The sequence below is a fragment of the Eucyclogobius newberryi genome, unplaced genomic scaffold (assembly GCF_026437365.1).
Source record: "Eucyclogobius newberryi isolate DKJ021-1_F unplaced genomic scaffold, fEucNew1.0.hap1 SCAF_8, whole genome shotgun sequence".
NCBI classification, from domain to species: Eukaryota; Metazoa; Chordata; class Actinopteri; order Gobiiformes; family Gobiidae; genus Eucyclogobius; species Eucyclogobius newberryi.
Window position 1 is genome coordinate 29,757,593 of NW_027316500.1, and position 144,179 is coordinate 29,901,771.

The 144,179-nt window shown below is 43.0% G+C and overlaps 3 protein-coding genes across 3 annotated transcripts; all 3 read left to right on the top strand.

Annotated features, from left to right (window-relative positions):
* Positions 1 to 24,187: 24,187 nt before the first annotated feature.
* On the top strand, positions 24,188 to 89,984 carry kndc1 (kinase non-catalytic C-lobe domain containing 1). Its single transcript, XM_072436674.1, has 31 exons — positions 24,188 to 24,347; positions 34,277 to 34,475; positions 41,007 to 41,065; positions 45,398 to 45,544; positions 50,043 to 50,151; positions 50,232 to 50,371; positions 51,710 to 52,291; positions 52,783 to 52,897; positions 57,658 to 57,729; positions 57,809 to 57,870; positions 58,753 to 58,911; positions 60,504 to 60,581; positions 61,836 to 61,911; positions 62,078 to 62,267; positions 63,332 to 63,972; positions 66,742 to 66,880; positions 70,381 to 70,649; positions 71,939 to 72,276; positions 73,624 to 73,717; positions 74,375 to 74,472; positions 74,642 to 74,826; positions 75,303 to 75,413; positions 75,497 to 75,644; positions 76,329 to 76,484; positions 77,138 to 77,359; positions 78,331 to 78,413; positions 80,031 to 80,151; positions 81,524 to 81,646; positions 82,949 to 83,008; positions 86,772 to 86,929; positions 89,669 to 89,984. The coding sequence occupies exons 1-31, from the start codon at positions 24,225 to 24,227 to the stop codon at positions 89,895 to 89,897; spliced, it is 5,286 nt and encodes a 1,761-aa protein (XP_072292775.1). The 5' UTR covers positions 24,188 to 24,224; the 3' UTR covers positions 89,898 to 89,984.
* Positions 89,985 to 97,138: 7,154 nt separating this feature from the next.
* Positions 97,139 to 98,411, top strand: vox (ventral homeobox). Its single transcript, XM_072437062.1, has 3 exons — positions 97,139 to 97,637; positions 97,730 to 97,965; positions 98,086 to 98,411. Exons 1-3 carry the CDS (start codon positions 97,397 to 97,399, stop codon positions 98,383 to 98,385), a joined length of 777 nt encoding a protein of 258 aa, XP_072293163.1. The 5' UTR covers positions 97,139 to 97,396; the 3' UTR covers positions 98,386 to 98,411.
* A 4,719-nt stretch (positions 98,412 to 103,130) lies between these two features.
* vent (ventral expressed homeobox) lies at positions 103,131 to 104,358 on the top strand. The gene is made up of 2 exons (XM_072437149.1): positions 103,131 to 103,265; positions 103,807 to 104,358. The coding sequence occupies exons 1-2, from the start codon at positions 103,136 to 103,138 to the stop codon at positions 104,271 to 104,273; spliced, it is 597 nt and encodes a 198-aa protein (XP_072293250.1). The 5' UTR covers positions 103,131 to 103,135; the 3' UTR covers positions 104,274 to 104,358.
* Positions 104,359 to 144,179: the final 39,821 nt, after the last annotated feature.

Here is a 144,179-nt window from a genome sequence, read left to right on the forward strand (position 1 = left end):
CTTCACTCTCACACTATTTAAACTGCCTTTGGGGTCAAGTTAAGGTCATTATTCTCCAGAGCTTGAGCCTGGATCTTCAGCGGGACGGTATGCCTCATGGACCATCCTACTGTGTTTGTTCTACTACTTTGTTCTACTATCCTACTGTAAACCAGAGCACCAAGACCTACCCAGACAAGTACATACAGTGTATTTTATTGTATTAACCTTTATTTAACCAGGTTGAAAAACAACTGGGATCAAACTGTATTTTTCAAGTCTGATCTGGGCCAAGCGGATTGCAGCACATGAGAGAAAAAACTAAATTATAGACAAAAGTTCATAGAATGTACAGTTTACACTTTATCTGGGGTTTTCACGTGCTATTTTAGTGTATTAAATGTATTGCATGCGTACATACTTTATACATACATGTTAAATTAAAACCATTTAATCAACATACAAAATGTGAACAACCATAAACACAAAGATTTCAAATTAGATGAATCAATTTGATATTTTTGTTACTTTTTCATTGAGTTTGTAATTTTGGATGACAAACTGTAATGCTTATTTCCACCACCAGAGGGCCCCCAGCGCTCTTTACTGTAAATGTAAACTGTAAACATGAGCACACGTCCTGCCTTTGCCTGTTCCTCAGCCTTTTATATATGTCATGAATGTAGTTTCAAATGCAGATACTAAAGGTCAAAGGTGACACATTAAAGATTATTTGTCAAATGAGCTTTTAAGTGAAGAAAGTGTGGTTAAATATGCAGGTGTCCTGAAGCTGCCATGTGTGGCCGTGACGCAGGGTCACGCTCCAGAGGTCACGGTGATTTGTGTTCAGTCATTACTCATCATCAGTCATCGCTGTAAACAAGATGTCAACACACTCTGAAGAGCAAGAAAGGGAAAAATAAAAAGAACTACATAGACCTGCGCACACAGCTTTTACTGAGTTAGAGTTCATTGTGCAGATCATAAGACTCTATCACTATAAGATTCTCCTCCTGTCGTCTGCACACCAGCAGGAGGCCGGTCCATGTTTAGTCCTGACTCTGGCACCAGCAGGAGGCCGGTCCATGTTTAGCCCTGACTCTGGCACCAGCAGGAGGCCGGTCCATGTTTAGCCCTGACTCTGGCACCAGCAGGAGGCCGGTCCATGTTTAGTCCTGACTCTGGCACCAGCAGGAGGCCGGTCCATGTTTAGTCCTGACTCTGGCACCAGCAGGAGGCCGGTCCATGTTTAGTCCTGACTCTGGCACCAGCAGGAGGCCGGTCCATGTTTAGCCCTGACTCTGGCACCAGCAGGAGGCCGGTCCATGTTTAGTCCTGACTCTGGCACCAGCAGGAGGCCGGTCCATGTTTAGTCCTGACTCTGGCACCAGCAGGAGGCCGGTCCATGTTTAGTCCTGACTCTGGCACCAGCAGGAGGCCAGTCCATGTTTAGTCCTGACTCTGGCACCAGCAGGAGGCCGGTCCATGTTTAGTCCTGACTCTGGCACCAGCAGGAGGCCGGTCCATGTTTAGTCCTGACTCTGGCACCAGCAGGAGGCCGGTCCATGTTTAGTCCTGACTCTGGCACCAGCAGGAGGCCGGTCCATGTTTAGTCCTGACTCTGGCACCAGCAGGAGGCCGGTCCATGTTTAGTCCTGACTCTGGCACCAGCAGGAGGCCAGTCCATGTTTAGTCCTGACTCTGGCACCAGCAGGAGGCCGGTCCATGTTTAGTCCTGACTCTGGCACCAGCAGGAGGCCGGTCCATGTTTAGTCCTGACTCTGGCACCAGCAGGAGGCCGGTCCATGTTTAGTCCTGACTCTGGCACCAGCAGGAGGCCGGTCCATGTTTAGTCCTGACTCTGGCACCAGCAGGAGGCCGGTCCATGTTTAGTCCTGACTCTGGCACCAGCAGGAGGCCGGTCCATGTTTAGTCCTGACTCTGGCACCAGCAGGAGGCCGGTCCATGTTTAGCCCTGACTCTGGCACCAGCAGGAGGCCGGTCCATGTTTAGTCCTGACTCTGGCACCAGCAGGAGGCCGGTCCATGTTTAGTCCTGACTCTGGCACCAGCAGGAGGCCGGTCCATGTTTAGTCCTGACTCTGGCACCAGCAGGAGGCCAGTCCATGTTTAGTCCTGACTCTGGCACCAGCAGGAGGCCGGTCCATGTTTAGTCCTGACTCTGGCACCAGCAGGAGGCCGGTCCATGTTTAGTCCTGACTCTGGCACCAGCAGGAGGCCGGTCCATGTTTAGTCCTGACTCTGGCACCAGCAGGAGGCCGGTCCATGTTTAGTCCTGACTCTGGCACCAGCAGGAGGCCGGTCCATGTTTAGTCCTGACTCTGGCACCAGCAGGAGGCCGGTCCATGTTTAGCCCTGACTCTGGCACCAGCAGGAGGCCGGTCCATGTTTAGTCCTGACTCTGGCACCAGCAGGAGGCCGGTCCATGTTTAGCCCTGACTCTGGCACCAGCAGGAGGCCGGTCCATGTTTAGCCCTGACTCTGGCACCAGCAGGAGGCCGGTCCATGTTTAGTCCTGACTCTGGCACCAGCAGGAGGCCGGTCCATGTTTAGCCCTGACTCTGGCACCAGCAGGAGGCCGGTCCATGTTTAGTCCTGACTCTGGCACCAGCAGGAGGCCGGTCCATGTTTAGTCCTGACTCTGGCACCAGCAGGAGGCCGGTCCATGTTTAGCCCTGACTCTGGCACCAGCAGGAGGCCGGTCCATGTTTAGTCCTGACTCTGGCACCAGCAGGAGGCCGGTCCATGTTTAGCCCTGACTCTGGCACCAGCAGGAGGCCGGTCCATGTTTAGTCCTGACTCTGGCACCAGCAGGAGGCCGGTCCATGTTTAGTCCTGACTCTGGCACCAGCAGGAGGCCGGTCCATGTTTAGTCCTGACTCTGGCACCAGCAGGAGGCCGGTCCATGTTTAGTCCTGACTCTGGCACCAGCAGGAGGCCGGTCCATGTTTAGCCCTGACTCTGGCACCAGCAGGAGGCCGGTCCATGTTTAGCCCTGACTCTGGCACCAGCAGGAGGCCGGTCCATGTTTAGCCCTGACTCTGGCACCAGCAGGAGGCCGGTCCATGTTTAGCCCTGACTCTGGCACCAGCAGGAGGCCGGTCCATGTTTAGTCCTGACTCTGGCACCAGCAGGAGGCCGGTCCATGTTTAGTCCTGACTCTGGCACCAGCAGGAGGCCGGTCCATGTTTAGCCCTGACTCTGGCACCAGCAGGAGGCCGGTCCATGTTTAGTCCTGACTCTGGCACCAGCAGGAGGCCGGTCCATGTTTAGTCCTGACTCTGGCACCAGCAGGAGGCCGGTCCATGTTTAGTCCTGACTCTGGCACCAGCAGGAGGCCGGTCCATGTTTAGTCCTGACTCTGGCACCAGCAGGAGGCCGGTCCATGTTTAGTCCTGACTCTGGCACCAGCAGGAGGCCGGTCCATGTTTAGTCCTGACTCTGGCACCAGCAGGAGGCCGGTCCATGTTTAGTCCTGACTCTAGCACCAGCAGGAGGCCGGTCCATGTTTAGTCCTGACTCTGGCACCAGCAGGAGGCCGGTCCATGTTTAGTCCTGACTCTGGCACCAGCAGGAGGCCGGTCCATGTTTAGTCCTGACTCTGGCACCAGCAGGAGGCCGGTCCATGTTTAGTCCTGACTCTGGCACCAGCAGGAGGCCGGTCCATGTTTAGTCCTGACTCTAGCACCAGCAGGAGGCCGGTCCATGTTTAGTCCTGACTCTGGCACCAGCAGGAGGCCGGTCCATGTTTAGTCCTGACTCTGGCACCAGCAGGAGGCCGGTCCATGTTTAGTCCTGACTCTGGCACCAGCAGGAGGCCGGTCCATGTTTAGTCCTGACTCTGGCACCAGCAGGAGGCCGGTCCATGTTTAGTCCTGACTCTAGCACCAGCAGGAGGCCGGTCCATGTTTAGCCCTGACTCTGGCACCAGCAGGAGGCCGGTCCATGTTAAGTCCTGACTCTGGGCACCAGCAGGAGGCCGGTCCATGTTTAGTCCTGACTCTGGCACCAGCAGGAGGCCGGTCCATGTTTAGCCCTGACTCTGGCACCAGCAGGAGGCCGGTCCATGTTTAGTCCTGACTCTGGCACCAGCAGGAGGCCGGTCCATGTTTAGTCCTGACTCTGGCACCAGCAGGAGGCCTGTCCATGTTTAGCCCTGACTCTGGCACCAGCAGGAGGCCGGTCCATGTTTAGTCCTGACTCTGGCACCAGCAGGAGGCCGGTCCATGTTTAGCCCTGACTCTGGCACCAGCAGGAGGCCGGTCCATGTTTAGTCCTGACTCTGGCACCAGCAGGAGGCCGGTCCATGTTTAGTCCTGACTCTGGCACCAGCAGGAGGCCGGTCCATGTTTAGTCCTGACTCTGGCACCAGCAGGAGGCCGGTCCATGTTTAGTCCTGACTCTGGCACCAGCAGGAGGCCGGTCCATGTTTAGCCCTGACTCTGGCACCAGCAGGAGGCCGGTCCATGTTTAGTCCTGACTCTGGCACCAGCAGGAGGCCGGTCCATGTTTAGCCCTGACTCTGGCACCAGCAGGAGGCCGGTCCATGTTTAGTCCTGACTCTGGCACCAGCAGGAGGCCGGTCCATGTTTAGTCCTGACTCTGGCACCAGCAGGAGGCCGGTCCATGTTTAGCCCTGACTCTGGCACCAGCAGGAGGCCGGTCCATGTTTAGTCCTGACTCTGGCACCAGCAGGAGGCCGGTCCATGTTTAGTCCTGACTCTAGCACCAGCAGGAGGCCGGTCCATGTTTAGTCCTGACTCTGGCACCAGCAGGAGGCCGGTCCATGTTTAGTCCTGACTCTGGCACCAGCAGGAGGCCGGTCCATGTTTAGTCCTGACTCTGGCACCAGCAGGAGGCCGGTCCATGTTTAGTCCTGACTCTGGCACCAGCAGGAGGCCGGTCCATGTTTAGTCCTGACTCTAGCACCAGCAGGAGGCCGGTCCATGTTTAGTCCTGACTCTGGCACCAGCAGGAGGCCGGTCCATGTTTAGTCCTGACTCTGGCACCAGCAGGAGGCCGGTCCCTGGGGTCAAGAGTTTATAAGGAGGAGTTGTCTCTTGTTTCTTCACACTGGAGTCGCTCAAGAGAAACATGACTCCCACGTCCTGTGAACTCCACATTTAGGCTCAACTCGGCCCAAAAGGGAGTGAAAAAGGAGCGAGTCTGAGGAGGAAACACCAAATCAAACGCAGGGCTGAGCAGAGCCAAGTACAAAAGGGCTCAGTCAGGTCATTGTATTTTGTATTATTGTATACGTGTATTGTACATGGTCCTTTCTGATGTAGTACTTCTGTAACCTGCCCGTGGACTGAGAAACTAACTTGGCTAAATGAGATGAAAGCGTTTGCACATGGAGCCTGTTAAAAAAATCTGAATAAACTCAATTGTATTCATATGTTTTGGAGGTGAAACCAAAGCACACAGCGGACACAGAGAGAACATGCAAATTCCACAGAGAAAGAACCCATCCGGGAATCCAACACAGGGTTTGTCAGCACTTGTTCCCGTTATTCATTTATTCAGTGTTTTTAATGGGCTTCCTTAACAACAACAATAAAATATCCACTGTAAGAGACAAATACCGTGTTTTCTGGACTATAAGTTGCACCAGCCAAAAAAATGCATTATAGAGAAGAAAAAAAAACATATATAAGTCGCATTTTTGGGTGAAATTTATTTGACAAAATCCAAGACCAAGAACAGACATTTAATCTTGAAATGCAATTCAAAATAATAACAGATTAGAGAACATAGTGAATAGGTGTACGTATGCTAACCTTCAGCTACATGACGTATGCTAACGCTAACACCTTCAGCTACATGACGTATGCTAACGCTAACACCTTCAGCTACATGACGTATGCTAACGCTAACACCTTCAGCTACATGACGTATGCTAACGCTAACACCTTCAGCTACATGAGGCACAGACAGAACTGTGGTAAGTGTCTGGTATGTTAACGTAACATATGAACAGTTATTCAGATAACTATAGCATAAAGAACATGCTAACAAGTTTACCAAAGCATCAGTTTTACCCCAAATCACTAAATCCATTGAATTCTTCTTCCTCTGTGTCACTTCTAAACAACTCCACAAACTCCAGAGGAAGAGGAAGTGCAGATTCTTCTTCTGCGTCGCTTAGAGCCTAGAGCGCCCTCTTGTGGTTGCCAGTGTGAAAATAACAAATAAAATCACATATAAGTCGCTCCGGCCAAAACTATGACTAAAGGTGCAACTTATAGTCTGGAAAATACGGTCGTCATGGATGAAAAATGAATCACCATTTGTTGTGGAGACGGCCGTGCACTTTCCATTACGTTCCACAATCAGACAAAGCTCTTCCTGGAGGTTTTCAGAGCTTCCAACGTCTGATCAGAAGATTAGAGACTTCAGAGGTCAAGAGCGGTTCAGAGGTCAAAAGGTCAGGAAGTCAAATATAAACATTTTGGACATCGACCACTTGAGTGTGCGATGCATTTTTATTCATTTTTTAAGGGGCTAAAAGAGAGAGAAGTGAAAAGAACTAAACCAGATCTAATACAGTCCATTTTATGAATGTTCACATGGAAACTTGTTGTACTGTATGTGTACTTTATGTGTACTTTATTGCACGTTTACTGTTTCGCGTTTTCGCACATTAGTCCACCACCTTTTTTCCCTTAAGACCAAATAATAATAGCAGACCGGTGGAAAGGGCCAGTAATGATGAATGTTCTTTTTTAACAGTCTGGACTGTTTAGCAGGTTAATTTATTATATTTTCACAGGGGAATAGACTTTAAAACTGTAATAAAATACATGTTTACAATGTGTAGAATATGTTCCACTTGTTTTGCCTGTAGTAATTGTGTAGTAATATTAAAAGTGTTTTACACAGGTGGCTGCTTTGCTGTGATAAAATGTGAATATATGAGTATATTTCTGTGATGTATTTTATCTGCATAATAGTGATATTTTATCTGCATCATTAGTCTAAGAGAAGAACAGGTGTGTGACAGCATTTGTTTGTGAAGGGGTCGTAAAGATGGGCCAAAGGATGTTTACCCTAGGGGGGGTGATAACCCAGAGGAGTCTGGGTAATGTTTACCCAAGGCTTGATCTCTACGGAAAAATACCAAGTGCCTTGATGTGAGGCTGACCAATGAGAAATGTGACCCGCCTTTTCCAGAATATCTAATAAAACCAACCAGCATGGGAAAAAACGGTGTGAGACGCGGGGGTGAGACGCAGGAGGGTCAGCCAGGCTCCTTACAACGGCCTGGCTGACACAGTCCCCGCGTTTTCTCCCATGCATGCCACACAAATGTCTGATGTTTCTGTGTCGTTTCATATTCTAGGTTGAATTGTGTTCTCTATGTGTTACGGAATAGCATCGGTGTATGTCTCATTCCCAGGACATTTTCTGGTCCTATCGAGCCGGACGACAAGCTGCCCCTTCGCGGAGATTGACGGGTGAATCGGTGAAGTCTGTGCACAGCTGAAAGAAGTCCACTTTTCCCGTGGCCGCCCATCGCACCTCAGTCTCCGCGAGGAGAGCGCGTCGTTTCGAAGCAGCAGGAGAACACAGGCGACAAAGAAGGTCAGACAAAACTTTGTGTGTGAAAGACTTAGCCATGAAACGTTTTATGCATAGGCTTTGTGCAGGAGTTTAGTTACTCGCATAAAGAGGAGTTTAATATTTCTCAGTCAAAAATACAGGAGTTTAATATTTCTCAGTCAAAAAATACAGGAGTTTAATATTTCTCATTGACAAAAAATACAGGAGTTTAATATTTCTCAGTCAAAAATACAGGAGTTTAATATTTCTCATTGACAAAAAATACAGGAGTTTGATATTTCTCATTGACAAAAAATACAGGAGTTTAATATTTCTCATTTGACAAAAAATACAGGAGTTTAATATTCCTCAGTCAAAAAATACAGGAGTTTAATATTTCTCAGTCAAAAATACAGGAGTTTAATATTTCTCAGTCAAAAAATACAGGAGTTTAATATTTCTCAGTCAAAAATACAGGAGTTTAATATTTCTCATTGACAAAAAATACAGGAGTTTAATATTTCTCATTGACAAAAAATACAGGAGTTTAATATTTACTCATTAAATAAAATACAGGAGTTTAATATTTACTTATTAAAAAGAAAAATATTGGTTAGCTTTGTGAAGATAAGTTTCACACATAAAGGAGTTAAATTGCTCACCACGAGTTAAGTTTCTCACCGAAAGAAAGTTATGAAGCCTTATGCCGAGTTGTTACTGACATAAAGATGAGTGAATGTAAGCGCTGTGCACGAGCGAAGTAAGTAAGAGAGAAGTGTGAATGTGTGAATGAGGATTAATAAGTGATTAACTAACAAGTATGAATCACAATTAATCTTACAAGGGTCACAAGGCGTTATTCTGAGAGATCTAAAATTTGCAGTCACGGGTGAATCTTAAACACCACGTTTATGTCCGGAGGAATCTAATAAGGAATTTTCTCTAGAAGCTTGACATTGACCGTGACTGTAAAGCAAGTAGCATTTCTCTCAGACGACCGAGACCAAATAATGCCAGAATTATCACCCCAAACTGTAAAAAGACAAAGGAAAAGTCATAAGAGGATTTTGGAGGGAGACTTCCAGGGTGCTCAGATGACGTGGCAGAGAGGGGGAGATAAGGGGGGTCAACAAGACAGGAGAATGGAAAGCAGTTCAGAGGACGCTCTGAACTGATGAAATAAGTAAAACTAAACTCAGCTGGTTTTAAATTTTAGTATTTGAGAGCTCTGTAGAACAAATTTTAAGGGTTTTGTTTGATTGACAACAATCAATTATAAAGATTGTATTAAACTTGATAGGAGATGAAGATGAATTCAGATTTTTATAGATGGCCAATATTTTTGGGGAATGTGATCACAGACAGGACACTTCCTGTCCCCGACGTAGAAGACAAAAGTCGTGTTTTTTGAGTGCACAGAACAAACCTACGTTTTGTTTTGTTTTATTATTGGACTTGACAAAATTATCTTTTGGACTTATTATGTAACCATAATGCATGACTAGATGAAAGTACAGGACAAAAAGACAGAAGTGTTTTTAAATTTAGGATCAAATACAGGCACAGGCCTGGAAGTGATAATATGGTTAAATGAGTGACTACTGATGTTTTTGGACATAGGAGTAGAATGAGTAGTAAGTAAAGTGATGGTAAAAGTTATATCAGTAACTGATTTATTTGTATTATCATGAGGAAACCTCGTATTGCATGTAGACGTAAGTGAGGGAATAAGTTAAATAGTGACGTCCGATGTCCTCCTTGGAAAGACATGAATGGGTCATTAACTAAAGACAACAGGACACCAAGTCATAAAGATAGCCAGAGATAACAGGGGCTATTGACTGGCAAAGAATCTGGAGAGGACTCAGGATGGAGCAGATGTTGTTATCTTTACGGATCACAGGGACACCAAGAGGTTACACCTCAGGGGGAGGGTTGATTGATGAGTAATAGGGAAAAGTTAAAATTAACAGTGAAAGAATTTGACATTCTAAAGGAATTACCTGAAGGATTGTGGAGATTCAATCAAGAATTGAATAGATTTAAATAAGACAATATCATCTAAATTTAGACGCTATAGAAGTTATGAAAACCAGTGATAACAGGAACTTAACATTACAGGACTCAGGACGGAGTCAGGACGGACCCGGGGGGAGGAGTGTAATGCAGAAGAATACATTTTATGAGACCCGCAGATTACCTGAAGATAGTGAAAACTAAACAGGGGGATGGGTAATCAATACATGAGTTTAGAAGCAGAATGACAGGGATATTTTAAAGATAACTAACTGGAATCCCAGGGGATGCAGCGTCTGATACTTATATCAGCAGCAAAGAGAAAGTAAAAGCAGGTTACAAGTGAGGGTAAGAGTAAGTGAAAAGAGAGAAAGAAAAAGCAGGTTTAGAAATTTGGAAATGGGTCTTCCTCCGTTACAAGAGGAAGACAGAGGGAAACAGAGGGGAAGACAGAGAGAAAGATGAGAGACAAAGGAAAGACAAAGAAAGTAGGCAATTACAAGGGGAAAAAACAGGTTGATAAAATGATGTGCCTTATGGACAAGGGGAAGGTTTAGAATCATTTTGATTTGTTAATACACATATAGACTTGCTAGAAAAAAACTAATACACAATGTTTGTAAAGCACCACATGAGCAGGTGTGAGAGATTGAGTTTGAATCTCACCTGAAGCACATATAGAAGATTAGAACATATTACATTAGATGGGTGATTTTATTCAGGCCACACCCACAGAGGAGATGTGAAATTGTTAATTATGATGAAGAATTCTAAGTTGTGAACTGACCCTTATGGCCAGCTCAACGGGGGAATTATTGAGACAATTATTATTGTTTGATGTATTTGTATTGCGCACACACACACACATACATACACACACACACACACACATACGCGCGCACACGTGGAGACCAAACATTTAGAGTTTGAGACATTTAGAGTTTGAGGATACAAAACATTTAGAGTTTGAAACATTTGGAGTTTGAAACAAATGGTGGTAAAACAGATAGGTTAGGGCAGTGTCGGATTACAGACACACAGGGTGGGGGCCCAGCGCCGTGGAAGGGGGGCTCAGCCAGGGATGTGACCACTAAACTGTGAAAGGTCAAGAGGTGACATTGAGGAGTGGAGTGACAGACGCAATTCCATCTCTTCCTTGATTACATCTTGGATTAGTGAACGTTGTAAACTATCTGGATTATTTAATTTTGTTTAAATATAGTAGTTTGAGAAATGGGCAAAGCCATATCTCAAAAAGGAGGGATATGTACGTGTAAACAAACATTCCGAATCAATAATTACAAAAAAAAAAATTGTAAACAAGAAAACTGTTTGAAATACACTGAACTGTCGAAAAGACTTTGTTTATTACCGCAGCAGAACGTGTTGGAGATGTGGTGTTTACAGAGACGATCCAAGTGGACAGCCAGTGGACGGAGCCACACCGTGTCGTCCTCACACCGACCATTGGAGGGACGAGAACATGGGTGCTCTCATGGGAAAGTGAGAGAAATGTCTGGACAACACAGCGGCAGATCCATAACATCGCAGACGCAGGACTTTGTTTGTATGAGTTTTGTCCAGAGTCTACAGTAGAGTACGATACTCTGCTACAATGGACGGGAGACAGATTCTACAGTACGCAAAGTACTATACTCTGCTACGATGAACGAGAGCCAGAGGCTACGGTGCGCAGAGTACCATACTCTGCGAAAAAGAATCAACAGTTATCATCATCACAAGCGATGACGATAATATGGGTGCTGAACACCTGTATTATGCACGGGACAATCGGGACAATCGGGACAAGAGGGACAATCGATCAACATACACAACTGTGTATACCGGGAAATGAAACATACACAGACCTGGAATAGAGGGAAGCAAATAAGTGATCAACTTGAAAGGTTATGAAATGCATGATGTGTAATAATGTACAATTTACAATTGACATGACAGAAGCTGAAGAAACACAATGGCATATTATACAGCCACAGTTGTTTACACTAACTAAGAGAGTTTTTTTATCTGCTACAACATAACTACATGTAATGTTAATGAGATTATGAATTGAGATGGGAAATGTACCAGTTCATATGTGTCATAGGTGTGACCGAAGCGAGCAGCGGGAGGAGGTCTCTTAAGGAACCAAGAGAGGACGTATGGTGATGTGGGGACACTTGTGGGACGTTGTGCCTATGTATCCCTTTTGTGGCCAGCCATGGTCATAACAAAGACCAGCATCACCCAGAACCATACCGCAGGGTCAAGGTCGAGAGGTTAGAGGACAGTCTGGTCCCAGTAGCACCTGATACTACGTATTTGATTCTATTGGGGTGTCCAGAGAGGTCCCTGACGAGTCAAACTGACTGACCAGGGAGCAGCGGGTTTAAGGGCTTTCCGCTTGTACTTATATATTTCCCATCACACCGCACAAATTATAGACAAGATAAATTGTCTGTTTGTCAAATTACAGAGATTAACCAATCTGACTCAAAATTTAGGACAGTAATGCTGTAGAAATGTTGTGGGCCGAGAGAAAAGAAGTGTGTTCAATGTTTGAGAAATGTGCATTATTTTTTAAGTGTAAAAGTGTCATTTTAACAACAATATGAAAGACATGTTGAAAACTGAAATGAGTAATGTGTTTGGCATATGATACAGAAGACTAATGCTTTGATAAACAGGAGGGAAATGTGATAAAATGTGAATATATGAGTATATTTCTGTGATGTATTTTATCTGCATAATAGTGATATTTTATCTGCATCATTAGTCTAAGAGAAGAACGGGTGTGTGACAGCATTTGTTTGTGAAGGGGTCGTAAAGATGGGCCAAAGGATGTTTACCCTAGGGGGGGTGATAACCCAGAGGAGTCTGGGTAATGTTTACCCAAGGCTTGATCTCTACGGAAAAATACCAAGTGCCTTGATGTGAGGCTGACCAATGAGAAATGTGACCCGCCTTTTCCAGAATATCTAATAAAACCAACCAGCATGGGAAAAAACGGTGTGAGACGCGGGGGTGAGACGCAGGAGGGTCAGCCAGGCTCCTTACAACGGCCTGGCTGACACAGTCCCCGCGTTTTCTCCCATGCATGCCACACAAATGTCTGATGTTTCTGTGTCGTTTCATATTCTAGGTTGAATTGTGTTCTCTATGTGTTAAGGAATAGCATCGGTGTATGTCTAATTCCATGACATTTGCTCAACACCATAATGCGTATAATTAAAATCAGATAAACAAATAAGATGGATGGTGCCCAGTAGCATAATATATAAATAGATTGTATGGCGTTCCTATTGTAAGAAAGAAGAACATTTAGCAACAATCTCTTATTCTAATCGTCATAATAATGCGCTGTAGTATAACTGATGGAGTTTAATTACGTTCATATTCGATTTGTTTCCACATAAACCTCCATCTCCTCTAATCTCCTGCCAGTGTCAGATTATGTAACGTCAGCCCACATAAAGCGAGTCACGTTCAGTAAATGTTCAGTTTGTATCATGCTTCACAAACACAGAGCTTTTTCCCTCTGCTCAGGCCAACGAGGGGGAAATACTCTGCGGTTTGTGCTCTGAACAAGGTGAAAACAGATGTGAAGACAAACACATGGCTCAAGTGCACATGGGCAGAGGCCGCGGCGGGACGGGCTCGGTCACTTGGGCCGCGGCGGGACGGGCTCGGTCACTTGGGCCGCGGCGGGACGGGCTCGGTCACATGGGCAGCGGCGGGACGGGCTCGGTCACATGGGCCGCGGCGGGACGGGCTCATGGGCCGCGGCGGGATTGGCTCGGTCACATGGGCCGCGGCTGGACGGGCTCGGTCACATGGGCCGCGGCGGGACGGGCTCATGGGCCGCGGCGGGATTGGCTCGGTCACATGGGCCGCGGCTGGACGGGCTCGGTCACATGGGCCGCGGCGGGACGGGCTCATGGGCCGCGGCGGGATTGGCTCGGTCACATGGGCTGCGGCGGGACGGGCTCGGTCACATGGGCCGCGGCGGGACGGGCTCATGGGCCGCGGCGGGATTGGCTCGGTCACATGGGCTGCGGCTGGACGGGCTCGGTCACATTGGCCGCGGCGGGACGGGCTCGGTCACATTGGCCGCGGCGGGACGGGCTCGGTCACATTGGCCGCGGCGGGACAGGCTCGGTCACATTGGCCGCGGCGGGACGGGCTCAGTCACTTATGGCAGAGGTCCAACTACAGCGTGTGCTAAAAGCAGATTTACACTTCACTTCACTTGAGAAAACATACCACAATGACAGAAATAATGTAGATACAATGTTGGACACATAAAGGCACATGATGCAAACAGTACTGGGTTTTTGTACTGTTTCAGACAAGTTTCACATATTTTAATTAGCAAATATTATTTAAACAAAACACATATATTTATCTGGGTTATTGCAGTCAGTTCCATTTGGGTCCTCAAAGGAGGGCTTGTTTATCACTTCTATAAAATATATTTTGTCATCACTGTTCAATAAAATGTTTATTTACCAAAAATAACAAGGTTGCTGGTAGAAAAAGTAGGGAAAATAACTTTTAACCATTATTGTTTTTCCTTCTTATTTATTGTCTTGAAGTTACAGCGCCTCTACAGGTCGGACGACTTGTTGAACTAAAATGCATAAAAAGATTAATTATGTTTAGAATTTTGCTAAAAAGTATAAAAAATATTTTACTTCCTGTTTGTAATTGATGACATGACATGACACATGAGGAAATTACCCAGCAAACACTGGGAAAAACTCATCTAATGTCACTCATGAGAGCGACTTTACTTTGTTGAATTAATGTTTAGAGAGTCAAAACAAATAATTTCTTTGTGTAAACTCTGCATAAGTGTCCCTGGTTAGATTTTTCGTTTACGTTTTCTCCACAAATACCTGCTCGATTGGTGTAAAACTATAATTTATATGTACAACAGGTATAAATACACCAAATAAAGTCAGAATTAGAAAATCGTGAAAACCTGTCATAGGCACTTTAATTGCATTACAGTGATTCATGCATATTTGAGTCATCTCTGTGTAAACTCATTTTAACCGACCTCTGCTTCTTTTATTGGGTTTATTTTAGATTAATATTCCACTCTCAAATGTCCCAATTCATCTTAGTCACCGGTAGTTACTTTATTCTCCCCACAGTAGATACAAAACAATGATGCAATCGTGTCATTAGGACTCTGGAGCAGACAAAAACATCGACACACACATTCCTACGGTGGAGACAGAGCGTCATCCAAAAGACACGCCACAAAAAAGAAAATATTCAGTTTCCATTGCGGTGGTCCGTTTCGACTTCCAGGCTGATCACTAAATAAACATCCATTCGCCAGCATTTTCCAACAAATCTTTTCTTCTCCTTCACAAAGATAAAAATACTGCTTACTTACAGTTCATAACCTCAAACAACAAATCCAGCATCTGCAGCCGGCATCTGTTTCCGCTTTAGAGACGGAATGAAGACGGAGACCCGTGTTTGCTCTGTGTGTTGGAGAAAGGCCCAAATTAGTATTGGAAACTGTGGACGCGCAAATGTAGCTGGAAACCGTAATGAGACAGAGGTAAGATACGTGAAATGTGCATTATTAGAGGTCAACGGAAATGAACTGTATTTTCTATTGTTGCACTTAATGTCTGTAAGTCGCACCCATTTTCATAGTTTTGGCCGGGGTGCGACTTATACTCCAGAGCGACTTATATGTGATATTATTTGTTATTTTCACACTGACAACCACAAGAGGGCGCTCTAGGCTCTAAGCGACGCAGAAGAAGAATCTGCACTTCCTCTACCTCTGGAGTTTGTGGAGTTGTTTAGAAGTGACACAGAGGAAGAAGAATTCAATGGATTTAGTGATTTGGGGTAAAACTGATGCTTTGGTAAACTTGTTAGCATGTTCTTTATGCTATAGTTATCTGAATAACTGTTCATATGTTACGTTAACATACCAAACACTCGAGCTTTGACGATAATTCACGATTTTTAATGAGACTGTGACAAAACGACATTTTCTTTTATCCTCGTGGTCTGTCCCTCAGGTTTGTGACCGACTTCACAAAATGTAACGATCTGAAAGACAAAATAAAGTAACACATTTGTCAAAAGCAGACAGACAAAATAAAGATCTTAAATACAGTATTTTGTCGTGAGGGCTTTTGCTCTCTGAAGAAGACAAATGTGACTGGGAAATGATTCTGCAGCTGAACTTGAATTTCCTTCGGGGTCTAAAGTGCACATCTATGAACTATCTATCCGTACTGTTTGGGTGTGGCTTGTCTCGACCACCTCAACTGGAGGATTTGTCCACGCTCATATCCAGACTATTGGTGAGACACAATTACACACAAAAAGACGCTTTGGAGTCAAAAAATACTTGTTAATTCAACAAACTTGAGAGTAAAGTTACGTAAATCTGGTTTAGTAAAAGTTAATTACGATCCATTTCACACCCTCTTCTACTTATTTGTAATGGCACAAAGTTCCACGATGTATCTGACCCCGATTGTATTACTATCGACACCATTTATCTGCATGTTGTGGTTAACGTGACTTAACTCAGCGTCTTGAAAACACAACCTGCAAACGTTCCTCTTCTCGCGGCTTATTACGAGAAGCTAATATGTGACAGCGGCTAAACGCTCTGAGCAGATGTTCTCAGATTAGTCGACCGCCGAGGCTTTCACGGGGGGCCATAAAACTGTCAGATCAGCGTTTTGTAAAGGTTTGGATTCGGGAGCTCAGCAGCAGGTAGATGGCTTTTGAAGACGTGCATGGAATTGGCTTTTCCTCCAACATGCAGCCTACTCTAAAAACATGATAAGCCTGTTGTGTTGCGTAATATTATGTAACATAGAACTCAATGTGTGCATGAAACAGATCGGAAAGCAATTGGCTTTATAGAGCCCATGATAGGTGGTCTAAACCCGATCTAAAACTAAACTGAACTACAATTAAACCAGCTTTAAAATAGGACTGAGGCGTAATTTAACCAGGTAAATCCTAGAACTGAACTAGCTCTAAACCAGGCAAGGGCTTTTCAGAACGGGCCCCCGATTGTTACACCCCACTGCTACACATGTTTTCTTTAAATTAACAGGAATGTGAAAGTATGGAAACAGAAACACAACATTATAACTAAGAAAAACAGATAATGGCGGAGAAAAGAACTAAAGTGATTGTCACAAAAGGCAAGAGTCACACAAAACAGAGCCGACGTGACAAATTAAAAGAGACATAAACATAAACACTAATGCAAATGAAGAGGTATTTGTCTTAAAGGCGCAATGGACGATTTTTCGGCGATTTGAGAACGCAGGCGGAAATGCACATGCCACTCCCCCATGCGGACAGATACAACACACACGTGCGTTTGTTTATTAGCGCGACGGATCGCATCGCATCTCTCGTCTCCCATAGATTTCCGTCTTCTTCTGAGTCAGCTCGAACAGTCTTTCTCTGTCTTCATTTTGTCCCATACACTGAGGGAACTATATTATGATAGATCAATGTGCTTAGACACGCGGAAACGTGGGGACGAGCCACACGCGGCTGCAGGTGAGCGATAGGTGCGTTTTATGATTGATACGTGACAGGACTAATCGGCAGTCCACGCCACGAGGAAATAAGACCGGTCAAAAAAAAACGTCCATTCAACCTTTAAGTTTGGGACCAGGACCACACCTCATCATCGGCCCCGTTAAGTTGGCGTCGCTATTTAAACCTCCAGGCTACACTCGTGCATCGTCTTTGTCTTCAAGCCCCTCCCTCTCTCTTTCGACGTCATTCTCTGCCTTATCGTTCAGGCACGAATTCGGCATTTCTTTGTAGTACTTGAGGAAAGTCTTTGTGTTCATTCGTGTGGTTGTGGTGCTCGCGAGGGACACGACGGACGAAACAGGCACAAGTATCAAACACTGTAAACTGGCCACAAAGACCGGCAGCCTCAAACAGGTGGGCGGAGTCTCTTTAGATAGTGGGAGGTGCTGCAGGCGGAGCCACGGGATTAACCGGGCGCGGAGATGCCCCACCAATCGAGAGAGAAGAGCCGCGGGAGACGGAGCTGGAACCGGTCCTCCAATCACAGGCGAGAACATCATCAAAAGGGGGAAAAAACGCAATATTAGAGACAAGAACGAGAAGATCAGAACGTCTCGGGTCAAACAGGGAGTAACAAGAAGCTCAAGTTCCAATAGAAATGTTGGAGCACAGGTTGAGAAACACTATGATGCTGTAATGACTCTGCTGCACACGCCCTCTACTCCCCCTGCTGGTGAACATTGCACCCATTCGCTCAAGCGCTGTCGATGTGAACATTTCAAGAATTAGGACCTTTTCCATAGCAGGAGGAGAGGTTTGAGAGGTTAAACGTCCTTTAAATTTTCACCCAAAACAGGAAGCAAAGCTAAAGTATGAGACCACGTGGTGAGATTGGTGAAACTTGTCATATTTAGTGTGTAAATTTCCCTTCAATTGTCTAAAAAAGTGGAGTTTTGTCATCGTCAATGTACAAAAACTGTGAGTGAAAGTCTCGTTCTGGTCGGTTCAGCCCAGTTAAACCCTGATTGGTCCTGTTCTAGTCCCAGTACAGTCCAAATGTGATGGAGTGGTACCTTATTATCTGCTGTGCACATCCAGACTGCTCCCTCAGTCCCAGGAGTCGCTCTAACTGAGTCGACTCTGGAACTTTTGACAGCTCTCCAGTTTGGCAGTGTGGGCGGCGCACGTCTCGCCGCTGGCCCGTCTCCTCGGCGCTGACGGTGGTCCGGTCCGCCCCGACGCTACAGTTCAAACCAGGCCGCCACTCGGAGCAGTATACACATTAAGTTCAACGGAAAAGTGCTATAATCTTCATGAATTAAACAAAAAGTCTGAATATGATATGTATTTTGGTACATTTGGGTAAAAACACTTTTATAACGAGTACATTTGCACACATACGGTACAGTCTGAAATCATCTCCAGCAAAATGTACTTGTGCTGTTTTATGTTAGAGGCCACGCAATCATCATAAATAGAGTTGTAAAGTTATTTCTAAGTGATCTTATCTTTGCAGCGAGGTGAAATACAGGGTGAAAACCATGTCAAAAATAGAACAAAAGCCAATGCGATCATCATCTGCGTGTCAAAAACATAAACCGCAGTCGTAGCGTGTTTGAAATCAGAACGTTTTGACTGCAATCCGGGAGTTTTTTTTCAATCTGAAGATTAGTCCCACAATAAGGGAGGAGTCATAACCTGAATCTTCTCCATCTCAATGCCTCTCACTGCTGAGGACGGTGATGCTCAGATCCTGGTGAAGGAGAAGAGGTGGTGTGATGTAAAACAATTAACATACATAAAACAAGACAACACATTTGAAACAAGACAACTCACCACAACTTTCTCTTTGCCCGGAACCTACCGCCGACGCTGCCTTCCCAGGCCAGTGAGACGGTCCTCTCTTCTCCCAAATGATGAGGAATGAGGCTGAAAACTTGTTATCGTTTCAGGTGCCACGGCCCGCGAAGACGAGTCATCGGTCGAAGGATCCCACTTCTGACACCAAAACTGTTGTGGAAAACGATACTGTAACAAATGACAGAGAAAATGAGGCGAAATATAACCAAGTTGTCTTGTTCAAAAGCGGTTCTTTATTTTAGTTGTGCACAGCCAAAAAGCTCTCCCTGACATCTGCCTTTCATAAACATGGAGGTTTGACAGAGGAATAATAATAATAACTTTTATTTACATAGTGCATTTCAGTGACCCAAAGACGCTGAACATATATAAAAAAAAAGGGGGGGGGGTATTTACAGACAGGGGGGGGCAGCACGTACAATACACATTAATATACAGATAAAATGAACAAGACAGAAGAAATAGAGAGAAAAAGATGGGGATGTAACAGGGGGTAGAAGAGTAGGCAATGGGGTAGAGGAGTCAAAGAGCCAACATTTGTCAGGAAAGAACAATAATTAGAGCTCTAGAAGTACAACCTGTCACCCATTCACACCACCAAGAAAAACAATGGGGTTGATTAAAAGCCAGTTGGTGTCAGTTCACACCTCAGATCAATAGACATAACAACAACACACATTCCCTGCTGTTAATGCCTTTGTTACGTTGTCTGACCCGACCTGCCCTCTCTTTTCTCTCTGTCTTTCACTGTTTCTTTTCTGTTCCTTAATAATTCATGCATTTCCTGCCGAGTGGAACCCAGCGGTATAATCACATTAAGAGCTGATCCGTTTGCAGACGCAGGACCCTCGTCACCGCTGACAACAAGCATCTGCAGGACGGCTCGTTGTCCTACATGAGAAAAGGTCAGTGCACTTGTGAGGACAGTGTGGTTATGTAGTTGGATTAGTTATGTGAATGTGGCTCAGCAGTTGAACATTTTCATTTGCTGTAACATTATTTTGTTTATTTATTTTCTCAATATTTGTTCACTAAAAGTTGTATTTTGATTTATATGTGCAAGTTTATCACTGGATATCGCTGTACTTTTCTATTACAAATGCATAACTCTCGGTCATGTCACAAATGTTAAAAAAAAAAGTTGCATTGTCATCAAAGAAAAAGAAAGACATGAAAATTCGCATTATTGGTGCAATGCTGCAGTTTTAAACAGGAACAAGAAACAATTGAATGGACCTTCAACTATGCAAATTGTTTTAGATCAATATTTCTATTCACAGTGACATCATAAATCATAAAATGTGATTGTTTTCCAGATGACCAGAAATAAAGCCTAGCATGTCTTCTTTAAGGATGTTTGGTCAAAAATCTGGAAAAAGAAGCTATACATTTCCTGACTGTATTGGATTGAATCAGAAAATAAGAAGTAATGACTCTGGAAAACTGGCTCCTCTCCCATTTTAGAAAGGAACATTACCACATTAATGAAAATGTAAACCAGCAAATTGCCTTGAGGAAACAGTGTAATAATCTTCACACAAACGGAACAGAGTCTATGTTTGTGTGAAGAGGTTTACAGCGGCGCAGGGCAGCGGGCCCAGCTGGAGCCTGCAGCAGGTTTCATCTTCACAAGGACCACCAGAAGAGCCAATTAAACCCAATCAAACAAGACTCAAATCATCATGTTTAACTGCGACGGGCGAAGAGTCCACACACACGCACCCTCATGTTTGGAGGAAGAAGTGATGATTAGAAAGGGCAGATCACACGCTCCATGTGCAGCCGCCTGAGTTTGAATCCCAATCTGCTGCATGTCCTCCCTTCTCTAATCCCCCGTTCATGCAACCGTCCTGTCTAATGAAGCTCGTCTCAATTATGACATGGCTTTGTCTGGAATGTTCCTCAGTATTGCATAACATTTACTATATTATCTATATATATATTTTTTTTCTCAAAATACCTTAAAATACCAACATTCTTACAGTGAGCGTGTTAGCCAGGTGACCTCACCTTGTGACCTGACCTGGTGACCTCACCTGGAGACCTCACGTGGTGTCCTCACCTGGTGACCTCACCTTGTGACCTCACCTGGTGACCTCACCTGGAGACCTCACCTGGTGACCTCACCTGGTGACCTCACCTTGTGACCTCACCTGGAGACCTCACCTGGTGACCTCACCTGGAGACCTCACCTGGTGTCCTCACCTGGTGACCTCACCTGGTGACCTCACCTGGTGACCTCACCTTGTGACCTCACCTGGTGACCTCACCTTGTGACTTCACCTGGTGACCTCACCTGGAGACCTCACCTGGTGACCTCACCTGGTGTCCTCACCTGGTGACCTCATCTGGTGACCTCATCTGGAGACCTCATATGTTGTTGTTGTTGTTGTTGTTTTATGGCGGTTGGCATCCAAGTGTTGCATCACCGCCAGACTTTATTCTTCCCTTACATTAGTTGATCCCTCCCCTCACCTTGTGACCTCACCTGGTGACCTCACCTGGTGACCTCACCTGGTGTCCTCACCTTGTGACCTCACCTGGTGACCTCACCTGGTGACCTCACCTGGTGTCCTCACCTTGTGACCTCACCTTGTGACCTCACCTGGTGACCTCACCTGGAGACCTCACCTGGTGACCTCACCTGGTGACCTCACCTTGTGACCTCACCTGGTGACCTCACCTGGAGACCTCACCTGGTGACCTCACCTGGTGACCTCACCTGGAGACCTCACCTGGTGACCTCACCTGGTGTCCTCACCTGGTGACCTCACCTGGTGACCTCATCTGGAGACCTCATATGTTGTTGTTGTTGTTTTATGGCGGTTGGCATCCAAGTGTTGCATTACCGCCAGACTTTATTCTTCCCTTACATTAGTTGATCCCTCCCCTCACCTTGTGACCTCACCTGGTGACCTCACCTGGTGTCCTCACCTTGTGACCTCACCTGGTGACCTCACCTGGTGACCTCACCTGGTGTCCTCACCTGGTGACCTCATCTGGTGACCTCACCTGGTGACCTCACCTGGTGACCTCATCTGGTGACCTCACCTGGTGTCCTCACCTGGTGACCTCATCTGGTGACCTCACCTGGTGTCCTCACCTGGTGACCTCATCTGGTGACCTCACCTGGTGACCTCACCTGGTGTCCTCACCTGGTGACCTCATCTGGTGACCTCACCTGGTGACCTCATCTGGAGACCTCATATGTTGTTGTTGTTGTTTTATGGCGGTTGGCATCCAAGTGTTGCATCACCGCCAGACTTTATTCTTCCCTTACATTAGTTGATCCCTCCCCTCACCTGGTGACCTCACCTGGTGTCCTCACCTGGTGTCCTCACCTGGTGACCTCACCTGGTGTCCTCACCTGGTGTCCTCACCTGGTTGTCTCCATAGATCTCTGAGTTTAAAGCCATTCTGGACGTTCAAGAGGAAGCTAAAAAACATGTAGTCAAGCAAGTAGAACACGCTCCCCCAGAAACGTTTCATAATGCAGCTTGAAGGTTAAAGGGTATTAACTGCACCTTTACAGATTTTTTAATCTTACCTCTATTCAAAGTATTTCTATTTTCCTAGTTCCATATGTCAGATTTAAGTAAACATTGTATTCTCTATATTCTCCTGCTGTTCCTGGACTATATGTTGTAACGCAGTGGGACAAATAAAGGTGATCTGTTCTTATCTTATGATCCCAGAGTAAGAACATTGGTTTTCCACATTTGACCTTCACATCACAAACCACATGTAGATTGTAGCAGAGAGTGCTCAGAGTCATAGGACTTTATAAAAGACGAGTTTTGCAAACACTGATTCTTCTCTGTGGCTCCAATATCTTAAAATTAATGGAAAAATGTGGTTTCATCTTCCTTTGAAAACTGTGGTCATTGCACCCATTCAGGAACACTGTTATTACAGAATATTTTAATCCAACCACAACAGGCAAGAATTAATAAGCAAGCATTCTATTTTCTTCAGTTCTAATGTTTCCAGGGATTTATATTTCTATTCCAACTGGACTATCTGATCTCTGGGTTGCCAAACGTATCAAAAATAATTTCGAAAACTAGATCTAAACTATAGACACTCAGAGATATAAAAAAAACCTCTTACATAGGACCAAATTTAACCTTTCCTGAACACTTTTAGAATAATCTAGCTGGAGGATTTTTGCCTACTGTACATGACGGTAGACGGGGGGAACCGGCGTGCTCAGTAACGGGGAGTTAGTCCGACCTGAGAGACAATAGGAACACACTGGCAGTCATATCTTTAAAGTGCACAATTAACTTACTTACTTTAAAACATAATTACTCAAGTAGAAGTAAGAAAAGTAACGACCCAAATCATCATATTTTCATTCAAAGTCTATTCAGTCACTTTGTTTATGCATGCCTTTATCTGGTTAAAGTTTATATAATGCATTTAACATTTTACTCTCATCACTCAGTGCGTCATTATGTTGCATCGCAGCCCCAAAAACAAATTCCTAGATTGTGAATTTTGTTAATTTACAATGACAATAAACCATAAAAGATGTGATCTGAATGAATAACGTACAATAATGGCGCAACGGGACAAATGGACTATCCAAATGTGCCAGTACAGCCTATTTTATGTTAATGAACTCCATCTTGTTCTCAAAGCCGTTACTTTAGTCCGTGAGCTGCAGTCTGCCCGTCTCCATTACGGATCAAACAGTTCTCTTGACAACTGAATCTGCTCCGGATCTCAGGAATAACTCCGGTGTTTAGTAACGAATGAGTCACTCTGCGCTGCCCGAGGAGGACGCGGAGGACGCGGAGGACGCGGAGGCGGGCGGACAACTGTGGCTCTCCCCCCCGCGCGCGCGCTCTCTCCCTCTCTCTCTGTGTCCCCCCGGCGCGCGCGCGAGAGAAGGACGGACGGGGCTGGAAACGAAACGCGCTCCAAACTGAACCCGAAGCAGCCCCTCCGCGTCCTCACCCCGCGTGTGGAGGAGGCGGCGCGCGCGATCCAACACCCGCGCCGTCACCACCACCGTTATTCGGCCCGGTCGTGCGTGAGCGTGAGCGTGAGCGCGAACCGGAGCGCGTCGAGCCGCACCCACCGCACGGCTCCAACGCAAACACCTCGATCTTGAAGCTGCGGGATCAGGGGACAAACTCCTCCGGCATGACGTCCGCCTCCACCGGACGGAGCGCGTGTGCGTGTGCGTGGACAGACGATCGCGTCGCTTCTTCTTCTTAAACTCGAGTGGGAGAAAAAGTCGGCGCGGCGATGGAGAGCGCGCGTCGCAGCGGAGGAGCCGGGGGAGTCACGTACTTGGGCAAAGCGGACGAGATCGACGGCGTGTACGACCTGGAGCATCTGGAGCATCTGCCGCCGCTGCTGGAGGACGAGGTGGGTGCGGGATCTGTGTGTACGTGGCCCGCCGCGCGCCGGAGGGAGGCCCGCGGGGCGCAATGGGCGACGGGGGGGGGGGGGGGGAGCCGCTTTCTACAACCTGGGGAAGTTGTTGCTCACTCTGGAAAGTATAGGCTGTACAGTTATGTCCCGCTTTTGGTCCCGCGCTGCCATTGAGGCCCCTGTCCCACTTATTTAGAGAATGACTGGTGTTACATTAATGGATGGGAACAGGACAGGAAAGACAAATATAGTGCTTATGTGTCTGTGATGATGTGATCTGTTGCTGTTCCAAACACTCTCACTGTGTTCCAAGGGATAAACATTGGATATCATGCAGTTTTATAAGTGCAGTCTTTATCTAAATGTCTCAACGTGTTTGTAGAGGTCTTAATTATCTTAATTACAGATGCAACAATATATTTCTATAAAAAAAGAGATTACGGTCTTCGCAGAGAACAGTCCGTCTGCATAAGCGCAGTCTTCTACTCTGATAACCGTACCAACTTTGCGATACGTTGTCCGTCCCACCATCCATGTCCCACCCCCACACTGTCCCACTATTTGTCCCACTATTTGACCTAAGCCCATGTAACGCGTTTTCTATCGACATTTCACCTTCTCTATAACGATGATGAGTGTTGTCCGTAAGTTATTGTGATGCAGGGTTGCGTTCATCACTGCGCCACTGTAATGCTCCAGATGCAGTAAAACCAGGGCAGCCGGGGGGAAAAGTGTGAGAAAACGTGTCACCGCAGTCTCGTCCAAGCCCTGTCTGTCATTTAATCCAAACATTAAACGAGCTGTGACGGCCATTACAAAGAAAAGTCTAGTATTGTGGGTTATTGTAACGTCTCCTGCGGTGATGTCAGCTCATACCAAACCAGTAACAGCAAACAAAACTGTAACTATGTCAAACTAATGCATTCAATTGGATCAGAACTCAACGTAACATGGATTTCAGTGTTGGAGAGAAATATCAAGTGAAATATTGAGGGAAATATCGAGTGCGGGGTTTTCAGTGCTTTGTTTGGCGCTTTAGTCTTGACCTAGACTCATGATTATTGAGTTGTCGAATCCAAAACCGACCACGACCGACTTCCCACACAGTTTCATTCGGTTTAAGGTTGGATAGATCGGGACCAAACCATTTCAGTGTGAATGATGCGGTTTGGTTGGAAGTCCACGAACGCGCTGGGATGTCCCCGATGAGCCTGTGTATTTTTTTGGTTCGCAGACTTATTTAGCGTCCACTAATTAACACCGCGCTGGATTTGAAGCGGTCATCGAGCGTGCGGCGAGAGAAAGTTGTGAGAAAAACCACTGCATCACATTGTTTTTACCCAAACACTGGCATCAGTCTTCTATTGATCTGTGAACATCAACTACAACCTGTTTCCCCCACAGTCCGTTTAGCTTTTGGTTGTAGCATCCTTCTCCCCTGGATAAGAGCAAACATCCATTTACCAAGTACTGTTTTCCTCCTAATGTTTCTATTTGATGTTAGCCCAGTTCTTCTTATGTCTTCTATCTAAGTCTTGCCTCTAAACTGGAGTTATTACGAAAAATAAGTCAGAAAATACAGTTCTCAACCAGCCTCAAGTTCTCCCAACGCTTTGTCTAACGCTGAATATCCCTCCATTTATGTAACTTTTAACTATTATCAAGTTTTACGACAATAAATTGTAGTTTTTATAATATTGGAGAACAATTCATCCCACAAAAACATTCAGAAGGGTGCAAAATGTCAAGTACAGTTGAATTTGACCTTCTTTTTGAACGTAAAAGTACTTCCTAGTGAGTTGGGTACAGACCCCGCACCCCTGGTTGAGAAACACTGACGTACAGGAACAAAGCAGAACTAAAAACAGGGCTAAGACAAGATCGAATCAAAGAAAAACCAAGAGCTAAAACAATGTCTGAAATGTACACGTGATATTTTTCTTAAACATGTCGGCGACTGAAATTGTACACACAACGATATTTATTATTCACGACGATTCTCAAGTTGTTTATCCAATCCAAAACGCAGAATGAGCTCCTACAGGGCTCGTTATGACACGTGACCGCTCATGTTTAACGTGTCGAAGATGTCATTACCGTTTACCCTCGAGGCCCCAACCACGAAACCTGTGGAATCAAAACTACCACCGTAAAAAGACACTGTAGTACTTTTCCACGCAAAATGAACTGAAGCACGACGTGTCGCAGTGTCGGCTTCTACTTTCCCAGCTCCGGGAGTTTGGACCTGGCAGACAAACTTATGTAGGGCAGCGCGTTGAAGGAGCAGGAGGTTCAGAGACTTGTAGCTTTCCTCCGCACACGCTCTCCTGGGAAGACGTCTATTTCTGGGGCCGCTTTGTTCCCGACTGTAACTGCATTTTTGGCCCCACGTCGCGCCCGACTCAACCGCTTTCGGACACTTTGTTTCTGCCGCAGCGACGCACGGGAGCCAAGAAATGCGGGTAAAAAAACAACGAGCAGGTGCATATTTCATAAGCATTTTAGAAGAGATTTCACTGCACGACTTAGGTGTGAAAAAGGTGAATTCAGAATGTTACCAGTCCATTCTCTCGTTTTGAATTGGACGTTTCAATGATTGTGAAGTAGAACCGTGAACTTGTCTTTCCAAATATTAGACTATTTAATTCGGGGCAGAAATGGGAGTTGGTGGAATGTCTCTCATCTTTGGTGCCAGTTTCTTTCAAGGCCAAACAACTACAACACAATCAATCTTTGTGAAGCCAAAAACATAAAAAAATCTGATAAAACCTGATACTAAAACTAGTATTGAAGTACTTGATACTTGAAAAAGCATTGATACAAAAAACAACAACACAGTAAGTTAGAAAGTACAATATACTATATATGTATTTCTGTACTATAGGTCACACCAGCCAAAAAAATGCATAATAGAGAAGAAAAAACATACATAAGTCTCACTGGAGTATAAGTCACATTTTTGGGGGAAATGTATTTGATAAAATCCAAGACCAAGAACAGACATTTAATCTTGAAATGCAGTTTAAAATAATAACAGATGAGAGAACATGGTGAATAGTTGTACGTATGCTAACGCTAACACCTTCAGCTACATGACGTATGCTAACGCTAACACCTTCAGCTACATGAGGCACAGACAGAACTGTGGTAAGTGTCTGGTATGTTAACGTAACATATGAACAGTTATTCAGATAACTATAGCATAAAGAACATGCTAACAAGTTTAGCAAAGCATCAGTTTTACCCCAAATCACTAAATCCACTGAATTCTTCTTCCTCTGTGTCACTTCTAAACAACTCCACAAACTCCAGAGGTAGAGGAAGTGCAGATTCTTCTTCTGCGTCGCTTAGAGCCTAGAGCGCCCTCTTGTGGTGGTCAGTGTGAAAATAACAAATAATATCACATATAAGTTGCTCTGGAGTATAAGTCGCACCCCGGCCAAAACGATGAAAAAAGGTCCGGAAAATACGGTATATTAGTAGATATTGAAGATCTCTATTACTCTTAGAGATATTTAAATTAGTATCAATAATTTAATATATTCCTTAGCATCGAAATTGAGTGGAGACATTTCTACACCATGACGGCTGCACTGGTGTGTGCGGCATGAAGCGAAATGTATTGCTTGCTGTGTGATGATGATTTTTTCTAAAGATGAACTTAAATTGATTCGATAATTGATAAAGATGTCTGCACTAGTGGGTGTCAAAATGTTCGATTGTTAGTGTTGTCGACGACGACGTGCTGCGTAGAACCAAAGGGATGTCGTAGTGTCATCAAAAACATCCAAACTCAGGTTATTGATACTGAAAAGAGGAGAGAATATCGACCTTTCCAGTTTGAAGGCCTCGGATCTATAGCAGAAGTAAGACCACGTGGTAATATTAAAGAAACTACCATTATTCTATTACAACTTAAATTCTAACTGACTGTCTAGTGTTCCGTGCAGTTGAAATTGGTCCGGAACATCGATATTGGTCCTCGTTTGAGTACATTGGTCCTCTGTATTCAAACGGGACTTTGACTTTTGAGCGAGTGACAACAATAGTACAGCGTTGTCATTGTTGAGCTGACCTTTGAGCCAAAACTCTCCGATTCCTCTGAGTCTCTTGTTTGTGCATTTTCTCTCGCGAGTCTCTCACTTTTTAATTAGCTCAGTGAATCTACAAATGTGTTTAACAGCGTAAATCTATTCCTCTGTGGGCCTTCCTCGACCTGTCTAACGGAATAGTAGGTGGCGCTGTAATTGAACTCATCCTCTTAAAACCGAGCCAAATTGGACTCCGCTTGACCCTACAAATCCTGTTGAGTGTTTTAAAAGGGCGATAAAGGTGATGACGGACGTGGGGAAGTTTGCCAAGAGAACCACGCAGCCCAAAGGGTCAATCCAGTCGAGTTCTGTCCTGCCAAACAACTCGTAATCTGTTTGTAAAAGCGCTGGGTCGGGCGCAGTTGGAAGCGACCGGTGGTTTCTGGGAACACACGACCTACTGCATGTATAAAACTCTTCATATTTCACTCCTTTTTCAAATGTTACTGCTCTTGGACGTGTTTTAAATGCGCACTTCAAACATAATCCAACTATTAAAACAGCAATTATAAACCTTATATGCAATTTGAACGTCAACATCAAGAAGATATTTGGCAAAATTATCATATATGCTTAAAATCATGTTTAATATTCATCAACCAACAATCTACAAGCCACTGACAAGTCTATAAACCTGCTAGAACGTCTTTGTGCCAAAGGAACTCTCCAAAAAACTGTCCATAATTGATTTATTGTTAATCATTTCTCAAATTTCACCAGGTACTGTAATGTTTTGTCCTGTTTGCATTAGTATATTCAGAAAGAAAGTATCGATGCCAAATAAATGTTCTGTGCTGTGGAAAACACGACCTTCTGCATGTATAAAACCTGCTAACTCTTCATATTTCACTCCTGTTTCAAATGTTACTGCTCCTGGACGTGTTTAAAATTCCCCCTTGAACATAATCCAACAATAAAAACAGCAATTGCAAACCATATATGTAATTTTAACATCAACGTCAAGTAGCTATTTGGTCAAAATCATCCGTATCTGCATAAAATCATGTTTAAAATTCATCAACCAACAATCTACAAGCTACTGACAAGTCTATAAACCTGCTAGAACGTCTTTGTGCCAATAGAACTGTCCAAAAAACTGTTAATCATTTCTCAAACTTTCACCGGGAACAAACGTTTTCTTGTTCCTTGCTAGAGTGATGGCACATACTATGGATTTAATGTGGTTGGTTCGTGTTTATTACTTGTTCTAGAGCATCCTCCGCGTTCAGTGTGATACAAATCAAACTATAAATAAACGTAAATGATTGGAGTCTAATGGAAGCTGTGCATAATCCGTGACAGTCCTCGCTTTGTCCCGGTCCGCACGCACATGCTGACCTCCGAGTCTGGGCTGAGACCGGCTTTTGTCTCCGCTCCCAAACGGAACACGACGGGTTTCTTCACGGAGCGGCTGAGATCACCGCCGCTGGACAAACGGAGCCACAGTTTCACGCTCGCCGCTGCTGAGGGTGTTGACGACGTGCCATTTGAACACACGGCTTGTAATTGTGTGGAAAACATCCAAACACGAGCGCAAATATCAGCTCATATCTCTAGTTATGGTCCAATTTGAGTTGCTGTTCATGATTCATCTCGCTTCTGCGACTACAGAGGCATAAATAGGATAAAAGTAATAAAATAAGATATAAAAACAAAATCAAATGGAAAATTCAATCAAACAAACACACTAAAATCAATGGAATAAAAATAAACAGAATAAAATAAATAAAGGTGCTGCCCTCCCAACACATATAAAACATACAATCAGCACACTACATGGTGTTAAAAGCCAGAGAAAACAGATGGTTTTAAGAAGCGATTTAAAAAGAGGCAGTGAGGAGGCTTTTCTAATGAGGAGTGGCAGTTTGTTCCACAGTTTTGGAGCTGCCACTGCAAAGGCTCGTTCACCTCTGACCTTTAGCCCGTGGCACTGCCAGGAGTAGCTGGTCAGCTGACCTGAGGGAACGGCTGGGAGTGTAGGGGTGTAGCAGCTCGGAGAGGTAAGGAGGGGCAAGACCATTTAAGGCTTTAAAAGTAAATAAAAGAGTTTTAAAATGAATCCTAAAATGAACGGGCAGCCAGTGGAGTGAAGCTAAAATAGGCAAAATGTGCTCATATTTTCTTGTTCCAGTTAAAAGACGGGCAGCAGCATTTTGGACCAGTTGGAGACGAGCAATTGAGGACAATAATGTAGTGGAAAAAAGGTGACTTCAGCCTCTACAGCACGGGCGTTTGTGTCGGGACGATGAGGGTTTACAGAGGGCGGGGCAGGAGCAGCTGGAGGTGGGCAATGGACCCAAATATAGAGAATATTGTGAATGTTGCTTTCCAAGATATGCCAAATGTATTGTTTATATTGTAAAAATCTTTTTAAAAATGCTACAAAAAGTGTTGTGAATGTTCAGATTAGGGTATAAGATGATATTTCTGCACTTTTGTGATTCATTTTACAGACATTAACCTCCACTAAAATGGACACGTAATTTGGACATTTTTATATAGCGCTTTTCTACCGTCAAGGTACTCAAAGCGCTTTACATCAAGGAACCAGTCACCCATTCACACACACATTCACACCCCAGATGTACACAGACACTGGGGGCGAGTTGGTTTAAGTGTCTTGCTCAAGGACACAATGGCAGTATTCACATGAGGCAGCAGGGAATCGAACCGCCGACCTTTGGAAGACAAGCACTCAAATATATAGTAATATCTTCTGACCATTGTTATCGAGACACTGTTTTGTCATTATATGGAATTCAAGACAGATGTCAGTCGTTCACAAAAATATGTTTGCGAATTCAGACTTTATGATGCAGATTTATGGGCATTTTTGTCTTTGATACTTTGTTTTCCTGAGCACATTTACTCAACATTAACATTTCCATCTCTTGAACATGACGTTTCCAAATATCAGGAGATGCTCATGAAAAACCCTGTGAGTTTCTTGCTGTTAAAGTCAGAATAAGTGACTTTAAAATGCATAAAACTCCAGTCAGTTCTCATTTGATGATTTGACCTAAAATGATTTTCACTGTTTACACTCTCATATTTGGATTTGCAGCTGCAGATGTGGTGTCTTGGCGCAGCGCCGTCACGTCTTGGCGCCGACACGAGCAGCTTTTCTTTGATGGTTTTAATACATTTATACACGATCGCCTTCATCACACTCCAGAGAGCCGCGCTGGGACGCTGTGGAAACGTTCCCCGGCTGCGTCCATCCCTCCAATTGCAACATGCGTTTAAAGGAACACGAGAACGTTCCTGCGGTTGGACTTAATAATCATTGTCATGTGTCAGTGTACATCTCAAATCCAGCATTTTTTCACGTGGTGTTTTTACAGCTCAGTGTGTGTGACAGGCAGAAACCCAAAATAAATGAGGTGTTTTCTGTCGCCCGGGGCATTTGTCTCCCCGATGCAGCCAAGGCATCTCAACCTGGACTGGAAACTGTGACACACAAAAGATCTGCTGCTGCCGTAAGAACTTATGAGATATCGAATCAGCAATTTGGGATTCATGTTTTATCAGAGGGGATTGAATTAAAGTAGTTGACTTGTCAAACAATCATTTATATTGTACAGTGAGGATTTTTGAATAGATTATCACCCTAATGCAGGCTGGAATATGGTGACCGACGGCTTCTACATGTATCATATGTATGAATTTAGTATTTTATTGATGAAAACAGTGACATTTTGATGAACTAATGCCACTGTCTTCGTACGTTTCAGAGGCTGAACGCACAGATGAGGGTTGCAATTATCAAACTATGACAATGATGCCTTTTTTTTATTCATAGTCGACTTTGATGCTTTATTGCGTTTGAAATAAAACTAATTTATGGACTAATAAAAGATTCCAGCGCATTTCAGAACGTGTGTTTATAGGTTTTATACAGAATAATGGTTCTCAAAAACAAAAGTGACTTAAATCAATGCAGTCTTTGCTATTTCAGTTCGGTTGTGACACATCTCACGTCTTCATCCGAGCAGCTTTATGCGACTGTTGCTGTTGAGTGTCCAATCACAAGTGAAGTGGGTTTTGTTCCTCTAACACTGAAGCCTCCTTGGCCTTTAGTCTTCCTGAACAGTCTGAGCTGGTTAAATGAAGAGGATCTCGCTTCATGCAATGTTTTTCCCCCTCTCGCTGGTACTACCTTCATTCTCATTGTATTGACTTTCTATTCTCACGCCATCTTGACTCTAGTTTGCCATGTTGTTGTGAAGCAGTTCTTTACCGTTGCGATATTGCAGCAGAGCTATATTTCTGGACGTGTGCGTACGCTCAGGAGGTAGTAAAATGGCACATTACTGTCATCTGGATCCTGCTGGAGATGTGCACGATTAGTCCTGATGTCGTGACAGGACGGCGGTCGTTTTCTTGTTTCCATGGCATCTGTCGGCGATGGGTTACGTCAGGTCCAAAAGTGAGTGTTTTGGTCTGAAAATTGTCGTGTCTTCATAACAAGAAGGAACATTGACAGATTTATCTGCAATTGGTCGACAAAAACCCCTATCGACATTTGAAGAAACTGAAAATGTGTTTATTGGACTTTGAATTGCACGCACGATGAGGAGCTGTTCTACCTACAGCTCTTCTGCCGCCCTCCCACACACTTACACGCTCAGCGCCAGCGAAACGTGGCAGCGATGTGGGTAAACTGCCTTTGACGGAAAAGAAATGAGCGCTGCAGACGTGTCGCGTTGTCTTTCTATTGTATTAAGACCGATTTGTTTACTTGTTTGTTTGTTTGTTTGTTTGTTTGCAGGTGCTCAGTCATTCATCCCCATTGTTTCATTTACCAGAGCAAACCTGTTCTATCACGGGAGTGTGTCTTTGTGAGAAATAAATGAGCAGAGAAAATGAGTCCCTGTTGCAAAGCAGTACAATAGGCAATTACCGTACGTGTAATCGGAAGTCGCTGCTCACTTTTTTTAAACTACCGTATTTTCCGCATTATAAGGCGCACTTGGATTATAAGGTACACTGTCAATTAATGGTCTATTTTTGATAATTTTTCATATATAAAGGAACACCGGACAATAAGGCGTATTAAGCGAAACAAAACGTGTACACAACCTGAATTCATCCATATATGAAACGCACTGGATTATAATGCATTTTTTTGAGAAAATTAAAGACTTTTATGTGCGGAAAATACAGTATTGTACTTTTTGGAATGGTTTTCAGACACTATTTGAGCAGCATTTTTGAATAATTGACATAAGCTTTATATTTGATAATATTACATTACTTGATCATTTGTTTACCATATTGTGTGCATTATTTCTTGTTTTATCCTTTCAGTTATATTCAAACTGCTCTTACATTTAGTTTCTCCAAATACAGAAATCAGCGGAACTGAAACACGCAATCCAAAATGAAGATAAAAAAAACAAAAACTAAAGAAAACACCTCCTATTTGGCAGTGCACACGTTTCCTTGACTTTATTGGCTCCATAAAATGCCAATGTCAAACAATTAACGGCGCTAACGAGCTTACAAGCACATCCAGCTCCAGGTGAATGACTTTAGCGACACTCAAATTATTCCTATTAACTTTTCACCTTTTCTAAATGGCTCTATTGAACCAAGGAGCGTGGTGATTAACACTTTCTCCGGGATTTCACGAGTGTAGGTGAACTGTGGAGCGTTTAAGCCTTGAAACGATACGGACCATGGCCAATCATCGAGGCAATAAAATAATAATCAAACTTCTCGATTAATAATTTCAGCCGTAAACACAATATTTATCGATACTTTTGTCAGTATTTCCCAAAAGTTTAGACTGACGGTGCTTCTGACGTCCCTTTTCCTTGGCTTGTGCAGGAGAACGTGTCGCTGGCTGATATCCTGTCTCTGCGGGACACGTGTCTGTCAGAAGACGAGGTGTGGGCGGTGTGCGGGGAGTGCGCCGTGGCCCTCCAGAGCATCGGCCAATCCCAGCTCTTCCACTCTCTCTGCATCACCCCCGACACGCTGGCCTTCAACGCCCACGGCAACGTGTGCTTCATGGAGCAGCTCAGCGGTGAGGCAACCCTGCGTCGATCAACGCTAAGCAACACTGATCAACACTGAGCGACACTGCACGATCGACACTAGACCGATCGACACTGCACGATCGACACTGCACAGACGACGCTGCACGATTGACATTGCACGATCGACACTGCACTGATCGACATTGCACAGACGACATTACACAGACGACACCAGACCGATCAACACTGCGCCGATCGACACTACGTCGATCAACACTAGACCGATCGACACCAGACCGATCGACACCAGACCGATCAACACTGCGCCGATCGACACTACGTCGATCAACACTAGACCGATCGACACCAGACCGATCGACACCAGACCGATCAACACTGCACGATCGACACTGCACAATCGACACTGCACGATCAACACTAGACCGATCGACACCAGACCGATCAACACCAGACCGATCAACACTGCACGATCGACACTGCACGATCAACACTAGACCGATCGACACCAGACCGATTGACACCAGACCGATCAACACTGCACGATCGACACTGCACAGACGACGCTGCACGATTGACATTGCACAGACGACGCTGCACGATTGACATTGCACGATCGACACTGCACTGATCGACACCAGACCGATCAACACTGCACAATCGACACTGCACGATCGACACTGCACGATCAACACTAGACCGATCGACACCAGACCGATCGACACCAGACCGATCAACACTGCATGATCGACACTGCACGATCGACACTGCACAATCAACACTAGACCGATCGATACCAGACCGATCAACACTGCATGATCGACACTGCACGATCGACACTGCACGATCAACACTGCACGATCAACACTAGACCGATCGACACCAGACCGATCAACACCAGACCGATCGACACTGCACGATCAACACTGCACGATCGACACTGCACGATCAACACTGCACGATCAACACTGCACGATCAACACTAGACCGATCGACACCAGACCGATCGACACTGCACGATCGACACTGCACGATCAACACTGCACGATCAACACTGCACGATCAACACCAGACCGATCGACACTGCACGATCAACACTGCACGATCGACACTGCACGATCAACACTGCACGATCAACACTGCACGATCAACACTAGACCGATCGACACCAGACCGATCGACACTGCACGATCGACACTGCACGATCAACACTGCACGATCAACACTGCACGATCAACACTGCACGATCAACACTAGACCGATCGACACCAGACCGATCGACACTGCACGATCAACACTGCACGATCGACACTGCACGATCAACACTGCACGATCAACACTAGACCGATCGACACCAGACCGATCGACACTGCACGATCGACACTGCACGATCGACACTGCACGATCGACACTGCACGATCGACACTGCACGATCAACACTAGACCGATCGACACCAGACCGATCGACACCAGACCGATCAACACTGCGCCGATCGACACTACGTCGATCAACACTAGACCGATCGACACCAGACCGATCGACACCAGACCGATCAACACTGCACGATCGACACTGCACGATCGACACTGCACGATCAACACTAGACCGATCGACACCAGACCGATCGACACCAGACCGATCAACACCAGACCGATCAACACTGCACGATCGACACTGCACGATCAACACTAGACCGATCGACACCAGACCGATTGACACCAGACCGATCAACACTGCACGATCGACACTGCACAGACGACGCTGCACGATTGACATTGCACGATCGACACTGCACTGATCGACACCAGACCGATCAACACTGCACGATCGACACTGCACGATCGACACTGCACGATCAACACTAGACCGATCGACACCAGACCGATCGACACCAGACCGATCAACACTGCATGATCGACACTGCACGATCGACACTGCACGATCAACACTAGACCGATCGATACCAGACCGATCAACACTGCATGATCGACACTGCACGATCGACACTGCACGATCAACACTGCACGATCAACACTAGACCGATCGACACCAGACCGATCAACACCAGACCGATCGACACTGCACGATCAACACTGCACGATCGACACTGCACGATCAACACTGCACGATCAACACTGCACGATCAACACTGCACGATCAACACTAGACCGATCGACACCAGACCGATCGACACTGCACGATCGACACTGCACGATCAACACTGCACGATCAACACTGCACGATCAACACTAGACCGATCAACACTGCACGATCGACACTGCACGATCAACACTGCACGATCGACACTGCACGATCGACACTGCACGATCAACACTAGACCGATCGACACCAGACCGATCGACACTGCACGATCGACACTGCACAGAGCGACATTGCACAGACGACACTAGACCGATCGACACTGCACAGAGCGACACTGATGAACACTGTACAGAGTGACACTGATGAACACTGCACAGAGCGACACTGATTAACTCTGCACAGAGTGACACTGATGAACACTGCACAGAGCGACACTGATGAACACTGCACAGAGCGACACTGATGAACACTGCACAGAGTGACACTGATGAACACTGCACAGAGCGACACTGATGAACACTGCACAGAGCGACACTGATGAACACTGCACAGAGTGACACTGATGAACACTGCAAAGAGCGACACTGATTAACTCTGCACAGAGTGACACTGATGAACACTGCGCAGAGTGACACTGATGAACACTGCACAGAGCGACACTGATTAACTCTGCACAGAGTGACACTGATGAACACTGCGCAGAGTGACACTGATGAACACTGCACAGAGCGACACTGATGAACACTGCACAGAGCGACACTGATGAACACTGCACAGAGCGACACTGATGAACACTGCACAGAGCGACACTGATGAACACTGCACAGAGCGACACTGATGAACACTGCACAGAGCGACACTGATGAACACTGCACAGAGCGACACTGATGAACACTGCACAGAGCGACACTGATGAACACTGCACAGAGCGACACTGATGAACACTGCACAGAGCGACACTGATGAACACTGCACAGAGTGACACTGATGAACACTGCACAGAGTGACACTGATTAACACTGCACAGAGCGACACTGATGAACACTGCACAGAGTGACACTGATGAACACTGCACAGAGCGACACTGATGAACACTGCACAGAGCGACACTGATGAACACTGCACAGAGCGACACTGATGAACACTGCACAGAGCGACACTGATGAACACTGCACAGAGCGACACTGATGAACACTGCACAGAGCGACACTGATGAACACTGCACAGAGCGACACTGATGAACACTGCACAGAGCGACACTGATGAACACTGCACAGAGCGACACTGATGAACACTGCACAGAGCGACACTGATGAACACTGCACAGAGTGACACTGATGAACACTTCACAGAGCGACACTGATTAACTCTGCACAGAGTGACACTGATGAACACTGCACAGAGCGACACTGCACTGATATTTTGAAGCCACGGGGCTGTTAGAGTAACAAAGAAGATTAGATTCAGGTAAAGCTTAAAAACAATTCTAAAGACAGGACATGATATCATCAGGAGGCTCCACCCTGTGGGCAGGGCTTACTCAGAGTAGGATAAATATCCAACATCTCAGACGAGATCCTCAGATTGAAAATGACTCTTGGATGAGAGTCCAAATGTCCAGACGATACAACCGGATCTATTTCTACATCAATGAACCAACTGTTGACCGATCAGGGCTCCAACTTTCAGTTAAAGCAAGACTTGACACACATTTTTGTCATGTGTTTGGTCCAAAGGGTTATATAGAAAGGACAATAGGGAGTGAAGAGTGGGGACAGACAGTCAGCAAATGATCACTGATACTGTGAACACTGATGACAGAATGTTTTTTGTGTTCTTTGTTGATCTACATCTGGTTCAATCTGCTGATGTGCACTCTTCTGTCTCACTGTTTCTCTGCAGCGATCTCTCAAACAGTATTTGCTACAGTTTTCAGACTAATATGAAACTTTTTTCACAAAGAAATTCTAATAGCCTTGTTTTTAATATACGTTTAATTTCAGTGCTTCCCAAAATGCTGCACTCGCTTCAGGCAGAAGTGTTAAATTGCACAGGTGCATTGACTCAGCCAAAGGGCCACATCAATAACTCGTTTTAGACGGGAAAAAAGTTATCGCAGCGTTTATATTTTTCTGCACAACAGCAACGTCCGTCTTCTCCCCAATGTCACTTCAAATTGGCAATCGGCGCAGTCAGACCCTCAAGCAATAACACCAATTTAGTGGAGAGAGAGTGCGTTTATGTGAGATTAAATCGAAAAAGCTACAGACAAACAATATACATTTAACAGTACAGTCAATACACATTTACAACACAGTCTTCCTAGTTTATGAATAAGCTGTTTGTGTACTTTGCAGTTACGGCCTTTGTGGACACTTTGTACACGATTATACCGACCATATTGTTGTCAAGGGAAATTCGGTTGGTTCTCCTCTGTCCAAACGCTACGTCGCTAACTCAGTGTCGTGTCATAAACCGTCTCATCACTTCAGCCTCTCATCTTTTACAAATCCCTCGTCAGCACCGATGAGCTGAAGAGTCTTTTATTAGTCCGTGGTCAACAGTGTCAGATCCCGCAGACTAATTTGCCGTCACGCCTCGTTAGATTGTTTCACTCCCGGAGGAACGATCGTGTGAAGATTGAGAGGGAAGCTAATGATAGCGCTACGCAGTGATCGTTGTGCTAAACTCTTTGGTATCGATCCTTTTTAATTGAACTCTTTGTGCGATATGTATTTGTAAAAGTACTGATGTTGTTAATAGATATTTTCTGTTGTGTTTTCATAGTCTGGCACCTGTGGGCACTGTACTTTATACTTTATACCATGAATGAATTTTTTAAAGCACTATCCGGTCATTTTAGGCTTTTAGTGTCAGTAAAGTACTTTCATCGTGACATTTTTCGTAGCCATATAATGCACTTTTACTCGCGCGGGCAAAGTGAGTGAAGTGTGTTGCTCAAGGGCGAAGCCGCAGTACGCAGTGGCACCAGTGTGTGAGTAGACGCCAGTAGATCCAGGTAGAGGAGGTTTGCTACAAATATTCCGTTTTTATTCCGACAAAACCTGCGTTTGGAGGAACTAATGTTTGGATCTGCAGCTTTCATGACTCAGCCGTCTCCCACCAGAGTCTGACTCACCCTCACCTAAACTGACTCATTCTCTCTACCGTGATTATAAATATACAAAGATCAAGAAAGTCTAGTATAATAGGGTGCGTCTCAAATACAGACGTCGACACCGGAAAGTTTAAAGGATTGAATTTTGATGATACTGATCCGATTATTGTCTAATCCGTCATGTTTTTGGGACAGAAACCCATTTCCACGTCAGCTCAGAGAATATGAACTTACCTCATTTTAAAACCGTCAGAAGGCAGTCGCCAAAATCGGACTCAGGGAGAGAATAATGATTAGGATGTTTCTAGTGTCGAAGAAGAGTTTATTGAGTGTCAGACAGGCAAAGGATATACCATATTTTCCGGACTATAAGTCACACCTATATAAGTATAAGTTGCACTAAATCCACAGAATTCTTCTTCCTCTGTGTCACTTCTAAACAACTCCACAAACTCCGGAGGTAGAGGAAGTGCAGATTCTTCTTCTGCGTCGCTTAGAGCCTCAAGCGCCCTCTTGTGGTTGCCAGGGTGAAAATTACGAATAATATCACATATAAGTCGCTCTGGAGTGTAAGTCGCATCCCGGCCAAACCATGAAAAATGGTGCGACTTATTGTCCTAAGGTTGGTGTGTGTGCAGGTTGAAAGTGAAAGTGTGAACGGAAAGAAGTCTTCTGGTCGGTCCAGGCTTCTCTGTGCAAGTTCCCGTCCAACAACTGGACACAGGAACATTCATCGTTCGTCTTACATTGGACATATCTCCACTTTGCGAGATGTATTTACCTTGGCTGCTTTTCCGCGAGCCGTCAGAAGTGGCACAGGTCTCGGTGGTGAGTGTCACTTTCTCAGCTGCCGTTACTTCCTGAGGCGTGGTCAGCCCGAGGGACCGGGAGGTCGCTCGGACTGACCACGCCTCCTGTCGCCCGGAAGTGTCACGTGCGTGTGAGAGTGTCGTACATATAAATTACAGTTTTACACCAATCAAGCAGGTATTTGAGGAGAAAACGTTGAAAAATATGTAGAAACTGGAAGTAGGAAGTGACATCACACCAGGGACAGTCGTTCTAGTCAAAGTTTATGCAGAATTTACAAACAAAAAAAATAAAAAAAAATAAAGTCGCTCTAATTTTTCTTTGTCAAATATAGAAAATCGTGACATTAGATGAGTTTTGGCCCAGTGTTTGCTGGGTAATTTCCTAGTGTGATGTCATCAATTACAAACAGGAAGTGAAATTATAAACCTACAAAATTTGCTATTCTGCGATAACATTTTTATTTTATTTTTAGTCCAACCTGTAGGGGGCGCTTTAACAACAACTCTGTGTGTTTATGTGTTGCAGATGACCCCGAGGGCAGCTTCGTCCCTCCTGAGTTCGACAGCACCGGCAGCACATCTGAGGTGAGACGTGATGTATGAGCTTCCTCACAGTCCCCAATCTGCTCAGCTGTCTCGGGCCCCTGGGAACGGAGCAAAGTCAAGGGCACTTTGGTGGTGGTGGAGGCTTCTGCTGCTGCTGCTGGTGCTGCTGGTGCTGATGCTGGTGCTTTATGTGGTTCTTCCTCGTCTTAAAATAGTCCAAGGGTTTTGAGACGTTTCTGTCTATTCAGCAAATTTTCTCAGTGTAGAATAATGATGTTTCTGCCTTTCTGGGACATGCCTCTGAATGAGACCTCACGGAACAGCACAAGGCTATTTTAAGATGGAAAGAAGTGGGTTATGTTAGTTTAGGAACAAAATTGTAGTAAAAACAACCAACAATAATCCTTAGGGGCTGGACTAAAACAATGTCACCATATTTGATCATAACTTTAATGTGATCACAACCAGGGCTGCATAATATTGGACACACTTGTGATATGGAATATGATTGTTAATTACTGTGCTATTGACAGGTAAAGGTACAGTACAATTAAACATTGCCACCAAATGGGTAACTGATGCCATGTACATGGCTTTTAGCTTATTTTGTGGCAAACTTACCTTTTAAAGACGTTCGTACAAACAGAAAACACGTGAAAGTGAGTTAAATGCATAGATTAGAGCACAAACATATAAAGATAATTAGCCATATCTAGGGCAGATCTAAACGTAACAGTCCCCAGCTCGAGCCACGTGTGTTCACACTTTTGATTTTTGACTTTTGATTATTGAGCCTTTTTTTTATTCTCAGTTTTTTTCTATGAAATTACCAATTATTATTTATTTTAAAATGAGAATCGGTCAAGCATAAGTAAGATGTTCTACTTCAAGTGAACTTTATAGTAGTGGACCAGGGCTGTACAAACTATGGCCTGGGGGCCAAATGCGGCTCTCAGACCAATTTTTGCTGTCCCTCCGGCAAAATAAGTCCAATTAGCTGTAAATTTGAAAGTGTTTTACCATCATCACTTTAGCATTTTGGTGTGAAACAGACTTGACATAAAGGTTCCAGAGCAGAATAACGATGTCACCAGTCTGCGCCCTCGATTGGCCCTCTGCTTTGTTTAGGTTTCACAATGTGGCCCCTGGTAAAAGTCTGGACAACCTCCAGAAGACTTTGTATCTGTTTTGTGCCAACATTTGTATTACATCCAAAGTAATCCAACAGAAATAGTTTGGTTGAAGAGTTGGGAAGTGTTAATGTTTATGTAAACGGTAGTTCATGTCGTGAAAGAGGATGTTGTCCTAGGCTTCCAGATGGCGTTGTGCTGAACCAGTTTATTATTTTGGGAGGAGGTCAGCGTTCAAGTATTCAAGTGTTCAGAGTTGGAGGACGACGATTTTCTGTTCCAAACCTGAAAGCGAAAGTCAAAAAGTGTGTCAGCTGAACAAATGAACGTTTTAACTTTCGCAGGTCATGGAGTTTCCTCTAGAACTTTCCTCGCTGCTTGTTCTGGGACACTTTTCTAATATAACAGCAAATACACACACACACATTTTGAGCTCTGTTGGTCATTACTCGGCTCTGGCAGGCGCAAGGCGACACAAATATGAGCAATGAGTTCATCGCAGACTGTTTCGCTCCCACATCCCCCACGTCTCACATTTTCTCGATCAATTTTGTTCATTTTGTTTCTTATTAAATATAGAAAAATGCCGTTCAAAAGGAATGTAAGGAAAACTTGGCCGTTAAAAAGACCCAAGCTGATCATCGTCAGTTATATTTGTATTTGTAACGCTCTAATGGAAGTGCGACTGCTCTAGAACAGCATGAGTTCAAGTCCTCTCCCCTGTGGAGTTCCCGGCCCAACGGACAAAACGACAACGGCGCAGTCGTTGGGATGAACCGCCGACCTCGACCTCAGAACCGCTCATCGTTGAACTGAATTATGTGCGTACTTGCATCTATTTCAGTTGCTCAGGAATCTGTTTTGTTTAATAACGCATTCAAAAGTTACAAACTACAGAAAGTTTTTATTCGTTATCATTTTATTTTGAACACTGCAGAGAAAACAAACAGTTGTGAAAAATACATAAATATGTTTGGGCTTATTAAATCCCATCTCCATTACTTCTAACACAGTCGTACACTGTCTGCTGCAGAGAAAATCAAAATAATACATAATAACACTTTTAGTTCTGGAGAAAGTGCCCTCTGGTGGTTTGATGGTGGCGCAGCTTCTTCTTCGTAACATTGTTTATTCAGCGTCTGCTTATGGCAAAACTGAACTGGAGAGCAACATGATTATCTCTCTGACTTTAGAAACCAAAATGATGAGAAGCCGGGGAAAATTAAACCCAACTTGAGAGGCACATTAGGATTTGTTGTTTTATTTATTTTGCCTGGAAAATGTCATTACAGCGTCAAACTTGTCCATCTTGCCTTTTATTCAATTCCAGATGTTTTTATCGCTTAAAAATGGGCTAGAACGACGTACTTTCCTACTGTGAGTTCCTCAAATCTGACATGGAACTGTCCGTGGTGCCGATATACACGACTAACTTTAACCACGACGTGACGGATCTCCAAAATATCACCTTCTTGAACAAAATGCTGTAGATAGCGTATTTCTCGGACTATAAGGCTATAAGTATCACCAGCCAAAAAATGCATAATAGAGAACAAAAAACATATTAAAGTCGCACTGGAGTATGAGTCGCATTTTGGAGGGAAATTAATTTGATAAAATCCAAGACCAAGAACAGACATTTCATCTTGAAATGCAGTTTAAAATAATAACAGATGAGAGAACATGGTGAATAGGTGTACGTATGCTAACGCTAACACCTTCAGCTACATGAGGCACAGACAGAACTGTGGTAAGTGTCTGGTATGTTAACGTAACATATGAACAGTCATTCAGATAACTATAGCATAAAGAACATATAACAGCAAGACAGCCCCATAACGCTTTCTGAGAGACAAGTCAAGACAAGACAACGGTCTATTTCGGGGGCCCACAGGAGGCGGCTCTAGCGCTCTCCCGCCACATAATTACAGCCACACTTCACTTCACTTATCGGAGATTAGAGCCGCGAGGGAACAAGCACCTGCTTTGAATGCGGTCCTGCCAAAGTTCTGACCATAATAACAAGGGGCGAAGGCAGCGCCTGCGAAAACAAAAGCTCCGTCGAAACGTACAGCGAGCGTTCCAGTTTTATTTTTATGTGTCCTTTGATCTGTTTAATGGATTTAAAACTGCAGGATGCCGATGATGCTAGAGATCCACAGAAACGCTTAAATGGTCGTGAAGTTTAAGATTTAAGAATGGATTGCGCTGTAAATCAATACTGTAAACTTACTGTCAAGCTAATGAGTCATAAATAATACAAAAGGATGATGAAGAGGAGCAGCTGAATGATTAATATTGACTCATGTATAAAGCTGTATTGTTAATTTAACTTTAAAGACACATATATTGACTTTGACAGGAAATAAGTAGAATTAACCGGTGAAAACTCTACAAATACATGTATTTTTAACTCAATTTACAGATACTGCTCAGTTCAGTTGGTACTTGTATCCAGAGTTATTGAATATGTGCAGTACTTTGGGGCAGTGTGTCTGTTTATAAATGTGCTATAAATTTAACATATGGAATAATTCATAATGTTACAAAACAAAAAGAGAGAAGCAACATTAATCCTCTGAATTGGCACTGACGTCACATTAGGGATGTTTCAATGTCAAATGTTATGAATTTAATTATTTGTGAGATTAAATATTAAAGTTGCATTATTATTCATTTATGTTTTCAAAAGCCAAGTGCATTTCACTGCCATCCCAATATTATTTCATGCCTCCTTGATAAAATCATATTTATTGATAATATCTAGAAGATGGTAAAAAAAAAAAAAAATCGACAATTTTTCAAAATATTTTGAAGTCAGGATCCGCAGATATGAAAGTCTCTGTGTCTTCTTCTTCTTCTTCTTCTTCTTCTTCTTCTTCTTCTTCTTCTTCTTCTTCTTCTTCTTCTTCTTCTTCTTCTTCTTCTTCTTCTTCTTCTTCTTCTTCTTCTTCTTCTTCTTCTTCTTCTTCTTCTTCTTCTTCTTCTTCTTCTTCTTCTTCTTCTCCTTCTCCTCCTCCTCCTCCTCCTCCTCCTCCTCCTCCTCCTCCTCCTCCTCCTCCTCCTCTGATGTTGTCTCTTTGTCTTCTTCTTCCTCTGCAGGGCCATGTCTTCTCCCTGGTTCTTCTCCTCTGATGTTGTCTCTCCATCTTCTTCTTCTTCCTCTGCAGGGCCATGTCTTCTCCCTGGTTCTTCTCCTCTGATGTTGTCTCTCCATCTTCTTCTTCTTCTTCCTCTGCAGGGCCATGTCTTCTCCCTGGGCTCCACTCTGTCCGCCGCCCTCAGCTTCGTCATCGAGCCCGAGTTGGAGGTTGATCTGGGGCCGGAGCTCACCGCGCTCCTGGAGCAGATGCAGCAGGAGCAGCCCGAGGACAGGCCCACGCTTAAGGTACAAACAGCGGGAGAGACAAAAGTAATGCTGGGTTCTTGAGTCTTGTGTTATTGTGAGAAGGAACATGATGATTGTATAATTATTGACACACACCGTGACCAAACAAGAGTGAAATCCTTAATCCAAACTCACAGATGGCCACGCTTCGATGTGTAACCAGCTTTATCAAATCAGTGTTTTTGAATGATAAAGAGCTTTTTTTGAGCTTGAAAAGACTTGTAGTTCAAGATAATATGAGGCGTAAGTACGGATAATATATGAGGTAATACGAGGTGTAAGTATAGGTAATATGAGGTGTAAGTACAGGTAATATGAGGTGTAAGTACAGGTAAAACGAGGTGTAAGTACAGGTAAAACGAGGCGTAAGTACAGGTAATACGAGGTGTAAGTAAAGTACAGGTAATACGAGGTGTAAGTTCAGGTAATACGAGGTGTAAGTTCAGGTAATACGAGGTGTAAGTACAGGTAATATGAGGTGTAAGTACAGGTAATACGAGGTGTAAGTACAGGTAATACGAGGTGTAAGTAAAGTACAGGTAATACGAGGTGTAAGTACAGGTAATACGAGGTGTAAGTACAGGTAATATGAGGTGTAAGTACAGGTAATACGAGGTGTAAGTACAGGTAATACGAGGTGTAAGTACAGGTAATACGAGGTGTAAGTACAGGTAATATGAGGTGTAAGTACAGGTAATACGAGGTGTAAGTACAGGTAATACGAGGTGTAAGTAAAGTACAGGTAATACGAGGTGTAAGTACAGGTAATACGAGGTGTAAGTACAGGTAATACGAGGTGTAAGTACAGGTAATACGAGGTGTAAGTACAGGTAATATGAGGTGTAAGTACAGGTAATACGAGGTGTAAGTACAGGTAATACGAGGTGTAAGTACAGGTAATACGAGGTGTAAGTACAGGTAATATGAGGTGTAAGTACAGGTAATACGAGGTGTAAGTACAGGTAATACGAGGTGTAAGTACAGGTAATACGAGGTGTAAGTACAGGTAATATGAGGTGTAAGTACAGGTAATACGAGGTGTAAGTACAGGTAATACGAGGTGTAAGTAAAGTACAGGTAATACGAGGTGTAAGTACAGGTAATACGAGGTGTAAGTACAGGTAATACGAGGTGTAAGTACAGGTAATACGAGGTGTAAGTACAGGTAATATGAGGTGTAAGTACAGGTAATACGAGGTGTAAGTACAGGTAATACGAGGTGTAAGTACAGGTAATACGAGGTGTAAGTACAGGTAATACGAGGTGTAAGTACAGGTAATATGACGTGTAAGTACAGGTAATACGAGGCGTACGTACAGGTAATACGAGGTGTAAGTACAATCTTAATAACTTTCTTGCTAAGTGCTAACTGTATTACATAGTGTGCAGTGTGACATTTGTAATAAAGGTTTGACTAATAAGTGTAATAAAGGATAATAAAGATGAAGTAAATACCAGTGTAACAGCTGTATAAGTATAGAATGTGTAAGTTTAGATTGAAATGAAATGACAGAAGCTTCTAAAATGATGATAGTTTTTAGTTCTTATGATTAAAGTGTGAGTTATAACATCGTGATGACAGATTGGCTGTTGGTAGTGGAGCTCTACAGGGACAAAAATGAATATCTTTTGCACTATCTTGATAAGGATACTTTCACAGAGCGTCGGAAACGTGCTAAAATGTGCCTGCAACGTCTCGCTGTTTTAATTTTAATTGCATAAAGACCGTAATTTGATCCGTTTTAAGCTGTACGATCTTTTATGAAGCAAAAGGAAATGCTGATGTAGGCTCCGGCTGCCTGCGGCCTCTGCACTCGAAGATGAATGAACGTAGGATCTAACAATGCACCTGCTGTTTTACATGAACCGGTGCACGAGCCGAAGAGGATATTATTCTGCAACACACTCTTTTTGTTCTAAGCGCTTTGGGTGTAAAAATCTAAAGCATTCATTTGAAAAAAAGGTGATAACACATTTTTCATTTAATTAAAAGCACAAACCAGAGATAAGCAGTACTGTAAGTATAGAGTATAAGTCGCACCAGCCAAAAAAATGCACAATAGAGAAGAAAAAAACATGTATAAGTTGCACTGGAGTATGTAATATGTGTGCAAGTAACAAATAATATCACATATAAGTCACTCTGGAGTATAAGTATATAAGTATAAAATATAAGCACAGGACCAGCAGCTTCATCTCAAGCAAGAATCTTTATTATCATGGCAAATGTTTAAAAAAATTAGTAAAATTGAATAGAAACTCAAAATGTGTTAACTTTTTCCACCAAATCACCTTCTCCTACATTACAGTAAAGTTTGCATCACCTTTATACCGTATTTTCCGGAGTATAAGTCGCACCAGCCTAATAGAGAAGAAAAAAACATACAGAAGTTGCACTGGTGAATGAAATAAGTGTGCAAGTAACAAATAATATCACATATAAGTCGCTCTGGAGTATAAGTATATAAGTATAAATATAAATATAAGTCACACCTTTTTTCATAGTTTTGGCCGGGGTGCGACTAATAGTCCAGAAAATACGGTAATCAATATACTGTTGACATTATGTTATCCATCTCCTTTTGTGTTTATTTAAAAATAATTATAATGCTAAGGAAACGGTCAAAAATCGATACCAATTTCGATGGCACAATGATAATAAAATGAATGTTCTTTGTATAGAATGTAATTTGCCTTCTTTAATAATGCCATTTCTCTAGTTTTAGCATCGATTAGTATCTGGATTTCTACACTTTTAACACTCCAACTGCAACTACAACACTTATTTTGACCAAAACCCATTAATAATTTGGTCAATGTCACTTTACCGTCGATGCAAATGGATCGAACACAAGTGAAACGTCTTACAGCGCGGCCACACTCTTTAATTCAGGGTTTATAACGAGATTGTCAGTCTAATTCCCTCATTTCCATTGGTAAAAGTAAATCACGGCTCCAGCTCCAGCCCTCGGTGCGATTAAGCGAGACAGCTCACGGCCAATAAATCAGACTAATCCGACAGAGTGAGACGCTGCTCTGGTCTAATCATGTCTTTGGAGTTGTGTGAATTACCACTCGCTGTTGCCGTGAGACGGAGACACACACACCAGTGATTATGTCTGTGCTGTCACTGCCCCACAGCTTCACACCATCAGATACCAACCATTGTCCCGTTTTCCGCTCCGCAACGGCCTCTAGTGGTGAAAGTGCCTCAGTGCAGATATGACACACGGAAGCGTCACGTGTAATCCACTTTATTACATACACAAAACACATTTAAATGCAATATAAATATGCATAATGCTCTGTAACTCTACTGGTCCTCATTTAAAGCTTTAAAACTGGTCAAATCAGATTAGAGTAAAGGTATCAGTAAATAAATATGATAAAACAAATGTTATGTTCATCTTCATCAAATGTAATGAGAGTTTTTTTTTTTCTTAAACATAATTTATTTCCAAATTTTATGCTCAAGTGTGTGAATATGAATGAATTTTAAGAAAACAGAATATAAATGGATGCATTAGTTGGGATAAATAAATATAGATGGATAGATAAATAGATAGATAAATAGGGCTGTGCAATTAATAAAAACGGTTTGAATTGAGACAATTGAGAGTTAAGACTTAAGACTTAAAATTATTTTTATTTTGGTTTCAAATGGCACAGATTAAATGTTCTTCTCGCCTAAGGCCCGAAGTCACTGGGATAGGCTCCAGTCACCCGCGACCCCGAAAGGGAACAAGCGGTAGAAAATGGATGGATGGATGGATGGATAAATGTTCTTCTTGTTTATTTTCATACATTTAATATTAAACCATGTTTATTCGTAGGGATGGGGCGAGACATGGTTTTCACAAGAACGTGACAAGGCGAGATATGGAAATAATTCATAATCATGTGTGGTCCTGCTCACAATTTAAGATAAGATAAGATAAGATATTCCTTTATTGTTCACACATGGGAAAATTTCATTGTTGCAATGCAGGTAGATACAGAGGAAAAGGACAGACACATTTTAAAAAAAACACTCTTAACAGAAAAACTCTCATAAACAAAACTCTTATAAACAAAAACTCCTATAGACAAAACCTCTCATTTCCTAATAAGGAATGGAGAGGAAAAATAAAATAAAATAAATTAAAAACAGCTAGCATAAGACAAGATAATACTAATAATAATGGTAAAACAAACACTCTATTTTCATCAGTTATGCACATGAATGTGACATTATTGCATGTGTAAGCCTCACAATGTTTTCATTTATTGTTTTTAATATCTGTGCTGTCATTTTAGCACAGGACAAGCAGCTCCTTCTCAAACTGGAACCTTTATTATCATGGCAAATGTTTAAAAAAATGAATAAAATTGAATAGAAACTCAAAATGTCTTAACTTTTTCCACCAAATCCCCTTCTCCTACGTTACAGTAAAGTCTGCATCACCTTCACACCGATATAACAGATGTAAATGTTCTGTTTCTGCTTCTCTCCCCTCAGAGCGTCCTGTCTCTGTCCCAGTCCCACCTCTGCCACGCCTCGTCCGCCGCCGTGTGCAGGAGGATGTCGTCGGCGGGCAGAAGGGTCCTCTCCATCGAGTCCTTCCAAGGTCAATCTCCCCCGTCTCTTTCGCTGCGTTTGGGGCTGAATCCGGACTAATTGCCGCTCTTTTGTTTTTTTCCGCGGCAGATGGAGCAGAAGGCTCATGGGAGGCGCGGTGGCAGCGTCCCGAGCCCAGATGTCTGTCGAAAAGGCCCGGCTCGGAGGACGACGCCAAGAACCTGCGCGCCGAGAGTCCCATCGAGACCGAGTGTTTGTCCCGGCAGCAGGTACGGGGCGGAGCCAAAGAGTGGTGAACGCCAACGAGCTTTCGAAACCCGCCGATATCATCTTTTACATTCGTTTGAGACCACATTTTCAAATTTAAAAGCTGGTTGGGATGGGAAGTACCGGTATTTGTATGCACTCGGATCATTTATACCAGATTCACGGCTCAGTATATGATCTGAGAGACTTTTATCAGTGGAAACGAGTCATCTTTTGTGTGTTTTGTTGATTCTAAAGCAAGATTTTCTCGAGTTTGGCGAAAGAAACAACAATATATTCCCTTCTTTGCTGTTTGGAAGGTCTCAAAGTGGTCAAAACTGGGACATGTCTTGAATGAAACTGGGACAAATCGGTGGTTTTGGATACATCTGCCGGGACACGGGGCTCAAAACTGGGACCGTCCCGCGTACATAGGGACATCTGTTTGACTAGTTTAGATTAGATTTATTTTGTTACCTTAAGTTATCTTTATTCGCGTTCGATTGCAATGACGTTCCTCCCCAGACTGTCTTGAAAAAACTAATTCAAAATAGTTAAACAAACCCGTGAAATGAATCTTAACACTGTCTGCGGCTGATGATACAATGTGTTATTTCTTGTCAACCAGGAAGTAAGACCCGAATGCAGTGCTCTGATTGGCCGCTTCACTTTAAACACTTACTTCCTCCTTTTCGCAGTTCAAAAATCAGATCTTCCAGCATGAATTATATGTACCGTATTTCCCGCACTATAAGGCGCACTGGATTATAAAGCGCACTGGATTATAAGGCGCATTAAGCCACGCCAAGCACTGTCAATGAATGGTCTAGTTTGGATGATTTTTGATACATAAGGCGCACCAGACTATTTATGATACATAAGGCGTGTTAAGCCAAAAAAACCACATAAAATCGCTTCGAGGTCAGTAAAGCACAACCAGAATTCATTCATCGCACTGGATTATAAGGCGCACTGTGGTTTTTTGAGAAAATGAAAGGCTTTTAAATGTGTCTTTTAGTGCAGAAAATACGGTATGTATGCATGTATGTAATTTTGATGGAACCGTTTGTCTTTCGAAGTGTTTACAGCTCCATATGACGTATTCTGACCACTCTAGTACTTAAAATACATCCACTATGAAACATCTAACTGCGAATAAGGCATTTCAACATCCTCGATCGCCCACGTTGGCCAGCTCAGGGTGTCAGACGCCTAATTTCTTTACAAATGAAAGAGGAAATTCAAGTAAAATACCAATATCAGTGGTATATTTAATACAAAAATAGTGCCTTTAATCATGTCTGTGTCTCTTAGTTGTTCAGTTCTTCAGTTGTCTCCCTTCAAAGCTCCTTCCTCTGCAGGTTTGCTCGGCCTGGGACTCCTCTCTCTGGGCAGAGGACATGGACAGCGGCATCGGCCACAGCATGAACTTCCGGGACGAGTTGGACTTCCGCTCCTACGACAGCTCCCCGGTGATGAGGCGCGCCCAGGCCGGGTTCAGCCGGATCCGGGGGGCGCTGAACCGCTCCTGCTCCGTCCCGGACTCCAACAACCCGCCGGCGCTCTCCCCCACGTCCTGCGGGGACATCAGCTTCCCCGTGTCGGACCTGAGCGAGATCGGGGGCGACGAGGACCGGCCCGAGCCCGCCTGGCGACTGGAGAAGAGGCTGAACCGGGGCGGCTCCTGCGACTGCTACGCCGTCAGCACCGTGAAGGACTACATGAACTCCCCGGCGGGTTTGAACGAGCCGCTGCGCATAGAGGAGGAGGGCGGGGCAGGCGAGAGGAGGGAGGACGCAGAGGATTGGCTGTCGCCGTGCAATTCGTGTCAGGACTTGGAACTGGAGCGGGACTCTTGTGGGAAGCGTCTGGATCACGGACTCGGCACGAATAATCACATGACCAAGAGCATGTTGTGCCTCAACCAGGAGTCTCAGGACGAGGTCAGTGTTTGAGCTTCTGTGAATGATGTTTAAATGAGAAGGATAAAGTGTTAGGTAAGAGTTATTTTAAGTAAGTAATAAGCTATTAAAGAATAGCGTGAAACTTATTGGGCTCATATCAGAGCATTGTTAGGTTCAGGTTCAGTTCCGTTTGCAGTCGAAGAGCACATCAGTAAAGTTCAAATGAGGCATAAAGTGCAAAGGCAAGACATGTGATTAGCATACAACAACAACAACAACAACAACAACAACAACGTAACAAATAAGAACAGTTGACAGCTAACTGCATATTACTTGCAATTAGCCATTACTAGTCCGCAAATCCATTAGTTTTCCTGCTGGGGGCACGGTAGCGCTGAACCTCTGAACCTACTGAAAGAATGCTAGAAAACGTTATTTTAAGATAACATCACATTGACTAAAGAACTTTTGAATGTATAATAATGTTCCTGATTTATTCTTTAAGATAATGGTCTATCTTCTGTTTTCAGTGGATTCCTCTGCGGGAGCTGCTGAGCCGCTGTGGGCGCAGGCTGAGTGTGAACGAGCTGTGGGCCTTGTGCCACACCTGCCTCTCCTCGCTGCAGACCTACATCGACTTCCCAGGTCAGTCGCACCGACAGACAACAAGGAACATGACGGAAAGAAACAGAAATCATGTTAAAATATGATATGACCGGGACATACTTTGACACAGCAGTTATTAAACTATCACGTGTCTGAGTTTGTTTCCTGTAGGGGGCGCTGCTCCTGATTTGAGCCCATTTTAGTCCTGTTCTAGTCCATTTCTAGTCCTGTCTTAGTCCTGTTCTAGACCTGTTTTAGTCCTGTTTTAGTCCTGTTCCAGTCCTGTTCTAGTCCTGTTCTAGTCCTGCTCTAGACCTGTTCTAGTCCTGTTCTAGACCTGTTCTAGTCCTGTTCTAGTCCTGTTCTAGTCCTGTTCTAGTCCTGTTCTAGTCCTGTTCTAGACCTGTTCTAGTCCTGTTCTAGTCCTGTTCTAGTCCTGTTCTAGTCCTGTCTTAGTCCTGTTCTAGTCCTGTTCTAGTTCTGTTCTAGTCCTGTTCTAGTCCTGTTCTAGTGCTGTTCTAGTTCTGTTCTAGTCCTGTTCTAGTCCTGTTCTAGTCCTGTTCTAGTTCTGTTCTAGTCCTGTTCTAGTCCTGTTCTAGTCCTGTTCTAGTTCTGTTCTAGTCCTGTTCTAGTCCTGTTCTAATCCTGTTCTGGTCCTGTTTTAGACCTGTTCTAGTCCTGTCTTAGTCCTGTTCTAGTCGTGTTCCAGTCCTGTTCTAGTCCTGTTCTAGTTCTGTTCTAGTCCTGTGTTAGTCCTGTTCTAGTCCTGTTCTAGTCCTGTTTTAGTCCTGTTCTAGTCCTGATCTAGTCCTGTTCTAGTCCTGTTCTAGTCCTGTTCTAGTCCTGTCTTAGTCCTGTTCTAGTCCTGTTCTAGTCCTGTTTAGTCCTGTTCCAGTCCTGTTCTAGTTCTGTTCTAGTCCTGTTCTAATCCTGTTCTGGTCCTGTTCTAGTCCTGTTCTAGTCCTGTTCTAGTCCTGTTCTAGTCCTGTTCAAGTCCTGTTCTAGTCCTGTTCAAGTCCTGTTCTAGTCCTGTTCTAGTCCTGTTCTAGTCCTGTTTTAGTCCTGTTCTAGTCCTGTTCTAGTCCTGTGTTAGTCCTGTTCTAGTCCTGATCTAGTCCTGTTCTAGTCCTGTTCTAGTCCTGTCCTAGTCCTGTTCTAGTCCTGTTTAGTCCTGTTCCAGTCCTGTTCTAGTTCTGTTCTAGTCCTGTTCTAATCCTGTTCTGGTCCTGTTCTAGACCTGTTCTAGTCCTGTTCTAGTCCTGTTCTAGTCCTGTTCTAGTCCTGTTCTAGTCCTGTTCTAGTCCTGTTCTAGTCCTGTCTTAGTCCTGTTCTAGTCCTGTCTTAGTCCTGTTCTAGTCCTGTACTATTTCTGTTCTAGTCCTGTTCTAATCCTTTTCTGGTCCTGTTCTAGACCTGTTCTAGTCCTGTTCTATTCCTGTTCTAGTCCTGTTCTAGTCCTGTTCTAGTCCTGTTCTAGTCATGTTCTAGACCTGTTCTAGTCCTGTTCTAGTCCTGTTCTTAGTTCTGTTCTAGTCCTGTTCTGGTCCTGTTCTAGACCTGTTCTAGTCCTGTTCTAATCCTGTTCTAGTCCTGTTCTAGTCCTGTTCTAGTCCTGTTCTAGTCATGTTCTAGTCCTGTTCTAGTCCATTTCTAGTCCTGTTCTAGTCCTGTTCTAGTCCTGTCTTAGTCCTGTTCTAGTCCTGTACTATTTCTGTTCTAGTCCTGTTCTAATCCTTTTCTGGTCCTGTTCTAGACCTGTTCTAGTCCTGTTCTATTCCTGTTCTAGTCCTGTTCTAGTCCTGTTCTAGTCCTGTTCTAGTCATGTTCTAGACCTGTTCTAGTCCTGTTCTAGTCCTGTTCTAGTCCTGTTCTAGTCCTGTTCCAGACCTGTTCTAGTCCTGTTCTAGTCCTATTCTAATCCTGTTCTAGTCCTGTTCTAGTCCTGTTCTAGTCCTGTTCTAGTCCTGTCTTAGTCCTGTTCTAGTCCTGTTCTAGTTCTGTTCTAGTCCTGTTCTAATCCTGTTCTGGTCCTGTTCTAGACCTGTTCTAGTCCTGTTCTATTCCTGTTCTAGTCCTGTTCTAGTCCTGATCTAGTCATGTTCTAGTCCTGTTCTAGTCCTGTTTTAGTCCTGTTCTAGTCCTGTTCTAGTCCTGTGTTAGTCCTGTTCTAGTCCTGATCTAGTCCTGTTCTAGTCCTGTTCTAGTCCTGTTCTAGTCCTGTTCTAGTCCTGTTCAAGTCCTGTTCTAGTCCTGTTCTAGTCCTGTTCTAGTCCTGTGTTAGTCCTGTTCTAGTCCTGATCTAGTCCTGTTCTAGTCCTGTTTTAGTCCTGTTCTAGTCCTGTTCTAGTCCTGTTCTAGTCCTGTTCAAGTCCTGTTCTAGTCCTGTTCTAGTCCTGTTCTAGTCCTGTTTTAGTCCTGTTCTAGTCCTGTTCTAGTCCTGTGTTAGTCCTGTTCTAGTCCTGATCTAGTCCTGTTCTAGTCCTGTTCTAGTCCTGTCTTAGTCCTGTTCTAGTCCTGTTTAGTCCTGTTCCAGTCCTGTTCTAGTTCTGTTCTAGTCCTGTCTTAGTCCTGTTCTAGTCCTGTTCTAGTCCTGTCTTAGTCCTGTTCTAGTCCTGTACTAGTTCTGTTCTAGTCCTGTTCTAATCCTGTTCTAGTCCTGTTCTAGTCCTGTTCTAGTCCTGTTCTAGTCCTGTCTTAGTCCTGTTCTAGTCCTGTACTAGTTCTGTTCTAGTCCTGTTCTAATCCTGTTCTGGTCCTGTTCTAGACCTGTTCTAGTCCTGTTCTATTCCTGTTCTAGTCCTGTTCTAGTCCTGATCTAGTCATGTTCTAGTCCTGTTCTAGTCCTGTTTTAGTCCTGTTCTAGTCCTGTTCTAGTCCTGTGTTAGTCCTGTTCTAGTCCTGATCTAGTCCTGTTCTAGTCCTGTTCTAGTCCTGTTCTAGTCCTGTTCTAGTCCTGTTCAAGTCCTGTTCTAGTCCTGTTCTAGTCCTGTTCTAGTCCTGTGTTAGTCCTGTTCTAGTCCTGATCTAGTCCTGTTCTAGTCCTGTTTTAGTCCTGTTCTAGTCCTGTTCTAGTCCTGTTCTAGTCCTGTTCAAGTCCTGTTCTAGTCCTGTTCTAGTCCTGTTCTAGTCCTGTTTTAGTCCTGTTCTAGTCCTGTTCTAGTCCTGTGTTAGTCCTGTTCTAGTCCTGATCTAGTCCTGTTCTAGTCCTGTTCTAGTCCTGTCTTAGTCCTGTTCTAGTCCTGTTTAGTCCTGTTCCAGTCCTGTTCTAGTTCTGTTCTAGTCCTGTCTTAGTCCTGTTCTAGTCCTGTTCTAGTCCTGTCTTAGTCCTGTTCTAGTCCTGTACTAGTTCTGTTCTAGTCCTGTTCTAATCCTGTTCTAGTCCTGTTCTAGTCCTGTTCTAGTCCTGTTCTAGTCCTGTCTTAGTCCTGTTCTAGTCCTGTACTAGTTCTGTTCTAGTCCTGTTCTAATCCTGTTCTGGTCCTGTTCTAGACCTGTTCTAGTCCTGTTCTATTCCTGTTCTAGTCCTGTTCTAGTCCTGATCTAGTCATGTTCTAGTCATGTTCTAGACCTGTTCTAGTCCTGTTCTAGTCCTGTTCTTAGTTCTGTTCTAGTCCTGTTCTGGTCCTGTTCTAGACCTGTTCTAGTCCTGTTCTATTCCTGTTCTAGTCCTGTTCTAGACCTGTTCTAGTCCTGTTCTAGTCCTGTTCTAGTCCTGTTCTAGTCCTGTTCTAGTCCTGTGTTAGTCCTGTTCTAGTTCTGTTCTAGTCCTGTTCCAGTCCTCTTCCAGTCCTGTTCTAGTTCTGTTCTAGTCCTGTTCTAATCCTGTTCTGGTCCTGTTTTAGACCTGTTCTAGTCCTGTCTTAGTCCTGTTCTAGTCGTGTTCCAGTCCTGTTCTAGTCCTGTTCTAGTTCTGTTCTAGTCCTGTGTTAGTCCTGTTCTAGTCCTGTTTTAGTCCTGTTCTAGTCCTGTTCTAGTCCTGTGTTAGTCCTGTTCTAGTCCTGATCTAGTCCTGTTCTAGTCCTGTTCTAATCCTGTTCTGGTCCTGTTTTAGACCTGTTCTAGTCCTGATCTAGTCCTGTTCTAGTCCTGTTCTAGTCCTGTCTTAGTCCTGTTCTAGTCCTGTTTTAGTCCTGTTCTAGTTCTGTTCTAGTCCTGTTCTAATCCTGTTCTGGTCCTGTTCTAGACCTGTTCTAGTCCTGTTCTAGTCCATTTCCAGACCTGTTCTAGTCCTGTTCTAGTCCTGTTCTAATCCTGTTCTAGTCCTGTTCTAGTTCTGTTCTAGTCCTGTTCTAATCCTGTTCTTGTCCTGTTCTAGACCTGTTTTAGTCCTGTTCTAGTCCTGTTCCAGACCTGTTCTAGTCCTGTTCTAGTCCTGTTCTAATCCTGTTCTAGTCCTGTTCTAGTCCTGTTCTAGTCCTGTTCTAGTCCTGGTTTATGCCCGGTTTAGTCACAGTTAAGTTCTGGATTTAGTCCCTGTGTTGTCCAAATGTAAAAGTACCATTAGAGTCAGTTTCATTTCAGTTTGAGAACCACGGCTCTGACAGAAAAGTAAGTAATGGTAAGAGTAAAATGTGACATGAAGGTTATTGAACAGTTAAAGGAGGAGATGGTAAAGTTGTGATAAGGAGAGAGACTGAACTGGACTGAACAGGTGTTTGTCTGACAGGAAGAGGCTGTGACACGATGTTCTAAAACGCAGTCTTCCTGGTTGAATGTACAGTTTTGTTGGTAATACTTTCAGAACTGCCCATAATGCCCTGGACGTTGCCGTTCTCATGCGTGTGCCTTTGTCCTTGCAGCGTATCTTTCCCTGGACACGGTGTACGTGGGCTGTGAGGGGGAGGTACTCTTCCTGAAGCCAAAAAACATCGGTATTTTTACATTCTTCCTCCGATACTGGAACTCGCCGGTGGATTTCTGTACTTTAATTCACTTGCGTTGCGTTTCCAGGTTACTGCGACGAGTTCTATCTCGCGCCCGAATATCAAGAACATGGAATAGTGACTGAGAAGGTAATTTGTCTCGATGAAGTTGTCTTTACTTTGCCTGGAAAGTTCCACAGTATCGGCCATTTAAAAGTGTGTGAACAAATTCATTCTAACACAATTTATTTATGAGCGGATTCAAGATTTACTACAGAAAATCACAAAATATGAACAATTGTGGTGGTTTTAAAAACATAAAAAAGCATGTGAATGATGTCAGAGCCTGATTTAAACATATTTACGAGTGTATTTTGCATTATTTCTTTATTTAAAAGGAGATTATAATAGACACTTGACACTTTCGATGAAGGCCACATCTTGATTTTGAGGTTTTACTGGACAAAATACTCACAGAGATGTTGACCGACCCAATCGTTTTTCACTTTATCTACAGAAATATGACATGCTGTACTACAAATTATACTTTTTGTGACGCTCAAAGACAATTTTGAGGTTGGCAAATAGTATTTTTTGTCCATAATTTGTTATAGAAAAGCAAACTAACTCAAATTTCTACCATGAAATTTGGAAATTGTAGCTTACTTTTTTGTTTTAAAGACCTGAAGCCAAAAACATGTATCTATTTTCAGTTAATCATTGAAATTACTCCACTTTGCCTCCAGTTTTCTCACATTTTGAACATTTTTATGAAGGTCTAATGCATTAAAGGTTTATATCCGGCGTTTTATTGCTTAAATCACCTTGAAAAGCATGTATAATTCCAACGAACCAGCTTGCCTCTTTACAGATCTAACCTGTAACTTGGTCTGGGGGGCATCATTTGCTTGTTGTCATGGTGATAAGCTTAACGTCGCACTGTGGAACATCCCAACCAAGGCATCCATCCTTTAAACAAGCATAAGGCCGATTCAAATCATAAAACGTTTGTTATAAATCGTATATTTCTAGGTCTGCGTTTATGGCATTGCTGCAATTCTGTGGGCGGCGGCCAAGTTCAACCTATCGGCCAATCAGAAGCTAGCGATGCCCCGGAAACTGAAGAGGCTTTTGCTGGAGATGGCGAAGCAGACGCCCATCGAGAGGCCGACCATCGTCACAGCCAAGAAGGTCTGATTCTTCTTACTTCTGACTGTTGTGGTTTGTAATATTCTCCTTCATTATTTAAAAACTAGCTGAAGAAAACAAAAGGAGGAATTACCTGTTGCCATAGCGCCCACGGGAGCTTCTACACAATGAGAGCTTGTGCATTTCTTTTTATAGACACAATGAATTATAAATACATTTTCCAGGCGCTGGTTTCTTTATTAGTGGAGTTTCTGATGAGCTTCAGAGTCTGTTTCACGACTTTCCAAATATGGTCTGTGGACAGAGTGGACACGCCCACAATGTAAGGATCATTTAGGTTTTACAGATGAACCAGCACTGACTCGAGGAGAGGCAAGTTTAGGCACAATTCGGTCACAAAGTAATTCAAAGTGCAGCAGAAATGTTGTGTTCAAATCATTCGACACTGGCTATAAAATAATAAAGTAAAAAAATAAAAAATAACCATAAATAGTATTGGCATTTTTTGGCTGACTCTGAACATCATTAATATATAAATACAGCTCATATAATATTTTGTAATATGTTATCCTACTTACAATACTTTTTTTTTTTTTTTTTTCGTATTTATTTAATTTTTGTATTATATTGTCAAATAAATACCGTATTTTCCGGACTATAAGTGGCACCCTTTTTAATAGTTTTGGCCAGGGTGCAACTTATACTTATATACTTATACTTCGGAGCAACTTTTATGTGATATTATTTGTTATTTTCACAATTGCAACCACATTTCATACTCCAGTGCTTTTTTTGGCTGGTGCGACTTATACTCCAGTGCGACTTATGGTCCGGAAAATACAATACTGATTGCCAGTGGTGGAAGAAGTACTTAATTGTATTACTTTTTGAGGTGATAATTGCTCCTATTACTTAAATAAAAGCACCCATATAAAAATGTACTTAAAAAAGTAAAGTATTTCACATATAGAGTAATGTGTAGTGATCTCTAAAAGTGTCGGTTTGTAGAAGTAAGTGAAATGATTTTATCGATTTCCCATTATTTTCCCATTTTTATTTTCTACACATCAAAGATACCGGCTGTTCTCAAACTATAAGTACAAATACTTCTACATCTAAGACCAGTTTTTAAAAAGACAGTGGAGTAAAAAGTACAGATACTTAAAAAAACACACATACAGTACATTTACTTGTGTGCTGTGTCACCTTCCACCACTGCTTTGCACTTAGAAAGGGAAAAAGGAAACCCAAGTGCATCTGTTATAAATTCCTGCATTATTAAACCAGAGGTGACGTTCTAGCGCTTGTTTAGAATGGACCTTTTAGAAGTATATTTATATTATTTATTAAGTATGTTATGCTGGCAAAAACCCAAACTCTTAACAACAGCCTCATGCATTGTTTTCCCCTCCGTCCACTTTGTTTGTCGTGATGGGACTGAAACGTTGTGTCTGAACGCTCTTGTTGTTGTTATTGTTGTCACGTGTCTGAACGCTCTTGTTGTTGTTGTCACGTGTCTGATCGCTGTTGTTGTTGTCACGTGTCTGATCGCTGTTGTTGTCACGTGTCTGAACGCTCTTGTTGTTGTCACGTGTCTGATCGCTGTTGTTGTTGTTGTCACGTGTCTGTTGCAGAGTTGCCGTGACTACTTATCACGTCAGGGGACCAGCGCGGAGACGGTGTGGGAGCGACTGATCTGCAGAGTGCACAAGGTGCTTCTCTTCTCACATAAACACTCTGCAGACGCTCTAATGCACTCTCCACTCACGGTTCAAACTGCCTTTACGTCATTCACCATTTCAACAGCCACGATGTTCAGTATGATAATAAGTTCAAAAGGGATTGAATGAGTAATATTTATCTTAAATCGAGTACATTTGGTACTTTTTTTTAAGTTTTAAATTAGATTTTTCAAAAGAACAATGTTTTTAGAATGTTTTTTTTGTTTTTAAACTTTTAAAAGCTCTACAGAAATCCAATCTATTGTTATTATGTATTATTTTTATCATCATTATTATATTATTATCATCATTATTATATTATTATTATCATAATTATTATAGTATTATTATTATTATCATCATTATTATTATAGCATTATTATTATTATTATTATTATCATCATTATTATAGTATTATTATTAATATTATTATCATCATTATTATAATATTATTATCATCATTATTATATTATTATTATTATTTCCATAATTATTATAGTATTATTATTAATATTATTATCATCATTATTATATTATTATTAATATCATTATCATCATTATTATATTATCATTATTATATTATTATTATTATTATTTTCATCATTATTACAGTATTATTATTAATATTATTATCATCATTATTATTATTATCATCATTATTATTATAGTATTATTATTATTAATATTATTATCATCATTATTATAATATTATTATCATCATTATTATAGTATTATTATTAATATTATTATCAGCATTATTATTATTATTATTATCATCATTATTATAGTATTATTATTAATATTATTATCATCATTATTATAATATTATTATCATCATTATTATAGTATTATTATTAATATTATTATCATCATTATTATAATATTATTATCATCATTATTATAGTATTATTATTAATATTATTATCAACATTATTATTATTATTATTATTATCATCATTATTATAGTATTATTATTAATATTATTATCATCATTATTATAATATTATTATCATCATTATTATAGTATTATTATTAATATTATTATCATCATTATTATAATATTATTATCATCATTATTATATTATTATTATTTTCATCATTATTATAGTATTATTATTAATATTATTATCATCATTATTATATTATAATTAGTTTCATCATTATTATATTATTATTAATATTATTATCATCATTATTATTTTATTATTAATATTATTATCTTCATTGTGTTGTTGTTTTTTTCAGCCAGTATCAAAATACATAGAAGATTCGAGCATGTGTGAGGAACTCTCAAATGAAGACTCGTCACTACTCAACAGTGGTATGCTATAATCACAGTCCACTCTCCTGCTCCACACGCTTGTATCAGAGGCTAAAGTCCGTGTACTCTGTGTGTAGTGTGTCGTTACCGTGGCGTCGGTCCTGAGTCATACCTGTGTGTGCCGTCTCATTGATATTGTGTCTGGCGTTGTTGTAACTGTGCGTAGGCTTTGTGCCCACGGCCACTGAGAGCCGACTGGCTCCTGTCCCTGGCCCTGTTCCCCACAGTTATCCAGTCGACAGAGAACTACGACTCCCAGAAGCCTTCACTTCCACCGCCACTCACTTCACCCCCATCATCCTGACCAGCCAGGACGCGGCAGAGAAGAGTCCGAGTGTTGGCGATGAACTGGAGGGGTGAGGACGCACGGCACACCTTTAACTTCCAAGTACACAGCGGATGTACAAGTCCAGCCTTTTCACGCTCAGCTTTACAATAATCGATTTTTCTGCTGCAAGTATCGGACAATATCGATTTCATCTGACACCAAAGCAGAGACTAGATGTCGGTTTACTTTGGAGCCGATTGAGAAGTCCAAAAGTCGCATGGCACTGGCCAAAACCGATTTCCTCATTACCATATTTTCCGGAGTATAAGTCGCACCGGCCAAAAAATGCATAATAGAGAAGAAAAAAAACACACCAAGTGTCACTGGAGTATAAGTCGCATTTTTGCGGGAAATGGATTTGATAAAATCCAAGACCAAGAACAGACATTTCATCTTGAAATGCAGTTTAAAATAATAACAGATGAGAGAACTTGGTGAATAGGTGTACGTATGCTAACGCTAACACCTTCAGCTACATGACGTATGCTAACGCTAACACCTTCAGCTACATGACGTATGCTAACGCTAACACCTTCAGCTACATGACGTATGCTAACGCTAACACCTTCAGCTACATGAGGCACAGACAGAACTGTGGTAAGTGTCTGGTATGTTAACGTAACATATGAACAGTTATTCAGAAAACTATAGCATAAAGAACATGCTAACAGGTTTACCAAAGCATCAGTTTTACCCCAAATCACTAAATCCATTGAATTCTTTATCCTCTGTGTCACTTCTAAACAACTCCACAAACTCCAGAGGAAGAAGAAGTGCAGATTCTTCTTCTGCGTCGCTTAGAGCCTAGAGTGCCCTCTTGCGGTAGCCAGGGTGAAAATAACGAATAATATTACATATAAGTTGCTCTGGAGCTACTTATAGTTCGGAGAATAGGGTATATTTGCGGCGCATAATGCTTCTAACATCGAACAAACCCAACACGTTACACAAAAAGGCGATAAAAAACGAGACGTGGAAGTGCAGAGAAGTTGACGAAAAGGCTGATGACAAACCGGAAGTAGCGTCTCGTTTACACCAGCTCCGGCCACGCCCTCACACACTAACAGCCGCCTCCCCCCCTCGTGTCCTCAGGTACATGGAGGGATTCGTAGACAGCAGCGAGAACATTGACGAAATCGGCCTGGACTCCTTTCCCACCTCCGAAGACCCGCAGCCTCCCGCAGACCCCGACTCCTGCGCCGCGACGGAGGAGTCACGCCGTCCGGCTAAAGACACGCCCGCCGCTTCCACTCCCCCGCCTCCAGACAACCCGGCGCCGGTGACCTCTGACCCCGACCTCCCTGACGTGTCTCACATAGAAGTGTCTCTATCATCTCTAAATTCCAACCTCAATAACTGCGGCGTGTTCAACAATTACCTCTTTCGACAAGATCCCAAAACGGGGCAACTCTGTCTGGTCCCGGTCCGAGTCCGGGCCCCCGACTCGGTGCGGGGCCTGGACATAAACTTGTCCCTGGTGCCGCCGTCTTTGAAAGGATTGTTATCGAATCCGGAAATGAGTAACGGCACCAGCTTCGATTCGTTGGCCGCTCTCGATGACAATTGCAGCGCCTCGATCGGCGGTAAAGGCCAAAACAGGCCCGCGACGCCGAGCGGACGGGCCCCTGTGTCCCCGGCGGTGCACCCGGCTCTACAGGAGGTGATCGACCTGCTCAAGGGGGAGTTTACGCTCAACGCAGGCTTGGACAATGGCCACGGGGACGTCGCAATGGGTAAGGGCCCGATACACAGTAAACAATCGTGCAGTATTTGTATTAGTACTACTCTAGGCTACACGATGTTACACGATATCTCTAAAGCAGAGTATTTGTATTAGTACTACTCTAGGCTACACAATGTTACACGATATCTCTAAAGCAGAGTATTTGTATTAGTACTACTCAAGGCTACACAATGTTACACGATATCTCTAAAGCAGAGTATTTGTATTAGTACTACTCAAGGCTACACGATGTTACACGATATCTCTAAAGCAGAGTATTTGTATTAGTACTACTCAAGGCTACACGATGTTACACGATATCTCTAAAGCAGAGTATTTGTATTAGTACTACTCAGGGCTACACGATGTTACACGATATCTCTAAAGCAGAGTATTTGTATTAGTACTACTCAAGGCTACACGATGTTACACGATATCTCTAAAGCAGAGTATTTGTATTAGTACTACTCAAGGCTACACGATGTTACACGATATCTCTAAAGCAGAGTATTTGTATTAGTACTACTCAAGGCTACACGATGTTACACGATATCTCTAAAGCAGAGTATTTGTATTAGTACTACTCAAGGCTACACAATGTTACACGATATCTCTAAAGCAGAGTATTTGTATTAGTACTACTCAAGGCTACACGATGTTACACGATATCTCTAAAGCAGAGTATTTGTATTAGTACTACTCAAGGCTACACGATGTTACACGATATCTCTAAAGCAGAGTATTTGTATTAGTACTACTCAAGGCTACACGATGTTACACGATATCTCTAAAGCAGAGTATTTGTATTAGTACTACTCAAGGCTACACGATGTTACACGATATCTCTAAAGCAGAGTATTTGTATTAGTACTACTCAAGGCTACACGATGTTACACGATATCTCTAAAGCAGAGTATTTGTATTAGTACTACTCAAGGCTACACGATGTTACACGATATCTCTAAAGCAGAGTATTTGTATTAGTACTACTCAAGGCTACACGATGTTACACGATATCTCTAAAGCAGAGTATTTGTATTAGTACTACTCAAGGCTACACGATGTTACACGATATCTCTAAAGCAGAGTATTTGTATTAGTACTACTCAGGGCTACACGATGTTACACGATATCTCTAAAGCAGAGTATTTGTATTAGTACTACTCAAGGCTACACGATGTTACACGATATCTCTAAAGCAGAGTATTTGTATTAGTACTACTCAAGGCTACACGATGTTACACGATATCTCTAAAGCAGAGTATTTGTATTAGTACTACTCAAGGCTACACGATGTTACACGATATCTCTAAAGCAGAGTATTTGTATTAGTACTACTCAAGGCTACACAATGTTACACGATATCTCTAAAGCAGAGTATTTGTATTAGTACTACTCAAGGCTACACGATGTTACACGATATCTCTAAAGCAGAGTATTTGTATTAGTACTACTCAAGGCTACACGATGTTACACGATATCTCTAAAGCAGAGTATTTGTATTAGTACTACTCAAGGCTACACAATGTTACACGATATCTCTAAAGCAGAGTATTTGTATTAGTACTACTCAAGGCTACACGATGTTACACGATATCTCTAAAGCAGAGTATTTGTATTAGTACTACTCAAGGCTACACGATGTTACACGATATCTCTAAAGCAGAGTATTTGTATTAGTACTACTCAAGGCTACACGATGTTACACGATATCTCTAAAGCAGAGTATTTGTATTAGTACTACTCAAGGCTACACGATGTTACACGATATCTCTAAAGCAGAGTATTTGTATTAGTACTACTCAAGGCTACACGATGTTACACGATATCTCTAAAGCAGGATCATCCCAGTTTTCTCAATGTAGACGAAACAATGAGCTGCAACTAATACAAAGCCAAATGAAACACTTTGTATGTGTCTATAATGAGTCATGTAATGTCATATAATGTTATAATACTACAAAATATTACAGAAAAAACCTTTGAATTATGGTGACAAGCCTAACTAGATAGAGTTATGTCTTTACCACTTGATTATATGTTTTATAATGTCAATACTGAGTCAATGATCAAAATGCCCAGTAGGATATTACTCAAGCTGGAGTCAAAAGTATGCGGCTTGAAAACGACTCGAAAACTACTTGGAAACTGCTCAGAAACTGCTCGAAAACTGCTCGAAAACTGCTCGGAAACTACTCGGAAACTACTCAGAAACTATTCCAAAACTACTCGGAAACTGCTCAAACTGCTCAAAATAAACAATAACAGTTTATCAAAAAAGTGACTGCAGTAAATGTACTTTCCACCTCTGAAAACCGTCTGCCTCGGGTGACTGTGAGTGACTCGTTTGCTTTCATCCTCTCTCTAACTCTAAGCCCCTCCCTCTGTTTAAACTGATGGTGGGCACGCCTCCCGTAACCCAGGGCGACAGATCGTTTAAGGCATATCAACTCCGTAACATCGATAGGTTTAACGCCGTACTGTGGAACGTTCTGGGCAGAGCAACACCAAGCAGGTGGCGTGCTCAGCCTCCAGGCCGAGGTACCAGTCAGGTCTGTGGAGAGGCAAGCTCGCTCACGTTACGGATGCACGTTTTTAGACTTAGAGAAGATAAAGTAGAGAAACGACTTGGATTCACTCATTACAATAAAACAACAAAAAGCAAAATATAAAGAATTATACAACTCAAATGTATAAAGTCAGTTTAAAGGCCCCTGTAGCAGAAGTTGTGGTTGTCATGGTGAAGCGTTGCATATTCTCTGTGTTTGTCCTTTCCGAGGCGAGTACATCTTCTCTCTGAAGGCGCTGGAGTGCAGGGTGTTTGCCGACGTGGTGAAGGAGCGCTTCAGTGACCTGTACTGGGACGAGGACCTGCTGGGGGTGCTGCACTGTCTGGTCAACTACAGCTCCGCCCCACTGTGAGTAGCTCCGCCCCACTGGGAGTAGCTCCGCCCCACTGGGAGTAGCTCTGCCCCACTGTGAGTAGCTCCGCCCCACTGTGAGTAGCTCGGGGCCCAGAGAGAGAGGGGGGCCTCATGTTTGAACACGATAGTTTCCTCTGTAAACTGCAAATTATTCTTAATATGTGCAAATCGTCTTTAGACCGCAAGAAACATTTTCATATTTCAGTCTTTCTCTCAGATGTTTACGCTCCTTTTGAATTTTATGGAAAAATCACACACAGACTCAACTTGGAAATGGACAAATTTGAAAAAAAAATCTGCACTAAATAAGACTTTTTGTACCTTGTGCGCCTTAACTTTTCTTTTTTTAGAATGCCTTATTTTTCTTAAAACCTATTGTTTTGGTAATTTGTCCATTTTTTGTTTATTCTTCTCTGGTCCTGCCCTGTTCATTCATTTGTTTGTTTGTTTTTTTGTTTGTTTGTTTTTTTATTTAGAAAAAACAAATAATGACAATATTTGTTTTAATGGATTTTAAAATGTGCACTTTGAACAAAACATAAATTGCAAATTCAATCATAATCAAACTGTTTGGCAGTAAAATCACAATTAGACGTTTTTACTAAATCCACTGGAACCACTTTATAATAACTGTTTCATGAAGATTTATTCAGACTTTGTAACTAATTAATTAAGGGTTAAGATATGAGTTAAATAATCACTGAACAGTAATCATTCTTAATAAACTATTTGCACTATATTCTAAATGAAGTCTTTGTGTTCTGGCCGGTGTCCACAGCACATTTACACGTTTGCTGCTTGTCCTCCCTTCTCTCATCCCCGTCTCACGCTGCTCTAATAAAGCCTAACGTATTTCTGTCCTTCTCCGATCGTAGCAGGATTTATAAACTGAGTTCTTTTTAGCGGTTCTCGGCCTGATACTTTTAATCAGACAGAGTTGCAGCCGTCGCAAAAGCACGATAACGATTAGATAATAAAGATTACGTAAGGGAAGAGATGCGGGACAAATTAAAACCTTTTTGCCACTTGCGGCGCAGATGACACAACAAGTGGGTGTAATATTATGTAATGTTCTCGCGGCGATGAGAACATGCAGTTTGAAGAGGGGAGAGTCTTTAAACGAGCAGGAACACATCATATATGTCTGTACTTTTCTGAAGACTTGTCATTTATTGTTTGACTATTTCTCGTTGTATTGACAGTTATAAGATCAGTCACAGCAAACTCAAGCTAATGCTGAAAAAGATATGTTGTTTGTGATTGGAAATGTAAAAAAATCACTCATATTTGGCTTGTTATCGAGCGTGTGTCGATTACGCTTCGGTCGATTTGATCTTAAAGGCGAAATTTAGACCGCTTTTATTCACTTTTTGCACATTTTCGCAATCTCAAGCTGTTGTTTTTTCTACAAACGAGGACAATGCTTTGGTCCAAACATACAGAAGCCACGTCAAGTCACAAAAATACTGCAAACATAGCCTGTTACCTGTGTAGCATCGTACCTTCCATGGTTACCCGCCTTGTTAGCGACAATTAGCAATTTTTTAATAAAAAGTTGTGTGAACAGACTGAATTTTACAAGAGGGATTATTGTGCGTCCAGTTGCACAAGTCGAAATGTACACATAAAAAAGAATACCGTATTTTCCGGACTATAAGAGGCACCTTTTTTCATAGTTTTGGCCGGAGTGCGACTTATACTCCAGAGCGACTTGTATGTGATATTATTCGTTATTTTCACACTGACAATCACAAGAGGGAGCTCTAGGCTCTAAGCGACGCAGAAGAAGAATCTGCACTTCCTCTTCCTCTGGAGTTTGTGGAGTTGTTTAGAAGTGACACAGAGGAAGAAGAATTCAATGGATTTAGTGATTTGGGGTAAAACTGATGCTTTGCTAAACTTGTTAGCATGTTCTTTATGCTATAGTTCTCTGAATAACTGTTCATATGTTACGTTAACATACCAGACACTTACCACAGTTCTGTCTGTGCCTCATGTAGCTGAAGGTGTTAGCGTTAGCATACGTCATGTAGCTGAAGGTGTTAGCGTTAGCATACGTCATGTAGCTGAAGGTGTTAGCGTTAGCATACGTACACCTATTCACCATGTTCTCTCATCTGTTATTATTGTAAATTACATTTCAAGATAAAATGTCTGTTCTTAGTCTTGGATTTTATCAAATACATTTCACTAAAAAATTTGACTTATACTCCAGTGCGACTTATACATGTTTTACATTTACATTACACATTATAAATTTTTTTGGCTGGTGCGAAAATACGGTAATAATTCAAATGTACTAATAGGCATCTGTGCATTTTAAGTATATTACATTTTTCATCGTTTAGTGACGTCGTTTATTCCCACAAACGCACTTTCTGTCCATCTTCTCTCTTATTTCTGAACACAAAAACAAAACAGCGCTTCTCGTTCACTCTCCATTGTGCGTTCTCTCCTGCCTCTGAATCAGCCTCGAGACAAAAAAAACCCTCAGCCCCAACTTCACTCGTAACGCCCGGTCCCCATGGTTACCTCTGTGCGCCGAGTATCTAAACCTCGAATAGCGAGTGGAAGACGGTCCATTGTGGCCGACGTGGAGCGTGTCATCTGCTCCTGGCAAAGAACGCCTTTCATCCGCTGGAGTGGGGCGACTTCACAGAGAGCTCGCCCCTCTGGGCAGCGGGCAGCGGGCAGCGGAGCGGGGCGTGCGGGCGGTTGTTCGGTGATCAGAGGAGTTGTTGGGAGGCGTTTGATGGACAGTAAAGCTCTGAACTGATAAGGTAAAGCATTAAATGTCACGTGAGGTGTAAATATGTGTCCGATGGTCATGTCATAATAATGATAATGTGTCTTTCTACAACTCAAGATCTGTACTTTTCATTTGATCCTTCAGTCGCATGATATCGTGTCATCCCTTTATCTGTCGTGAGAAGTCTTTACAAGCAGTACAACGTGCATAATGTTTGATATGAATACACTAGTATGCACAAAGAAATAATGTATAAGACGTTTAAGTTGATGAGTGTTCAGTGTAAAGTGAACAGAAAAGTGACAAAATAAGTATCTTAACTGGCAAACCTTTCACCAAAACTGTTTTTAATTAAAAATAGATTAAATACAGTGTCATAATGTTACTATTTCATCTTTAAATCATCTCCCCCGGGGGTCCGGACCCACTGTTGTGTAGATATAACCCTGGCCCAGCATTATTGACACTCTTTTCGTCTTTTCGTTTAAAGAGGCATGAGATTCTCCTCCAGCTCCGTCTGTCGAGCTCCTTCACTTCAAAGCAGCTGAACACATTCATGTTTCGCACTGTGTGTATGTTTATGTGGTTTATGGGCTCATGTTTCTGTTTCAAAGATTCTATAGGGCCTATTTAAGCTTTTATCTCTTTACTTTCATGTTATTTTCTAGTTTGACTGTCTTTGTGACTGAAACGCGCTCTATAAATAAACATTAACCCTCTTTGAATGTGTGGTCTGTGTGTGCAGCCCGTACAGAGGCAGCGATGACCAGGCAGCATCAAAGCCAGTGAAAAGGGCATCTGGCATTGAAGCGGCGCCCCCTGGAGGCCGGGGAGAGGAGCGCAGAGAGCTGTGCCTGGACCTCAATGGAAATATACACCCTGCAGCTGTTCCTGAAGCTGGTCCTGAAGCTGTGGACGAGTGGGACCCGGACGAGCCCCGGGCCAGACATGGACAAGGAACCAAAAGTGAGCATGATCTAGGACCAGAGCAGAGGCAGCGAGGAATCTTCCAAGGTGAGGATTTGATCAGAAATCTGACTATAAACATCTGTGTTCAGGTTCATCTGTTTCACAAAGAGCTGAAGTGTTTTCTGGTGCTTTCAAATGATAAAAACAGTGTAGAAAAAAACTTGCACATCCAAAAACGTGCTACACTCTGTGCTGGGCCATAAGCTTGAATCAGAAAATAAGACATTTCTGACAATTACATTTCAAAATGAACACCTGCAAGATCCAGAAAACATGTTTCTTCTTCTTCTTCTTCTTCTTCTTCTTCTTCTTCTTCTTCTTCTTCTTCTTCTTCTTCTTCTTCTTCTTCTTCTTCTTTTTCTTCTTCTTCTTCTTCTTCTTCTTCTTCTTCTTCTTCTTCTTCTTCTTCTTCTTCTCCTTCTCCTTCTTCCTTCTCCTTCTACCATGTTTAAAGGTGACCACCAACTGCTGCGTGGACTCTTATTTTCATATCTCCTGGTGTAAACACTGGAACAGTTTGTGGGGCAGTTTCTTCCACACTATCACAGGCTTCAGGCTGTAATGGACAAGAATCCATAGTTTTGGATGAAGACCGTATCAAACACACAAGATGTACAGCATTAGCAGAGCAGATGTTGAGAACGATAAGAACATGATGTGTTTTTAGTCTGTTTTTTTTTACAATATTTGTGAACAAAGTCAGGGTTAAAACAAACGCATCATTATCAAGTATCATTATCTGCCTCTGTGCAAATGTTTTATCTCCAAAAATTGATTTAAAAAACGTTTCCAGGAAAATATGATGTGTAACGAGTGTCAATTCTTACTTTGCGACAGGTTTAACACAATTTTTGTTTCTTGTCATATCTTAACAAAAGTCAAAACTTCTCTTAATTGAAGTAATTTAGTACATTTATGTATTTATTTTCCTCACAAACTGGTGTTTACAGTGTTGTTGAGAGTCATTAGTCATACTGTATTCACACCAGTTCGAGTGGCGTTTGGCTCCTGCTCTAAAGACTTTGCTGCATTCATTTCACCCTCACGTCCACTCCAAATATGCCTCGCTCAACTTTATGTCAATGCACCAACTTTGGCCACGCCCCAAAGCCAGCTGCTGCTTTCATATCTGCTCAATGGCCTCACAGTTTGGCTCTTCTTCTGCAGCTACAGTGATGAAACACCATCTGATGCTCAGTCTCCAACAGAAGCCTCATTGTTCACGCGCCGCTCACATTATCGCGCTCCAGCCTGGGACGGTCCTGCTCTTTGGCTCCGCATGTGATCCTCTGACGTCCTCGCTCTGTGTGTTTTCATCACATTCGTCTCTCCAGGCGTGAGCACGGACAGTTCGGACACCGGGGCCATGGAGGGCGGCGAGCGCTCGGCAGGGGCCGGCGATGAAAGCCTCTCTGAAGCCGAGCTGGCGCTGGGCAGGGACGAGGCGTCGATGGACCTGGAGGACAGCGACTCCGGGGCGTCCGACCGGCGGCTCTCCCCGGGGGCCGCGGAGAGGGGCTCCGCCGGGGCCGAGGGAGCGGGGCGGTGCCCGGGTGCCGCCTGGGACCTGGCCTTCTACGAGGGGCGGTGCTTCGGCGACGAGGTGGTGGAGTACGCCGCCGAGCTGGGGCAGCACACCGGGGCGGCGCCGTGCGTGGACGTGAAGACGCAGGTGACGGGACGACACGGCGCTGACCTTATGACCTTATGACCATTTATGACCTTATGACCTCATGGCCTTATGACCTTACGTCTCCACAGGGTCGTTATCGCTCTGACAGGAACGTTCCACGGTCTGACTCGAGGTGGTGGAGTAGCCGTAAATAGTACTCCAGTAAAAGTGACTTCGGACTTGCATTACTCGTGTAGAAGTACAAAGTAGTGATCCAAGCGATTACTCTAGTATAAGTAACTGTCTGGACGTGACATCTGATTTGTAGTTTGAAGTTATTTGGAAGGAAATATAGGAAAGTAATCATTTGCCTGAAACCCATGAATATTGATAGAAACGTGATTAAGGGCTTTAAGATTTTAAACATATAAATAAAACTACAATATAATAGAAATGCTTAATCAAGACAGTTGAAATACAGTGTGGAAATGGTGATTAGCGTGCTCGTTTTCATAGTTTTCTTCAGCCGTTCATCAGTCTGTTTACAGATCAGTGCTTCTTTTGTTGCCTTTGAACAAAATCTATAAGCACTGATTTAATGCACTCTTTTGTACGGATTATGAATAAACTACTCTTACAATGATTTAGCGTGAGCAGCTAAAAGACGTTTTCCATTTCAGACAAAGAGCTGAAACGATCTGTTTTCTTCACTAAGAATCACATTATTATCATGAACAATAAAATACTGCATAATCTGTCTCTATCAGATGAATCCATGATCCATTCAGAGCGTCACAGTTGTGTGGAGGCACCTGTGCGCACTCTGGTGGTGGAAGTATGTACTACAAGTATGTGTAGGAGACGAAGCAAATGAAACGTGTCTGTTTACCGGGTCAAAAGGACATTTAATGATAATTGATTCATGATCCGGTGAACCATGAACTCCCCTAATGATGATGGATAAAATGTGCAGAGTTTTTGCTGCTTGGTCATGTACGCAGATGTTAATTCAGGTTCTTTATCGCTAACGTTGAATTGTGCTTATGTTCTGAAGCACGTGAGGCTGAGCACATGTGCAGGGCTTCGAGACAATAGCTGTAAAGAACATGCAAACGGGATGTGAATATTAACAGGTTGAACTCGGCCCTGGGCAGAGGACGACATTATCATCCGCAGAAGCATATTAATGAAGCGCTTTTGTGTTTGCTCGCTTTGATGGCTCCTCGGCTCCTTCACAGGCGCTAATGACACACCTGAGGAGCCCGGAGCCGCTAAAGGAAACCAGAGAAGCTCATTGTGTGAAACGGTTGCTGCTTTAACCCCGGCACATGCCCAAAGGCTGCGCACACCGGGGCCCGGGACTGTTTGAAGGATTGTGTGTGATTCAGTTTCATTCCCTCTGAACAGGAAGTGCAGCAGCAGTTGATCATCGAGAAGAGAAATCTGAGGAAAACAAGGAATTTCTATCACAAGCTGCTTCAACAGGAGCGGAAGAACAAAGGTGCGAGCAAGTGTAGTAGTCACACAGCAAAAGACAGATGCAATGCGGCTGCTGTTGTTGTTGTTGTTGTTGTTGTTGTTGTTTATTAGCACCCCATTAGCCACTTCCTTGATACTGTTTTTGCAGAAACATCATAAAAACACATTTATTACAGTTAAAACATCACAGAATAACAAAATCTAAGCCAATCAAACTTTATCTGTATTAAACTTATTCTGGAAGAATGCATTAGTTTAGTTTAGTTTAGTTTAGTTTAGTTTAGTTTAGTTTAGTCTTTATTCGAAGGGACAATGTACAGAGACATTAAGCTCGTAAAAAACAAAGATATTCTGCACTAGATTGTAGCTAAGCAGCTAATTGTGCCCCTCCTTCCTCGTTTTAGCTTCACACACAGAGCCGTTGTCAGGCGACCCAGAGAAACAGTGCTTTGTTGACTTGTTGTTGCACATGAACATTTTACACAAATCAGTTTTTGACCATATTTTAGAGCAGACTTTCCCCTCGAGCTTCACTAAGTGAAGCGCTAACACAACAGAGGGGCCAGTTTTCTAATATCAAAGCAAATATTTCTAAAAGTGGTTCTTTTTAGATAAACACAGCCTCAGCTAAATCTCTTTCAGGGTCATAACACCAAAATAAAATCTTTATTCTCCAAAGGTTCTGAGAACAAAGTGATGCTGAGCAAACTGAAGTCTCAGCTGGAGGAGCTGCGCTCCAGAGTCATTTTCCTGGAAAGTGTCAAGAAATACCTGGAGGTAAAGCTCTTAAATCACCCTAACACTTGAGCTTTTCTTCTCAAATTATAAAAAGAATAAAAAACATTATACAATAATGACACGATAAACTGCTGTCCAAAGGATATTTGAATCAAGCTAATACTACACAGTATATAAATATACATGTCCGTCATGGCGCTGTGTCCAGGTGTTGAGCCTTGACCAGTGGGGGCTGGAGCTCTCACTACTGCCCTCTCTGGCTGATTGTGGAGCTGACGCTCTGGAGCTGCAGTCTTCAGAGGATTCTTCTGTTTTGTCCTTCAGCTGCTGTGAAGGTCAAAGTGTTCTGCAGCTCGGCTCTCCTCTGGGGCTCATGGCTCACCTCTACACCAGGTACTTCTATATATCATCTACAAGAAAGACAACGCCTCACCACCTGAAGCTGAATCAGTTTTATTGTAATGACTTTGATATTGTGTTTTACTGAAGATAGAACTTTGATCATTTAATTTATGAGCTTATCAGAGCGTCACAAGAACAAAAGAAACTGAGAAATCAAAGTTTGTTGGATTGAGCTGAAAGAAAAGTGCACAAAGAACTCCCCTCTGCACGGTTTTGAACAGAATAGTCTGTATTTATGCACAAAAGTACATCCATCACCGCCGCCATGTTTGTTTTGGTCTGGCTTCTGAGATTGGTCGGGACCCACACAGCAGGACACGCCCAGATTCTCATGAGTCTGGGAATAACCAAATATTGTAAGAATTAACTTGGCTGGGATACTCGATTCCCCCTGTCACTAAATCATTCAAATACAAGTATTGGCTCATACTGTACGTTTAGATACTGAAGTTTCCTCGTTGTCATAGAAACGCAGCGATGGGGGGCTACATCCAGCAGCTGCTCTACACTTTCCGCTACTTCTGCACCTCGGACGAGCTACTACACTTCATCATGAACAAGTTTATGAGCGCCGCAAAGTAAGATCTGGATTATAATGTTTGATCAATCGTACACATCGGCCCCTTGACATAATGAACTCGTGGACCGTTGCTCTTGGCAGGGAGGGTCCGGACTTGTCGGGGGACAGTCTGAAGGTGTTCCACAGGAGCCTGGACCTGCTCCAGCTCTGGATCTCAGACTGTAAAGAGGTGGACTTCACAGGGAGGAGCAGCCTGGTGGACACGCTGGAAAACTTTATCAACACACAGGTTCGGACACACGAGATCTGTGTAGAATCTGTATATCTATAGATAAGATAAGATAATATAATCCTTTATTGTTCACACATGGGGAAATGTCGGTGTTACAACGCAGTAGATACAGGGAGAAGGACACAAAATAAATACAATAAAATAAAAAGATAAAGATAAAAATAAAATAATAATAAAATAAAGTAAAATAAAATAAAATGATAAAAATAAAATAATAATAAAATAATAATAAAATAATAATAAAATAAAATAAAAATAAATAAAATAAAATGAAGTAAAGTAAAAATAGCTAGCATAAGACTAAATAATACTAATACTAATGGTAAGTAAACACTCTGATTTACATCAGTTATATGCACATGAATATGGCCTTAATTGCTTGTGATTATGACAGTAATTGCACATGAATATGACGGTATTGCACATGGTTAAGTCAGTATTGCACATGGTTAAGTCAGTATTGCACATGGTTAAGTCAGTATTGCACATGTTCAGGGCTAACAGTGTTTGTTATACAGTCTGACAGCAGCAGGAACATAACATTATACCTCGTCACATACACACCCAGAGTTGTATTTAGCATCGTCCATGTTCCCGTAACCAAACCAACACTAATACATCTGATACGCGCTGTACTGCGGCGCTGCTGCAGGTCTTATACTGTGTCTTATCTTTTCTCAGGTGATTCCCCTGGACAGTCGCGGCGACGCCCTTCTCTCGGCGCTGCACGGCCCCACACACAGCGCCTTGGCCCAGGACAGAGGCAGTCAGCTCAGTCTGGTGGATGAGGACGACCTGGTGGGTCTCCACTCTTCTACCGAGGATCTGGGGAAAAGGGTAAGACGCCACAGGGGGCATGTCCTGCACTAAAGCTGGAGACGACTGAAGAAGCTCCTGTGCAGATGTAAAAAGACAGAATAAACTCTAAATCATCCCATGCCTTGTACTTTCTGCTGCGCTCCACATAAACACTCATAATCTCAATAAAATAGTTAACTCATACAATGATTAATCGACTTTACGACTCAAGGCATCAGTTATATCATGTTAAGAGCTTCTAATGTAACATCGTGTACGAACGTCAAGACGATCGGGTCAATCAATGATCATAATTACTCTGTTCATAATATAATGTTAAGAACAGACAGTAACAATTCCACTTCAATCTTCACTCCACAAAAGTCAAATATAGTGCAAAGCTCTTTTTGTGTCTGTTTGTGTGACAATATCATTAAAAAAAAAATCTGAAATCCCTAATAGTAAGTCATGATATCTGCTGAGGGATTCTCCTTCTGCACGTTTGGAAAAAGGACTGTTTTAAATGATTGGCTGTTGATTAGATTATTTCCACAGCCTCTAAAACGTCACATACACGTTCACAGAACCCACAGAATGGATCCAAACACCAAACTCTGACACAGAACATGTCTGACACAGAACATGTCTGACACAGAACATGTCTGACACAGAACATGTCTGCTCTTCCTCAGTGGAGAATCTCTCGAATGATGGAGCCGTCACCGTCTCTGCCCAAAGACAAGTCGTTCTCCATCGCGGCTGCCCTGCCCGTGCCCTGTTACGGCTCCACGTTTGACGAGGTGCCCGGCCCCTGTGTGCCCGGCTCCTGTGTGCCCGATGAGGAGCGGCTGCCCTTCTGCCACAGCGACTTCAGCCCTCAGCACTTGGCCCAGCAGCTCACGCTGCTCCAACAGGTACAAGTACTTTCACTGTGTATTTGATCTGGTGCAGCGGGTCTGAAATGAAGACTATTCTAGACTCGTTTTGTTCTGTCACTGTTCAGTCAGATTTAGTGTCGCAATATATGTATGTATATGTACTGTATTTATATATATAAATGTATCGGCCTGTGTGGTGAGGTTAGGTTCAACAGGAGGAGCACAAGGTCCCGCCTCCCGCAGGGAAAAAACATGAAACATGTAGCATTACACACAGAAGCATAGAATAATGTAATGCAGCAGAAACATAGACACATACATTACAAGCCCAACTACATCTATAACATGTGTGTCACAAACATGGTGAGGCCCCTGAGGAGGGCGTGGCAGAGCTGAAACGCATCGGTGCCTTTTTAATTAAAGAAGCCATGTTTAAATAAAGACTTTTTCATTTCAACCGTCAGTGTCTTTGTGTTTCATCTGCTTCTTGTACATCCTCGGCAGGCATTGTTTTTAAAACACCTTCACGTCCACAAGCTCCAAACTATTTGAACTTAAGTAGTTAGTTTGGATCTGTAATGAGGTATAGAAGTAATTAGTTCAAAAATGTCACTGCTAATGCAAACAAAGGGAAATACTGATCCCCAAAATGTTGTTCCATCTCTCATTTGAACCATTAGTTGATACTGTAATGATCCTGCTGAACTTGTAGTGATCTTACACATTTACTTCATCGTAGAAACATCTATATGGGGCTGAAATCACATTTATTCTCCTTTCAATCTCAGATCCAGACTGTCTTCCAACACATTTAACTGTACTTTTGGGGTCGTTTTCATGCCTTTTGTAACTTTTCACCTCCTTTTGTCCTGGAAGAGAGCAACAGCCTTTCAGATAATGGAGGATGGTTGTAGTTTCCATCACCACTAGAGGGAGACACTTTCATACTCTGTGTTGACCCACAATGACCTCACATGACCTCACGTGTGACAGATTTTCTTTTGCAGGAGATTTTCGGACGGTGTCACCCGGTCCATTTTCTGAACTCCAGGACACAAGGGGTCACGGACAACGCCCTGAGCACAAACAAGTGAGACAATACTGCCACCTTCACTCTGAATGACCAGCGATTGGAGAATTCATCTTGTTTTTAGTGTTTTTGACTCGATTATGGATGATTTTGAGATTTGACACGACTATTTAACTTAAAAAGAGATAATAAATCAACCAAAAGTACAATAGTGTCAGTGCTTTGCCCGAAATGTTCCACAGAACGGAATTAAACATATTTACTTCCATGGAGACAAGTTAAATGAATGATATATGGATTTAATGCCAAACTGTGGAACTTTCAGAGCAAACCCTCCACTAAAAACGTGTCATTTTTCTAATCCATTGACAGATAATTTAGCTTGTAGTTGGAAGCAATATTGAAGTCATAAAATTGCATGTCCTAATAACACGTACTGAAGACGTCGACTTATTTACTTTTTGAATACATTTTAACCAAATGAAGTTTTAAATTTGGGGACTGAAGCCTCTTTTAATAATAATAATAATAATAACTTTTATTTATATAGCGCTTTTCAGTGACCCAAAGACGCTGAACATATATAAAAAAGGAATTAGGGTATTTACAGACGGGGGGGACAGCACGTACAATACACATTAATATACAGATAAAAAAATAAATAAAAAAAGTGTATTACTGATAAAAAAAATCTGTAATTGATTATACTTAATTAATTTAATGTGGTTTGGCCAAAAACAAAAGGCGCTCAACATTCAAGCACAAAACAACATTAGAGATACATTTATGTTATTTGACCAGGTGCAGCAGAAGCCAGGGCTTATTGTGCCGACCTGTCACTCAAACTCTCAACATTGGTGGACATTTTATAGTTCACAAGTGACAGTTCATCAACAAAAAACACACTATATAACACTGGACAGTCTGCTCAAGTATCCTCCACAAGCACTCCAAGTTTTATAACAACAAAACTGCATTTTTATTCTGCTAAATATTTTTCTCTGATTATTTTCTTAAAGGATCTTTTAAACTGAACCAAATCATCAAACTTTAAAAGCTTAGACTGAATGAACAAAGGGTGACTCAGCGAGTTATAAGATGCATGATTGATCAGTCGAATGGCCTTTTTTTGTAGAATGAACATTGGTTTGGTTCTAGTTTTGTTTGTGTTTCCCCAGATCTCAACACCATATGTTAAATGTGGCGTAATGAGAGTACAGTAAATATAAAGCATTTTTGTTCAAAATATACTGCAATTTGTATAAAATTGCAGTAGTTTTTGACACTTTTTTCAGTACATTTTGTATATGTGTTTTCCATGTAATTTTGCAATCTATGATCACTCCAAGAAACGTAATATAATTGACTCTTTCACAACTATTTGTTTTAATTTTGATATCATAATCTCCCTGTTTGTTACACGTTTGTTACTTTTTGACTTGACATTGCAGCTGTCTTTGTCATAAAGTCTTTTGGTGTCAGATTATTAGAGTCCAGATGATCAAAATACGATTATTCTAAGAGTCGACTAAGATCATTCAGATGAGTCGTTGCTTCTCTACGGCTCGTTCAAACACGCTCCATAATCCAGTCCATGCTTCACCTCATAATCCCCATCACTAGAATGACAACAGCTCAAACTGAGGCTTGTTTGATCTCGTTTGTTGTGGCCCTCAGGAACGTGTCGTCCCCGGTGTGTCCAGCAGAGGGCGGTGACGCGCTGCAGCAGCTTCTCTCTCACTCTGACCGCGTGTCTCACTGGGTTTGTGCCGAGGTGCTCCTGTGTGACTCTGTGAAGGTGAGGCCCTGCACTGCACTGTCACTCACTCCGGGGTCACGGGGTCACAGGGGTCAGGGCGAGGCAGCGTGTGGTTAGAGTCCTCGAACTGTCAGTCACGCTCAAACCAACTGTGGCTTTGTGTCTGTGACTGAACTGACTCACATTTGATCTGTTTTTTGTTGTTGGATGATGAAGAGTTTGAGATTTAGACTGAGATTTAACAGTTTTGATAGATTTTGTTCTCAGTTTTCATGTGGAGACGAGGAGCCAACACGTGTACCAAAGAAATATTATAATACTTTGAAATATTATGCCTCAACCTGAAGTAAAAAGTAGTGACCCAAATGATTAGTCAAGTAAGATTAAAACAAGTTCTGCTTCTACTTGAGTTTTAAGTAACAGTTTTTGTATTTGAACTGACAAAACATGAGATATTGGTCAGATTCTTGAATAGACACAACAATTGCACAACTAAACAACATCTGAAAGTAAAGAGTAAGTAAAGTGTAAGTGTTAAATAATGAAATGTGATGTATACATTTACTCACAGCGAGTATTTTGAAGTACTTCAGACAAAACTTTAGTCTAATAAAAGTGAGGAGTCTGAAAACTACTGCGAAAAGTGAAATGTATCCAAAGCAAGTGCAAAAGTGTATTAAATGTATTTGTGCCTAACATTGAGAAATTAATCAAATATATTATTCCTCCTAATGTAAAATACTTAACAGAGACTAAACCAAGACAAAACCAAGACCAATCGATGTTTTAATTTGAAATACTATAGTGATATCAATACTTTTGCAGAATATTGTGCAGCCATAGTATATTACTGTCATTCCTGGTTAAGATCTTAAAACAATGTATATTTTATGGTATATACAAGCCCACAAACACATACACACAAATACCGTATTTTCCGGACTATAAGTTGCACCTTTTTTCATATTTTTGCCCGGGGTGCGACTTATACTTATATTTATACTTATACTCCGGAGCGACTTATATGTAATATTATTTGTTATTTTCACACTTGCAACTGCATTTCATACTCCAGTGCGACTTATATATGTTTTTTTTTTTTTTTTTTTTTTGGCTAGTGCGACTTATAATCCGGAAAATACGGTATTCCCTTCACATCTTTCTTTAGCTTCCATGTTGTGAATACTTGAAATACTTTGCGCACAACAGCACTCTGTTCCTCCGCAGTATTTGCCCTTAAAGAGACGACACACCCGCCCACAAACGACCGGTATAACGACATGTCGCTCGTTAATATTCCTCCATATTTTCCCTTCATTACCCGAGCGTAATTACCTCCTCACTCTTTCCCTTGCGCTGCGTTTCCTCGCTCTTCCAATCCACTCCTCCCTCTTCTCCTCTCTTGTCGCAGACTCAGGCCGCCTTGCTGACCAAGTATCTGTGGATCGGGAAACACTGTTACGAATCCAGAAACTTCGCCACCGCCGTGCAGATCCTGGGCGGCCTGGAGAACGTGATCGTCAGGCAATTACCGGTGAGCGACGCCCCTCGGGCAGGTTGAGTCGGATGCCCCGGAGTCGAGCGTTTCCCCGTTCGGCTGCGATTGGCTTTCGGGCCCAGTTTAATTACCCTTATAGTTCGGAAAATACGGTAGTGGCCACGAGATGAGGACGCGGCGAGGAGCGTGATTAAAAACACTTAAACGATGCACTTCCAGATTTGATTTGCGCCGTGAGCCTTTTGTTGTAGGTTTTATTGTTTTTTGGGGGTAATGTGTTCTGCGTTTGTCCTTAAAGCGCCACCTACAGGTCGGACACGACTCGCTGAGCTAAAACGCAGTTAAGATAAATATATTTGTATGTGCTAAAAAAATATATTAAAAATGTCATCACAGAATAGCACATTTTGTAGGTTTATAATTTCACTTCCTGTTCGTAATCGATGACATCACACTTGGAAATTACCCAGCAAACACTGGGTAAAAACAATCAGTTTTTCTATTTATTTGACAAATAAAAATATATGAGAGCGACTTTATTTTGTTGAATTAATGTTTGAAGCGTCAAAAAGTAGTTTCTTTAAATTCTGCATAAACTTTGACTGGAATGAGCGTCCCTGGTGTGATGTCACTTCCTGTCATTTTCTAAGGTTTTTTCAACGTTTTCTCCACAAATACCTGCTCGATTGGTGTAAAACTATAATTTATATGTACGACGAAGTCAAAGTTTGAAAATTGTAGAAACCTTGTCATCGGCCCTTTAAAGCAGAGGGTGTGGCTTCCCTTACTTCCAACTAATATTACTCAAGTAGGAGGACAAAGTAGTGGTAAAAAACCCAACAACAACTACTATTAAAAAGTATTTGGGGAAACTACTTCTTCAGTAAACTGTAAAAGTATTGTCTGGATTTACTGAATGCTTTATAACTACTGTATTTACCGGACTATAAGTTGCACCAGCCAAAAAATGCATTAATAGAGAAGAAAAAAACATATATTTTTATTAAGTTTTGCAAGTTAAGGTCGCAAGTGTGAAAATAACAAATAATATCACATATAAGTCGCACCGGAGTATAAGTATATAAATATAAATATAAGTATATGTTGCACCCCCGGCCAAAACTATGAAAAAAATATGGTATTGGATGGACAGAACATGAAACAAAGCAGTAAAAGTATGGTGTAAGTACAACTGTCAGGAATATAACAAACGAGTCAGTAGTACTTGTCTTTTTAAGCGTGTATCTCATTGAAAAACATGGTTATAATTCACCGAAAGTGTGATTGAATGAGTCATGTCTTAGATGCTGAATATAAGTGTGTCTCTCTCGCCGACAGGCCTGGAAGCAGCTGCCCACGAAGGTGTGTGAAATCCTGGAGGAGCTGAGAGCTGTGCAGGTTTGTGCCTCTGAAGCGTCCAAACACTGGAAACATATTGTGAGAAGTGGCCTGCAGGGCAAAGGAATCAATCCAAAAACGCTTCCAGCTACTTAACTCTGCAGGCCAAGTTTGGACCTCGTACTGCCGGGGAAAAGTGAGAGAGAAAAATGTGTTAGAAACATTATTATTATCATTATCATTATTACTATTATTATTATTATTATTATTATTATTATTATTATTATTATTATTATTATCATTTTATTTTATTATTATTATCACCATTATCATAATCAATTTATTATTTTTATTTTTAATTATTTTTATTGTTATTATTTATTTTATTATCATTTTTATTTTTTATAATTTTATTTATATTTTTTATTGATTTTGTATTATTTTTATAGATTTTTTATTATTCTGTTTTTTACTATTTTTATTTATTATTATTATTATTGTTTTTATTATTTTGATGTATTATTACTCATTATTAGTATATTATATTATTTTTTTATTGTTATAATTATTATTTTATTTTTTAATTATATATTTCTTAATTATTATTATTTATTATAGTTAAAAGGTTGATTGTGAGAAGGCTTGTTGATTATGTTTTCAGATTAAATTCAATACATCCAGATTGAGTTAGTTGGAAGAAAAGTTAAATAAAATATCTGTAGAAGATGAGATGATTTGCATTTATATAGAAAGAGGACATGATGTTATAATGCACTGGATAAGATTAAAATGGCACAAGGAAACGCCACAAAACTGTCCTATATGTACCTCATATTTTGCTCTAAGCTATACCGCATTTCCATCTATTCTCATAAATGAGTAGATTCAGTTTCACTCAGAAAGTGTGTTGCAAAAACATAAGTTCGTGACCTCAAATCGACCGCGACGCTGTCTCTATCTGAAGAGAAAACCTTTTATCTTTTGCAAAAGTGTGAGAAAAGAATGTGAAGGAATATTTCAGAATGTGTAGCCTCAAAAGAACTGTTCTTCTTATGGCTTTTCCAGAGTATTCCATTATTCCAAGTATTAGGCTTATCCATCTCCATGGAAACAAGCAGGCCAAGGATCTGTTACGAAGCAAGCAGGTTTTTCTAGCATTAAAACCTCTTATTGAATAAATTCAAAATAGTTAAGTCCGATGCCAAACTGTGGAACATTCCAGCCACTGTGCGCTTTGAGGGTCCCAGGTCCCCAGGTCATTTCTAGGAATAAACTTTGTCTAAACTTGGACTAGACCGGCTCAAAAAGGAGCGAAAGCAGCTGAATACATTGTACTCTGTAGTAAATAATTCAAAGGTTCCCGCAGTAAGTCAATCGTACAGTATCATTCTGCGCCGTATCCTTTCAAACGATGAGTGACGAGCGAAAAAGAAGCAGATTTGCAGTTTTGTAAGTGCACAGTTTAGTGAAGTGCTTTTGACATTGTGGAAAAGGCAACAGGCCCCGGTGAGTTTGACTGGAAGAAAAAAACAAGGCCTGAAGCTGTGCCAAGTTCTGCTCCAGTATTTCAACAGAGACTGACTTTGAAGTGCGTCAGGAGACTCCAAAGTTTCTGGCTTGGTTCTTATTGTTCTTCGTGTCTTTTTTCAGTTTGTGTACTACAGTCTGGAGACTTGTAGGAAAGGGAGTTCATGATATCAACTTCCATTTTGAGAAGAAACTATTTAACTTTGAATTCACAATCACTGACACTATAAACTAACCACAATGAAATCTTACATTTTATTCAGTTCAGTTTCTTTTTGTAAATCTCACGATCGTAACAGCCGTTGCCTCGAAGGGCGATTAAACAATGGTCATTGGAAATAGGTAAATGTGTGAATGTCCCAGCATCCCCTGTCCTTAGACCCGCCTCCTCGACAAGGAAAAACTACAAAACCCTTTGGGAGAAAATAGAAACCTGGAGGAGCTCCAGGTGAAGGAGAGATCGTCCTCCCTCTGACGAACAGAAGAACGAGCTTCAAGCTGCAGAGACAGTGGTCCAGGCAGATGAAGAGACGTTCATCCGGGGGAGAGCACGTTCCTCCAGGCAGAAGAAGAGACGTTCATCCGGGGGAGAGCACGTTCCTCCAGGCAGAAGAAGAGACGTTCATCCAGAGGAGAGCACGTTCCTCCAGGCAGAAGAAGAGACGTTCATCCAGAGGAGAGCACGTTGCTCCAGGCAGAAGAAGAGACGTTCATCCAGAGGAGAGCACGTTCCTCCAGGCAGATGAAGAGACGTTCATCCGGAGGAGAGCACGTTCCTCCAGGCAGATGAAGAGACGTTCATCCTGAGGAGAGCACGTTCCTCCAGGCAGAAGAAGAGACGTTCATCCGGAGGAGAGCACGTTCCTCCAGGCAGAAGAAGAGACGTTCATCCGGAGGAGAGCACGTTCCTCCAGGCAGAAGAAGAGACGTTCATCCAGAGGAGAGCACGTTCCTCCAGGCAGATGAAGAAACATTCATCCAGAGGAGAGCACGTTCCTCCAGGCAGAAGAAGAGACGTTCATCCAGAGGAGAGCACGTTCCTCCAGGCAGAAGAAGAGACGTTCATCCGGAGGAGAGCACGTTCATCCAGAGGAGAGCACGTTCCTCCAGGCAGATGAAGAGACGTTCATCCTGAGGAGAGCAAGTTCCTCCAGGCAGAAGAAGAGACGTTCATCCAGAGGAGAGCACGTTCCTCCAGGCAGAAGAAGAGACGTTCATCCTGAGGAGAGCACGTTCCTCCAGGCAGAAGAAGAGACGTTCATCCAGAGGAGAGCACGTTCCTCCAGGCAGTGGAGGAGCATCTGGATCTAAGAAGGAGAAAAACACGAGAACAGCAATGAACAGACTCAAGCGAACTAAAATATTAACTACTATTGACAAAAGTCATTTTTATCAGAGGATAGTGCTCGAGCTGCCATACTTCCCCCATAGTTGCTCCTAGGGCAGCGTAGCTGAAATTGTAGGTTTATATTTTTGTCCCTAACTGGCTTGACCATGAGCCATTTCACGTTTTAAGCCTGGTCTTAAATGAAGAGACTGTGTCGGCCTCTTTAACATGGACAGGAGCTGATTCCATAACACAGGAGCTTGGGAGCTAAACGCTCCTCCTCCTACTGCGCTTTTAGAGACTCTGAGACCACCAGAAGGCTCTACCTCCTACTGTGCTTTTAGAGACTCTTGTACCACCAGAAGGCTCTACCTCCTACTGTGCTTTTAGAGACTCTTGTACCACCAGAAGGCTCTACCTCCTACTGTGCTTTTAGAGACTCTTGTACCACCAGAAGGCTCTACCTCCTACTGCGCTTTTAGAGACTCTGAGACCACCAGAAGGCCAGTAGTGCTCTGTTTGGATGATATTGAACTGTAGCATAGCACCATATCATCCAAACAGACTAAAGCCTAATGCATTCCTCTAATGTGTGAAATCATACTTTTTGAACAATAAACTGCAGTAAAGTGAATGTGACAGAAAATTTAATCGACTTAACTTTGCTTCTAAAATTGTCAGGATTATTATCTGTTGTCGACTATATTGTGAACAGAATAATCGGTCATGGTATTTCAAGAAAGGAAGGATCCCACACCTTAATCTAGGTATAAAAGGTCCATCATTCGATCTACATGTCTGACAAAACTGTGCCGAAAAGGAAAGACTCTAAAATACAGATCTGACTCCAAGAAATCCACAGAATCTGCTCGTTTTTGAAGTAGTCGTGATTTATCGACAGCCACAACAGGAGAGGACAGATACGGGTTTTTAAAATATCCGCTCATCCTTGTACCTTTGTGTGCTCAGGTGTTTCTGAAGAGCGACGACCTGTGCCTGATGGGAGGAGACCACCCGAGGAGGCGGCCCACTCTGCCCTCGGCCCACATCCTGGCCCTACACGTCCAGCAGCTGGAGATCGGAGCGTTCAAACTCACCACGGGAGCGTACAAGTGGAACAAGCTCAGGTACCAGTTCAATACCTGCACATTCGACTCGGATTATCTTTCCTTTTCCTTTGAAAACACCCACAAAGAATCAGCCTCGTCCAATGCAAGATTACTGTGTTAGTTTTATGTCAGATGCTCCTTCTGACTCGGCTGGATTTAAGGTATTCAATGTAATTCAGTTATATTCAGTTTATATTGCTCTATAAATACTTGCCTTTCTCCGAGAAGATAAATTACTTCGTGTCACTCTGACTTTTCCCATACTAGGAAGTGACCTTTGGGCTGCAGAAGGAGTTACATAGGACAGAGAGACAAATGCTAGCTTCCCTTCGACTTGCAAATGCATCCACATAGTTGTAAAGGTCTGAAGATGATTTAGGGACTTAAAAACAGAGCAGAGTCGCAAAAAAAAAAAAAACACAGCGGGGAAATGCAGAACGGAGTGTTTTTGATGCTCGGAGGGGAGAGGATTAAACAAGTGCGAATGAAGCTAAAGGCTACTCCAGGTGCGTAACGACATGGATTCAACTTGCATAATATGTGTCCTTTAGCTAACTGTCAGTACAACATATCCTGGTCAGTGTAGTACCTCATTTGTCCATCGGTTTGTACTCGAACAACGTTGTTTCGCTTGAAAAATCGAACCCTGTCGTTTAGACTTTCTGAATTTCAGGGGATTCTCGTATTAGTTTGTAGTTATTTACAATTGCAATGGTTGACAGGAAAATCACACGTTTCCGTCCTACTTTCCCCGATTTGTGTCCTTTCAACCGCCTTCTCCTATTGAATGTCATCAGAATGTCACCGCCTCTCTGTTCCCGTGATGCCATTAACCCCCACAATATGCTCGCAGTCCATCGCCATTATTTCAAGCCTACAATCAATATCCCTGGCAACGTTTTACAGTAGATCAAATTAAAATGTAATTCCGTGTCACTCGCTGGCATCCTTGTGCGCGCCGCCTCATTAACCGTACATTCGCTCGTCCCCTGCGCACGTCCATGCTCGCCCAAACTCTCCCATGCCCTCCCACGCTCGCCCACGCTCGCCCATACTCTTCCACGCTCCCCCACACTCTCCCCCGCTCACCCACACTCTTCCCCGTTCTCCCACGCTCGCCCATACTCTTCCACGCTCCCCCACACTCTCCCCCGCTCACCCACACTCTTCCCCGTTCTCCCACGCTCGCCCATACTCTTCCACGCTCGCCCACACCCTCCCACGCTCGCCCCTGCTCTCTCACACCCTCCCATGCCCTCCCACGCTCGCCCACACTCTCCCCCGCTCACCCACGCTCTCCCACACCCTCCCACGCTCGCCCACACTCCCTCCCGCTTGACCACGCTCTCCCATGCCCTCCCACCCTCGCCCACACTCTCCCATGCCCTCCCCCGCTCGCCCACGCTCGCCCCCGCTCTCCCACACCCTCCCCCGCTCTCCCACACCCTCCCCCGCTCGCCCCCGCTCCCCCACACCCTCCCCCGCTCGCCCACGCTCGTATCCATCAATGACAGAGTTGGCCCGGGCTCTTTCGGGGACACTTCTGCTCGTGTCCTTCTTCTTCTCGCTCTCCAATATGGCCGACAGATGCTGGGGTTGGCGATGGCACATCTGTTTGGGTTCGGATCCAGGCGAGGCAGATGGAGGACGAGCGAGTGGAGGGGAAAAGAAAAGCGTCCAAGTCCAGCTGCGGCGGTCAGGGCCGGACTCGTGTCTGGGCTCCGCGTGAACTTTTTTAATTAGGTCGAGAGGAGACGGTGCAATTAGCGGAAGGTTCTATAAGTGCATTCTGTGAACATCTGCAGGGGGTGAAGCTTATAACAGAGTTCACAACTGTCTTTTATACATGACTGTAAGGACTTTGTTTTTTATTTGCTTATTTTCACATCTTTGAATTCACTTATGGAAAGCACGTTGGTTCAGTTGTTGCTGTGGTAACGTGCTCTACAAATAAAGTTGTATTGATTGATTAATGTGTAAGAGAACTTTCTTTTTCTTTTGAACATTTGGCTTTTAGCCCAATATTATTTGACATTTCAAAAATCTTTCTGCCCTGTAAAATTCCCAAAAGGAAAAAAAAAAAGATGATAAATAAATAATATATTGTTGCACAAATGTGTGATTAATTAAACTGGTTGTTTCATCATAGTATTTCATTTTTATATATTTTTTTATAAATATTTTTTTTGTCACACTTTTCATGTTGTTTTGACCTAGATTTTGTATACGCTCCCCAATGCATTACTTTCTAAACATTAATAAATATATCAATCAAACCATAAACTGAACAAAGAGTGTTCTCAATTTGCACAATTTGAATGTTCTTGGCTTCACACAAACACCAAAAACCTGTTCATAATCTGATTCTGGAGTTATCGGATTATTCAAATGTCATGTAAACAGTTAGATCTAGTGTGAGTAATCTGATTTCTTTCATGTCAACAGTTAGATCTAGTGTGAGTAATCTGATTTCTTTCATGTCAACAGTTAGATCTAGTGTGAGTAATCTGATTTCTTTCATGTCAACAGTTAGATCTAGTGTGAGTAATCTGATTTCTTGTACAGGTTGTGACTGGCAAATATACCGAGATGGAAAATCGGGCAAACTATCGTGGCAAAGACAAAATGAAAGAGGAAATGTTAAATATTGCCACACAGAGAAACCGCAGTTAAAATGTTCAACAGTATTTCCTCTTCCGTTCGTCCCATAAAACAGAACACCAATAGCGTTTGTCCTTCTGTCATTCTTCCCTTCAGGAGGATAGCCAAGGTGGTGAGCCAGGTCCACGCGTTCCAGGAGGCCGTGTTCCCCTACATCCCCGACCGGGACCTCCAGTCGTACCTGCGGGTCCGGATGGCGAGGACGGGCTCCGCGGACATCCAGCAGCTGGCCTCGGGAAACCAGGCCACGTTCCAGCCGACCAGCGAGCGCCAGGCACGACGGATCCACGACACGCTGCGGCGGGTCAAGGCCAGCTTCCAGTGAGCGCTGCCCCAAAAGTGGAGCTCCAGACTGGGTCACCAGCACTCGGACGTGGGCCCTCCAGCTCCAGCCTGGACTCGTGAAGAACTAAAGTGTTTATTTTTACACGCACGAGACGGTATTCTCAGAACCTGCACAATACGTTTTACTGGGGGTAAAATGAAAACCTGTAACGCCCACGGACGTTATAATCCCCACAAACGTAACACAAAAGATGTCGTAATACATGATGTTGTAATAATCCACAAACATGATCACTTTGGCCTGCCACAAACGTAATAATAATGTTAATACTTGCCATAAACAATAAGGTCGTGCAGTGAATGGAGAAGCTGGCAGAGGGGACCGCACGATGGCAGAGGGGACCGCACGATGGCAGAGGGGACCGCACGATGGCAGAGTGGACCGCACGATGGCGGAGTGGACCGCGCGATGACAGAGTGGACCGCACGATGGCAGAGTGGACCGCACGATGGCAGAGTGGACCGCACGATGGATCGCACGATGGCAGAGTGGACCGCACGATGGATCGCACGATGGCAGAGTGGACCGCACGATGGCAGAGGGGACCGCACGATGGCAGAGTGGACCGCACAATGGCGGAGTGGACCGCGCGATGGCAGAGTGGACCGCGCGATGGCAGAGTGGACCGCACGATGGCAGAGTGGACCGCACGATGGCAGAGTGGACCGCACGATGGCAGAGTGGACCGCACGATGGCAGAGTGGACCGCACAATGGATCGCACGATGGCAGAGTGGACCGCACGATGGATCGCACGATGGCAGAGTGGACCGCACGATGGCAGAGTGGGCCGCACGATGGCAGAGGGGACCGCACGATGGCAGAGGGTACCGCACGATGGCGGAGCAGACCGCACGATGGCGGAGCAGACCGCACGATGGCGGAGCGGACCGCGCGATGGCGGAGCGGACCGCGCGATGGCAGAATGTACCGCACGATGGCAGAGGGTACCGCACGATGGCAGAATGGACCGCACAATGGCAGAGTGGACCGCACGATGGCAGAATGTACCGCACGATGGCAGAGGGTACCGCACGATGGCAGAGCGGACCGCACGATGGCAGAGCGGACCGCACGATGGCAGAGGGTACCGCACAATGGCAGAGCGGACCGCACGATGGCAGAGTGGACCGCACGATGGCAGAGCGGACCGCACGATGGCAGAGTGGACCTGACGATGGCACAGCACGATGGCAGAGTAGATCGCACATGTGCAGCGCTGGAGTCTCGTCTCCATTCCATGCTGGACTGTCCTGTCTACTAAAGCCTACAGGCCAAATCCATAGAAAATAAGAAATATAGACGTGAAGACTGTGATTAAGGCTTCCACGTGAAAAGACTGGCCATAGAATTAACTGAAACAAACAATCCTGGTCTTGCCAAATTGTGAAAAAATAATTTAGAGCTGTAACTATCGAAAAATTACAACACCGTGCCAACCAAACAGTTCTGAGGTTGAGCACAGCCAGTGGCAGTTCTGAGCTCTGGCCAAAACAGGCCGTGGGAGGGTTGTTATTTTTTAATACAAAGATTCTTTCAGCCGTCTCTCGTTCCCTTCAGCCCACTCCACTGCCTTACAACAACCGTCCCCTGCAGACTCAGGCCAGAGCTGGGATGAGTTTTTCTCTCAGTTTAACTTCTTTAGCACTTTTTCAATGTATTTCAATGGCCAAAAAAGTGTGTCAAAATTCCCATATAAGTCGACTTCCAGGTGGCGCTGTTGAGTCATTTTGTTTTGGAAATGTACAGTTTTACCACTCGAACTGGAGTTTTGTCTAAGCTGATTAATGTGCCAATTTCTTGTCTTTTTAGATGATTTTTTGGCACGTGTGCAGCCGCCTTAACCACTCCACCACCAGGCAGCGCCAATGCACAGATTTTTACCATTTTTACCTGACGTTGAGGGCTTCTTCCACCGAGGAAAAAGAAAACGGGCAATTTCAACTTATACATTTTCCTTTTGTCATTACTTTAGTGGGAATTTATTACGTTTGTGGCTTTATTACATTTAAAACTGACCACTTTTTGATTACATTTGCTGGGATTTTTACGTTTGTGGGTGTTACAAATACCTCGATACTTTCTGCATTATTTAAATGGCGATATTCACACAGTATTTTAACAACGCATCAGGAATCAGCTCAAACGTGCCTGTAGAGGTCTCGCACAAACCGGGGATTGACCCTAAAAAGTGCAAAAATATCACTTTATTCCCTTGTTTGGAAGATTACGCAACAGGATTCTAATCTTGCATTGCTTCAAAACAGCAATTGTGATATTATCATTTTTTTGGGATGGATTTCCCGCCTCTATGTTTTATGGACCTTGTGTTTTGACAACGTAGCACAGCCTGAATCAGATTCATTTACTTTCATTGAAGTTCTGAGGAATGTTTTAGTGGTTTGAGGAAACAAAACATCTGAAATAACACAAACTATAAAAGTCCAGAAATCAAACCCCGGACCTTTTTCATGTGTGACAGAAGTTCTAACCACTAACCCACTGTGCCACCCAACGAGCCTAGTTAATAATTAAACAGTTTTTCACATTGTAAAACTTTCAACTAAAGCCACAAAAGCTCTGATCAATCCCATCATTGATTAAGCCCTAATATTTGCTATTTTACAACAAAAATCCTGCACATTGATCGTGTTTCTCCTGTTTCACATGATATTTTATACTATCAAACAGTGTTTCCCAAACTGTGGTACGAGTACTCCCAGCGGTATGCAGAGTTACTTAGAGAGAGTTAATGTTAATAAATAAATACATAAAATTGCCAAAATCTTGTCTTCATTTTATAAGATTATTTTTGGATCTCAGACTGTAGTTTTAAATGTGTGTTTCATATGATTATAAATATTGTAACTATTAGAGAATATATATTATGCCTTCAGCGTCACCTTTCTTTTCCTCCAAGAGCGTGACGATAAAACGTTTGGGAACCACTGCTAAATAATGTGTTGGCGTGACATGAAGACCAGCAACACTCAACAAAAGTCTAACATATATATTCTAATGCAACAGAGTTAGATTTGCTACATGTTGTTGTTGTTGTGTGACATAACGAGACGAAACACGGCGGACACTTGGACTCTGCGCTTTGAACCAGAAAACCTCCAGTGATCGGTAAAGTCCCATCCGTTCATCCGGCTCGGGACCAGCACAAAACACGTGCGAGGCTTTTGACACCGTGGTCGGACCTTTCAACGGTCTCGAGTGACCACGGCAATGTCCCGCGCTCACCTGAGCATTTCGATGGCTAAATGACTCATACACTGGTCTAGTTCTGCCTGTATCGACTCAAAAAAAGGCCTCAAACATGGACTTTTATTGACACATCTCGCTCTTGTGAACGCGTCATTCCCTCAGAGAGATGATAAACGTGCACGTCACGGTCCTGCAGGCGCAATAGTGGGACTTCTGACCGCCCGGCAACGCCACGGCGACCGCCTCGCGCCGGACGGACAATTCATTCCGACACTTTACGGCTCGTCGTTTGGTTCAATTGGAGGCACATCTGCTGCTGTCGTTATTGTTGTTGTTGTTGTTGTTGTTGTTTTCCATAGCCATGACCTCTCTGATTCATTGCCAGACAGCCAAATTGATATCTCATAATGATTTGGTTTCGGAGGCACAATGTGGAGTAATTGCATTTGTTATCAATCGGCCGCAGTGACGGGCGCGTCGCACAATGAGATGACGATGTGTAAAATGTTATTTGGGAAACGGTGCTCGGGTCGCCGTCTGCTTTTCCACGCCGCGCTCGCTCTCCTCCGCCGCTGTCGGCCGGGAAACGCACCGTGGAGACGCGATGTGACGTGCGGGGAAGATTTGCTTAATTCAGCCAAATAAATGAGATTTTGTAAAGCCCACGTCACGCCAGAGCCTGTTATTCTGTGTCTGACTGGAGGGCTGAGTGTGGAAGGTAATGTGGGTTCAATGTGGGTTGATGTGGGTTGATGTGGGTTGAAAGTGTTTGAAAGTGGGTTAAAAGTGGATTGAAAATGGGTTGAAAGTGGGTAGAAAGTGGGTTGAAAGTGGATTTAATGTGGGTTGAAAGTGGATTTAATGTGGGTTGAAAGTGGATTTAATGTGGGTTGAAAGGGGGTCGAATGTGGGTTGAATGTGGGTTGAATGTGGGTTGAAAGTGGATTTAATGTGGGTTGAAAGTGGATTTAATGTGGGTTGAAATTCGATTTAATGTGGGTTGAAAGTGGATTTAATGTGGGTTGAAAGGGGGTCGAATGTGGGTTGAATGTGGGTTGAATGTGGGTTGAAAGTGGATTTAATGTGGGTTGAAAGGGGGTCGAATGTGGGTTGAATGTGGGTTGAAAGTGGATTTAATGTGGGTTGAAAGTGGATTTAATGTGGGTTGAAAGTGGGTCGAATGTGGGTTGAAAGTGGGTCGAATGTGGGTTGAATGTGGGTCGGATGTGGGTTGAATGTGGGTTGGATGTGGGTTGGATGTGGGTTCAATGTGGGTTGAAAGTGGGTCGAATGTGGGTTGAAAGTGGGTTGGATGTGGGTTGGATGTCGGTCAAATGTGGTTTGAAAGAGGGTCGAAAGTGGGTTGAAAGTGTTTGGAAGTGGAATGAAAGTGGGTCGAAAGTGGGTCAAAAGTGGGTCGAAAGTGGGTCGAATGTGGGTTTATTAGTAATAATATTTAATTAAATTTTGATCTACAAAAGGTATTGGCTTTTTGGGCTGCAACTGTAACAATTACATGAAATTATTTGAATATATTTCAACCCAATAAAGGTTCAGATATGGTGGATGAAGACTTTTGACTTCTATCTTTGTTTTAAGTACAATATATAATACAACTTCCACATTTACCATATTAAATCACGACTAAATCTGAAACTAAACCTGGACTAGAACAGGACCAAACTAAGATAATTGGGTCAAATGGGCTGAATTTAGGATCAAATACCAGGTGTGGATGTACTTACAGTCTCCATAGTCCTGATAACAACCACAATGATACAAATATGATTATTTTAACCGTCGACTAGTCACGATGAGTTGATTATTGGTTGCGTCCCTAATGAAAATGTTTGTGTAACATTTGATAAAAGATGAGACCAAATGTGGGCCGAGGCTTTAAGAGAGGAAAGTTGTAGAAGTTATGGACTATTAATTATTGGCCTATTTAATGTTGTGTACTTAATTAAGTTTTAAAAATATAAATGAACAGTTTGTGAGTTGAAATGCTGTCATTTACATCTTACTGTAGATCTTCAAACTTTAACAGACAATTACACAACTAAGATTAACCTCTTAACCTTTGAGAATTTAACATGTTTGGTCTAAATATTCCTTGTAATTTAAACTTGTCCCTCTTTTTGTTTTTTGTGAATGTGTTTTGAAGAATGTGGCACGTTTTCATTGATTCCACGTGAGATTTTAATAGAAAACACTGACTTTTTGTGTGAAGCCGTGCGATTTTCAGTGTGTGTGTGTGTGTGTGTGCGTGTGCGCGCGTGCGCGTGTGTTGTTGTTGAAGTTATTGAAGATGAACATAAATCCCTCTTTATTACAATTTGAGCCGGTCACCACTCACACGATGCACATATATTATTATGTAGAATATAGAGAAATGAAGATGGGTGTGGTCTGGTCATGGTATTATGTCCCATCTCCACATGTCCCATCTCCACATGTCCCGTGCTCCTGATCCAGTGCTGGTTCCGTGGCGCAGACTGAGGCGCAGACAGAGGCGCAGGGCAGAGGAAATGGTCACAGTGTGAAGACATTTCCCTGGCGCTGCATATTGTTTATCAAACGGGCTGAGAGCAGCTTCAAAGCCGCGCAGATAAATGCTCCAGAGGCCGCAGGGCTCCGCGCCGCGGCGATAAGGACACAACCGCAGCACTGGCTCTTATCTGCATTGTCATAGAACTAAACGATCAGTTTAGGGCCATTGTCCCGGCTCCGCTGCATGCTGGGAGCTCTCATTGGAGGGCGGGGCCCCGTCTGTCTGCCTTTACCTGGTCATTTAAGCGGGGGCCAAACCCGTCCCATGTTAACAAAAAAGATATTAATGATTTATTACGCCTCTGACACCCGGATGGCTCGAGGTGTGACAGACTCTCAGTCCATTTGAGGATTGTTTGGGTCCTTTTCTTGGCTCTGTTTGCTCGCTGACACTTTTCACAGCTCCACTAGCAGCTTGTTTTAACAGATTTACATTGGAACGGCTCGACAATCAGCCGTAATTGTGTTGCTATTGTAATGCCTTTGATCTGTAATGTTTGAAGTGCGGTGCCAAACCCTGCGTCCTGGGCAACTGGCGCCAGTGCTCCCCGGGGATCCTGCTGTACCTGCGCGGACAGACCCTTCACAGTGGGACCGAAAATCCAGATTTGACTTTACTAAATCATCACAGCAGCATCATGTACTTCGTGGCAATATCTAGTGTTTCTGCTGCATGCTTACATCATTTAGGCAAACTGAGTCCAAGCTGAATATTATCAAGACAAATATGTGTTCTCTGTCATATAAAACTATGTTCTGCGGGGTTTTATTTCAAAAGACTTAAAAATGTGAGCTAAAATGACCAAAAGAATAAAATAATCACATAAATCGATTTATATTGATTGAATGGTGTTTTAAATACACTTTCCTCTGATGATGGTTGGCCAAACTTGTTTCACCGGTCAAATTGGAACTCCTGCTGGAATATGTTAAATGGAAAAGCTAATGCATTTCCATTTAACATATTCATTTTTAGGTGCTCAATGACTCGTTTTTCTTGCTGCAGATTTTATTGACACACGAGGAAAGACTTTGAATTTTGCTGCTGGTTCTTCACAAAGTCATGTTTCCATTCATGCTTTGGTGCTTTGTGTGTGAGTAAGTCATTACGCACACATATTATTACATGAATGTTTTATAACTCTTCCTTGTTTCCTTCCTTAGTTCTTCTTAAGTCCTTTGCAATGTTTCTTTCTGTTTGACGAGCAAATGACAAGCAAACATGAAAACACAACTTGTCCAGATGCTTGATAAACCTCTGGATGACCTATGCTTGAACACAATTAAACTTACCCCTTTATGAATGTCACTTAAACTCTCTCAAACGTATTTCCCATGCTTAAGTGTTTAAAACCGAGTCAGTCCCCACTCTTTAACCTGGAGGAAAGCCCATGGTCTTGCGAGCCTGACACCTGCGTGCAGAGGCTCCAGATGAAAGCCACATCTGCAGCAGCGCGTCCCGGGTCAGACATGTATGAGCTCAGGACGGTTCTCACAGACTCACTGGCGCCAGCTCTTCACACACTCACAGGATATGTAAAGACATCAATAACGAGCCATTAAGGCCTGCTCATAGGGATCGATCAGGCGTTAACAAGCGCGGCCTTTACATATGCAAACGGGCCACTTAGGGGGGGCTCCCGGGGACGGCATATAAACCCCAAAGTGACCCCGAGGAGGACACTTCACTCCTGCCCTGGGACGTACACGACCGCAAACATGGTCAAATTCTTCTCTGTGGACTGGCTCGCTCAAAGCCACGACGACAGCAGCGGGATTAACGAAGAAAGTGTAACGGATAAAACGTTTAAACCCCACATTCCCTGCATGGTGCAACCTTTTGCCCCCTCGTACGGGAAAGGATACCTCCAACTTAAGCCCAAAAGTGCAAAGAGAGTGGACAGAGAGAGCAGCGTTGAGTCTGGCCTTTGCTCTCCGCGTTCGTCGTGCGCCTCACCGAGTAAGTTATTCTCTTTTTTCCACACACTGTTCTGATGTTACATGGCAGTTCTTCGCAATTCTTGAGTGTTAAACCATCATGTCTTCTTGTAGTTTCAGAAACGAGCGAGTATTCCTCCGGTTACGAGAGCGAGGCGGCCTCATCTGAGTGTTCAGCCGCAGAGGACGCGACTGAAGCCGAGAAGGACGCGCAGAACCAGCGCCGCGTACGCACCAAGTTCACCCCGGAGCAGATCAACAAACTGGAGAAGATCTTCCTCAAACACAAGTATCTGGACGCGGGGGAGCGCGTCAAGACCGCACATAAACTGAACCTCACGGAAACTCAGGTAAAAATCACACTAGGAACGTTTTACGCACGTTTTACGCACGTTTTACGCACGTTTTACGCACGTTTTACGCACAGTGTTGCCTCTTTGGATGTTAACGTTTCCCTCTCGTTGTTTCAGGTGAGGACGTGGTTTCAGAACAGACGTATGAAGCTGAAACGGGAGGTGCAGGACTACCTCACTCCTCAGGTGCCTCCCATGCTCCTCCACGCGTTCCCGCCGGCGCTGCAGTACCAGAGGCCGCATTACGTGCACCCGCACCCGGCCGCACACGGTCCGGCCCCGGGCTTCTACCCTCTGCCCGTCCCACACGTGCAGCGGCACCAGCACCACCACCACCAGCAGCAGCACCACCACCAGCAGCAGCACCACCACCACCAGCAGCAGCCAATGATGATCCAGCATCCACACTTTTACTGAAGCTTTAAAAATATTAATGGACAAGTTCCCAAGGAGACACTTAAGTTTAATGTGCAATATTGAGATTTGTATTTAAGGTATTTGAGTTGTAGAGTCTATTTATAAATGAATAAAGATTAATGTTCTATATATGTAATGCCGTGTCATTGGTTTGAGATTTAAAGCACTTTTTGGAATAAGTGGAATAACACATTGCAAACATGAGTTATAATAGTTTTACAACACTCAAGTAACAAGTTTGTGAAGAACAGCTGGATATTGAATGCACTATTGTGAGACTCAGAATTAATTCCAAAAGTTTGGCAGAATGTGTAACAAACACACTGTCCACGTTTTTAATCATTCATTTAACAATCTTATATTTATCTTAACTGTTTTTGTCAAATGAGTCCAAAATGGGCACTTTAAATTCAGCCAAGGATGTAAGGCCAGATGTGCCACACAAGCTTACAACATGGACATCATTTAGTGCTCCATAGAAAGGTCTCCCTTCCATTAATAAAGGTTAATACAATTATAATAAAATATAATTAAGTATTGCAAATGTGCCAAACTATTAACTTTCTAAAAACGATATAGCCTATACCATTATTACAGTTACAATTATTTTTGTATCACAGTTAAAAGCCAAACGTCACTGGCAATTCAGTTCTCGCGAGATTAAGACTTCCATTCATATAAAAAAAAAAAATATATATATATATATATATATATATCAAAAAATCACACGTGCCACCACAAGTATTAGCAGCATCCATTTATAAATGCTTTCAAACTATTCAGACACGACGGTTCGGTTCATATTTATAGCACTTTGCTTGAGATCCTTTTCTTGTCTTTACAAAACAATTGAAGTGCATTGACTGAAAGAAGAGACCGGTCTATTCTTATTAATGTCACGTCATTAGCATAAACCTTAACTTCCCCAAACCGCCCCAGTGGTGTCTACAACTGGCGGAGACAGGGCCAATTACGCACACCACGACATTTATCAACTGATTAATCACATTCATGAAACCCCCTCGGGACGATGGAGGATCCGGACCAGCCCGACGTGACATTTGCGTGGACAAGTTTATAAAAATGTGCTGTAGTGATGTTAAAACGTGTCTTATCGCGGCGCATTGTGTGTAGAGCGCATTGATCCCACTGTCTCCTCCAAAGATCAGACTCACGATCACAGACAGAGCCACTGTCCACATGCGTCTTTCAAGTGTCCTGTTTGTCTCCCCTCCTCTTCCTCCCCCCCTCCTCCTCCCCCCCCCCCCGGGCACTTCAAACGCGGCCTAATGCGCGCATCACGGATAACAATTAGTCCTAATTAAGACGCTCAGTGATGAGTTTACACTTGGGGCCGCGGGGGTCCTCTCCGGCCCCGGCTCCGCGCGGTCTGGGCCTTTGTGTGCGCACTGTCCCGGGTCCGGATCGGGCCTCAGGTGGAGCCCTGTGATGTGATCAGACCGGGAGATAGTGGACGGGATCAGCGGCTTTGTAGTGTTAACGCGGCGCGGTTATGACGGTGTTTTACAGGAATGTCACTCATTTGCAGGATCAGATCAGTAAAGTAATTACAGTTTGTGTGTATATGGGCTTTTGTGTGAGGCAAACAAAACATCAAGACAAAGTAGAGCTGTGACTCTTGGTCAGCTTTGAATGTGTTTGATATTTACACAAGGTTTAACCAGTTTAGTGGCATTTTTCCCTTCAGTTGCTGGAAGTATTATGTGTGCTCTGCTACTCTTTTATATACTTTTTCCTTCACATTTTCTTTTTCATTTGCCATAAGGAGTTGTAAAACAGAACCCAGAAGTTTAAAACACCACTGTGTGTTAGAGTTGTGGTTTAAAACAGCAGATAAAGGAGCTTAACTTTAGCTATTTTGGTCAATTGGACAAATAACTAAACATTACAATCAAACTAATAAAAATAACACATAAAAAGCAACTTATGACCAGGAGTTGACAGAAGTCTAAGCTTTTATCATCTTTAAAACCATTAAGACTTCACAAATGTGGTTTATAAACATACATTTTCTCCTGACCCAAGATTATATGATTATTATACCAAATAAACCCATTCAAGGGCCAAGAATACACACAAAGTATCTCTAAAAAATGGAATGGCAGTATCCAAGAAATGATTTATTAAAAAGTGTATGTATTTGTTGGAATGGCGTAATGTCACTCCAGTTCTTTCATTTTATTGTGCTCTGTAATGAAAAAATATAATTTTTTTTAATATGAGATACAAGTTTGAGTTGTGCTCGAAATAAATAGTCAATCAATAAAAATACCTCAGTTACATATAATCTGCAATGCACAGAAAGGCAATATTGACCATTCTGAGTGTTCTTTTTCCTAAACCACTGCTGTCAATCATTGGACTCAAACTGGGTGAACAGCTTTATATTTGATTATATTTGGAATACAAGAGTACATTACAATACAAGTCCTTTTGAAAGTCAGAATCAGAATCAAAATCAAAACAGGTTTATTTCCATTGTCTATGAACAGAATTCACAAACATAGGAATAACATAAAACAATGAACAATGATAAAAAAAAAAAAAAAAAAACTAAATGAGTCATAAAGTAAAGCAGTTCAAATCTGATGAAAATAGTTTATAACATAAAGAATAAAAATAGGCTTATTTAGTCGTTATTATATTAAACAGATCAGCAGAGATTTGTGAACTGTAACTCACCGAATGTTCATCGTGGCTTTTCTGTGACTTTGCAGATTACATGTAACAAATATATTTTTATTGCAATATCACAGAAAAGCAACAATGAAAACAAGTCCATTCACTTCAAGTTTATTTCTACAGCACATTTAAAACAGCTTCAGCAAAGCTCCAGGAGACACGAGACATGAAGAACCCCAATCATTCAATTCAATGTGCGCTGCGTTATATTTGAGCATATTTGATGTGCAAACAGTGCTGCGAGTCTTGCCTCCAGTGTCCCCTCCCTCTTTCCATCCCTCCCTCCATCCCTCTCTCCCTCCCCCCTCCTTCCATCCCTCCATCCCTCCCTCTCTCCCTCTCTCCTTCCCTCCCTCCTCCTTCCATCCATCCATCCCTCCTTCCATCCTTCTTCTCTCCCTCCCTCCTCCTTCCCTCCCTCCTTCCATCCCTCCCTCTCTCCCTCCCTCCCTCCTTCCCTCCCTCCCTCCCTCCCTCCCTCCCTCCCTCCCTCCCTCTCTCCCTCCCTCCCTCCATCCCTCTCTCCCTCCCCCCCACCCCCTCCCCCCTCCCTCCCTCTCTCCATCCCTCCCTCCTTCCCTCCCTCCCTCCCTCCCTCTCTCCATCCCTCCCTCCCTCCATCCTTCCCTCTCTCCCTCTCTCCATCCTTCCCTCTCTCCCTCCCTCTCTCCTCCTTCCATCCTTCCATCCCTCCCTCCTTCCCTCCCTCCCTCCCTCCCTCCCTCCCTCTCTCCATCCTTCCCTCTCTCCCTCTCTCCATCCTTCCCTCTCTCCCTCCCTCTCTCCTCCTTCCATCCTTCCATCCCTCCTTCCCTCCCTCCCTCCCTCCCTCCCTCCCTCCCTCTCTCCATCCTTCCCTCTCTCCCTCTCTCCCTCCCTCCCTCCCTCCCTCTCTCCCTCCCTCTCTCCTCCTTCCATCCTTCCATCCCTCCCTCCCTCCTTCCCTCCCTCCCTCCCTCTCTCCCTCCCTCCCTCCCTCCCTCCCTCCCTCCCTCCCTCTCTCCCTCCCTCCCTCCATCCCTCTCTCCCTCCCCCCCACCCCCTCCCCCCTCCCTCCCTCTCTCCATCCCTCCCTCCTTCCCTCCCTCCCTCCCTCCCTCCCTCCCTCCCTCTCTCCATCCCTCCCTCCCTCCATCCTTCCCTCTCTCCCTCTCTCCATCCTTCCCTCTCTCCCTCCCTCTCTCCTCCTTCCATCCTTCCATCCCTCCCTCCTTCCCTCCCTCCCTCCCTCCCTCCCTCCCTCTCTCCATCCTTCCCTCTCTCCCTCTCTCCATCCTTCCCTCTCTCCCTCCCTCTCTCCTCCTTCCATCCTTCCATCCCTCCTTCCCTCCCTCCCTCCCTCCCTCCCTCCCTCTCTCCATCCTTCCCTCTCTCCCTCTCTCCCTCCCTCCCTCCCTCCCTCTCTCCCTCCCTCTCTCCTCCTTCCATCCTTCCATCCCTCCCTCCCTCCTTCCCTCCCTCCCTCCCTCCCTCCCTCCCTCTCTCCCCTCTTTCAGCACTGGCAGCAGCAGAAAATGTCTCGTTAAAACAGGTCAACAAAGATCAAACACCCGCTTCTCACTTTCTGTCGGTGGTCGCACCCAAACGCTGTGATCATAACAAAAGCCTCATCAGCCGCGCGTTGTTGATGCGCAGACAGAAAGGCGCGCGCGCTCCCCGTCGCAGAGACACCGGGAGCCGCGGACACGGGTTTGATAGCACCTGATGCGCTCACCGATGATGTGATTAAACGCACAGAGAGTCGCCCGTTTTATCTGTGTTGTGGATCCTTTTTTTTTTTTTAAACGCGTAAACGCCATGGTAAATGACCCTCAGACTTACAGGCGCCACGGCTCCATGGCCCGGCCGGTCCGAGGTGAGAAACGCCACGACCTTACCTCTATTAAGCTCAATTACTGCGGCCATCGAGTTTCTATCGTTCCGCTGAGAGGTCCGTGCATATGCAAATGACGACTTGTGTCCCACCTATAAATGAAGAGGTCAGGACCACACACACAAACCCCGCGCAGACTTTGACACACTCTGAACGCGTCTGAAAACCTGCAGAATGGCCAAGTTTACTGTTGAGTGGTTGTCTCAGAGCTACTACAGCGCGAAGGAAGAGGAACCTGTGCAGAAAGTGTCGGAGGAGTTTATGAAAGAACCGAGCAGCCAGTTCACGCCAGTCTCTCCAAACAGTAAGTTCTTCTAACTTCTACTGTTCTACTAACTTCTACTGTTCTACTAACTTCTACTGACTAACTCACTACGTTCACGTCACATTTGGTACTAACCTGGGATTACATCTGATGTAAAACATGACTAAACAGGACCGAAGTCTAAGGTTGCGTTCACTTTTGTCTTATTTTGCTCTGAATTGAGCCAATTTTAGTCCTGATGTTGACTTGGTTTGGTTCTTGTTTAGTCCTGAGCTTGTCCAGATTTAGTTTAGGGTTTGGTCCTGTTTTTGTTCCAATTTGTATGTTGTGAATGTGCAAATATAGTACTAAATTATCAAAGGCAGTACTAACATGGGGCTTCACTAGGAACTAAACCGGATGTATACTAAACCAGGACTATAACAGGACCAAAGCAAGTCCAAGTCACGACTGAACTGGGCTCACAGTATGGCCGCACCACCTTTCACAAACACATTCAAACGCTCTTAATTCACTAACTCTTTGCTCTGTTTCAATGATTGTTGGACAAATGTACTGATGGTCTCTTGTTTTCCCCCAGACAGTTGTGGCTACACGTCGGCCTCTGACAGCAGTGACATGGGGGAGGACATCGAGGGCGAGGCCGGGCGCAGGGTCCGGACCAAGTTCAGCTCGGAGCAGATCCGCAAGCTGGAGGGCGCCTTCAGCAAACAGCGCTACCTGGGCGCGTCTCAGAGGAAGAAGATCGCGGAGAAGCTCGGCCTGTCCGAGACGCAGGTCAAGACGTGGTTTCAGAACCGCAGGATGAAGCTGAAGCGCGAGGTGCAGGACATGCGCACTGAGTTCCTGCCCATCCCCGCCGCGCTGATGCCGCCGATGATGTTTCAGCACCACGCTCTCTCCGGACAGCTCCCCGCGGCCAGCAGACGCGTGTACCCGCTGCAGGAGGCGCACAGGCCGGCCACACATCCAGCCATGCCCCGTCATCACCAGCACTACCATCCATACACCACTTTTACACATCAAATGATACCGTCTCTTTACTAACATAAGGACTGAATTCAAGACTGTTATCTAGAATCTAGATGTATCCCCTGCTCGTTTTAATAGAGCTGTAAATTATTGATTAATAACTAAGCACTGTGTTTGTATTGATTAAATGTTCAATAAAATCATTATAACTTATTCGTCTCTGTCATTGCATGGTATTATATTGTATGGGCTAAACGGGAAGTGGAATTTAGTTTATTTTCACCTAGTACTGTGCGTGTAGCTCGTCACGTGATGCTGATGGCTGAGGCAATTAATCATCCCAAGTCAAAACTCTCAACATAGTGTCATAAAATGGTTAATCTCGTTGAAATCCATTTGTAGTTTTGAGAGTAGGTGTTATTTCGAGTACTCTTCACATACTTTTCCACCAAAGCCATATAATGGGCCTGTTTAATGATGGCATGAAGTACCCTGAGAGGTCACGTGATCGGCCATAAATGCCACATGACCATTTGTTCTTACGCTGACGTGAATTGTGCAGCAAACGGCGCAGTTTGAAGTCATTTCCTTTTTCAAAACTGCGCCTGTTCCGCGTTGAAAAGGCCACGGAGATGGAGCTGAGTTTAAATAAGTGGAAAACCGAAAAACGATTTCTATTATTTTGTATATTACAGTTGAAGTAATGTGCTCCACTGAGACTTAAACGCTCTGCAAACGTTTTAACTCAAGAGAACGCGCCACTTTCACCGGCTTCACGTAAATTCAGTGAAAAGTGATTTACATTTTTGCATATATATTTGTCTTGCAAACACGTGATGGCAGTATTGTTATTCCAGTCTTTGTTTGCGTTATGATTGATTAAAAAAAACGAGATGTTACTGCAGTTATTTTATATAAGCTTAACAACATCATATTTATCACTTTTTCTTTACAATTTGATGTTGTCAATCTTCTTGTAACGAGTCACATGGCCGATTTTCCTCTGAGATTCGTAGTTGAAGGTACAATTTACAGATTTTAAGACGCATTATAGCTAAAGAGTCACTCATTTTCAAGTTGAGGAGTAGAACCTGTAACCTGATCATCTACTGCTTACTATTTCTGTGATGATTGAGACGTGTAACAATCTCCTGTGTCCCAGGATTGATTTTGTATAATTATCAGCATATATTCTATCAAATTCCTTGGATAAAAACTAAAAAGAGCTGTATATAAATGTTTGTGTCTGAACTTAGAACAACTAAAATCCACTGAAATCTTTCGCATTTCCAGTCACTATAAACTCCTGTCCCGCGCGTGAAAGCAGTGCGTCCGCGGCCCCACCGCGGCGCGCACAGCAGACACCGCGTCATCACCGCCGCTGGAGCCGCACGTGTTCTCGCCTCGTCCGGTCGGTGACGGCTGCGGCTCCGCGTTCATTTGCATCACGAAAGCGACATCAAAAGGCCGAAGCGAACGCGACATCTTTGACATCAAATGAGCTCCTTTTGTGTCGCGATGGATCAGTTGGCACGTAGTTGAAAGAAGGAGACCCGGCGCCCGTGAGTCTGATCGCGGTGTGTATTGCCCCGCGTTACAGTTACAGTTACAGTTACAGGCGGCACCGGCTGCGGGGCCGTGATGGAGGCACGTGACGCGTGTCCCCCGTGAGTTATGGGCCCCGTTACTATCTGCAGTCACGACTCCACAATATTTCCTCCTCCAAAAAACTCAAGCCTGACCAAATAAAAAGTCCTGTGTTTTAAACTGTCCTTTGGAGTCTAGTTTGAATGAAATTACTTCCACGTCTTAATAAACTTTAATAATCAACAAAGCTCAAAACAAAAGCCTAGTTATGTTTATGTTGCTTTCTGAACATTTTTTTATTGTTACACAGTCTCCAAAGATTGTGTATGAAATATATAGTTTACAGAGATTTAAACTCCTAATAAAATTATTCCCATTAAAGTAGCAAACTGGGATTTAAAATATAAGATACTTAATGTTTGGTTTGAGGTGTTTTTACGGCTTTAAATGAGATATTTTTATGGAGGACAAAGTCATGATCATTAAAGTTGGTTAGGGAGGTAATTGGTGCAGATATGAAAACATGTCAGACTTGTATTAAAGCTCATTTTGTACATAAAGTGCTATAATAACAAGAAAAGACACAGTAAAACAACAATACAAACATAAATAATGTTATGAAATTAACTTTATAAGTGAAGCGTGCAGATAAAACCCTTTCAGTCACACGCACAGCTGAAAAGAACAGTTTGGAGTGATTTGAACATACAAACATGTAGTTGTAGTATTCCTGTAGTATTTCCTCCCCTTCTCCTGGTTTCTGTTATGTCTTCTGTAATCTGACTGCTCTGGAATGTGGAAAGAGAAACACTTTCACTCCTGGTGAGACGTTTGTGGTTACGTCTAATTCAAGTAAGAAAAGCAACTCACGCTCAAACTAACATTGTCCTCGTTTGCAGTAAAAACATGTCACGAGACGACCGGACCGTCCACAATTTAAGACCTTTTAGTTTCATATTTTTAGTTTGGATTAGTGCTTGTCATTTCTCAGTATCGCATCCAAGAAGCGACTTGGAGAAGTGGCAAAAAACTGACACGAGTGAATGAGAACTATATGTGAACAAGCTCATATTGGGGTCTATATTTATATCTATATCTATGTCTATATCTATATCTATATCTACACCTATATCTATATATATATCTATATATATGTCTATATCTATATCTATATCTATATCTATGTCTATATCTATGTCTATGTCTATGTCTATATCTATGTCTATGTCTATATCTATATCTATATCTATGTCTATATCTATGTCTATGTCTATGTCTATGTCTATATCTATATCTATATCTATATCTATGTCTATATCTATGTCTATGTCTATATCTATGTCTATGTCTATATCTATATCTATATCTATATCTATGTCTATATCTATATCTATATCTATGTCTATATCTATGTCTATGTCTATATCTATATCTATATCTATGTCTATATCTATGTCTATGTCTATGTCTATGTCTATATCTATATCTATATCTATATCTATGTCTATATCTATGTCTATGTCTATATCTATGTCTATGTCTATATCTATATCTATATCTATATCTATATCTATGTCTATATCTATGTCTATATCTATATCTATGTCTATATCTATGTCTATGTCTATATCTATATATATGTCTATATCTATATCTATATCTATGTCTATATCTATGTCTATGTCTATATCTATATCTATATCTATATCTATATCTATATCTATGTCTATATCTATATCTATGTCTATATCTATATCTATGTCTATATCTATGTCTATGTCTATATCTATATCTATATCTATGTCTATATCTATATCTATATCTATATCTATGTCTATGTCTATATCTATATCTATATCTATATCTATATCTATATCTATGTCTATATCTATATCTTTATGCCTATATCCTCGCTCTCCCAATGGTGAAAACTGTCCCATCCAATAACGTCTTTGGGTCAGAAAACATAATAAACCAGTTATAAGAATCAGAAAAGGTTTATTGTCAATGAAAATAATTCACAAACACCAGAACTTTCTTTGGTGATTCGATGCAACATAAAACAATGATAAAACAACGTATATAAGTCACACAGAAAAGCAATTAAAATCTGCTATAGGATAAAAATAAATGTAAAAAAGGCTATCAGATGAAAAATAAACAATAGGCTGACTATGTACGCAAATTTACGGTTGAATTTACACATATTTAACTGAAAATAATCACATTTAGCTCTCAAACTCGAACAGAATCTTTCCCTTTTTCTGCCGCTCCGCTTCGTCTTCATCTACTCAACTTTGCATGATTTGATTTAAAAACAGCACCGTTTCAATCCGACCCTTTGACCCCTGGAAATCGTGGCTATGTAAAAAAAACAAACCATCATAAATAATGACACTGAGCATCACCGAGCGCCACGAGCACCAAATGAGCACAATCCCATGGCTGAGCGCGTCCTTTAATGAGAACGCTCGACTCATTCCTTCTGGGAGCCACTGAAGCATGTTTAGAGAGCGTAACCAGCCGTAATAACATCTTTAAATGACCCAGTATCATCTCCTGAGAATGACAATGAGGCTCGTCTCAGGTGAAGGGCCCGGGACGTGGTCTGGACCCTGGCCCCAGACTCCCGGGAGCCAGGGCCACGGAGCGGGAGAGGCCCACGGCTGTTTACCAGATAAATAAGAGGCTCATTAATCGAGTCGTCAAAACTCGTTGAGTGGTCAGCGTTCGGTCATGTTTGTGTGAGAGCGGCGGAGGAAGGGAAACTAAACTGTACTAAGGATGCAGACGGTTGTGTGTCGTTTACTTTTACTACATTATTGTAGGTATAGGTTTTGATTTTCGGTCATGTTCTCGTTGTAGAACGGTGAAGTTTTAAAGTTCTAAACCTGGGCAAGATCAGGACTAAAGGACTAAAGTAAGTTTACATCTGGACTAAAATGGGCAGAATTAAGAAACAAATAACACCAAGTTTGAATATATCTAAGAATATTGTAATCAACTCATTTAGATATGGTTTAGTCCTGGTTTAGACCTGTTTTAGTCCTGGTTTGGACCTGGTTTAGTCCTTCAGTGTGGAGTACTTTAAACTGTTGTATTATACATGAGTATGTCCTTTATTAATCAAACTGTATAAATGTGACTTTGGAGATGGTTCTGTTGAACAAAGTTCTGGTGAAAAAAGAACAAAATACATCTTCAGGGTTTTAGTACTTTTTATAAATACTTTTACTACAATATTAACTGGACTGAAGTGATTTGAATTTCTGTACAAAAGCTTTTTATTTTAGATCAGGTCTTTAATGTAAAGGACTAAACCTGGACTAAACCTGGACTAAACCTGGACTAAACCTGGACTAAACCTGGACTAAACCTGAACTAAACCTGGACTAAACCTGGACTAAACCTGGACTAAACCTGAACTAAACCTGGACTAAGCCTGGACTAAACCTGAACTAAACCTGGACTAAACCTGGACTAAACCTGGACTAAACCTGAACTAAACCTGGACTAAGCCTGGACTAAACCTGAACTAAACCTGGACTAAACCTGGACTAAACCTGGACTAAACCTGAACTAAACCTGAACTAAACCTGGACTAAACCTGGACTAAACCTGGACTAAACCTGAACTAAACCTGGACTAAACCTGGACTAAACCTGGACTAAACCTGGACTAAACCTGAACTAAACCTGGACTAAACCTGGACTAAACCTGAACTAAACCTGGACTAAACCTGGACTAAACCTGAACTAAACCTGGACTAAACCTGAACTAAACCTGGACTAAGCCTGGACTAAACCTGAACTAAACCTGGACTAAACCTGGACTAAACCTGGACTAAACCTGGACTAAACCTGAACTAAACCTGGACTAAGCCTGGACTAAACCTGAACTAAACCTGGACTAAACCTGGACTAAACCTGGACTAAACCTGAACTAAACCTGAACTAAACCTGGACTAAACCTGGACTAAACCTGAACTAAACCTGGACTAAACCTGGACTAAACCTGGACTAAACCTGAACTAAACCTGGACTAAACCTGGACTAAACCTGAACTAAACCTGGACTAAACCTGGACTAAACCTGAACTAAACCTGGACTAAACCTGAACTAAACCTGGACTAAACCTGAACTAAACCTGAACTAAACCTGGACTAAACTTGGACTAAGGACTAAACCTGGACTAAACCAGGACTAAACCAGGGCTAAACCTGGACTAAACCTGGACTAAACCTGGACTAAACCTGGTCTAAGGACTAAACTTGGACTAAGGACTAAAACTGGACTAAATCTGAACTAGACCTGGACTAAACCGGGACTAAGGACTAAACTTGGACTAAGGACTAAACCTGGACTAAACCAGGACTAAACCAGGACTAAACTTGGACTAAGGACTAAACCTGGACTAAACCAGGACTAAACCAGGACTAAACCAGGGCTAAACCTGGACTAAAACTGGACTAAATCTGAACTAGACCTGGACTAAACCGGGACTAAGGACTAAACTTGGACTAAGGACTAAACCTGGACTAAACCAGGACTAAACCAGGACTAAACTTGGACTAAGGACTAAACCTGGACTAAACCAGGACTAAACCAGGACTAAACCAGGACTAAGGACTAAACCAGGACTAAACCTGAACTAGATCAGGACAAAAGCAATGGATTATTTTATACCTTTTGTACTCTGTTACTGTTCCTTGATCTTCCATCAGATACTTCCATGTCTCCTGTCCTTAAAGCCGCACTACGTAACTTTCCCGGAGTGTCTGACGCCTAAAGCTGGTTCAGGGATCATCATTCAGCCGCTGTTTGGGGAGTGAAATGTGTTTGATGCTGATTGTTTGGTTCAGTTAAGTCGGGACAAACAGGAAAGACCTCAAAGCTTCTTTCAAAGTAAGACAAGTAAAATCACCACATTTCAACAAAGAAACACACTCTTTAGAAACGCCGTGTCTCCATGGAGACTCAAGGGGACTCCAAGGGGACTCAAGTCAAGCTCCAGATCTGTGGTGAGGCGAGGGGGCTCACAGTATGTATTTGAATGTGTATTTGTGGAAAAAAGTAATGGATTAATCAATACAACAGAGATATTATTTACTATGTAGTTTTTATTTACTATCTGTTGAATATATAATGCCATAGTGTTGTCGTGGTAACATTATTTTGCACCTTTAAGTTAATATTGTGGGTTTGGTTCACGTGAAATGCAGATTTCTTGTGTAAAATGGTCAATAACAGTGTGGTTTATAACGCTATACAGAGGCCTAACTTTACATCAGAGCAGTTCACGTGCGACGCCCAAAACTGAGATCAAGTCATAAATCTGAAGGGAGCACGATGTCCGAAATAGTGTTATAATAAAGCTCTAAATAATGAAAGTATCTCTCTTTTACGTCCTGCTCATCAGACGTTGTTGTGGATGAAAACTGCAGGAGTTTGGGACGTTTTGAGGACATTGTTGTGGTCTCTCTTTTATGTAAATCAAACGGCAAAATGTGGAAGAAAACGAGTTGGAAATTGAACGTGAAAAGTCGCCCCGTCGTGCGATGTAACGCTTAAATCACCCGTTCTTTTAAAAACGTCTTTGTCAAAGCCCAAAGAATGTTATTTTACATAAAAAGTAAACTCTGAGGAGCATTTTGAGGGACTAGAACGTTCTCGATTGGAAAAGTAAAATGACTTTGGATTGGACAGAAGCTCATTTGCACGTGTCCTTTTGTTCTGACTGAATCTTCACTTAGTTTCTTTTTGTGTTCATATTTCACGTAAATGTAAATGGCTCCACCATTTCATTAAGTCGTGCTTTGGTTTTACAATTACACTTCACGAAACCCGTAGCAACCTGGAGTGGTCTGGGCTGAGTGCTCCCCCGGTGGCCACGTTCATTAGTGCAAATTAGTGTTAGTTTCTGCAACGTTAACGCCTCATTTAAATGTCATTAATTACACAGACTTGGTTTTTAAAGGTAAACAGACTATAGCTGATTGTTTCTCTACAATCACGACTTACATAAACCCTGTCTTTATGAGCGATTGCAAAAAATGAAGACCTTTTTGTCACTTATATTCTTATTTAATACCTCAGCGTGTTTATCACCGCCTGACATTTACTTTTACTGATTTTTATTGTCTCCACCGACACTTTTTTGATCCAGTTAAACACGAAAACCCTTCAATGAGTGGACATATTTTGATTAAAACATCCTCTAAAATTGTATTCATAGAGTTTGCAAAAAATAATAACACATACTAAGTGTGTCATGTCACGAAAACACTTTAACACTCTTAAAACACTATAATACTTATTTGTGTTTTCTGTCAAACAAACCATCAAGTCATAAATCTGAAGGGAGCACGATGTCCGAAATAGTGTTATAATTAAAACACTCTTAAAACACTGTAAAACACTATAATACACTCTAAAACACTCTTAAAAGACTATAAAACACTGTAACACACTCTTATAACACTGTAAAACACTATAATACACTCTAAAACACTCTTATAACACTGTAAAACACTATAATACACTCTTATAACACTGTAAAACACTATAATACACTCTAAAACACTCTTATAACACTGTAAAACACTATAATACACTCTTATAACACTGTAAAACACTATAATACACTCTTATAACACTGTAAAACACTATAATACACTCTAAAACACTCTTATAACACTGTAAAACACTACAAAACATTCTAAAACACTCTTTAAACACTATAATACACTCTAAAACACTCTTATAACACTGTAAAACACTATAAAACATTCTAAAACACTCTTTAAACACTATAATACACTCTAAAACACTCTTATAACACTGTAAAACACTATAAAACATTCTAAAACACTCTTTAAACACTATAATACACTCTAAAACACTCTTAAAAGACTATAAAACACTATAATACACTCTAAAACATAATTAAACTTAGTCAAACCTATACTAAACTTTTGTCAAACTCTTTTAACTGAATTAATTACAAAGAAGGCAGAAAAGAAGTCATTGAGTGAAGTGTAATATTCATTTATTTTGTAGCAGTGAAAAACAGCGTCCACATATGCAGTAAAACAATCATACAGAACCTATATAAGAAACAAGAATGAGACAAAACGTTGACTTTTCCGTTCCTTTGGCGCTGCAGCTCCTGGTCGGGTGCGTTGGTTCTTCGGGCGGTGGACCACCTCTGCAGCCCCATTTTCCCATGCCCTATGCCTCTTTAAAGTCACTTCTCAAAGAGGTATATGCATAGGAAAAAGGAACAGCGAGTCGAAAACGGACGCCGAGATCTGGAAACACAAGAGACTCGCTTTGGATCCACTGACGGTGAAAGATTGATCAGAAAACGAGAGATAATGTGGAGGAAGAAGAAAGTTGAAAAGTGATCGGCCGAGTTCTCCCCTAGTGGTCAAAAGCAGGAAAAACACTGTTCAAAAATCAGATGGTTTGTTTGTCAGAAAACACAAATAAGTTTTCTATACATATTATTAATGAGAGTTGAGGGAATTTTCTCAAAAAAGGGTGGAATAATAAGCAAAAATAGATTTAACTTTTTAAAACTCGAGATAAAAAGCACATTTCAAGCTTTAAATTGCCCGTATATTCGATTATATTGTCTTAAATCATTGGAATATTTGCTTTCTATTCACATATAAATTGAATAAAGTGATAAAAAACATTTAATAAAAATAAATTACAAGATTGTATGCATACATTTTTACATTTTAACATATTGTAATATCACTTAAAACTCTCTATTTTATATTGCAAGTACAAAACAGAGTATTTAGGACAGTCTATAACGATAAAGATGTAGAGTTGGAACAAGGAAAGATAGATTTGGAATAAGAAAAGAGCAAACAGGGAGAACGCCGTGTGAAAGCGTGGCGCCGTGTCTTACCCGTGGCCGCTCCGGACGTCCTGTCTCGGACCCCCGGCCTCGCTCGGGCATTTATTCTGCTCCGGGACCTTGAGCGCAACCGGAACAGCGCACGGGAGCTGATGCCACTGCGTCGTCAGCACTTTCCTCCCCGTTCCGTCTCCGTCACCACCTGTGGCCGCACCTCGCCCACACGAATCACAATAAGATACTTTCTTCTAACCTCAGAAGTGCGGCCCCTCGCTCCCCTCGCTCCCCTCGCAGGCTATTTTGTTGCTTCTTCTTCTGCTTTATCGGGCGGAAAGGCACTGAGAACGACCGGTATCTCGCCCATGTTGAGGGAACACGGCGTACTTTCGACCCGATCTGCAGAGCTTTCTTATCTTGTTGCCGTCTCTCTCCCGGAGCAGGGGCCCCCGCGGCTCCCAAGGACGGCGGCGGACGAGGGCTCGGGCGGGGCTCGGAGCGGCGGCAGCAGGGGAGGGAGGGGGGGGCGAGCGGGCCGGAATGTCAAGGCCGCCGCCGCGAGCTGCCCGAGCGGGAGAAAGAAACGAGGCAGCTTTGGGAGACTGTGCCTTTCGTCAAACCTTGTTCTTTCTGTGTTTGCTCAGTCTAAATGATTTGAACAGATTGGATTTTCTTACTCAAACTGATCAATAAAAGTAAAGTACGCAACGACCAACAAAAGTATTCAAAGTGTTGTGAAAAGGATCAGTTTAAAAGTGATTTTCTTTTAAAAAGCGATAGTTCCAAAGAGTCGAGCAGAGGAAATGAGGAGTCGAGTCAAGTGCTTTTAGTTGTTTTTTAGTTTGTGAGAATGTATTTGTGCAGTTTGTTGTTTCTTTTGTGTTTTATTCTGGAAGATTCTGGCCTGAATTAAGAGTAAATGAGTGAATCGGTTAGTGTGGGGTTAAATAGGTGTTTACTTCCTCTGCTCCTGTGATTGTGACATTTGTTTGGTTGATGTGGTTTTTCATGTTTTGCATGTTTTATTATAACGTCTGAATAAAGATGACTTCTAGATACTTTTAATGCACAGGATTCAAGAGCAGGTACATTTAAGTTCAATTTAATTTGAACATAATTTAAATGTTTGAGGTTTGGTTTCATATCCTAATTGTAGAAGAGTGTATCATGGTGCAACATCTTTAGTCTGTAAAATGAATGGGTTTAGATGTGGTTTAGTCCTGGTTTAGTCCTGGTTCAGACCTGGTTTAGACCTTGTTTAGTCCTGGTTTAGTCCTGGTTTAGTCCTGGTTTAGTCCTGGTTTAGTCCTGGTTCAGACCTGGTTTAGACCTGGTTTAGTCCTGGTTTAGTCCTGGTTTAGTACTGGTTTAGTCCTGGTTTAGTCCTGGTTCAGACCTGGTTTGGACCTGGTTTAGTCCTGGTTTAATCCTGGTTTAATCCAGGTTTAGTCCTGGTTTAGTCCAGGTTTAGTCCTGGTTTAGTCCTGGTTTAGTCCGGGTTTAGACCTGGTTTAGTCCTGGTTTAGTCCTGGTTTAGTCCTGGTTTAGTCCTGGTCTAGACCTGGTTTAGTCCTGGTTTAGACCAGGTTTAGTCCTGGTTTAGACCTGGTTTAGACCTGGTTTAGACCTGGTTTAGTCCTGGTTTAGACCTGGTTTAGACCTGGTTTAGTCCTGGTTTAGTCCTGGTTTAGTCCTGGTTCAGACCTGGTTTAGTCCTGGTTTAGACCTGGTTTAGTCCTGGTTTAGTCCTGGTTTAGTACTGGTTTAGTCCTGGTTTAGTCCTGGTTCAGACCTGGTCTAGACCTGGTTTAGTCCTGGATTAGACCAGGTTTAGTCCTGGTTTAGTCCTGGTTTATTCCTGGTTTAGACCTGGTTTAGTCCTGGTTTAGTCCTGGTTTAGTCCTGGTTTAGTCCAGGTTTAGTCCTGGTTTAGACCTGGTTTAGTCCTGGTTTAGTCCTGGTTTAGACCTGGTTTAGACCTGGTTTAGTCCTGGTTTAGTCCTGGTTTAGACCTGGTTTAGACCTGGTTTAGTCCTGGTTTAGACCTGGTTTAGACCTGGTTTAGTCCTGGTTTAGTCCTGGTTTAGACCTGGTTTAGACCTGGTTTAGTCCTGGTTTAGTCCTGGTTTAGTCCTGGTTTAGACCTGGTTTAGTCCTGGTTTAGTCCTGGTTTAGTCCTGGTTTAGTCCAGGTTTAGTCCTGGTTTAGACCTGGTTTAGTCCTGGTTCAGACCTGGTTTAGTCCTGGTTAAGACATGGTTTAGACCTGGTTTAGTCCTGGTTCAGTCCTGGTTTAGTCCAGGTTTAGTCCTGGTTTAGACCTGGTTTAGTCCTGGTTTAGACCTGGTTTAGTCCTGGTTCAGTCCTGGTTTAGTCCAGGTTTAGTCCTGGTTTAGACCTGGTTTAGTCCTGGTTGAGACCTGGTTTAGTCCTGGTTTAGACCTGGTTTAGTCCTGGTTTAGACCTGGTTTAGTCCTGGTTTAGTCCAGGTTTAGTCCTGGTTTAGACCTGGTTTAGTCCTGGTTTAGTCCAGGTTTAGTCCTGGTTTAGACCTGGTTTAGTCCTGGTTTAGACCTGGTTTAGTCCTGGTTGAGACCTGGTTTAGTCCTGGTTTAGACCTGGTTTAGACCTGGTTTAGTCCTGGTTTAGACCTGGTTTAGTCCTGGTTTGCACCTGGTTTAGTCCTGGTTTGATTTCAAGATAACTTAAACCTGTCAAATAATACATGTATTTACTTTTAAAAGTGGGTACTTAAGTGTACTTTTCCTCAAACACATTTACTTGAGTATTCGTTTCTCCTTTCGCTTCACTTAAAGGTGCACTATGTCACTTTTCTGGTTGAAGGTTCCGGATGTTTGTCTCCTTCACACTATTATATTATTTATTTCCACCACGAGGCCAATGCATTATGGGGTTTTAGAGGAAAAACCCGCGCCTCATCAGTAGAATTATATTTCTTTACGTTGTGAAAGCTTCAGCCATTTTTGTATTTTGTCATTTGTATTAATAATTGAACCTCTGAACCGCTGAGTACACATTATATTTATACACGGGTTAAACAGCAGCAGAGAGAAACCAAACTCAAACGGTCAAATCCCACAGCTCAGGACGTCTTTTGCACAATCAATCCGTCTCCTTTAAAAGCCGTAAACTGTGGAACTCACGCTGAAATAAAACGCACTTCCCACGTTAAAATGTTCTTAAGTGCAGCTGAAAGAAAGTACAAACTGCTCCACCCGTGAGTGCAGTGAAAGTACACGAGCGAGGGCCAAAGAATGAGCTGTGTACTTTTACTCTGAGAAAAGAAACAAGCTTTGTCCCTGCCAAATGAAAACAGTAAAGAATAAAACACATCGCTTTCCTCTGAGGCGGTTCAGCAGAAGTCACTGAAGAGCAGGTTCGCAATGGGACGTCCGTTTTTAGGAGATGACCTCTGTGATTTGTAGTTTTCAAGTATTTACCCCTGAACTGACACTTTGCAGAGCTCGTGTATGTTCTTTTATGTCATAAGAGCCACAACTGAGTTAATCTGGAGGTAAATGGAAGGACATTGTGACGGTCGGATGGCCATGTTTTGACCGGGTCATGATTCATAATAAAAAAGAGTAAATCGCAGTATTACAGTAGGATTATACCAACTTCTTTCTAAGAATGTTATGCAAAAAAACGTGGGTCTAGTTTGTGAACTCGAAACCAAAGTCGATATAGAAGAAAAACAACACAAGGTTCACAAATATAATGATTAAAACTCATATTAATAGTGACTCACAGATGGTAACGTCCATGTGATCGTAAAGTACTGAACCGGAGACACATCTTTACATTGTAGGTGTTTTGTTTTGGATGTTTAGTGTTAAAATGTTCACGTTGTGTACTTATTCGTGCACTACACAATTGCACCGCACACTTTTTACATTTAGACTTGTGCCTTTATCACTTTTAGAAATGTTTTGCAGCACAAACATCATAAAAACCCTGCAGCTGTTCTGTTGAAAAATCATCTTGTATGTGATGTTACCAAGCATAAAAACATCAAAACAAGCTTTGCCATTTTGTATCGACCTTTCGCTTTGTGAAATCGATCTGCGAAGAAACAGAAAGAAGATCTTCAACAACACTAAACATGTGGAGTCACGTCAAAAGGTCAAAGGAGTCACACATCCGCCCTTTCGCCCTTTGCAGTGTTTAATGTTGAATTGTCTTAAGATTCACTGGTTTTCAGATGTTTGTTGAGTTAATCCAGTTTTTTTTTTATCCCTTTGCGCCATTAAACATCTACATTTGTGGGTAGCAGGAGAATCATTACGTACTGGCTCCATTCCCGAAAGGTTTACGCCATTTTCAACTATCAATCGTTGCGTGTCTGACTTTGACCGCTCCACGACATCACAATGAATACCGTATTTACCCGACTATAAGTCGCATCATCCAAAAAATGCATAACAGAGGAGAAAAAAACATATATAAGTCGCATTTTTTGAGGAGAAATGTATTTGATAAAATCCGAGACCAAGAACAGACATTTCATCTTGGAATGTAATTTAAACTAATAACAGATGAAAGAACATGGTGAATAGGTGTACGTATGCTAACGCTAACACCTTCAGCTACATGACGTATGCTAACGCTAACACCTTCAGCTACATGACGTTTGCTAACGCTAACACCTTCAGCTACATGACATATGCTAACGCTAACACCTTCAGCTACATGAGGCACAGACAGAACTGTGGTAAGTGTCTGGTATGTTAACGTAACATATGAACAGTTATTCAGATAACTATAGCATAAAGAACATGCTAACAAGTTTACCAAAGCATCAGTTTTACCCCAAATCACTAAATCCATTGAATTCTTCTTCCTCTGTGTCACTTCTAAACAACTCCACAAACTCCAGAGGAAGTGCAGATTCTTCTTCTGCGTCGCTTAGAGCCTAGAGCGCCCTCTTGTGGTTGCCAGTGTGAAAATAACAAATAATATCACATATAAGTCGCTCTGGAGTTTAAGTCGCACCCCGGCCAAAACTATGAAAAAAAGATGCAATTTATAGTCCGGAAACTACGATAAACATTAACAGTTTGCAAACCCTGCGCAAATTAGCCAAATCAAACGTGAACTTTCTGTTTGGATATTTCTGCAAATCAGTAATATATAATCCAATTCCAGGACATTATCCCGAGCAAGAGCCTTAAGTCTCCAACCGCTGCGAAAATTAAGAAGATTTACGAAAATCCCCGGCCTCCACCATCGTCCCTCTGAGCGTTGGTGTTTGTGCGGCGGTAGTTTCCTCTCTCGCTCGTTTCCCAACGTGTCACGAGGGAGCACTTTTAATTGGGAGCGCTTTAACATGCAGTTTTGAAAGTCCACGCTCTTTGTTTTTTCCTCTGCCGAGCGTTTTGTTGGAGCGTGAAAATGTGCCGACTTAAGCAGAACCTTTTCTCGGAGGCAAAGAGAGAAAAGAGAAGCTGCTTGTTCATCTAAACGAGCTGGTAGTGATGGAGGAGATGGAGAAGTGCAAACCTGGGCTAACGCGCTAACACGAGCTAACGCACTAACACGAGCTAACGCGCTAGCACGAGCTAACACGCTAGCATAAGCTAACACGCTAGCACGAGCGGGGAAAGTGGCCTCGGGAGTTACTTAGAGGCAGTTTGGACCCAGATCAGTCAGGTTTTATCCCATTCTCTCAGAAACAAGTGTCATAAGTAATTAAGTAAGTATATTTTATTTGTATAGCACTTTTCATAGACACAAGTCGCAAAGTGCTTCACAAAAAATACAAAATAAAATCATAAAACACAAAAACTTACAATGAGCAACACTCACAACAATATACCGTCAAATCAGTCTCTAAAGACACTGTCATTAAGATGAACAATTAACAATTAATCAACTAATTCAACTCACTACATATATATATATATATATATATATATATATATATATATATATATATATATATATATATATATATATATATATATATATACTGTATATTATCTGGACTACACAGGCTCTAAAACACAGTTTTATAAAATAATTGTTAGTTGTAGCACTAAAACTAACTTTTTTGCATTTTTTAAAATAATATGACGTTGTACAAATAAAGTGTTGTGTTTGAAAACCCCAACTAATGTTCCACAGTAAGACATTAAACGTATCTCCATGGAGACAAGCATGTGGCCAACATGCTTGTCTCCATGGAGAAACATGTTTAATTGAACTTTGTATTATAGTTATATTTGCATTATAATTAATTTAACAAATGATAACTTTTAGATGTGACAGGCCCAGGCTCCAGTCCCTGAGACTCCTGAACAAGAGAGAGAAGAAAGAAAGTGAGATAAAATGTTGCATAAACTATTCTAGATAACAAAGAACACAGTGAGTTACTCCTGACAAGGCTTTTGCAAGAATAACTTTGAAGTGAGACAAAAACACATTTTAGACACTTTATAAAAAAACTATATCCCTTTAAGTAATTTCAAACAATAATGTTTTGGAGTTTATTTAAAATGTTAGCTATTATTTTATTTCAGATGCACCGAGCTGACATAAAAAACAGTCCTCTAGATTCAGACTTTTGCTAAAACAGAAGAACAAACACCTCGTGTTTCCACGACATTTATCACAGCTCGAAAGGACAAATATTCTGCCAAATGTACTTTGCTTCTATAAAGTTATATCATTGTATTCAGCTTATTTCACGCTTGTCATTGTCAATGTCTAAAGCACATTTACAACTTTAAAAGCCTAAAGTGCTGTACAACAACTTTAACAAAGACACAAAACTATAAAACACTTCACGTCGGTAAAATAATGACTCAGCTCATGTCAAAGTTTTCAACAGTGATTTGACGTGTTCTACTGACTCAGCAGATCGAACATGTACATATATATTCCAAAGGGTCACGCTTGTCTCCTTAATCATATTTACGAGGTTCTCTTCCTCTAAGTCTCTGATTTGTGATGTCAAAGGTCGAGATCCAGAGTTCCCTGCTCTGTTATTACATTCATAAATCATCACATTTCTGTCCATAAGTCGCATTCATTCCAACTGCATGTTTATATATTGCGTGTCAGGTTCTTGCCCCGTAATATTTCAGGCTCACCCATATCTATACTAATATCTGCTTTTACAGTAAACTGCACAGTATACATGGCATGTACTTGAAACTGAGGATGAATCAGGTGAAGGTGTGTCTTTGTGGCTGTGATCAGTTCATTGAAGATCATGTGACACTGTTCTGTCGAGTAGAATGAACCCGGACTCCCTCATTTTCATTTTGAACAGGTTTGGGCCTCACAGTACGAGCCTGGCCTTGATTTACTGACTCGCGTTTACAATTGAATTTGGATCTGACCCAGGAGGGCTTTCACTTTCACTACGGCAACAACGGGAGCAGTTTCTTGGGAGTCCTAATTTATTCTCTTCCCACAGCACCTTCAGGTAAACGCCGTCCCCGGCTTGTTTTTTTTCCCACTCTTCTGTTGTGCTGGGACCGAGTGTCGTTCTCTGACAGATGGGGCTGGTTCTGTGCGTGTGAGGGAGTCTGGGAATGACAGAATAAGGCCAGGCTTCTGTGGGTGGTGCTCGGGGCAGTAGATCCACAGGAGACGGAGTGAGGGAGCGGAGCGGCACCTGTGTCCCGGCGGAGGAGAGCGGGGCCGGAGGGGGGCTCCGCTCACTGTGGGATATGCATACATTTACATCAGCACCACCCTGGACTGTGATATCAAGTCGAACGTGCGCGGATGAGGCGAGCCGGCATTTCCTGTTCACATGAGCCATGACCCAGACCCGCAGATCGATCCCCAGACCGATCCCCCCAGACCGATCCCACAGACCGATCTCCCAGATCGATCCCCCAAGGCCGATCACCTAGACCGATCCCCCAAGACGATCCCCTTAGACCGATCCCACAGACCGATCACCTAGACCGATACCCCAGACCGATACCCCAGACCGATCCCCCACAGACCGATCCCCCCAGACCGATACCCCAGACCGATACCCCAGACCGATCCCCCCAGACCGATCTCCCAGACCGTTACCCCCGACCGATACCCCAGACCGATCTCCCAGACCGGTTTAGAGAAGAACGCTTAGAGTTTTTCTCCATCTCGGCGATCTGCTACGTGAGCTCCTGATGTCACCCAAACATAACACGTGTTTTCTTATCAAATTCAATCTAAATTGCACCTGAATTAAACTTTTTAATCATGAGGTAAGTCACAAAAAAGTGTTTGTCATTCCAATTTTATGGTGCCGGCTCAAGCTATGGTTTATTGCCAACTTTTTCTGCAATTATTTTACTTTTCTGCACCTCAAGGCCTAATTTGAATGTATCTCTATGTGATGCGTTGAGTTTGGGTAATGTTAGATGCATTATAGCCTGGTCCCTCCCCCGTGAGTCCATGAACAAGTAACAGCTGATGCTAACGTACGCTAGCTTTTTTTTTGATCAATCAATCACATTTACTGCAAATAGAATAAATAAATAGAGTTATCTTTGTCTCATGAATCCAGCATTCAGTCAGACAAAATCATCTTTAATAGTCCTGATTTTAGGATTTTACAGTACATTTTCCAAATCGTCTGAAACACGTTTTAGAAAATGCTCGTCTAGTTTTATTCCAATCTTATTTTAAACCTTCTCAACAGTCAGCGCACATCTCTGGGCCTTCCTTCCCTCCGTAAAGACTCCATTAACTTGACTTTGAACCCTCCCCCCATCACCGCGCATACAGCGGGCGGAGACATTCTCGGCTGAACTCTTTTTGTCCTCCCCGTGCTGCCGTCCCGTCCCCGCCCCGTCGTCCCGCGCTCCCCTCCCAGAGCTGTCTCCATCGCTCCGCACCGCTCGCGCTCTCACGTCGGACCAAGACGTTTCAATTTCCACCGCGTCTCCGTCGGGGCGCGGGGGGGACATTTGCATTTCAAAGGCGCCGGCGTCCCGGGTCACTCCCAGTGGGCGGGACCGGTGCACGGTTCTCCTCCCCTGCACGCCGCACCTGTCTGCCTGACGAGAGCCTCCACTTTGTCATTTTTGTGGGGGTTTGATGCTGCGTATTAAAGGCTCTGTGCAGTTTGTTTTAACCAGGAAGCAGAAGGCCAAACTGCTCCTCAAAACGCAGTGAGAAGTTAGAGTAATCCCAGTGTTCTGAGGTCTCGACTCCTCGTGTGTTGAAGTGCACATGAGCTTTAATCATGTAGTTTGGAGTCATAGTGCTGCGTGTAAAGCGGGGCAGCGCCTGGTCAGCACAGAAGACCCCCGGGGACGTTTCATCTGCACATTCTCTCTGGCCCAAAGACCACCAGCCACAGGGGCGTCCGGCTGTGCCTGCATCACACTGGGGTCTGGAAACAAACTAAGTATAATAGGAAAAATGACCTTAACTTAACAAATCTGAGCATTCAAGGGAGGAATGACACAAATCGTTTGGAGCTCTTCAGATGTCCAATGTCCTTCAGTCTGGTGTGGACCGGTCACAGCAATGACGGAGAGGAACTTAAAGGGCTTTAGCTCAGCTTATATTGAGGATGTGAAAGTCATCTCAATTTGGAAGGTTCGTCAAGAGTAACTCAATGAAAACCACATGCTTCAGTTTGGCATTTGACATTCTTCTAAGTGATAGTTATTATCTAATGATCTGTTGGTTTGATCTGCTCCTGTCTCTGAACAAAGAGTCTGATTTACACTTCAAGCATCCAAATCATTCAGATGTTTTTCAGAAGAGAAAAAACAACTGCAGCCCTGATTTCAGAGCATATCTATGGGTTTCAGAGTGACAAATACCAACGATTGTTGCCATTATTAATTACAATCCTTTTAAACGATGATGATGTTTTAAAGGCCATAAACGATGCCAAACTGACTTTTTTGTTGGAGTGATATTTATCTTAATTCACTAGCAAGGACCACGCCACAACAATGGAATATGAAAGAATGTTTATTGATAATAGCGATGATGGAGCGATGATGGAGCGATGACAGTTGGCTGGGTAGAGACTCAGGATGGAGGCTCTGTCTCGGGTAATCAGCCCGGTCGATTCAGAACCCCCCCTCTTTAGATGGTGATGTGTTAAGGTGAAGATGATAGAGACATGGGGTGGGAGGGTGAGAGGGCGGGGTCGAGAGAGCAGAGACGACAAGAGATGCTGTGCATAGACCTTATAAATAGGGCTTTTGGGTAATTTGAGGTGTGGTTAAAGAGTGGGGCGTGGTTACTGGAGGAGTAGAGGTTGAGGCGTGGTCCTGCTCCCCAACCCAAGTTGACGATTAACATCTCCAACTACACGTATTTCATGAATCCTGTTTACAAAGTCCTCTTCCTTTGAGTCTCATATATCACAGTTCTGTCACATCAAAGGTCACATCAAAGGTCACGTCAAAGGTCACGTCAAAAGGAGGTCTCCTGTCCTTTTGAGTCCATAAATCACCAGAATCTGAACATTTCTGTCATCACATTATGTTCATTACAGCCGCACAGTTATATTAGCATGTCTGTGTGCTAATGTGTATCTTTTCCCTGTAAACCGCACTTACACCAATAAAACAAAAGCTACTCAATCGTTGTTTAAACGCCAAAAACCATATGAATAATCCAGAAGACGAGTCCTTTACGTTTCAGGAGCTGTATGATCTGGAGCCTTATGTCAGAGGGCGGAGTCGGGAGGAGCAGGCGGTCGGGCGGGGCTCGTCACGGAGTCGTTAGGAACAGAGCGAGCTGACAGACAGTGACGACGTGACACTGACTGGTCTGATCTCAGCTCCGCAAAGTGCAATTACACTTCTGACACGTTCTGACACGTTCAAGCTCCCAAAAGGAACAGTTTAACACCAGGAAACACGCCGAGGCTTTCATATTTCTGGCCTTTAACTCTAATTTAATCCACCGCACTGTTCACTTCCTGCGCTGCATCTGTAAATACAACTATACGTTTGGTGTCCAGACTAAGCCGATTCTCACATTCATCCTACAGTAGATTTATATTGCTTTTCTTTTTGACTTTTATAGGTTGTTTTGTCATTGTTCATTGTTTTATGTTGCACAAAATCACCAAAGCAAGTTCCTGTGTTTGTGAATTCAATTGAAATGGCAATAAACCTTTAAAAAATATGATATATCTTAATAAGATCATTTGTTTCATCAGATTTTGTTATTTTAATTACAGGCATGTTTCTAAATCTGACCCTAAGAAAACATGTTTGAATTGTTATATATAACATTTCAGTTGCAGAATTCTACATTTGTGTTATTTGTGTCTCTGAATGTTCACAAAATCCAAATACTAAAATTCACCTTTTAAATATTCAGTGCGAGATTGTTTAAATTCAGAGCGAAAAATGTCACGGCAACGGTTCGACTTGCCAAGATTATCTATTTTCACTTGGAATAAATTGCCAATTCCTTCGATGAAAGAAAAAAAAGTATTCAATGTGAATTTTACACTCTGAATTTAGACTTTTGAAAAAAAGATAAACTGAGAAAAGCTCATAAATCCATTTACCTTGAATATTTAACAGGTGATTTTCCTTTAAATTTAAATCTTTTAAACTGAGAAACAAGATAATTCAGCCACTGAAAAACATGTTTTTCCTTCATTTAGATGTGTATAAATGTTGCATTTTGAGCCTTTTGCACTGAAATGTTCTCGGTATAAGATAAGATAACATTTATTTGTCTCACAAAGGAGAAATTCCGGGTTGAAAGGAGCAGCCGGCTCTCACCAGTTTTCTGTTTCCAGTGCAGTCATTTTGGCCTTGGTCATTCCTTTTAGTTTATGCATCAGGCTCTTTGGACCGAGCATATTATAAAGATGACACGTCACACTATCCAGAGTCATTGAGTGTGATTTCATGTCGACTTTTCTTCTTTACAAGTGTTAAGTGTGTTGCGTCCTTCAAAACTGTACATTACATTATCAACACTATGTCCAGATAGATTTCCATGTGTTTTTATCATGATTTACAATATGACCATTGGAATATGTGTAGGTGGAACTGCAAACAGAAGGTGACAACAGCACAGAAGTCCTAATCCCACATTGGCACAAGAACCCTCCAGGATCTATTTGAGTTCTTTTGTTTTTCTCTTCATAAATGGCCCTTTTCCCGACACATATTCCGGGGTTTTCCTCAGTAAAAGCGCCTCTTCTTCTGCAGTTTCTGGGCTCACGTTGGACGGCACGAGGAGCAGACACAAAGTGCAGGACTTCAAAGCTCTGATCCCGGGGGCTGCAGCAGGCGTCCTCCGCAGAGGTGTGGACCCCGCTGAGAGGGCCTTTGTGCCGGGGCCGGTCCTGCCATATGTTTTTTTTAAGCTACTTTTCAAGCCACTTTTTAATCAAAAACCAGATCTCAGCAGTTCACATAAACGTTAAGTATTCTAAATCTGTGGCGTGAATAACACTAGATAAATATGGTTTATTGTCAGCTTTATTTCACCTCTTTGTGGCTCCTCTGCATTTGTGTCTCTTCATGTGAGTTTGGCTGGTGTTGGATGGATTATGCACTGTGAATATGTCATAATTTCAATCTTATCAAGTGCCATGCATTAACAGGAAACACGTGTAGCTAACGTGTGCTAGCTTTGTTTTGCTAATGTCTGATCAACATGTTGAGTTTCCTTCACTAGAAATGCAAAATCAAATCACTTTGAGGAGAAATTATAATTTATCTTTGCATTAGTTGCCATTTTCTTTTGCCCAACTCCTCGTCCAATCATTGCTCCTCTGAGCAGACCTGGAACTGGTCCTCATTGGACTCCGTTGGGGGGCTCCTCGTATGGATCGGACCCTCAAATGCCCTGACACGTGCCACATTTACAATGGGTAAACCTTCATCCACTCCATAAGCGAGGCTGTTCATTATTTCAGTAGTAGTTTAGTCCTGGTCCAATCCAGGTTTAGTCCCATTTTAGTCCCAGTTTAAATATGTTGATTCTAAAGGGGAATCAAATAGTAAATGTTAAGTTGAATTGTAGCTTCTCTGGTGTTAGCCTCATGAAACGCATCATCTTTCTGGTTTTATCTGAGATTCTCACCACAGAACAATGAGTGATTTCAGAGCTTGGTGAAAAGTTCAGGGACAAACTGTTTGTGAACTAAGAAATATTGAATGCGTGTTCTAATTTGAATGAATTGTTTAGTATTATTATAACAGAGTCCAGATGATACAACTGAATCTTTTTCTACAATTGAACACTCCTGGATCAAACGATTATTAAAGAACACTAAAAAGGAAAACATAAATCCCTGTTCTAGTTTATTGTGCTGTATTTGGCACTTATGCATCATTATCTGAATGTGTTGTGATATTAAATAACTGGCCTTGCACTGAAACTATAATTAACTTATTTCCATCGTCCAGTTTGGCTTCATGAACTAATATCAGTAATGTTGTTTTATGCCTATAATTCTTGCTGCTGTTGAAGCGTGCACCCTGAGGACACTGGGTTCACGTCCTTGCTCCTCCTCCTCACCTCCTCCTCCTCCTCCTCCTCACCTCCTCCTCACCTCCTCGCCTGCTCGTGTCCGATAGCGGAGACCTTGGTTGAGTGGGAGAGTGATAAGCCGGTCCTTCTCCTGGGAACGCCGTGTCCTCCCCGCTCTCTCCTTGCTCCCTCTTGTCGCTCTCTTTCACTCGGGGGATGACGGTTTGAGCACCGCAGGAGCGTGGCAGATGTTACAGCGTCGCGGCCTGTCAAAATACCACTTTCACTCACTTTCCCATCAAGAAAAAACAGCCCAAAATAAACTCCACGGACGCAGCTGATCTAAACTGTCGGCTGTATCCTTGAGCGTGCAGCGGCTCACGCGCAGCTGAAAAGAAGTCAAACAGGTCAGGACGACCCAAGAGCAAAAAGGACTTTTCTTCACTACTTTATCATAACTTCACCTTAATAAATCCTGAACAAAGAACTCACTCATCACGGTTTATTCACTTAATCAAGTTGGCACAAGCATCTTTCTGGTAGCTCCATTTCTTACGTGTATTTTCCCTGAGAAATAAACTAACAAACTAATAAACTGTGTTGTTATAAACTGGTACTGACTTTTTGTTGCTCAATAAAACATTTCTCAAAGGAATTAGCATCATATTTATGTTTGCGATAACAGTTGAACTACATCTTTATTATGTTTCATTTTAAATTACTACCGACTCATTTACAATGAACTGGACTGTTTTATTTTTCCACCTTCATTACTTCCCCAATCTCAACACTTTGTACTTTTAATAACTTACCAATGATAATAATATAATTGTTCGTGCTGCGTTTTCGTAGTTACAGTAACAGTTTTCAAACACAGTCAGTGCTTGATTTTTTAAAATATTTTCTTGTATACATCAAAAATCCCCAGTTTGACTAACTATTTACCCCAAACCATAGAATTCCCATGAATCCCCAAACAATGAACACCATTTTACAGGAACAAAAGCAGATGATGTGAGAGCGATGGATCTGTCTGTGGTATTCTAGGTGTCTCTTATGTTAGCAGAGGGTGAAAACAACACTGAAAACAAGCTTCCAGTGCATTATTCAGCCGTTTTCAACACTGGACTGAGACACTTCAAAGACCAAAGTCAAGTTTAGGTAAAAATGGAGTCAGAAGTTCCAAAAAGTTAATGTAAAGTGTTTTATTAAAGGTGCAGTTTGTGTCCTGGGCTAGCTTTGATTCATTGAGGTTTAGTCCCAGCTTAGTCCCTTAGTCCCAGTTTAGTCCCGGTTTAGTCCCAATTTAGTCCCAGTTTAGTTCCAATTTAGTCCCAGTTTAGTCCAAATTTAGTTCCAATTTAGTCCCAGTTCAGTCCCAGTTTAGTCCCGGTTTAGTCCCAGTTTAGACCCAGTTTAGTCCCAGTTTAGCCCCAATTTAGTCCCAGTTCAGTCCCAGTTTAGTTCAAATCTAGTCCCAGTTCAATCCCAATTTAATCCCAGTTTAGTCCCAGTTTAGTCCAAATTTAGTCCCAATTTAGTCCCAGTTTAGTCCAAATTTAGTCTAAATTTAGTCCCAATTTAATCCCAGTTTAGTCCCAGTTTAGTCCAAATTTAGTCCCAGTTCAATCCCAATTTAATCCCAGTTTAGTCCCGGTTTAGTCCCTGTTTAGTCCCTGTTTAGTCCCAGTTTTGTCCCTATTTAGTCCCGGTTTAGTCCCAGTTTAGTCCCAGTTTAGACCCAATTTAGCCCCAGTTTAGTCCCAGTTTAGACCCAATTTAGCCCCAGTTTAGTCCCAATTTAGCCCCAGTTTGGCCCCAGTTTTGTCCCAAATTTGGTACCAGTTTAGTCAAAATTTAGTCCCTATTTAGTCCCAGTTTAGTCAAAGTTTAGTTCCAATTTAGTCCCAGTTCAGTCTCAGTTTAGTCCCAGTTTAGTCAAAATTTAGTCCCAGTTCAATCCCAATTTAATCCCAGTTTAGTCCCGATTGATTTAGTCCCAGTTTTGTCCCTGTTTAGTTCCAGTTCAGTCCCAGTTTAGTCCCCATTTAGCCCCAGTTTAGTCCCAGTTTGGTCCAAATTTAGCCCCAGTTTGGCCCCAGTTTAGTCCCAATTTAGTACCAGTTTAGTCCCAATTTTGATGATCGTACCCATGGCAACCATTCTGTTGGAGGATCTGCCACATCTGTCTCTATGGAGAGTGTTTTCTTTCCCCTTTAATGTTCCACAGAATGACACCAACATGATGTACTTTTTTTTCACACGTGTTTTGATAAATACATAAATACCACTTGACCGGCTTGTCTCCATGGCGATCGATGAGTATAATGCCATGGGCTAATCTCCAGGCAAAGCAATAGTATCTCCGTAAGACACAGTTTTCATTCGCTGCTGTGATAAAGTCTGGCAGATCAATCTAATATTTAGTTAAATGGACGATGGAGATGACAGAATATCCTCCTTCAAATGTTTGTCCTTGAACACATCTGAACCCGGATCCTTCTGAGGGCCTCGTCTTTTATGGCTCCAACTTTGATGTGGGCCCCTCATTATCTTCCCTCATCTCAAGTTTTCGGGACATAAAAGAAGGCAAACTTTTACAATTACCTCCTGTACACACCGGATCCGAGCTAAAGCTGAGAAAGTACATGTCTTTTTGTGCCATTGCTGCTCTACTTCAATATTTCTTTCACCCAGTTAAAGCGTGCCTGAAGTATATTGCACAAGGACAGATATATCCGAAGGGAAAATCCACAAATACTGACTTGTGTTTTCCAGTGTGGTAAATTTCCCTGCCCCGGTTCATACAAACACTGGAGGAATATACATTAGTGATATCACCTTAAACACGCAGCAAAACCTGACTTTATGAACTTTAAATCTGGTAAAATATTGTTTCACGTGCATATGTTTTAGTGATCTTTGAGTTTTAGTTTCTCTCTCCCAAAAGCCTTGGTCAACACCTTATAATCCTCTTTGTTCACACTTGTTCTTGTCGTTTCTGTGGTCAAACTCCACTGCAGTTTAGCCATTTTGCAAAATAAAGCTACAATAGTTTTACTTAATTCATTTACGATGAATATAAGACATTGCGAATGAAAAGGAGCAGAAATAAGTATAACACATAAGATTTGCCCCCTTGTTGACCTCTTTTTGTGTCATTCAAAGCACCTGGAGATGCAGCTGTAGCGCCCTCTGCTGGTGACTCGTGTGGACAGTGGCAACAACTATGGCTTTGGGGTATTTCCACAACAAATACAACAACAATAAAATACAACATGATATGCTTGTACTAGAATACACAAAGCAGGGGTGTTAGATTGGGGGTTAAAGGTGATTTACCCAGGGTGCAGTGCAGGAACGTGGCCCACCAGAAGTTTGTACTGTAAATGAATCACAAAGGATTCGGCCAAGGAATATTTTGAACCCAGAGCTCTGAATATTCTGCAACATCGAGGCCAAACTGTCCAAAGTAATCATTCTAACACCTTATTTTATGCCTGCCTTTTATTTCATTATGTTTTATGTCGCACCATATCGTCGAGAAACATTCACACTTGGGGAATTTCGCTCACAGACAATGATTTTTTTTTCCCCTTTTCTGATTCTTATTTCAAAATCCAGAGTAATGCATGAACCAGGACCTTTATTAAAAACTAAAACGCGTCTTTTGTGCTACCGCTGCCGCTGCTGTTGCTATCGTCTTCCCAAGGTCGCCGCTGGAGTTAAGGGTCGGGTAATGAGCTGCCAGTTAAAACGAGCCGGGCTTTTGATTCACGGCTGACTTCCAGGGAGGACACGGGACTCCGAGGCCCCGGCTGACAGCTGCGGCTCGCGGAAACAAAACCGCCAACATTTGCATGGCGTCTGGAGCTGCCAACGCCTATTCGCCCTGACGGGAAATGTGATTATCTTACTCCCCCTCGCGCTCTCTCTCTCTCACCTTGCTCGTGGTGTTTTTTTTTGTTTCGTGGCGTCTTGTGTGACACCCGGACTCATTATTGGCTACAGCGCTCCCCGCAGCGAAGGCCAGGTGTTGCAAGAGCCTGTCAGACTTCGGGGGGGGGAAGAAGACGGTGGAAAAGAGAAAAACGTGAATTATTTATCGCATCGACGTAATAACACGTTGGAGGTGTTACATTATGAAACTTTCACGAGGCAGATAAGGAGAGGACGATGAGAGGAGCGCTGTCCAAACTGTGAGGAAGAAAAGGTTAGGCTTGAGTATGCTAGCACAGCGCATGCGTTTAAAGACTGATCCGGTGTGTCGGGGTTGCCGTGACCACCAGGAGGCGCTGTGGTGGGTGGGGTTTTGTGCCCGGCGCGTTTAAGGGCTCGTCTCTCTCTCTCAGCTCGCCGCTTGTCACTCACCAGTGTCCACCTCGTTTATTTGTCCTTCCTTTTGTTGTCCACCTCACATCACGATGCTTCCACGTCTTACATCTACTCAACCTTCGTAGGACGTTCCCGGTCCATCCCGACAGCCACGGGACTGGTTAGTTTGGGTTTGATGTTTTCTTGACTTCTTGACACCTCAGAGCTGGGTCGAGACAGGGTTAGATTGAATTTGACCAGAAACCGGTCCCCCCAACACCCCAACATTGATGACATATCAACCATCGATTTCGTAGTGCTCTCTATACTCAATACAATACATCTCCTGCATTCATAAATACAGAGGACTTCTGCGCATTTGATGATTGAGTGGAAGTGGGTGATCTGATAGCTCTTCACAAAGCTCTTGTGGAAACCATTCATATTGCATCTCCAGTTTCCTCTGAGGACCAAAAACCTGTTCAGAATACAAAATGAAACCACCACGGGGCCCTCCACTGGTGACTAACATATTTACTCATTTACTCTCTGAGATGTTTCGTTTAGGCCCATCACAAAGTTCTTTCCTTTGGTTTTTGTGGAGGTTTTTGGCTTGAACCAAACCAGAAAATGTTTGAGAACTCATCAATGGAGTGAGATGCCCGTTGTGAACTTCGACAGAAAAGTGACGCGATAAAGAGGGATAATGATGTATTTTCAAGGGAATTATCTCCAAGTGGCTAATAGACACCGGTGATTGTGAAGAGGAGGAGATGAAGAGGCCGAGGAGGCTGCTGCCGTAGAGATGGAGAAAAAGAGCTGTGGCCAAAAGAGTTGCGGCATTTAGAAACGACAGTATGAAGCAGCGGGTAAAGGTGTCGAGAGGCGAAAATATGAAGTTATATTCAGATGACAAGTGACAACAGGGAAAAAGTGCTATATTTGTTAAAGTTACCCCTGTAGTACCTGACTACACACTTCTCCAATACTTTACAAAGATGCGGAAACTGTTCCTTCACCTGACTTTAATCATGCCACGCCCATAATATACTGGCAAAAATTAAAATGTGCTACTTCAATGTGACAAAAACGAAACGCCAAATATTGAGGGAGTGGTTTTCATGGAGCTCAACAGTCCCGCCCACTTCCAAGTTTGCTGTGGTTACGGTAGTGAATTTCGCATATATTTCGCACATTTTTGCCAAAAGGATTTAGAAAAATGCAAATAACAACAGTTTCACCATTAGATTTAGTTTTATTCCAGAATCCCTATGGAAAAAAGGAATAGAAAACTTACTTCCGGAACAAATCGGTGGGCGGTCACTGTTGTTCTCCATTTCCTGAGTTCAGATAGGCATGATTGACAGGTGGATTAGCCAATCAGGGACACTGGTGAACAAATCGACGGGTGAAGCATTAAACGCTGCTAATCTGAGTTTGAATTTCGTTTCTAAATGATGGATGAACACTGAGCTGGCCCAGTTCAAAAGTGTCACTGAAAAATAAGCGATTGTACGGCTTTGTATATAAAGGATTCAGTTGTATTCATCTGGACATCCACAGATTGAAAATGACTCTTGTTTCAGTGTTTCCTGATGACTACAACTGAATCTTTTCCTACAGTGCTGGGCGAATGAGGGATCACACCGACCTGCACGACTGTTCATCGTTTTATGTTGCACCGTATCACCAAAACAAGTTCCTATGTTTGTGAATTCTGTTCATTGGCAATGCAATGGACCTTTTCTGCTTTGGATTCTGAGTTTGGCCTGAGTTGCTGTGGAGAGAGAGGAAACCGGACTGAGAGATATTAAGATAAGATATAGTGGAAATTTCGGTGTTACAACGCCGTAGATACAGAGGAAAAGGACAGATAACTTATAGGAAATTTCAAAAAAACACTCTTAATAAAAGAACTCTTATAAACAAAACAAAAAACTCTTATTAAGAAAACTCCTCTCATATCTTAATAGGGAATGGAGGAAAAATAAATAAAATAAAATGATAATAAAATAAAGAAAATTATAATAAAATAAAGAATAGTAAAAATAGCTAGCATAAGACTAAATAATACTAATACAAATGATAAGTAATACTATGTGAACACACAGAGAAAAACAGTCTGGATCCAGGACTAACAACTAGGTTATCACGTTTTAGACATGATTATATTTATTCCAATCAATCCCAAAGCCACAATGACGCAGTAGCTGTTTAAAATGTTCTGGAGCAGTGGTTTTATACATATATAAGTCACGTTAACTTATACGCCGCATAATTCATTGATTCAGGCGCAGTTGGAAGAGAGCTATATGTTTTCCAAAGTCAACTTCACTTGTTAATTCTAATGATTTTTTGTCTAGTTTTGGTTGGAGTTTTCGGACCCGCGATCAATGCTGCGGCGTATTGATCCAAACTGTGGGACTGTTTTAATGAAACATGTTCAGAGAAGACCACTGCGTCTGAGCCACATCCACAAGAACATTGATTATAACTTCAACAAACACTCAAAAGTCCAAAGAAAAATGTTAGAAGCGAAACACAACTTAAGAACTTCAGACGTTAAACATTTCATGAAAAAGCTCTTAATATATGTGAAATAAATGACTATGAATATGAACTAAACAGTCTTACAGTCATTATTTCATACACAAACTAATATTGAAGAAAACATTTAAACTTAAAAGGCAAAATGAAGGAACATCTCGACCAATAAACTGTCTCTGATGGAATAAAGCTTGATGTAAATTTCAAATAATCATTTTAAACACCTTTATTTGACTCATAATCCATATTAAATGTGTATTTCTCCACATGCAAATGATACATTTAAACATCACATTATATTTCATTCTGGAAAAGAAACAATTTAATCAAAAGCACCACTTTTTAGTCACAATTTTCCATACTTTATTGTGGCGCCCTGTGGTGTGTTTTCCAATAAGGGGTGCGGGGACCCCTGGGGGTGGGCGGACCCCCCCCTGGGGGTGGGCGGACCCCTGGGGGTGGGCAGAGGAGTTTGGTACTTCGATTTAAAAGAAAGCTAGATTGAACATTTTATTTGTAGTACATTTTACATCCTTGACATTGTTTCCGATAATGTTGAATCAATATCAGTAAAATAAGAAAACAGAACAGTTAAAAATGGCTTTATAATTCCTAAAGAAACACAAGTACACAATACATGAGAGTGAGACTATTTATAAGGAGTGATTAAGATCTAAATCATGGGTCTTTTTTATTTTATGTTGAAGAAACTTATGGAACTTTTTTGTTGTATTTGATAAAAAGCTTCAGAAAATGTCCATGTGCTGTAATGATGTTCACTGTGGTGGACATGAAGTGGGTCAGGGCCGGATCAGAGGCTGTAATAGAAACATCAGACAGAGTGAGCAGCTCTGAGTGCTCACAGGGGACGCAGCGCTGCAGGAGGAGACGTCCCACCGGCTTCTGCTCGTCCACACGGAGCCGACGGCTCACTGCACACTGTAACGCCGGCTCGCTGTAACGCCGGCTCGCTGTAACGCCGGCTCGCTGTAACGCCGGCTCACTGTAACGCCGGCTCGCTGTAACGCAGGCTCGCTGTAACGCCGGCTCACTGTAACGCCGGCTCACTGTAACGCCGGCTCACTGTAACACAGGCTCGCTGTAACGCCGGCTCACTGTAACGCCGGCTCACTGTAACACAGGCTCGCTGTAACGCCGGCTCACTGTAACGCCGGCTCACTGTAACACAGGCTCGCTGTAACGCCGGCTCACGGTAACACAGGCTCGCTGTAACGCCGGCTCACTGTAACGCCGGCTCACTGTAACGCCGGCTCACTGTAACGCCGGCTCACTGTAACACAGGCTCGCTGTAACGCCGGCTCACTGTAACGCCGGCTCACTGTAACACAGGCTCGCTGTAACGCCGGCTCACTGTAACGCCGGCTCACTGTAACACAGGCTCGCTGTAACGCCGGCTCACTGTAACGCCGGCTCACTGTAACACAGGCTCGCTGTAACGCCGGCTCACGGTAACACAGGCTCGCTGTAACGCCGGCTCACTGTAACGCCGGCTCACTGTAACGCCGGCTCACTGTAACGCCGGCTCACTGTAACGCGGCGTAACACCGGCTCACTGTAACGCCGGCTCACTGTAACACCGGCTCACTGTAACGCCGGCTCACTGTAACACCGGCTCACTGTAACACAGGCTCGCTGTAACGCCGGCTCACTGTAACGCCGGCTCACTGTAACACAGGCTCGCTGTAACGCCGGCTCACTGTAACACCGGCTCACTGTAACACAGGCTCGCTGTAACGCCGGCTCACGGTAACGCCGGCTCACGGTAACGCCGGCTCACGGTAACGCCGGCTCGCTGTAACGCCGGCTCGTTGTAACGCCGGCTCGCTGTAACGCCGGCTCGCTGTAACGCCGGCTCGCTGTAACGCCGGCTCGCTGTAACGCCGGCTCGCTGTAACGCCGGCTCGCTGTAACGCCGGTGCGCTGTAACGCCAGCTCGCTGTAACGCCGGCTCGCTGTAACGCCGGCTCGCTGTAACGCCGGCTCGCTGTAACGCCGGTGCGCTGTAACGCCGGCACAGCCGACATACTGTTACCCCGACGCACTGTAAGGCTTTTACTTTACCCTTTATACATCTGTGTTTTAACTTCACACAGCGGTGAGAAGGAAAGAGATGAGATTTTTCAGTAAAAGCTTTTGCTTTTACAACAACAACAACATTGATTGGCCAATCATGATTTAAGTGGGACGTAAACAGGCCATCTTGAAACATGCTCTGAAATGTTTATATGAACTGAATGTAATTCCTTCTGCAGTTCGTAGATGGCGCCAAAACACAGTAGAACATTTTTTTTTTTCTAAAACACGAGATGCCAAACTAAACGTACTCATCCCCAATAACATTATTGCCCAAAGAATAGATTTTTTAAAAAGAAACACGTAGAAAAACGTGTTCTTAGAGGGCTCGCGTCGCAACAGACTTGACTCTTACCGTATTTTCCGGACTATAAGTCGCACCCTTTTTCATAGTTTTGGCCGGGGTGCGACTTATACTTATATTTATACTTATTTACTTATACTTATACTCCGGAGCGACTTATTTTCACACTTGCAACTGCATTTCATACTCCAGTGCGAGTATTTTTTTTCTTCTCTATTATGATTTTTTTGGCTGGTGCGACTTATAGTCCTGAAAATAGGGTACTTGCCCTCCTTCTGTTTGTCTCCATGGAAACGTTGTTCTTTTGGCTACATCACTCCAGAGTAGGGCTAAAAACCATGAAGAACATGCTGAAGTATAGTTTGAAGTACAGTTTTTTCTATTCATACTTACTTTCACTATGTAACATCTCTGGTGGAGGGTCTGCCACCTTCTTGTCTCCATGGAAACGTTTTTCTTTAGGCTGCAACACTCCACACTAGGGCATAAAACCTTTATATCTCCATAGAGAACATGCTGAAATATGGTTTGAAGTACAGATTCTTTCACTATGTAACATCTCTGGTGGAGGGTCTGCCACCTTCTTGTCTCCATGGAGATGCTGTTACTTTGCCTGGAATGTTCCATACTATGACATTGAACACATGTAAATCCCATCGTGTTTTCACTGCTTTAGAAAACACATTGAATCAGATGCATTCTGGAGTTGGCCAGGGTCGCATCCGCCGCGATTAAAAACTCAATAATCTGCGCTTCTCGCTTTCCTTCTGAGCAGGCGCCGGCTATAAATAATTCTCATTTGCCGCGGCTCTGAAAGTGAAAACAGCTGCAAGGAGAAACAATTTCCCCCTTTTCTGGGCCTTTGTTTCTGTTTAATTGACTTTTTAACAAGACCGCGTTTGACTTGACCAGCTTACACCCTCCATCGCCGCACACACGCTCCGGCTGGATTGGCCTAAAAAAGAAACTCATTAAAACCCGACTCGCATGTGTGGCTTCTCTCTCTCTCTCTTTCCCAATTTCCAGCTCAATGGCGTCCGTGGCGAGGAGCATAAATTAATGTTTATTGCAATGGTCAGCTCGGTAATGCGCTCTGACTGACACTCGCCGAGCCTCTTGGGTGGCTTTTAAAAACAAATTATTTTACAGGATTGTTATGAAGGCGCGAGCGTGAACTAGCCGCTTAATTTGCCGGGCAGATGTTGTGTGTTTAAACGGCGAAGGCTCCGAGGCGAGGATAAATCACAGCGCTAAATTACTGTGTCGGACGGACAATATTTAAGTAAACAGACCTCCCATGGCAGTCGTGGCGATCCCAATACTGCACTTTTCTTCTTATCAGGCAGCAGGCTTAAAGGGGATGTGTGCGATTACTTATAGTTGAGTAAAATAATATTGGCTCTTAGGGACAAAGTTAGACTGCTATAGCATTCGATGTATGCACAGCTAGCATGCATGGTGGAGCTCAAACTTGCCAAAAAAATGCATAATAGAGAAGAAACAAACAAATATAAGTCGCACTGGAGTAAAAGTCGCATTTTTGGTGGGAATTTATTTGATCAAATGCAAGACTAAGAACAAACATTTCATCTTGAAATGCAGTTTAAACTAATAACAGATGAGAGAACATGGTGAATAGGTGTACGTATGCTAACGCTAACACCTTCAGCTACATGACGTATGCTAACGCTAACACCTTCAGCTACATGACGTATGCTAACGCTAACACCTTCAGCTACATGACGTATGCTAACGCTAACACCTTCAGCTACATGACGTATGCTAACGCTAACACCTTCAGCTACATGACGTATGCTAACGCTAACACCTTCAGCTACATGAGGCACAGACAGAACTGTGGTAAGTGTCTGGTATGTTAACGTAACATATGAACAGTTATTCAGATAACTATAGCATAAAGAACATGCTAACAAGTTTACCAAAGCATCAGTTTTACCCCAAATCACTAAATCCACTGAATTCTTCTTCCTCTGTGTCACTTCTAAACAACTCCACAAACTCCAGAGGAAGAGGAAGTGCAGATTCTTCTTCTGCGTCGCTTAGAGCCTAGAGCTCCCTCTTGTGGTGGTCAGTGTGAAAATAACAAAATTACACAATAATGTGTTAATAATATCACATATAAATCGGCCAAACTATGAAAAAAGGGTGCGACTTATAGTCTGGAAAATACGGTATAATTTGAATGGTCAAATATTGCCTGTAGAATTTAGGTTATCGGATGTTTTGTTTTTGGAATTGATCTTTGTCATTAAGTAAAGCTGTAAATAACAAATGATTTTAAACACTAGTTATATTAAACGTTAGTGACCTTTACCTGGTGTTCATATCGAATTCACGTTCCACCTTCTAATATCATCTAAAGGCGTCCTGGAGATGTGTGTGAGAAATGCATTCTAATACAATGCGATCTGATGATGGATTCTTGATTACGTATGTGCTTGAACCAACGCCAAGCTGTCACACGAGTGAGCGGATAATTCACTCCTGCCCATGTAATAAACATTCGAGAATCATTGGTTTAGCTTTTCTACGATCGACATTTCAATGCAATACGTGAACTGAATGTGTTTTGTGAAAAGCATTCGGGATCATCGCTCAAACTCTAAGAACAGGAAGTCGAAACGCATAAATACGCTCATTCCGGGACAAATCGAAACGTTTGAAAGTGTGGAAATTAGTCTGCAAAGATCTAAAACGTTTACTATACACACAAAAGAAAGACCCATTGCTCTCCAACATAGTTCACAAAGTCAGTCATTTATTAGTGCAGAACGTTAAGTAACCAAAGTATACATTTAAATGAAGTTGAGTTCTTTATATGTCATTATACAAGTTGTGAAAAGACATATTAGGCATGTGGAAAAAGCAGATTTGAGAGCTGCTGATGGTTCCCGAGTTACAGCGATTGGTTAACAGGTTCTACCAGTTTCTAACAAGTTGAGTTTGTGATAAACGGCTTCACCTCCCGCGACTCACTCTGCACGGCGCCAGGTGAAGACGGACCCCCCGAAAGACCCATCACGGCGCCCGACAAGACCAATAACTTCTGCGTGTCCTCTTTGTCCAAAAATCACAACAGTATTTGGAACTTTGGAACTCTTGCGCTCGCTTCACCCGAGCTGCGTGTCAGTGGAAACGAATGCGATTTTGCTTTGTGTGTAATGCGCCTCTGACTTTAATATCACACCTGCCTAAAAGCTCTGCTCGCCTCTGTTGTTCAGAGGAAACAGGAAATTACAAAAGTCCCCAAAAAAAAGGAAAGAAAAGAAAGAAAGAGATGAGAACTTTTGCTTTCGCACATTTCCTTCTCTCCGCCGTTGCTGCCGGAGTGTGTCGCTCTGCCGCGGTCTGATAACGCCGTATCTTACCTCGTGCGGTGTTCAGGGAGAGACAATTATAATGCACCTTTCTCAAATAATTATGAGATTACGTGAGGCCGAGAATGCACGATGCGTTCGGTTCTTATCCAGACCGGGCGCCCTTCGCTCTCAGGAACGTCGCCGAGGACTTCAAACACATTCCCGTTAATCTATGACCTTAAACGCTGATATGCCAAAAACCCCCAAAAGTGGTAGAAATACTGGAATATGTGCCGGTATCTCAACGTAGCACCGGGATTGTATCATGTTCTATCCTTTCTGAACACAGTGAATAAAGTCAATGTCTGTTACGACTCTTATTGTTGAGTTTTCCGTATTTTGACGATCCGAAAATGTGCTAAAACGTGCTGCTAAATGCATCACTTATTGGTTAAACATCAGTGTCCTTGTCAATACTATGCATGAGATGAAATGAGAAATCTACAACAAGCCTTAGGGAGGGAGGACAACCCACGGACGTTAGACAAGTGACAAAGTGACACACACAGTACGAGCAGCAATGAAATCTACCGCACTCCTCCACACACAGAGACACACACAGAGACACACAAGGAGACACACACAGAGACACACACAGAGACACACACAGACACACACACATTCATTACATTCACCTCACCGACGGCGGGTGGATTCGCTCTCTCACTGCCTCCAACAGATCAGTGTGTGGATGCAAAACAACTTTCTCCAGCTGAACTCAGACAAGACTGAAATCATTGTCTTTGGCCCAAAGAAACAAAGAGAAAGTGTTAGCGTCACCTCCAGAGTCTCGCTCTAAAACCTGCAAATCGAGTTGGAAATCTGGGGGTAATAATGGACTCAGACTTGAACTTTAACAGCGACATCAAATCAATAACATCAGCAGCTTTTTACCATCTAAAAAACATTGCCAAATCACAAAAATATAGTGTCTAAATCAGATTTGGAGAGACTTATCCATGCGATTTCAGATTCTCTCAGATGTGATGCACTTGGACCTGTTTATGATGATGTCATTCTGAATATATCAGCTATTGTTTTAGCCTCATTTACACAGAGTCCCTGGATATCAGCCTGTTTGACTGTTTCTTCCAAAGCGCTCTGAACCAGGAGCCTCTGAACCAGGAGCCTCTGAACCCGGAGCCTCTGAACCAGGAGCCTCTGAACCCGGAGCCTCTGAACCAGGAGCCAAACATGAGCCTCTGAACCAGGAGCCAACCATGAGCCTCTGAACCAGGAGCCTCTGAACCAGGAGCCTCTGAACCATGAGCCTCTGAACCAGGAGCCTCTGAACCAGGAGCCTCTGAACCATGAGCCTCTGAACCAGGAGCCTCTGAACCATGAGCCTCTGAACCAGGAGCCAACCATGAGCCTCTGACCCAGGAGCCTCTGAACCAGGAGCCTCTGAACCAGGAGCCAACCATGAGCCTCTGACCCAGGAGCCTCTGAACCAGGAGCCTCTGAACCAGGAGCCAACCATGAGCCTCTGACCCAGGAGCCTCTGAACCATGAGCCTCTGAACCATGAGCCTCTGACTCAGGAGCCTCTGACCCAGGAGCCTCTGAACCATGAGCCTCTGAACCAGGAGCCTCTGACCCACAAGTCTTTCCATGGCCTAGCATCAAAGTACATCTCGGACATGCTAGTGCCATATGAACCATCTCAGACTCAGGCCGACAGTCCAAAAAGGGAATTGAGCGGCAAAAACTCACCCAATCCTTCAAATGTGCGTAACAAAACTGTATAACCGATCCATTTCATAAACGTACGTGAAATAATCGTCCGTAAATCACATATTAAAGACCATCTTCTTAGTGTAGCATTGTTGCCGTGCAGGATTAATTCAAAGCGCTTGAAGGAAGCTCGTTCACACACAGAACTTCTGAGAGCCTGATGTTAACACCTCCATGAAGTTTTTGCTTTTAACACAATTTATCTGCAAATCTCAGCGCTCTTGTTTGCAAAATGAGCGACACGCGCGGGGCCGCTTTGACGTACATTTGCAACATGAAGGTGTCCAAGCCGTTTGTGAAGTTTAATTAGCGAAATGCAAATGGAGGCGCTAAAAATAAGCCTCTTGTCCAGTTTTGTGACATAAATTTGCGTTGTCAAAAAAAAAACAAAAAACGTCTCCACATCCGCTCCAGCGCCGCAGTCAAACAATCATTCCACGGGACATTAATATGAGAACAGAGTGGCCACAGCAATTACAAGAGAATATGACATGAACGTAAATCAGTTTTTGATGTTCGACTCGTAAATTACGAATGCCCAACCTTGACATTTGGTGAAACAGATCACCGGGGACGATGGATCCAGATACGTGGGAGAGTCCGACTGCGAGATGTGTAATCGAGCTGTGAAAAATGCCTTTGTGCGTACGCCAAAATCGTACAGAACCTTTCAAAGTTTCAGGACTGCGCGTGGCTGAGGGTTTTGGCCTGTGCGCTTTTCATTTCTATCAGGAGGTATAAATGGTAGTTTCAAGCATGTGAGTCGAAGAAAAAACTTTTGTAAGTTGTTCTAATGATTTTTCTGTTCTTTGTTCTTTTTTCTTGTTACAAATGACTCACAAGAGCACAAAGACACAAGGAAAATGGTTTATTAAAGCATCCAGCACTCACCCAAATCCAAACAACCAACACACAAACGTGAAAAAACAAACTAGTTGTAGAGGTCCAAATGTCTTCCGTAGTTTCTCATGTATCAATAATCACAATGAGTTTATACGTGCTTTTGTTTTTTCTCGCCGTCGAGGTAATGCTAACAACGACCAGCATGCTAACAGTTTTCAAATGATAAACCATGCTTATAACTATGTCCAAACCTATTTAGCCGAGGGCCTAATTTTGAAACTTGTTAGAGGGCCGCAGACAACCCGACAATGTCAAACTTGCCAAATGACATAGTTTTGATGCCTCCACACCTTTAATAAGACTTGGAAGATTAATATTATGTTGGCAAAACAGCAAAATACTTGAAATGTTTCCATTTTCCAGTAAAACAGTGCCGCTTTTGTTGTTTGGACCAACCTAGCAGGAAGCGGGAGGGCCAACAAAAATTGGTCTGGGGGCCGCATTTGCCCCCCAAGCCGTAGTTTGTACATGCTGCTTTATAATCAGATGCAGACAGCACACAGCGGTCTCATTTTTATCCTATGAGCCGCTTTCACAACATAATTTAACTGGAGTAACTACATGGACTGACGTTGGATACAGTCGTTCTAAAGGTCCCATATTTTACTATAATTCACATTTTATAGTCTGAGGAGTCACCCTGAGGAGTCACCCTGAGGGGTCACCCTGAGGAGTTACCCTGAGGTCACCCTGAGGGGTCACCCTGAGGAGTCACCCTGAGGGGTCACCCTGAGGAGTCACCCTGAGGTCACCCTGAGGGGTCACCCTGAGGAGTCACCCTGAGGGGTCACCCTGAGGAGTCACCCTGAGGTCACCCTGAGGGGTCACCCTGAGGGGTCACTCTGAGGAGTGGAGTCACCCTGAGGAGTCACCCTGAGGAGTCACCCTGAGGGGTCACCCTGAGGAGTGGAGTCACCCTGAGGAGTCACCCTGAGGAGTCACCCTGAGGGGTCACCCTGAGGTCACCCTGAGGGGTCACCCTGAGGGGTCACTCTGAGGAGTGGAGTCACCCTGAGGAGTCACCCTGAGGGGTCACCCTGAGGTCACCCTGAGGAGTCACCCTGAGGTGTAGCTCAGTGGTAGAGTGCTCGTCTTCTGATCCAAAGGTCGGCGGTTCGACTCCCCGCTCAGTCAGAGCGGTCAGATCCACTGGCCCGCAGGTTGGCGGTGCGATCGCAGCTGCCTCATGTGAATACTGCCGTTGTGTCCTTGGGCAAGACACTTAACCCAGTGTCTGCGTATATCTGGGGTGTTAATGTGTGTGTGAATGGGTGACTGGTTCCTTGATGTAAAGGGCTTTGAGTACCTTGACGGTAGAAAAGCGCTATATAAATGTGACCATTTACCATTTACCCTGAGGTCACCCTGAGGACATCGAGATCATAATCTTGTGTTGTGCCACATGCATAACACAATAGTTTTGAAATGACACCACCTGGAAATAAAAACACATCCCTGAGTCCACATCCCCCCGGCTCTTCCTCCATGAGTCCACATCCCCCCGGCTCTTCCTCCATGAGTCCACATCCTCCTGGCTCCACCTCCCTGAGTCCACATCCCCCCGGCTCTTCCTCCATGAGTCCACATCCTCCTGGCTCCTCCTCCCTGAGTCCACCTCCTCCTGGCTCCTCCTCCCTGAGTCCACATCCTCCTGGCTCCTCCTCCCTGAGTCCACCTCCTCCTGGCTCCTCCTCCCTGAGTCTACCTCCCCCTGGCTCCTCCTCCATGAGTCCACATCCTCCTGGCTCCTCCTCCCTGAGTCCACCTCCTCCTGGCTCCTCCTCCCTGAGTCTACCTCCCCCTGGCTTCTCCTC

Coding starts and splice junctions, on each gene's coding strand:
- kndc1 (XM_072436674.1), top strand. CDS start 24,225: ATGGAGAGCGCGCGTCGCAGCGGAGGAGCCGGGGGAGTCACGTACTTG. Junction 73,718..74,374: donor ACAGGAGCGGAAGAACAAAG/GTGCGAGCAAGT, acceptor TATTCTCCAAAG/GTTCTGAGAACAAAGTGATG. Junction 75,414..75,496: donor AAGTTTATGAGCGCCGCAAA/GTAAGATCTGGA, acceptor TGCTCTTGGCAG/GGAGGGTCCGGACTTGTCGG.
- vox (XM_072437062.1), top strand. CDS start 97,397: ATGGTCAAATTCTTCTCTGTGGACTGGCTCGCTCAAAGCCACGACGAC. Junction 97,638..97,729: donor TTCGTCGTGCGCCTCACCGA/GTAAGTTATTCT, acceptor GTCTTCTTGTAG/TTTCAGAAACGAGCGAGTAT. Junction 97,966..98,085: donor TGAACCTCACGGAAACTCAG/GTAAAAATCACA, acceptor TCGTTGTTTCAG/GTGAGGACGTGGTTTCAGAA.
- vent (XM_072437149.1), top strand. CDS start 103,136: ATGGCCAAGTTTACTGTTGAGTGGTTGTCTCAGAGCTACTACAGCGCG. Junction 103,266..103,806: donor CACGCCAGTCTCTCCAAACA/GTAAGTTCTTCT, acceptor GTTTTCCCCCAG/ACAGTTGTGGCTACACGTCG.